This window comes from Osmerus eperlanus, chromosome 13, assembly GCF_963692335.1.
Source record: "Osmerus eperlanus chromosome 13, fOsmEpe2.1, whole genome shotgun sequence".
NCBI lineage: Eukaryota > Metazoa > Chordata > Actinopteri > Osmeriformes > Osmeridae > Osmerus > Osmerus eperlanus.
The window spans coordinates 11,853,054-11,997,232 of record NC_085030.1 but is presented as its reverse complement, the minus strand read 5'-3'; the positions used below and the strand labels follow the sequence as shown (position 1 = coordinate 11,997,232).

At 39.6% G+C, this 144,179-nt stretch overlaps 1 protein-coding gene across 2 annotated transcripts; it reads right to left on the bottom strand.

The window, feature by feature from the left end:
* Window positions 1–32,032: 32,032 nt before the first annotated feature.
* pcdh11 (protocadherin 11) lies at window positions 32,033–138,928 on the bottom strand. 2 transcript variants are annotated; one of them, XM_062476481.1, is made up of 7 exons: window positions 138,195–138,928; window positions 131,170–131,749; window positions 122,967–125,453; window positions 90,075–90,131; window positions 75,128–75,163; window positions 69,488–69,686; window positions 32,033–33,664 (listed from the first exon to the last, which is right to left on the bottom strand). In XM_062476481.1, exons 2-7 carry the CDS (start codon window positions 131,707–131,709, stop codon window positions 33,258–33,260), a joined length of 3,726 nt encoding a protein of 1,241 aa, XP_062332465.1. In that variant the 5' UTR covers window positions 131,710–131,749; window positions 138,195–138,928; the 3' UTR covers window positions 32,033–33,257. The 2 variants fall into 2 exon arrangements, with proteins under 2 accessions (XP_062332465.1, XP_062332466.1); XM_062476482.1 differs by lacking the exons at window positions 32,033–33,664; window positions 69,488–69,686; window positions 75,128–75,163; window positions 90,075–90,131 and adding an exon at window positions 116,862–118,735.
* Between the last annotated feature and the right edge of the window lie 5,251 nt (window positions 138,929–144,179).

Here is a 144,179-nt window from a genome sequence, read left to right as displayed (position 1 = left end):
GGAATCACAACAAGTGTTAAAGACTGTGTACTGGAACATAAGGTTGACGAATAAACTTGTCCTGACAATATTGATTGGCCTTTTGTTTATTGATCACTTAGTTAAATGGAAAAACGGAATGAACTGAGTCTGTACATGTTCTTACCATTACAGAATGTCTTCAAGGCGAAATACGTCATTGTATTCTAATTTGGACACACCGCAAAGTTTAAACACAGACTGAGGGTGAGCAAATGTCCCTCTTGGCAGAGACGGATCCTGATGGGCGAGACTCTGGCGGCATTTCAACACGGTGCCGTTTCTATCTGGATTAAATGCTTGGAAAACATGGCCCCGGGAGTGTGCTCATGCATCTAGTTACAGCTCCTGAAGAGGTAGAGGAGGACACATTTGAGCTGTTACTCGTCCAAGTGCATGGATAGGCCATGTCTCGCATCTGTTATTAGCTAGACTTAGATTCCAGGGAGAGCCTCAATACAGAGGTTTTGGAAAGAGCAAGATGCAAACATTCACATGGAAAAGGATGTATAGCATAGTCTACGATCCTATTACAATTGCCCAAAATCTGCAGATTGAATCACACACTGGCCCGTATTTTTTTAAGCGTACTGTGTCTGGTTGTAAAGGCTACTAGTGTAAATAAAAAAATTCTACATAAAATTAAAACATCAACGTTAAAACTGTTCCTTAGGTTTTAACAGACGTTAGAATTGCGTTCCTCAGTGGTTAGGAAATGACTTTGCTTTGTCTCTGGAAGGTCATTTAGAATTATGTGAAATTAAATAAAAAATAAAACATTGGGTACCTTCTAAACTAACTTCTGCTCAAGAACAATGTTTTATCCACTAATCCTTTGATGGAAGTTTTGACCAAACCCTGTACTACAACTAATGACGTGGCAGTGCTAGTTTCTTTCTGAAACAAAATGGCATATTAGACCGCTACTGTAAGTTTGACAGACGAGTCACTGATTTTACATCAGCTTAGTATGCCTCAGGGCAGACCACATTGGTGAAGAGGCAACATGAAGTTCCTAATCAATAGCAAAAGGCCTGTGCAGACTTCTGGCAAGACTGGAGAAAAGGCCTCATCACTGATCCTCTGGGCTGAGGCCTAACCTTTTCCAAAGAGAGGTGATGAAGAAGCTCATCATTTCTAATGAGGTATTAGTGATTTGGGAGAAAAATGGGCATCAGCACTGCATCCAGGAGTCTGAAAGGTCTCTATGAAGTAAGAAGTGTTACACAGTATTCAGATGAGACCACGAAGAGACATTTTTGTTTTCTTTGTTGTTGAGTTGAGTTGTTGGTGGATGGGTTTGCAGAAACATGCCTGTAGTCTGTTGATTTTACTTCCTGAATAGTCATCCTCATTGTTAACTTTGAGGAAATAGCCACAAAGATCACAAACTACAGTGTTAAGGATTTTTCTTGTAGCAGACAAAAATAAATATAAAAAAGCTGAATAAGACATAGACTTCTTTAATTTGAACACATTTCAATGAATGCATCCTGTGTAACCTGACACTTTATATTTCATAGAAGAATGATGAATCACTACAATTGACAGAAAGAGATTCAAAACTCATTAAAAATATAATTACATTCACTTTAGCCATTTAGAGGAAGATGAATGTAAAATCATTAAGCACCCTTTGAAAACCAGATGTTCGTTACATCATGTGTATAGGAACAACGTTTTTCAATGGATTGCCAAAATATGTGCTGACTGTCAAGTCACATTACTTTTTTGATGCTCTGAATTTAACACATTAAACTTGAATTTAAACATGTAAAACTAAAATGTGTATCTAACTAAACTGGGAAAATTGTTCTCAATCTCTTTTTTGTTTGTCTACAGCCAACAGGAGGAAAAGTAATTCTAACTCAAAGAAGTCTTATCCATCTCAGGAAACACAAATAGGTACAGTATACTATTGTTATGCGGGTCATTTTCTGTGAAGCTAGTATGATCACAGCTAAGATAAAAAGTCCTTACTGCCTGTCCTTAGACAAAAGCAATCTCTGGAGGACACTAACAATTATGGTCTAGTTCCCCATCCCTAATTAGCCCCTGCTGTTTAACTTATTGGGTTGTTCTAACAGTCCCATCGCACATTTCTATTAAACTGACTGTTATTCAAATGTCTTTGTGGTTTTGAATCAAGCCACCATCAAAGAAAAATGTGACATACATGAGATGCTAGAAGTATGCGATTTATTGTGAAGAACTGTTTTTATTGGGTGTGTATTTAATGGGAAAAAATGTAAGGTTAGTTAATCACTTCCGAGTGTGTGTAAACTCACATGAACTCAAGCAGCAAAGATCTGTTGAAAAAAACCCATACATTATCACAGTTAGTCTCTGGTAAAGACTCTATAGTTACCACAGTCCAGACCACAATTGCATATTGTCTTCACTATGGTTCCAGAATGCATAACGAGCCACAGCATGACATAAACATCCACAGCTACAGGTCGGTACATCCAAAAATGGGTCTTTCAGATCGATAGTCTGGCTTTTGTGGGGCCAGTACAGATTCAGTATTGATTCATTTGCATGGTAGCAGAAAAAAAGCAGAAAAGGAGTCCTCTTATTTCCCCCCTCCAGATGCCTCAGATCTCTCCTTTACTTGCTTGTACATCAACAGCTTTTACAATAACTGTGTTATTGCTCTGTCAAATGCAAAGGGAATCTGACTCAGGCTGCTTTTTTTTCACTGTTAAAAGCTGTTCTAAGTAATTTCAATTTGTCTGTCCTCCATTGAAGTCTCAACAACAGGGGAAGCCTGTTTTCACTATAAATGCTTCACTACTGGATACAATTCAAATTAATAGAGCAATGTTCCATACTTGTTCAAGAGAAATGTGTTATGCTACATGTTTATTTATCTAATTACCACAGCCAGATGTATATTTTTTCATGGAACTGTAGGTTTATAGTTTGAGTGCAATCATTATTATCAAAACATCATATTGCATAGAATAAACAAAGAGATCCCACTAGCCAGGACCGAGATCATCAGGGCTGCTTTCATACAGTCACATTCAGCATTTTATTATAAGGATTCATTCATTATGTTTCCTATGGCTGAAATCTCATCATTAACCCAATATCAGGAAATCTGGTCTTGGTTATCTTAAACGTGATATTTTTTAAATAAAAACTAAAGTAGATAGAACACAAGGTAACCTATGCCTGGAGTAGAGAACTGCTCAAAGCTGTCTCCATCATTCAACCTATTCTATCCTTCCAGAATCAAGTGTGTTTTAAATAGTATCACTAGGTGGCAATATGGTAACATAAAACATGCCGACTCTATTAGGCCCCGTTCAAACTCTGAATGAAGATTCACACCTTTGAGTTAAGTTGATGATACCGATGAATAGGAGGAAGTTTGGGAACTAACCTACACAGGATGTCTGATACATTGGATCAGAAAATCTTCAAAAGTGCATAATTTGCATCTGTTTGCTAGTTAAACTTTTTTAAAGGTCATTATTGCACAATTGCAAACATCACCTACTATTAGCACTACTGTTGCAGTCACTGTCCATCCAAAAATGTATGATCGTTCACTGAGGAACTGTTATCTACAAAATGGTATCCAACTTTAGCAGGACAATTATAAATAGAAGGATCAATGATTTCTTTTTTGGTGTCAGAATGAACATGAATTCAAAATAGATTACATAAAATAGTCTCGTACAAACCTCAGGCCTTAAGATTTGAAGTTGTCTACGGCAATATGGTAATAATGTTTAGAGATTATTCGAAATGATGGTCATTATTCTGTCCCGTCCCAAATGGCCGACTTTGAGGATTGTCTACTAAGAGCCTTCCGTCTCCTCTCCTGAATCAGGAAAAGTGACAGATCCTGGAATGGGAGTTGAACTGGCAAACGTCAAAGCTCTCAGTGATTTCTAAAGAGGAGTTGAAAGTTACCCTTAAAGGAACACAAATCAAAAACTGACAATGGCATCAACTCTTAAAATATCTATTCCAGGTGGAAACAAGGTGGCAGATCTAAAGACAGAAGAAATGGGATTCTCCTGCTCCTCTATGGTAGAAGCTTCCACAGATGCAACACAACTACAACATCCAGCCAATACAGCCATACTTGATAAGTGAATACATTCAGTGCTATGTAATGAACATTTTTGCCAATTATTAAAAATAAATAACTGAATGGCCATTGCATGATATATATAGTTGCATTTTGGTACAAAAACATAATGTTGTATTGCTTGGTGGACACCTGATGCAAGTTTTTCAACAAGCAAACACTTTCCCAAATAACTCAATTCCAATAGGGTTCAGGTTAGACATTTCCATTTGTTAGGGTTCCTAAAAGAAATACAAAACTATTAGTTAGAATAAAGGTTAATAGAACAAAACAGCTTCATGTCTGACATTGAACATTCAATTATTACAAACTAGTTACGCCCTTCACACTCTACCATTGTTGTCATTTTAGTTAGGTACACACAATGAATTGAGATGATAAAATGTAAGGGGAAATGTTCAGTAAAGCCTATTGCATTGGATGTAGTCCACAACTCTGACCAAAACGCTGACCTCTCATGGTATACTGCAGTGTTCATAGGTCATGGTACTGTACTGTATGGACATTACACTATGTAAAATGTGCTTCTGTGAACTCAGGTTATTAGAGTCAAATATAAGGACATAGATCATCCGGGACCTATTCTCCTGTGATCCTAATGCTGTGTGCCAATACAAACTACTGTAAGGCAATAGACTATGAGAAAATGTCTGTTCATTTTTGTAGTCATGACAAATACATTATTAAGGTATACGTAAGTTTGTGGAGATGTATAGTTTTTCATTTAACAGCGGCACTCCAGAATTACTTTAGTTGTTTTCGCAGACACACAAGCATTGTTTCCCCTTCTCTGGTGCAAATGTCTGTGTGATGTTTCGACTCAAGTATGTTCCGTCCACGCTTTGCAGTGCAGCAGACAGGAGCTTTTAATGTGTCTTTGTGCTTCTCTACCTCTTCACAGACTGCATGAGGATATAGACTACTGTAGGTGCACGGTCTGAAAACAAGCAAAACACATCTAAGGCCTTTAATAATGTAAACCCAAGAGCCACCCTGTCTCATCTGCACAATGCACTAAGAAATTAGCGTCAGAGGGTGCATCCTCTCAAATGACTTTAGAGACCACTGTGGACTGCAAATAAATATGTCAAAAGTATTGGCGTGTGTTATAAATAATGGACATTTTAATACATGACTGTGTTGTATTGTATAGCAAAAGAGGCAGTATGAAATATACATCATCTAATTAGACCATGTTCTCGGATGTGAACCAGCCGACGTTGATCAATACATAATAGGATCCAGTATCAATTAGGCCCCTCTTCAACGGGACAGCTAGGGCACAGTGTTATGAATAGATGCTACTAAGGGTAACTAAATCCATCTAAAGTACCAAATTTAGCACAATCGAGTCTAGGTTTTGTAACAGGACTTAATGCTGAAAACTATACTCAAACATTCTGTCTTGGTGGTGGTGGTGGGGGGTGGGATTGGGGCTTGTGGGAAATGCACCTCTGCAAAGGATTAAAACACATTCAACTATGTGTCAAATCTACAGTTGGGCTGTTTACTTTTGTCATCGAATATTTAAAGAAAATCCAATATGTGGACCATATGTCAACATAAAATAACTTAGAACCCCAGATGAGCTCTCTGAGAAAGAAAGAACAGATAGATGACCCCAGTCAAACCAACACCAACAGCAGCATACTGTAACTGCAACACCGGGAGAGTGTGGGAGTCACTGAAGCAAAGACAGAGCATGCACTTGAATGATTGAGGTTACCTAGGTGACCTCATAAACCAAAATCCATGGCAGACTCCCAAGGTGAACGCTGAATTATGCTGTCATTAAAGGACAGGCCCAGTTGCCAAGGTTAGTATGTAAAGTATAATCATCTTCCTCCCTCTTCCCAGTCACTCATTAGTCCTCTTCATGGGCCAACCGAGATTATACCTTGAACTTGCTTTGCTATCGCTATGTTCCCGCAGGGAATGGATCTGCTGCCGGCCATTTATTTCTCCCACATGAGCAGACTATGCTAGTGAGTGTGTGGCCAGCTCCTTCCACCCATCATGGAGTTGGCCCCATAAAAAATGAGGGATGCCTTGACTTACGGTCACGTTATGTCCCAATTTATAAAGGAACCTCTGGGAAGAGACCTGTTGGGTTGTATCAATTTGTTAGAATTAGAACAATTTGTTTTCTTTCACTGGGCTATTCAATGCGGATATGGATCCCTCTGAGCAGTGGAATAAGGCAGTTATGACGGGCCCTAGTGCACGCTATTATTACGGGCCTTAGTGCACGTTAGAGAAAAGTTATGAATCACGCACACGCACACACCGTTAGGCGTATAACAATAAATAATAAACACTGATGAAAACCATGGTTTGGTACGATGGCACACACTGCTTTAACAAAATAAGTTGTGTCCCCTATAAACATGTTGTGTAAGCCAATAAGATCCTCTGAGAGTTGTTTAAAATGGAGTAAGGGATTTGAATGTATGTCTCCTACTGCAGCTTTGATTGAGTTTTTTGAACACAGACATTTTTCCGAGGTGTCAATCTGAACCATTTGCAAGGGCCTGTTCTACGCCCAACACATTGAGGGCCTGCTCTCCCTACAGCTGACGGGCCCCAGTGCAACCTGACTACCTGCACTGTCTGCATTTACACCCCCACCTCTGAGGTTTTAAATATATCATGTCATAAGTGGCAGTAACAATGGCTAACACATCTGAATTTATAATGGGGTAACAGTCAGTTGAGTCTGTACTGAAATACATTGCAATCAAAATACATATTGCAATCAAGTCTGGACTCTCGAAAGGGTTCTTAATCACATTAGCATGCATGCAAGACAGCGTCCAATCATCCCCACTCTGTAATAACTAGTTTTAAAAGATTTAAAATACAGAAGTCCATACATGAAAGTCAATCTAGATGAAACTTTAAGTGCTGAGTGTAGTTGTCATGAATGGATGCTTAACATTCTATCTGGTATAGTTTTCTGTAATACCAGACATACACTTGAAGATATTGTTTATGTTTTTCTACCTAGTGATAGATCATATTTACCCAATGTTGCAAGTAATACAGCCAATTACTCACTCACAAACCTTTTTTTGTTTGTTGTGAGGACCCATCAGCCACTAAGAGCAGTATTCATTTCTAAATTGGCAGCGAAATGGAGCTTTAAGCTATAAGTGTTTTTGGACAAATATAGCCTCACAATCTAACACATTCATTTGGACTTGAGTTACTGTGAATTGTTCTTACCCTGCCAGCATTTTGAAATTCCTTGAATCCAGTGAAGTTTGGCTGATGATTTGATTTGCATGTGTGATGGTTACTGTCAGGCCTACTGTGCGTTTGTCATATGTGAGAACTGAACTATGTGGAATGAAACCATACTACAACATATTTTTGTTCTCAAAAGACAAGAGGCAGTGTGCTCATTTTTAAGATGTCCCTATCAAAATAGGGCTGCCTTTGAGCCATTGCTGTATGTCTGCTGGACAAAAACAGGCTGTGATATCAACATATTATAGTGGGCTGGGGTATTCTCCTTATTAAACTTCACCCATTTAAACAAACAGACCAAGCTTTCAAAATGAGCAAAGATGTCTGTCTCGTCAACCAGAGGCTATTATATACTGTAGCCTCAAGCACCACTGTGTAGTAGGTTCTTAAACATGTGACGAACAATCTTATGAGAGGAAAGTAACTATTCAGTTATATAAAAATTGAATGCCTAGTGATTTCATAACGAGGTATTTACATGTGAAATCTGAACACTCCAAAACAACAATAAAATTTATTTTGTGAATTTACGATGCCCATTGGGATTGGTGGTATTTCATTTTGTGTAACCTATAGTAAGTGCACCTTACACTTTATGCAGCAGTTTAATTCTATTCAATTACATTCACTTCATTGATTGCTGAAGGAAATTCAATTGTTCAGGTAACCTCTTGTGCACTGTTAAACAATAAGAAAAAGTTAAATGTTAAGGTGACACGTAGAATACACAGAGTAGAAGTGCAAGATCTGGATAAATTAAGAAATGTGATTCCAACTCATCGTATAGCAGAGTAAAAGTGGAGTAAAAAGATAACATTGTGCAATGTGGATGCAACTGTAGAATAGAGATAAATAAAGAGAAGCTGATGGCTCTACCAGTACACATCAATGCACATGTGAGATTAAAATCAATTTACATAGTCACAGTCTTATAATGACACAATTACATATCACAATGACACTTTGTTCATGCAAATCAGTTACTCATCAGAGACTTCATACTCATTAATCTATAACTACAGTCATACAGCGACACAAGCAAAAAGTCAAATGGCCTATAATGATAAAAACACTTACGATTAGGCTAGCTCTTTAGGAAGTTCGGTGGAATGTAGCTACCACAGATGCTTCTAGAAATGTCCAGATTCCACAATCCCTCTTCAAACACTGGATCACTGCCCAGTGTAAAAGAAAACAAGTTGTTTGTTCATGCTTTAGTAAACAGTTCTCCCTATATGAAACCAGACAGTCAATTACATGCTTAGAAATGCATTACCCAACATTTGCTACGGTCAGGGATGGGATATATATGTTTTGTGGTTTAGGTTTATGATTAGGATTACTAGTATATTTAAAAAAATACACTTGACTGGATCAAACTTAAGATTTTATATTTCAGCACATGTACTATATCAGACAATTAGCAAATTATTACACAATCCAACGCCTACAATTTTCTTTGCACAATAATTCAGTGACACTTTTTGTCTCTAAAACAGTCAGAGATAATTAAATAACACTGACTGACTCTACAGTGTGTCATGCATTTTGTCTAGTGCAGTATGAGTAGCTTGTAAGAGATCATGAAAGTTCAAAGGATGAATGATATCGAAAGTTCACGTATAGACCAAAAATGTTTAATTCACTGTGTCATCTGACGATTGTTGGCTGACTGATGGCATTATTTTATTAATGATTTAGAGCTGAACTTTGCATTGTGCTGACACCAGAGATGGGGTGGCTAAGCTGTGAATTAAGCCCCCAAATCCCTTCGATTCCTTCAGGCTAGCCGACTGCACATCACCATTACTTATTCCAGAGAAATAAAATTGAACTTCCTATGTAGCCCCACTGCGCACAATTCCTGCCTACCTGTTTTAATCCTGCATAATGGAGAAGTGGAATGTCACCTTGTGTGAGAGGCAGCTGATATCCTTCTGTAAGGGAAAAAAGTCATTTAGCACAAGTGCAGATCACATTTAATTAGATGAGGGGATTTAAATTGCCACGCATCAAACACTGTGGATGACCAAATGGAAGGATCTTGGGCCATGGGCCAGATTCTATGAGCTCCTCACAACCCATCAAAATCCCCAGAGCTACGGGGGTCAATAAGTCAGAACACAGCAGTCTTAATTAATGATGACCAGAGAGCCAGCCAATGACCAGAATTTCAATTCACACTGTTACATTCCAGGGAAAAGAAAAAATAAAGTATTTTCACTTAACACTTATTTTCAAATCCTCGTCAATGGTTTCTAAAATGTCAAAATAAAGTATAAACCTTTCACATTCATAATTGATTTGATATTATTTTCTTTACCATGGTCGGATTATAGGTTGGCCCAATACGCAATCTTATGCAGATCAAAGAACATGTTTATAGATTTCCAATTAGTTAATGCGAGCATTTTCAACTTTTCAGTCAAGCAGTGGCAGGTAATTTTTTTAAGCTTGCCAACTTGTCTCAGTGGGTGCATATTTTTACCACTTAACTGCCACCCCTTTGTTACCTTGTAATTTCACTTTCATTATGTTTCACACTGCTATCAATAGTATCCACAGGGCTGTCAAAGTCCATTAATATGCATCTATATACGCAGAGGAGCAAATATTCATAGACATATCAGTTTTCATAATATGGCATGGCATGATGGATTGGAAAGACACTAAGAATATCTTGTGAGACATGCACACAAAGTCGTGCCAGTTCAAGGTAAAATATTATTCACACTATTATTTATCTCTTTCTTGTAAAGTGGCCAGGCATCTGTGGAGACCTTGCTGTTGTACAGCTTATCATCTTTTGACGATGTTCTCTGGAAGGCTTGTTGGAAGACTTGATTTTCAATTCAGTGATTTTGAACTGATTTTGTCCTAAACTTGAAGGTTAGGATTTTAACGAGTCTGATTGAACATACAGTATGTCAATTGAGACTATTCTGAAATCAAAGTAAAATGTTATCAGCATTCTGGGGGAAAATGTATTTGTTTTTCAGGGAATGTCTACTATGCACAATAACCTATGTAGATTATAATACATTCAGAATTTTCCATTTTAAATATTTATACCAGTTCACTAGCCCTCACTAGTCATCTCCAATTTGCAAAATAGCCCTCAAGTGATGATGAAATTATTATAAGTACATTACAAGAACCCTTTCTGAAGATTAGAGTATATTGCTTTGCATGATTAAGTTGATGTACAACATGTAATGTTTGTACTGTATGTAATAAACAAGATATTGGCCGTATTGAGGCTGATATTATTATTTCACAGCTGGATTGACTATTAATATTGTGAATGAGCTCAGCAAAATGGAGTTCATCTGGTACAGTTGCACAGTCCCAAATCCTCTTGGTGATTCTTGGATACAGTGACCAAGTAGCCAGGCACCCACAATATTGACCAGAACAACAGAGCAGCAGTTCCCTGTGGGCCTCAGATGAGTTAGGGCCTGTCGAGCTCTGCTCTCCCCCCAGGCTTAACAGACCCCCTGCCTGGGCCCATCCCTAAGCTTCTCCCCATCCTCCACAACTCCCCTCTACCCCTTACCGAGCACTGAACTTCTGTAGGCAAGGAGACTATCCACAGCCTAATGTCTCCTCATTATCGCTTTGTTTCAGAAAAAAGAACAGATAACGCAGGTAGTGTACCTAATGCTGGTGATGGCGATGTTGGGTAGAGTTGCATGATACCACACAAAGAGGATTCGCCAAAACTGCTCTACTGTCGACAGCTCATAGATATATATTGTCCATGTTCCATGGGCATAAGCCATTGTTATTACATACCTTGTACATATGAACAGTAAGTGTTTAGAATAAAACTATGTGAACTATTGTCACAAATGGACAACTTGGCTCAGCACTCTACAGTATTGAGTACACTCAGTACTGTAAATGCAGCAAAAAAAATAACTATATTATTTTCTCTATGAGAGGGACTTACTAGTATTGTTTTCTGGGGTTGTAAGGGGCATAAAGGTGCTATGAATGTTCCATAACCAAAGGTTTCTATAGGTTTGATCCTTGTAAATAACTCCTGGGTTAGGAACAAAAGATTATCAAATCTACAGTATATGATTGATAAGTAAGGATCCTACAGTGTTCTATACTATTTCTTCAAGGACAAAGCAGGCCAGTGTGCTTGCTGCAGCATGCTTCTTTTCTGTAAGAGGTTCTGTCGGTCTGTGCACAAAATAACTCTGAATGTAATTTTGCTCTGCCAAACAATTTTCTTCGAAATGATGAGTCACTTGGCAATCAGCATCAAGAGGTCCTCTGAATGAGAACAAATAATATGTTTCGCTGTGAGGGAGTTTTGTGATTGAAAGTTACAGTATGTCATCACCTCACCTGTATTCTTCCTGTACCCACACACACAGATAGGTATTCAATAGCAAGGAAGAAATTAGCACACTTTTATTAACATTTCTTTGACAAGGAGAAACAAGTTTGAAGGCAATTAAGTACCTTGAGCTTACGATGATGATTGCAAAGGGGTTCTTATTTGTGAACTCATGCTACCTCAAAGTTTAACATTGACCAAGCTAGTTGCACTATAGACTAATATCTTACAAATGTAAGAAAGCTGTATTAAGTGAGATGGACAAAACCAACAGATATGAGTGACAAAAAAAAAGTAAGGACTAAAAAGTTTCCATGGAAACAACAAGGGGCTGACAGAATACAAGTATGAGTTCAGGATTGGAACATTGATCACCATGTCTCAAGCATTGCGGACAATGAATAGGCTGCCATATCGCCCACTTGTCCGAAAGTCCATGGCTCATTCCTCTGACCTTGACATTACACTTTCTTTTTATTTTACTATTTATTGAGATATTTAGTGAAGTAAAGGATATAGTAAATTGTCAACACCTTTTCAGCTATAACATATTTTTCTGTCTTATTCATCACAGTATACACTTACAATCAACTTGTTTTTCCATTTTGAAGAATGGGTCAGTGAATGGTTACAATAATCTTTTGACACCATCGGTATTCTTGATTTATCCTTGGACTGTCTGAAGAATTATATGTACCTCCAACTGGAATTGTAGATCCAGCTTGATACACCAAGTCCCTGACTTAAATGTAAACCTGTATATGGTGTCATTTCCAGAAAATAATAATATTTTTTTTAGCAAGCCACAACATAAAATGAAATGAGACTAATGACATGGTTATGTACTGTACTGCTAACCTTCCCTGTTTAAAAGTTAAGAGTTACATGTAAAAACAGGACTTGGGATTTGTAATTTGCAAACAAGGATGCTAAATTAGATAGTTTTAAAAACCCACATTTCAACATCAATACGTTTTTATAGTACAAGATAGTAATTAACATCTCAATACCGACCTCTTTAATATTTAGGACATACTCATGTCTCTATGTTTCTTTCTGAAAAAGTGAATAGGCTACATGCTGTAGTAAAATGCAAGCAAGCTTTCTCACTTTTATCGCATTCCTGTCAAAGTGCATTATTACAAGCCTTATTGGTTCCCTGATTTTCATTTAATCTCACTCTGAGATGCGTTATTGCTCACCCTTTATGATCTCATATTGTTTTATTGAACATGCATTGTGCCTCTCTGGCAGTGCTCGCTTTTATGGCTCTGCAGTAAATTTCCTTGTTTTGAATGAAATCGAGTATTTCTTCAAATTCTACTGTGTAGCCGAGGGCACAAGGATCCTAAATCAGACATACTGTATAGGTGAAGGTAAGATGCACAACATCCTACTGAAGACCCTCTACAATGAAGCTGTGCATGTGTCACATGGCTGTATGTGGATAAAAAAATATATTAATGGTCATCTGCCGTATTCAATACATTATCATATCACTAAAAAGTTTTACGGTACTACTCTATTGCAGTTGTATTTTGGAGACCTCCTGTTGATAGCTCTGAATTGCCAGTTTGACACATTGCAATGATTTTTGTTCTAAAGGTTGTGGGAAACAATGCTGTAGCCTAGTCGTTGTGTGAGATTCTTCAAGATTAGAATGCAAGTCATATAAATCAAAAGTGCATTCTCAACTGATAAAGAGGAAGATAAATAGGCTCAATCCAATACTGCTTCGAGAAGGACCTTTGGGCTTCTGGAATTCAAAACCAGCCCACTCTTCAATAAGCTGTGAGCAGAGGAATGGACTTTTCTCCAGTTCTTGCCTGATTGGTGCTGACAAACTATAGATCACCTGCAAGGGAACACACACTTATTTCACCTGGGCCTGTCACACCCTATTCCTCAGTGACTTGAATCACTCTCGTCCAGTCAAGAAGACAACCAGGGTTGTATGATTTTTGCTCTCTGATGTAGCTCAAGACCTCTGCTCAAATCTCTTTACACCTTGTGAACTAATTAAAAACTATACAGTGAAAATTGTAAAGTTAAAATGGTTCAGATAGCACAATTGAAAAATAGCTAAAGCTGCGTCTTCATGTAATCCTACAGGTTTTATTCGGTTTCGCTAGAGCAACACCTACTTTGTCATGGTGCCTGTGTAGGGGGTAATTGGTTTGTTGTTTAATCCATGAAACCATCCTCATTGTTGATGAAACAACAATTGTTTAGATGAATTCTTTAGTTGCTCTGTACGATTATGTGATGGGTGATAAAAGTAACTGGATGAAAAAAACATATTCAGTGTATCATTAAATTATTCTAAACCACATCCATCACCTCGTGCTGGGGGATGACAACCTTCTAGTTTCAAAACATCCATGATGTGTTATCCACAGTGCTGTGTGCTATCCCCCTTTATTAGGTGTTATCCACAGTGCTGTGTGCTATCCCCCTTTATTAGGTGTTATCCACAGTGCTGTGTGCTATCCCCCTTTATTAGGTGTTATCCACAGTGCTGTGTGCTATCCCCCTTTATTAGGTCACTGAAAACTGCTGTTTGCTCTCCACAAAGACAAACAGTTAAGTTAGTAATTATTGGAGCAGTTATACTTGTGAATGATGAAAATGCCCTGTGAACTATAGCCATTGCATGTGTGGACTTATCAATTGAATAAATTGCATGATTTTCTCCCAGTTAATATTTCGTTCAAGGCAAACTCATTTTTAATACATCTTTTATTGCCCAGGGCAAAACTCAGTTTCTTTGATCCCCTGCAAGCCTGTGCATAAAGGATCATAAGGAATTGTGCCATTAGGATTAGGAGAACAGCTTCTTTTATCAATTACATCAAAGTTCAGCTGGTGCCCATTAAACACACGCATTTATGTCTCTGGACATTCAAAAGATTGTTGGTAAAAATAAGGAGCAATTTTTGTAGACCCAATCGTCTCTACTCGACTCAACAGCTGAATAGTAATCTTGCTGTAAATTTGGCTTGCATCACAAGTCAATCCTCAAAGCATCATGCTTGTTAGGGCCCGAGGCTGGAGGCTAGGAGCTTGGAAAAAGGCCATGGGCATTTAAAAACAGTCTTCTATTCAAAGAGTGGATGAAAGTGTATTTTTTAACCCCTTGCCATCCTAGTGTTGTTGCCTTGCTACTCTGTAAAGGAATGCTCTCTACATATGATGCAGATGAAAGAAAGTGTTACATGCAGTGTAAAACTGCATGTTTCGTTCAAAAGGGAATGCTTTATCATTCCCTGCATACAGTAACACCTATTGCTCATGTCATTTGGCTGTGGCAAAATTGTCTATTGTTATTTTAATTCAAAACATCAAGGATTCTGTTATCACTGACCAGGTTTCAGATCCACAAGTGAGATTTTTGTTTTAGTATTCAACTGCTATTGATAGAAAAAATACTTAAATGAACAGTTCTTTTGCCTGCTGTGAAATGAACCTCCACGCGACTGTTTGAAGCTCTGCAATACTATAATATACTGTAGGCCTTCACTCTAGGCACTCATTGAATGAAATCCCTTATGGCTTGTTATATGGCAGCTCTGAGGAGACTGATTGCCCTCCCAAAGCAGCCACTGCTGCCAACCAACAACATAGAGGGTCCTCTGAAACAATATGATCCTCCAGGACCAACTGAAATATACAAACAAGCCCTCCTCCTAACACAAACAGGCACAGCCACACCACACACTATTTTGGGTAGAAAACATTTGGGGCACTAAGGACATTATGTAGACACACAAGCTCCACTAGGTCACACTGTGTGAAAGAGAACCAAGCAGTGGCTCAGTATTTGTGGGAAACATTCTCATGCCTGTCATGATCAACTCTCCCCAAAGATGTAGAGCTGGGCTGGTCAATCAAAAATATGTTTTTCTTCATGAAGATATTGGGAACGGAAAGAAGCACGCTAGCATACGGCATACTTTTTTCGAAAGATTGTCAAAGTAAATCTTTCATGAATGAGAAATACACATAGGGACCATTGTTATTCTGTTCAAGAAACACTTTCTTTTCTCCAGTTTGTTTTCTTAGGGCAGCAAATGGCCATGGAAAAGTTTGTATGTGTTTCTAAAGAGACTTATAAGAGAGATTTGGGGGATGGAAATAGGACACACACAGACTGTAAGCTAAATGTCAGCATGTCTCCAGTGGCTTTATGACTGCAGCTACACCTAGAGTGGAGACTCGAGAGGTATGCTAGGGGTGGGGTTGAACTGGTGTCAGCCGAGTCTTTAAACCAGAGAGAGAAAAAAGAGACTGAGTCTATTGGAACACATCAGTAGCAAACATGGAAAGACTTAAAATACATAAAAATAAACTTAGCATTGGCACACTCACTAAATTGATGCTTGTTAGCTTGGAGTCAGCTCACATCTGGAAAAGTATCATTGATATTCCTGAATGATGTTTGAAATACACAGCATACCCCAGCCTACAGGAAAAAACATGGTAGGTTTCATGTCAATTTCAAAAGCCAGGATCAAAGGTAAAATGTGTGTTGCTCACCACATGGCAAATGAGACACAGTGCCAAGAGAAGCGCTCTGAACTTCTCTTATTGTCTCCATTGTGTGATCTTTAAATGGTAGACAATTTGCATTATGTGCCATTAGTAAAGGGATTAGGAAACATGATTTATGCTTGCAAGACATTCTTCATTTGAGAAAATGAGTTTCTGTTCCCAGCAGAACAATGGAGGACTGTCTGACCCTCCCTTAATCTCAGCGAACAAAAAGGCCTTGCAAAACTGGAACTGTGGGACCTTGTTATTCAGACCCTGATTAAGGCACTGCTCCAAAATTAACATTAGACCCGCTCTCTATTAATTCTCCCTGTTATCACTTTTAATCACAGCGGCGCCAGACAATCAGAGGAATTGAAACGAAGAAACAACTTTGGTTCCACGTCCCCAGATATACAGCACATACCTTTCATGTAACTTTCATATTTGTCAGAAAGCAACAGTATTTTTGGAATAGATCAGTTGGGATGTTTACTTATTGAAGCTCCAAGAAATTCTCCATGAAACGCAGAATTCATGTTTATGACTCATACCTGAACTTTGATCTGACCACCATCCTGTAGTGCAGCTCATTGAACCAATATTGTCCTACAGGCAACCTGGGTTATGACTGTTGCACAGGGGGGGTCGGTGGGGTCAGAGGTCAGGCCATAATCATGATGTGCCCAAGGGACACACAAGTCAGGATGATTGGCACGGTTCTAGCTGAATTGGTGGGGTTCACAGTGAGAAGGGACCTGGCTCTTAACACATGGCACAGCACTCATCCTGGGAGATTAATGGGTCTGACTGCGTGGCAGCAGACTGACTTGGGATCACTGAATGTAATTGGTTTGGGCCAAATATGGACATTGGCAGACAGCTGCTCATAGCAGGAGCCAATCACACTTTTCCATCCCTAGAACACTCCTGGTTGTTCACCTCAGGCGAAGATCCTTTTTTTCCTGCCTGCAAGGGAACTGCTTGGAGTTGATGTGTTAATAACATTAGTCTACCTGCCTAGGAGGTAATGTTTGATGGTGTCAGAAAAGAATAAAAATAATCATATTATCAGTTATGTCAGATGGGTCACATATACCATTTCTGTATATCTCAGCCATTCTAGTGTATGTGTATGTGTGTGAGTATAGTCTTGAAGAGAAACTTTGTATTCTACATTTTCAAAGGCTGTTGCTGAACCCTTTTAACCCTTCCACATAATCTTCTATTTCCATCCAATGTCCTCACTTTTGTAGCAGCTGTATGGCATAATGTTAATGTATTGGTGACATTGAGAAGGCTCTTTTCTATTCAAATAAGCCCTGCCTCATCCAATGCTAAACGATCCACGTATTCGTTGGCAGCCGCTGCTTCCCAGCAAACAGCTGTGACCCCACGCAGGAAGTCAGACATCCCACTTCCTGTAGCAAGCTGTGCCGCTGGCTCACCTGGCCGAGGATGGCTTTCTAATTGGTGTCCTCTCACCTCTCTACTCTGAGATGCTCCTGTTTGACAGGTCTTGGCAGCAGGAAGAATGTCCTTGAAGAACATAAAAAAAATCTTATTGGAAAAATGCTAAAGTAAAACATTTTCCCCTCAAAGTCTTCATAAAGTGAAGTAGCGGGGATGTAAGGTGAGTAATGAAGAGTGCCACATTTTGACTGGGCATGAGTAATTATCTTCCATTGAAACTGTCAGATGGAATGAAGTCATTGAAGTATCCATGGCGATAGTAACTTTCATCTGTTACTAAGCTACTACCAGCTACTAAAGCCGACATGCTGGCAAAAGTGACTTTTTACTCAAAAGACACGTAGACGGTAATCTAAAGCAACAGCGTGAATATCAACCAAGGTCATTATTGATCTCCCTCGGATGGTTGTGTGATTTTATTCTATTCATAAATTATTAAATATATACTGCACATTTCACAATACTACCATCACTACTTTCAACTAGTCCCAACCTGACAACCACCAAAATATCTTTGATATATAAAAAAAATTATGAGGTTAGTTTTATTCAACTTAAACTAATGAATGCAAAGACTGAACAATGTTATATATTCATTGTAGAAGATCAGTGAGCCAAACAAGTTAATAGGATATTTTTCATGTTTTCATCATTTGGATTTATAGTTTCAAAGTGTTAATGCACAAGAGAAATATAGAGGGGTCGTAAGGGATGTCAGATCTGGTGAAAAGGGTTTGATATCGAGCACGCTTGCTGCACTTTTGACTTTATCAGATGATGTGCCAAGGGAAAGAACACTATCTACACTGTTAAAGCTTAAGCCCTTGGGTATCAAACATCTAAATGTCAGAGCTCGGGCTAAATTCAAAGAATAAATTATTCATATGACCCCAACAAAAGATTTACAGGAGGTCACCACCAAGCCTCATAAGCAATGGGGAAATTGACAGCAAGCAGCACTGGAGTCGTTTTCAAAACCCTGTATTGAGAGGAGGAGGAGGAGTGGGCGAAGGGGAGGGGGGGGGTCAACGTTGCAGCAGCTGTTGAAGCAAGCCGAAGGAAGTGACCTGTTCAGTAAACCATAAATAAGTGTTAGGAATATGCAAAAGGAAAGTGTCTAGAGTACAGTAAGAGTTGGCCCGATGGAATGGCTCGTTCACCTTCCGACAAGAAGTCAACAGCGCTGCACCGTAGCTGAAGAAGCATCCATTTGATCTTGTTGATCACCAAGTGTTTTGAACTAATATGAAAGACAGGATTAGAAACAAATCTGTACCCGCCTCTACAAGATAGCAAGAAAACATTTGTTGAATGAATGAAACCACATGTCATGTAGTATGTGGGTGCACATCGGGCTGTACACTTCAGTAATAGGCTGTTACAGTATGTGATGATGGTAGAACTATACTCTATCCCTGTTCCTTGGGACATTTTGTACAGTATAGAGTGGGATGAGAGAGCATATTGAGCATCCTGCATCATGAATAGAAGAGGACATGTTAGCTTCAGTAGGTACACTGCACCAACAACAGGAATACTGTGTGTGTGTAGCCACACATCATTTACACATAAACATTTGCCTTCTACTAAACAGTTCCAGTAAAAAACGAACCCTTCAAAACCAATTAATCCCTACAGATAAGAGCAACATTCCATATTGTAAGACCTTTGTGCAGAAATCAAATCAAGATTTTTTATATTATACCATGTGATCTCTCAGAGGACACTCTGTGACAGGGAAACCAACACTGACCTTCAATTAGACTATAGAATGACAATACTGTGGGGGAATAAGAGTCAGAAAAAGAAAAAAGAAAAACAGAAAATCAATAGCTAATTTTCTGTTTTTTTTGTATAGGGATTCGGATGTTTGCTGAGATAAAGGTTGACAAGACAGAAAGATCTTGAGAAGTCTCGACTTGAAAAACCTTGAGATTTCTATTGTGGCTCAGACAATTTAAAACGGTCACATGATCTGCTATCAAACCTTTCTAGTATTCAATGAAAATTCGATTTCCAGCCGACATAAGAATGCATGTTTGTCCATGTCAAACTGGACATGTGGTAGACCCTCTTAGCAGTAGAAGATCTCACCAAACAGCTTGAGAGGTGTGTCTGTCACTGTGTCTGGAACCATTTACACCCCCGATGCTGCACAACCAACCAGAGTACAATATATATACAACCATTGTATTCCTGCCAGAGCCCTCACTAAACACTGATTTTGTCACTCGCTTGAACTATTTATGAACCATGCTGTAATCTCCTACACTTCGTCTCAATCATCCCCCCACCCCCCACCTCCTTCCACTAGTAGTGACCCATTATCTCCTCCCCTCACAAGTGTGCCCCTGTCATTCATAGTGTTGGGTATTGTTTTATGCCAATGCCAGCGCTGAAGCAATACTTAAAACAGTACCAGTGCCCAAACGGTAACTGACACTTTCACCCCCAAAAAAACAAACAAAATAAAAACACGAGACTAACATGAACAGTATCGGTGCCCAAGAAGGAGCACCTCACAGTCCTGAGCAACTACAGACCAGGAGTGCTTACATCTGACATCATGAAGACCTTGGAGAGGCCTCTCAAACCTCAGGGCACTTGGTCTGTACATTCATGGCCCTCCTGCAATTTAGTGGACGACATCTTCATCTATCTGCTCCAGAGGGCCTACTCCCACCTGTATGGAGCTGGGGGAATGGTGAAGAACAGCCTCGGCTGCTGTGGGAGAAGAAGAGGAAGATGCATGTTGAAGCCCCCTTGGTCTCCTGGGTGGTCGACTGTGAGGCAGACCACAATTTGTGTGGCTACAGAGCCGTGTGTCTGACCATGTAGTGAGACAGTACAGCCCCCTTTCCGGTTCACTCTGTACATCTGACTTCAGATACAACTCAGAAACTTGCCATCTGCAGAAGCGGTCGGACAACACTGCTGTTGTGGGGTGTATCAGAGAGGGTCAGGAGGGGGAGTACAGGGGCCTGGTGGATGTCTTTGTCGGGTGGTGTGAGAGGAACTACCCGCAACCACAGGTAGACAACAAGCTGGAGTGGGTTGATAACACCACGGCCTCTCCAAAGAGGAACAGCAGGTTTTCCTTCCTGAGATGGATTCTGTGCTATCTTCTACGCTGTGGTGTGTTGTGGCGCTAGCATCAAGGCGGTGATGCCAATAGAATTAACAAACTGATCAGGAAAGCAGACTCCCCTCTAGGGAATAACCTCAGCACCCTAGAGGAAGTGTCAGAGGCAAGTACCCTTTCCAACATGCTGGTCATTATGGACAATGCCTCTCACCCCTTCACTACATGGTCCTGGCAAAGTGGTGCACCTTTAGTGTGAGATTGATCCCATCTCAGTGTGACAAGGAGCACTATCAAAAGTCCTTCTTGCCACTGGCAATCATATTCTACAATGCCTCATTGTGAACAGGATCACTGGCAGAGTTGTTGGGAAACCACTTAATCTTAACTTAACCTCAATTCACTGTTTAGTTGTTTAGTACTAGGTTTATCTCACAGTGGTAGGTATAGGCTTTCCTCTCTCTGGTGGACGTTTTGTATTTATTTACACACAGACAATCATCTGCAGAGTTCGCTGGTTTATGCTCAACAGTATGTTGGCAGCATATGGTACTTGTTATTCATTAATGTTGTTAGTGTACATTGTTCCTTCATTGTATTTTAACATGTTGTCATTTGTTATTTTATAGTGTGTCTCCTGCGTTAAATTGATATGTTTTGTGCATTCCTTGTGTATGTACATATGTTTCACCTGCGTTAAATGTTTTGTTCACGTGTTTTATCCCCATGCTATTCTTTTATATTGTTAACCTGTTCAATTGTATTATTATATTACTTTGATTTCTTTCTTTTTGTCTGGACTGCTGTAATGCTGCAATTTTCCCTCCCTGTGGATTAGAAAAAATGCTATCTACCTACCTACCATACCTCTACCGTAACCTCTTTTACATTTTCCAACATCTAGTATATTGTTAACCCAACTGACCGTTTTCTAAACGACCTAAGTGCTCCTTTTCTCCACAGGTAATCTGTGTTGTATGTGTTCCCCAGGTAATTTGTAGGCTTAGGGACACAGTCATTATTTACACACGGGATCTCCACATCCATCTGTCCCTCCATCATTCCTCCATTCAACAGAACAAAGGTGTCAAGTTCAGAGGCACTGGCAATTACACTGTGAGTTCCCCTGTGTACAGACACGACAAGCTAGGACGACAACCTCCAATTGAACTTATACTTGGAACCAGAGAAGAACACAGTCAGTAAATCCAGAGAACGGGTTGCACATGTGTCCAATGCATGTATGTAGCATGATATCAGCTGCCTTGGGATACAACTGTTAGTAAAATGAACAACACACATCACACGCTTTTAAAATGTAGTCTTTCAAATAAGAAATATGATAAAAGCATCATAGAATTTTCAATCATGTACACCTCTGTACATCTCAATGTGTTTGTGTGACATTGTTATCCATAATTTGTCTTGTATCTTTCAGCAGTTTTTAAATGTTGTCAGTCATTGTAAAACACATGTGGTGTTTGATTAGAGAAGGACATTGAATACATAAGGACTGGAACTTTGCAGCAGATGCTGCTAACTACTCAGTCTGGTGGGTCTCTAATGAATCAGGAAAACCTTGAATATTAAATGACATCAGAGTCATCCCAGTCCCAGGGCGTACTTGTTTTGAGTGTGGATGGAATTCCCACTACACCTGCACTATGACAGCTTGCCAACCTTCTTGCCAATATTACATTCGGTCAACCTGTCTGGTGAGAGGCAAAGGTTTTCTGTTCTTTTGCCCCTAGCTTAAAATTGTTGGGGTTTTGGTACATATCATAAAAATATACCCCACTTAAAATTTGTTTTTTTTGGGCACCAAAGCATTGTCAGTTCCAAAGAAGGACTTCGATCATGTCACTTTCTCATCAGTGGAAGTGACTGAAGGATGTTCAAACCCTTTATCTGAAATAGAAGCATCCTCTCTTTTGCTCCTGAGATTGACTCAAACGTCTCACAGACAACACGTGTTGTCTGTGTGATCAATTGGTTTCGACAAACGTGACAGGCTATTGCACCTTACAGTGGAGCTTTTCCTATAGCCTGTACAGGAGTGATGGGACAGCGCTGTCAGCAGATTTATCTCAAAATTCAAGTCTTCACAGCTGTGACACATGCTCAAACAGCAACAGAGATGTGGCTACGGTATGGAAGAGAGGTGTCAGTTAGCGAATGACCCCTCATATATTGGTGGAAAAGAATGAGGTGTCAGAACAAAGGTGGTAATAGACTGGAATACATTAAATGATGCGGAGTGTCCATTGAGCTGGAACCAATCTGTCCTTTCTTTAAAGGCTCAGTTACTGGAGTGCAACGAACCTGCACCCCTTCTATGTGTGGTGGCTGATTTGAGAACATGTGAAATCGAAACTTACACTATTGTGTTTAAAAGTGTTTAGTATGCATCTGTAGCATCTGTTTGCTACAGTTTCATATTTGTACTAATATAATACCATCAATAGTACAGTAAATATATGAACACTTTTACATAAATTCTACAAGGATAATCTAAAGAAAAGTAAAGTATGTACCTACAAAGTTGTTAATATAGGTATCATATTTCTACATTATGCTAACATGTTAGTTAATTTAACTTTAATCTAAAGTGTTACCATGATTAGTAATTTGATTCAGAATCATCCACATTATAACCATTGCATAATGAAGAAGTTGCTTGTGACACAAACTGTAAATCTGGGTTTTTATGTACAAATTAAATGATGTGTGCCAATTCACTTGCATGGCAGTTTTACATGTTCTGAATTAGACATTAGAGCAACAAAATATCAGGGGAACAAATCATGAGGATTTTGTGACGCATAAACAGATGAAATTAGCTCATTTTCGAACAAATATGCATACTGATGTTGTGGTGTGCTAAGTCCTCCAGCACTTATGGGAACAACTTCATCATTATAGAAGCATAATGCCCCTCGTGACTTTTATGAAGATTTGTCTGACATTTCAAAGGATTTTTCTCCAAGTACATCTCCCCGCCTTTTATCCCCATATCGTCTTAAACAGTAAATCTCACAGCATCAACTTGGAAAGCTGCTGGGATCTGCTATTTTGTCCTCTTTGGAATAGCTGCCTCTTCCCTCTTGATCTGAACAGTCAGCTTAGGGAGTTGGTGGCGCACAGGCCCATGTGTTGCCAAGCAGCTGTCATAGCGATGTCTTTGCAAAAAGATTTTTGTAGAAGACTTTGAGTTTGATGTGCACCGCTTTCCCAAGGTATTTGGGTGATCCAAGGGTGATCCAATTGTGGCCATATGCGATGCAAAGCATGACAAACAACCGGATCCTATTATTAGCCATATTAGCAAACCATCAATTGGACGTGTTTACTAGAAAATAGATGATGTGACATTTGTAAATGCTGTATGGCGTCAGAAAATAAAAATGCTATTACGTAAGAGAATATTTTTAGCATTTACTTAGAGAATGATACAGTATTGAAGAAAAAACTGTAAACCAACCGTACGCTTCTTTAAATGCATTACAATTCAAAATATGTGAAATTGCAAGCTAATGGTAGAGGTGAAAAGAGGTAAGGACAGACCCAACAGCAAACATTTACAGAACTGTACATGACAATTTTGTACCATCTAGTCCCATCCAGCCAGGGCCATAGACAGCTCTCAATCAGAGTAACCCTCAGAGCTGAGAGAGCTGACCTCAGTCCGCAATCATCCAGCTGTGGGGGATTAAGCAATCACTCAAGTCTCATGGAAAGGTACTATATGTTCACATCCCACCATATCAAAGAGGCATTTTAAACCCTTCCTATGCCTTTATCCTTGCAAAAGCCTTCAATTCATCATTAAAACCTTGATTAAAACACAGCCCCTCTGGTTCAGCAGTGTCAATTGGCCATTTATGACTTTCTATTGTAAATTGGAGCCTGCTTTCCTTGCATAATTGTATATTGTTGCTTGATTATATATATTATATCATCAGAGATAATAAGAAAGCTTCAAGAAAATTGTTCAGGGCTGGTGATTTTAGCATGGATGGATTCACAGTAATGGACTCATTACTTGTAGCAAACAATTAATTCCATCCAGTAGTTCTGTGTGTTTGTCCCAAGAAATGCTGAAGTCTTCAAAGAAACATCCTCTTTGACACTTATTCCCACCAGAGGGAGGGACTTGTACAAATGTGTCAGTTTACTGTGATATTTTACTCGTCGCTTTGTGACAAAGTTTTTTTCCTTGTCCTATTTGAAAGTCTGCGCTCACGATCAAAGGCAAATCATGAGAGGAGAATTGTTTTAGTACCACTGTGCATTTTTTATTCTTCTACATTTTAGTTTTCTCTTTCTCTTGATTGATTCTCCATTTGACTCATAGTTGCACGACTTGCAATCATCTCTGATAATTACTTGAAAGAAACAAGCGATTACATCTGAAACCCTGTTGTATGTGAAATGCCCTTATACAGTTAGCATCTAAAGTGCCTGGATAGTGACATATTTGTGATATCTTGGTTCTGTATTCTTTATCATATACTGTATAAATATTGTTGAAACCAACATCATTTGGAATCCTTAATCGATTGGATTAAGGTCAGTTCAATATAAAACAATATCATTCTATGTATGGTATCCTTGCCTTTCTGCATGATGAAGGACTGAGTAATGGATTTGAAGCCATTTTATGGCTGATAATAAGACATTTCCATGACTGAAAACAGAACCAAAATAACAATAAAGTGTCACTATCAAAAGACTCATGACAATACTCACCAAACTCAAAGCAGTGGAGATTTTTCAATAAGTACAATGAGGTCAGGTTTTAGGACATTCTTTAAGTAAAGGTTCTGAAAAAATATAGCACAACAGTTGCAATGAAGGTTCATTAAAAATGTATATTTTCATAGGATGCCTGTTCACACCATTTGCATCAACAGTCTGCTTTGCACCAGACATTCCATTGCTCTCAAAGTAACATCCAACACTTAACAACACTGGTTGTATCATGCAACATGAGCTTTCTTCTAAAAGCAATTTTTGTATTCATATGGTGTTTCTAGTTGTGTTTAAACGAGTGACAAGTGCTCTCTTCTAAACCACTCGTGGTGCAACAGTACAAAAATGAAACCAACAAGTGCGATATAATCCGTACTGATTTTTTTTGTAAAAGACACATGAAAGTGAAAGTATGCCTTCTTGGTGCAGAAACCTTCAATTTCAGTCCTGCTCCACTCATGTACTTTATATTTGTGAGTCTTTATGACAAAAATAGGTCTATGTAATAGCTGGATAAAAGATATACAGATTATTTTTTGGAGCTTAACAATGGTTTAAATTCCGAGGACATAGCACCATTTAAACATGTTGACAATAAGGCAAGACTACAATAGTTCCGTGCCAAGCTGTTTCCTGTTCTTTCTCACTTTCTGTTGAAGTGTCCATCTACTGTGTAGTATGTATCTGCTGCAGGAAGACCAAAGACTTCTCATTAAAAGTCCTTGAAAAACTGGCACAGACTTGAACAGCAAAGAACATAAGGTTAAAACAGCAAAGAGAGTTGTGTGACAAATGACAGTACATGTTATCTGGTATGAATATTCATTAGCATTACCAGGTGTTCTAAAATTGAGCTTTAATGAAAACTTTCACTATCAGATAGAAGAAGAGGTTTCATTTTAGCTCAAGCATGCTTGATTTTTTGCTTGCTAAATATATAGAATGTGCAATAAGGTGTCTGATAAGTTACTATACAATCATTGTAAGATTTGTATACATCTTTTAAGGGCAAATTTGTTTGTCCATCTGCATACTTGTACCATTTACTGGATATCTTTTGCAACCAATTACGGCTCATAGTAGGCAAATTTTCTCACTTAGAGGTTTGCATTAGGTAAGGCAGGGGAATGGGGATGTCAGTCATTAATCATAGCCCAATGAGGGCTGTCAGAGCATTGTCATGCTTGTCAAATCACTGCTCTCTAAACTCTCACTAGTTATCAGCCAGATCTCTGACCCACCTGCAGAGCTTGATGGATCCAGAGGTGACCTCTTCAAAGCTGCTGGCGGGGAGGGCCATCTAATTTTCATTGTTTTAAATCAGTTTGGCTATTATTGTGACTTTGACAATGACCTTTTGTAAAAAAAAAAATATATATATAACATTTTGATAAAACAATACCGGCTGATCAAGTTACGTTTTGGCTGGGTGTATATTATACATGTAATAAAGTACATCGGTAATACAGTAATTTATTCAGAGCCATAGCTAAGACAATGGCTGAGTAAGGGAAAGATACAAAAACAACATTTGCTTTTCTAGTCTTTGTGACATTAAATCCATGTGAAACGTGCCATGTGTGAGACACTGAAATGTTTGCCGTGTTCGAATTGGCTATGTGTCACCTCTTCCTTTTGGTGGCCTGAAATAACACCTTGATGTCCATTATCTGCTCACGTAATTGCAATTGATTTTTTCACTTTTGTCTCTCTTTTCATCTCTGCCATTTTTGGGGTATTGTTCCACACATGCTTTTGAAACTAATGGTTGCTTTGGAGGGAGCCGATGTTCGTCTTATGAGATGGGAGTGTGTGTGATGTTGTACACATTAGTTTCATAAGTTTGTTTAAACAGAATCAATATTTTGGCTTGAAACACTGAAATTCAGTTTTGTTTCACCTTAGATGACCAAACATAATTTTTCAGTAATAAAGAGTTTTTCTATTTTGTTTGTATATCAACTAAGGATGTCATGTTTTATTTATGGCTGAAATGTCATTGGAATTATTTCACATTGTATTAGGTTACTTTTGTCTGTGAGGTTTGACTCGATCTTAGATGAGAAAATTCAAATATGTATACAGTATCCAGTTTCTGTACTGAATGGCAACATTGGTTACCGTGTTATCCACAACAACACATTTTTTAGGAACCTGAGTCAACTGAAAAGATCTGACACAGTGTGCTATTATATCGAGGTAGCTGGTGCTTTGGAGAGCTGCTTACCTGAGAGATGCATAGGGATGTTAAAGTTGAATCGGCACTATCTGTCTGGCACTATATCTGCCAACTGTGGGGATGTTTAGCACTATCCTACTTTTACAACTATTAGACAGGTAAGTCTGAAAAGAGAACAGCATGAAAATGGCATACTGTGGGTACATCATGTTAAACATAAATGGATCCTTTTTATTATGGGGTAGTATGTTGGTTGTTTTTAGAATTTCTTAAAATGAACTTTCACTTTGCTTGATTTCCTCAGGTGATATTATGTACCGGTAAGCTATTGTTTTTGGCTTGCAGAGACAATAATAGTAACAAATCTAAAAGTCTGTGCTAAAAAAAGTCAGTATACAAATCAGTCCCATTCAGTTCATGTTTTATAAAGAATAAAATAAAAATTGTACAAATGATCTCTGATTTAATTGTCATATCTTACAGCGTGGTTTCAAGAATGAAAACAAACAAACAATCTTTTACCATTTTAAGGCTTGCAGTTCAGACGAAATGAAGAAGGAGATGTAGATTGGGAATACTTTGAACCGTTCTGCCGAATATTCAGTGTACACTCGTGTCCCCTGCATGTCGTTCTCATGTCTCCAAAGCAATTTCCGCAATTATGAATTATTCACCAGATATTATTCCAAAGGTCATCTTATAGTAATTAGTATCCTGCTGTTGACTAAACAGCCTCAAGGTACCTGATGGCCAGTATAATTACCATTTGAAATGAATGTGCTGTTTGACAATCTTGATATGTTTGCCTGTTTCCAAGACAGATGACACCTTGAGAACTAAGTAGGCTTATAATGAATACCAATTTAGCTCGTTAGCGGATGAATATAAAGAGTGTAGTATGAAAGTCACTCCAAATTTACTCTAGATCCTACCTGTACTGGAATTGTGCTCATGCATATGTGTGTATTGTCATAATTTGAAGAAGAGCCGGTCATCCCAATAAACTTCGGGTTTAGAAATTCCTAAGGTCTATTGTCGCGTGTTTCCTGGGTACAAAGAAATGTTGGAAACACAATACAAAACAGCACAGTACAATGACACGCAGATTGTGTCTCTAGACGTAATTCATTCAATAAGTCAATAAAGAGACACCATGTTACGTATCATACTGTTGTAGTGCTGTACACGTGATCGTACGTTTGGTTTTACTCAAATGGTTACATATATTTATATTGAGTTAGCAACATGAAGCTCAAACAACACAGGTATTGTATAGCACCCTAGTTCTCCCTAGGCTATGAGCCAGTGATATTGCCCAATAACTAATATTGCAGAAAAAGTGTTTCTGTTATGGCAAATCAAATCTGCAATGACAGTCTTTTAGAATCAACAGTATATGCAAGGGAAATGTACATAATTCAAATGTCAGTCAAATTTGGCTAATTAATGCTGACATACTGGGTGCTGTTTGTTGTGCATTATCATGCTATAAAGTTTGTATTTAGGCATAGTGACAACGAGCTTGATCTTGTGTGTGTGTGTGCCTGTGTTTGTGTGCCTGTGTGTGTGTTTATATGTTTGTGTCCTTGAAAAGACTGGACACCAATTCGCAAACTGAACAAGGATAGTCCAACCATACATTGAAGACTGAATATTTAATGGTTCAAGTGAAGGTCAATGACAAGAAAAATAATTTCACCATATGAAATGTCTTTTTTTTCACATATTCTTTTATGGGATATTTTACAAAGGCATGACAACACATACTGTAGCTTCATTGATCAATATTGTACTGCTGGCAAGCATATAAGCTTTCTCTCAAAGCAACCTTGACCTATACTCACTGATGACTTTACAAGCATATATATTATATAGCAGGTATTTCCTATAGATTATATACAAGATACATGTGTGTACATAAGATATTCTGGCAAAGTGCATGCCAGTATACATACATGCACACACAATGCACGCACACACGCTCACAATCAGATACTCACCAATATATGCATACGGTATTGTATCCATTTACATTACAACAGAGATTGTCGTCTCATTGTTTGACATTTTTTCACTTGTGTTTGCCTTCATCAATGCAAACAGAATTCAGGTGATTATAGGATTTCACAAGAATGTGTTTATCCTTTTTATTTTGCCATCTTGTTTTATTGGGTACAGCTATATACATTTGTTTAACACGTTGATGCAGTTCTCCCTTTGTGTGTTTATGCATCCAACTCATTGTAAGGTTGAAGCAGATGCATTTGTGTGTGACTTTCACAAACCTTTGCCTCAGAAGGGGTATGTTTTATTTACTACACACGAACCACCTGATACTAAACACTTGTAAGAATCAAATAAAAGCACTGATGCATGCAAATGGTAATGTAGGATGATATCCCAAAGAAGAAAAAAGTGTATGAATCAACAAACTAACATTGCTTTCTGTAGATAACATAGGTCAATCGAAAAGTAATATCCAATAAACATTTTTCCTACAGTATCACTATGGTCATGGTGCTGGGTTCTAAAAAAGTACAAAATGGGGTAAATGACCGTTATCATGCATATACTGCGTAGATACTTCTACGAAGCAACTCATTACTCAGAATGTTTGGTCTCACTCCCTTCCGTTTTGGTTCAAAAGTGAAACCTTTGGCACAAAGTGAAACTGCATTAAAGCAGTATCCCTCTCTACAAGATCAATACGTCTTTATATTTCATGATGTTTTCAAGAAATGCCTGATATCTCTTACTCGAAAAGATCATGGATGAAGAGATACATGTGGATTCCAAGTAACATAATCAAGCTATCTATTATCAAAACATCCAAAATAATCTCCTTTCCAAGTTTCTACATTCATGCAATTGTCTACTATTGAAAACATCTGAATGTTGCTTAAAAATAAGAATGAAGTTATTGTTTTAAATGACATTAAATTGACATGGTATATTGTGTGTTAAGATAAAGTCAGTTAGTGTATGGTGACAGTATGTCTTAATTATTAGATACACCTGTTTAAAATTCCTCTTAAAATATCTATCCAAGCAAAACTTCCTTTTAAGTAATTGATTTGTGTTTTATCCAAGTACAATTATCAGTAACCACAGTACTTATAAGTAGTACATCAGTACAACGTAACATGATTGATGCTTAACTAATTTAAAGATATTATTTTCATATTTAAATTTATTTTTGTCTAATACCAATTAGAATACAGTCAATACTTTTCAGCTGTATTGTGTTTTGTGCCATTTGCTAAGGGCGTTAAAGTGTTTAGTGTTTTAAAATCATGTCTCAAAGCAATAGTTTTTCAAACAACATTGAGATGCTTCCCTCACACTTTCCCAAAGACAGGTGTGCATGATCTCCCTGCCAGTTTATAAATGGGAAAAGTGCCTTGTGGTGGATTTGCATAATATCATCTTATTTTGACAAAGTCTCCATCTATATATTTGTTCTCCTTGATTAAATGTGTAGTGTCTTCAAATACCAGATGGTGAAACAGGATTATTCCACAAGCCACAGAAAGACTAAATGTAAAAGAAAACTACAAAAAATAAGAAAGATTTGGTGAATTAATTTAAAATAGATTTCAAGATCAGGGATATGACCACCATTTAATTTGAGGATTCATTAAATGTACAAATGCCATAACCTTGACATCTGCATACTGTTATATATGGGCATATGTTACTGCTCCTTTTTAGGTTGATGGAACTCTGACCTGAGCATGTATGTTTCATCTTTTGCCTTCTTTTGGGATGTTACAGACAGACAAGCAAACTCATTTTTGTATGTTAATTTCCTATGACAGTCAAAATGAATCCACAACAAATCTATATGCTATATTTTAATTGGACATTGAAGGAGAAAATTTGGTACGGATTGCCATAGAATTGCAATTGTAGCAACTGTACATCGATTTATACACACACTAGTGTTTAGTGAAAGCAATAAGTCAACACCTTAAGTATGATATAGGATGAATATGAGAATGCTTGTTAAAGTTAGCGCTAGCTGGTGATATGAGCTGTAGCTTCTCAAAGGAAAACAAATAAAATGCTATTCCTAAGGTTGCTTCTGTAGCCTTTCATTTGCGTAATGGTAGACGGGTGTTCATAGTCGTCAACCAAACTATGAGAACTATGGAGATTACACATCAAGGTAATTAGACTGCTGGGAGATTTTCATAATTGGCTTTATAGCATTTGTTATGATGCATAAATTGTATAGTACAGGGAGAGAGAGAGAGAGAGAGAGAGAGAGAGAGAGAGAGAGAGAGAGAGAGAGAGAGAGAGAGAGAGAGAGAGAGACTGTTAAAAACCAAAAGAGAGAAAAAGCAAAAGCTTGCTCTGCTGCACATCTGTCTATGCTTTTCAAGGCTGCCTAATGAGATAATGTTGAAAATGAGCAAGTTCTTAACAGAGTAGGGATGTGGGAGTGTCAGAGGCGTAGCAACCACCGTACGCCAAACATCTGAGGAACACGTCTCATCCCACAGAAGTGGCAGTGGGGCTGGGATAGAGGGTGTTCAAGATCCACACACAAAACATTATTATTAAGTACAACTATGGCTTATGAAAGTTATGTTGTAGTATTCATGCGGTAACATTTGTTATATTTTTTTATTCCCAAGACCAATTCAAAAAACTGTATGAGAATTTAAGATGAAATGTCACTGTGCCACTATTGGCTTCCATTGACAGGTATGCACCTCCACTTCAGTACATAAATAAATACGTAAACATCGCTATGGCAGGTTTGTTTGAATTCTAACCTATATTGTTCTACTGAATTCTTACTGTTGGCCTAGTTCTGCAATTTCGGGCTTGTGTTCTACAGTATGTCCCATCTGCAGACCCACTGACTGGCTTCAGCAGTCCAATTCACACAAGACAGGAGAAGTAGCCTACATATGTTGGATCACCAGAAGAGTTTGAGTCACTTGTCTTACTGAATATGCTAAGCAATATGTCACCAGAAATGTGGATAGATGCACTATTCACCTGGTGTTCACAAATAACATAAAGCCAGTTACAGCTCACTCAACAAGAAAACACTGCATTTGCATTTGATTATCTGTACATATAGTCAATTGTTTGACAATATGTCTACCAAGCCAATTCCAATGCACATGATGCAAAACATCCTTTTACTGGATATGTGAACTATCAAACTGGGACATATGACATTTTCTCATCTTTTCTGCAAAGACACTACTTTGGTATAGAACTACCATTTATACAATGTACATACATTGGATTTCAACAAATATTTAGATTTTCCTTTTAATGGTTATTCTTTTATATTTATTCCATGTTTTTTTTGCACTATAGATTTTTTAACAACCAGCATCAAGCTCTCTTCTTATGCAACACAGAGCAAGTAAATGTTTTGTCCATATTTGTTTCTCAAAACACACACACACGCTAATCAGAATATCTGAGACATGTCACTGCGGATGTGTAGAGCCTTACAGTTTACATGGTGGAGTTGACGTCACTGCTGACCTTACAACTGGTGCTCGTGCATGAAGGAGGCGCTGCCTCCAGTGGAGGAAGGAGAAGTCTGCTGTCCAGGTGAAGAGAAGCTGGCCAGAGGTATGACCTTGGCTGGCTCTGCTTTCTTGCTGGTGCAGTGTCTCTCCAACGTGTTATAGAACTGCGGACGGTTGATTCCTTTGTCCAGATCGTCCTTGGGTACTGACCGGCCCAAGGTGTGACGCCCGTCCATCTTGCCTCCTCGGGCCCAGCTCTGCTGGAAGCCGAAGGAAGGCAGGGTGATGGTGGTGGTGGACGTCTGGAACTGGGTCAGGGCTGGGGGCATCCAGCAGCTGTCGGAGTGGCCAAGGATCAGACATTCCTGGGTGCAGGTCTCTGAGGCTTCTGCCAAGGCTTTCTGCAGGTTCACTTCAATGGCTGCAAAGGCAATTAGGAAACGAGAAAAAAGAAGCAAGAACAGAGATAAGCTTAGTTAACTGTGTAATAAAACAGGAATACATTGAGAAAAATGAGAAAACACATACAAACTAAAACACCCACACACACTAAAGTACACTACTGTCATTGAGATAAACTGTTATGAGATGAAAAGCCAAAGAGGGATAGAGAATGAGGGGAATCACCTAAATGAAATACAAAAGTTGATATAATAAAGTTACACACTTATTTAAGGCTGACCTGCAAATGTCAACCTTTTAGAGAAATGAAAGGCTGTAATAAATGTTTGATTCATCTTGAAATGAGAAAAACACCACCAGAACATTTAATTTTCATTGGTATTCCCATGGCTCCAACTGTTTACCTACAATATGCAATGAATTCCCTGTAGCTTAATTAAATCTAGAAAAAACTGTCTCAGTTGTTTTTGTCTGCGATTGTCTTCACCGTATTAAATATTTAATGAACATTTTAACAAATTGTTGTTTATTTTTAACCCTGTCATCATGACACGCCTTGCTTTTCCTCAGATCTCGTTTGACTTTGAGATAAATCTGGTCAATTAAGATAACTCAAACACTGAACATGACCGTATCACAACCAAGCCCTGCCTCTTTCGAATTTGTGTTAGCGTTTTTGACATTTGAGGTACAACAAATATAGTTATGAGGACTGTATTTGATTTGCATCCAGAGGAGAGGACTGGAAAGCAAGGCACTCAAACTATCTTATCTCATTATGCCTTCGCTGACAACACATGTGAAATGAGTCTAGGAAGAGGCCTCACCATTGAGCCCAAGCAATAAAGCCTGTCAACTCAGATAATTAGAATGTAAAACAGTATGCACCAAGGCAAATAGGAGCCCACAGTGTTATGTTTCCTATCTGCCTAAGAAAAGAGAGGTCCTTGCTTGAACATCACATCAGTCCTCTAGGCTTCAGCTTCAAGCTGTCACATAGAAATAATTTAGCATATTTGCATAAGTAAGAACGCAATCAATAATTGAATGGTCCTAGGCCTATGAGTTCCCTCCATTACAAGTTGTGCATGCTCTGTTTAATTCTATTCCCAAGTCATTTGAAGAGATTTTTTCCTTCCACTGTGTTTATTGTTTTTTAAAGTCTATAAAACTAACTAGTTTATATATTGTTTAGTATATTGCGGCAAAAAAGCAGTCTACAATTAAAACATATGCTGGTATTGTTATGTTACAGTGAAACACTGTAATTGCAGCCTGAGCAGTATAAAAGCAATGTATTTTAATTACGAAAACAACAGCTGAAAATGAGCCACCTGATATAAACTATCCAGGATATATTTGGAGTCTCCACATGATGTCAAATCTGTCCTCTCCATATTGAACTCAGCCTTTTGAGCCCCTGTGTGTGTAAATCTGTGGAGCGGTAAATGTGTCACCTTTCAGAGGGTCACTACCTTCATTAAGGCTAAAATGATGCTGCTCACCCTTCTCTGAGCAAGCACAATTAGCCTCAGCCAAGTCCCTACTATTCCCTGACTCAATCTTTCTGAGGTTTCTGCTGTTGTTGTGTTTCCATAGCATTTTTCAACATTAAAATTCCCTCATTATTACACTGCACACATTGTCTAGCAAACCATTGCACCCACAAACACACCAAGGCATGCACACAAGCACATACAAAACAAGGCCTTCATGATTTTTTGGGGGGGCTACAAGAGCACTTTTCCACCCTAAAAGACATTAAGTTCAGTACAAAGGAAGGTGATTGTCTGTAATTACATAATACGTGAAAGGTGTCTGGTGCTTCAGAGCTTCCCCAGGTGCAAACGGCACAAACTTACAACATGGGCTGTCAGGCAAATTGTGTCAACAGCCAGAAGTGCTTCTATTTTTGCAAGTGATATTTCACATTAAAACAGCTTCCAAAGAGATGTAGCCTAGTCTGTATCAGTCACTACTCCGCTGGGAAGATCGCTTGACTGATGTTGCTGACAGCTCCGGCTGCTTTCGTCAACCAGAGGCGAACCGCTCCTTCTGACGCTGCCTAAGTGCCTTTTGTATTCAGGGCAAATAAAATTACCCCCGTGGAGCTTTTGAGAGGAAGCGCACCATGCTGATGCCACTGATCCCACATAGCTGTGAAGGCCTCTCTGTCCCTTTCAGAAGATCATTTGTATAAAAGATTCCATGGCAGAACACAAACCCTAATGGTTTTAATCTGAATCATCCGCTTTATCTAAAATGATTACAGGGTGGAATGTCTCCTACTGTACCATTGTCCTACAACATGACTCCGCCAGCAATTTGTTTGTCTCAGCGTTCATGGCAGCTAACTGCTTTTTGAGTGTTGAGTTGCTGTCAACACAATTAACATCACCAATCCCTTAAAACTGTAAATATGAAATTACAAGACCTGTAAAGTCTTTGTGAGATAATAGAACAATACACTATCCATGTTTGTTGTGTTTCTATAGTCTAAACTTCCTTGTGGCACAGTTCCTGACTACAAGTGGATCTAAGGTCTTCGGCAAGGTGATCCCACAGCAGTAGCCCATGGCAACCTTGTTCTGCAACATCGACACATAGCCGAGCCAAACTAGCTATTGAACACTGCTGCATCCACCTTTTTTGACCTTCCGTTCTCCACAGTAAAGTCCGTGGCAGACATTCTTCAAGCGTCCATGTGTAAAGATTTATTAAAAGAAGTACCGTATGAAACAGTTGCCAAAGGATGTGCAAATATTTATTCTCCATTGAGTTTCAGCACCATAAGGACTGTCAGGCAATGTGTTGAGGATCAACACAGCTCATTTATCCAAGCAAATGCAAGTTTACTGACAACATGGTGCATGATAGTCCGCGTATTAGTTAACGTGTACTGTTACTGTACTGTAGGTCTGAAACAATGTCATCATCAGAGTAAGCCACCCCATAATAAATCCCAAAAGGTTTAGTACTGTCTACTTTTTGGATATAAGGAAAATGTTGCTTTATCTATCTACAGGACCTCTCCTACACTATACAGTTACACTAATAATCCATCAACTCAATAATTGTATTCATTGGGCTTTTTTTTTTTACATTGAAAACTATACAATAGCTGCACATTACTGGAGCTTGTTAACAAAGACCATTTTAAGATGTTATATCAGGTCCCTGAAAGGGATATTTACAATGACAAGCTATTTACCCTCAAAGCTAGTTATATCTTGATGAGATTCACATTAAGACTTGCACACATACCATAATTCAACTCATCATGTTAGCATGCACCAACTCATTATTGCTAATCAAATAGATAATTGCATGGATTTAGGACATTAGATTCCCTGAACACAGTTAGGTAGTAAAGTTAATGAAGATACTGACTGTATTCTGACAGCAACAACAACTTTCCTTCTGTATGTCTTGTATAGTCATAATGAAATTGTCATTCCCATTTGATTGCTTCATTTAAATTAATTGTATTCTATTGAAATGACATAAAATGCATTCTTCTAACTAGCAAGTGTCTAAGGTGAGACATAGGAAGAACTTTATTCAAGCAGATGCTTTGTATTCAAGACTATGCTGTTTCACTCTGAAGCATGGCTAACAACATAACATGGCAGGGTCTCCCTGACATTTGAGAGTCATAAAGAGAACCTTTACACGCCTCAACATGTCAATGTCAGGTGGTTCAAGTTCAACAAGAAGAGAGTGTTTTCTAAGGTATTTCGTGTCATGGGATGAAAAGTATGTGTAAATGATAGACTTTACTTTACTTACTTTAGTTGTGAAATGGCAAATATGCAAGTACTCGGGTTAGACAGGCTTTGGTTGTGTGTCGAAGAAAGAAACACTCACCAGCGATTAACGGAATCCCATTCTGTCAAACACAATGAATTTTGAAAGGAAATAATTGAATTTGTAATTACAAAGACTTTATCACTTTACATTGCCTAACACCCACTCAAATTCAGCATCTGGATAGGCAAATGAACGGTCATTAATAATAATGAGGATATTTAACCTCACAGCCATTCCAGAATAGTCAAGATGACGTTTTCATTATGCTGCATGTCACAAGCATGACTTGGATAGCTAAATCTCTGCAAATATATCACAGATAGGCCAACTACTGTATTACATGATACACTTTCCTTCTCTCACTCTCTCTCTTAGTGTTCCTATTTCAGTCACTTTCATGATTGATTAAAACTTTGGGTTTCGGATTCATGTGGTTTCATGATACATTCAACGATTACCAAGCTTTGAGAAGACATCTGGTTTCAGCATGAACATGTATCATCATCATGCATGGTGTGTTCTAGAGGTATTAGTTCATGTGTGTGTTGGTTCTTTCTGTGTGGTTCTGGCCTGCAGGCACAAGTAAGTTACAATTGAAATTAGTAACACAAAATCCCGCAAAACCGATTTAACACAGATTTCATACATTTTCAGGTTTTTACCCCCCAAAAAGAGGATTATAATCCTACAGGAAGCAATATGGGATGACAAGCGCTGTCATTGTCAACGGTGACAAGGGCAGGTGAGAGTAAATATTCAATTGAGGCAATAAAACGCTGCTGTTGGAAAGAGGGTTTGGCTGTGCCACTGAGGTCAAAGACCTCATGCACTGTGGAAGGTGACATGCGTTATGATCTATAAGAACTATTCTGAGGTGAGGAGATCAAGGTCTTGACAACCTGATGAAATTACGATAAAATCCATGGTGATTCAATGATGACGCATTCCAATGATGTGTGCTCTAGAGGCATTTGACAGTGTCGCTGATCTAAGGTAGAGGGGGTTACATCCAGATAGGAATATCAGATGACACTGTATAAGGACATCTAAAATAATGTAGTGGAAGAAGTTCCATGCCACACATTCACTTGAGCAAGTCAACCAGGCCACAGAAAACCGTAAAAGCTTGAAGTCCCACAGAATTTCTTTTTCACTGTCCCTTCTTTCCACATTTCCAAAACAAATAGAGGCGCCTATAATGAATGGGGTCCTTTAAAGAAGACAATATGCCTGAGATAAGAGCAAAAAAGGTCATTCATATATACTCTGAACTAATTACGTTTGATGCATTTGTCGAGGCTCTCCTCACAATGGCCGGTCTCAGAGCTGCATACGTATTTATCAGTACTTGTGGGACCCATACAGTTCCACTGCTGCAATCCATCTAGCCTTGTCTGCTCTCTGTCCCCTTCTCTCCCCTTCCTCTATTCTCTCCCATTTGACCCGTTGTAACTGAAAGTAATTGCAGGCAGAAAACAACATCTAATGATTACTTTATCTGGGACTCCGGGAGAGAAAAGTCACAGACAGGTACATTCAACAGAAAGAGGAGGTTCTTTTTTTTCCCGACACACAATTTCAGACCACAAAGAATATTATTGACTTGGCTGAGATTAAAACACCCAAACAAATAACAAAGTAGAGAGAAAGGACAAAGTGCACAAAGAAAGAAAGGTTCTCCTGAACACCTAGTGTCAAACACTTTTCTCTCTTTTTGTTACTCTTGATTAAATATATGTTGCAGGTTGAAGCTTCCATCCTCACCAACAAAACCTAATAGAACTTATAGGTTTAATTGAATGTAAATGTACCCATCTACTGCACTACACCCACCTCCTCTACTAACTTTCTAAGCCTTCTTAATGAATAGCATCCAAAGCCGAAGGCTACAGCGACACCATAACCACCATTTCTGTCAACAAAAAAGTTGAAAGTGAGAAAGATAGGGAGACAGAGGGGAGAGAGATAGATAGAGACAGAAACAGAAGGAGAAAAAAATGATAAAGACAAATTGCGGACAAGCTTTATTCCTGCCACTTGACTTTTTTTCCGTTTGGTCGTGATGGTACTGATTGCATCTCCTTCATTATGTCTGAAGGCTAGTCTTGTCTTCAGGATGGGCTGAATCTCTGTCAGCCGCCCAGCCGTCGGTGTCAACATCAACACAATCAACGCTGGCCAAACACACAGCATGGGCTGAATAGATGAGAGGTGCAAACACCATAACAATCAGCAATCAGCACTGATCACCGCGACGACGCAGAGAGTGCTGAAGAGGACTCATCTAGGATAGACTTTCTGAGCTTGTTCAGGATACTGCTGTTGTGTAGATGTGTGTTGCAGACTAGAAAGAAGTAATACATAAATGCATATTTACCAAGGGTTGAGCACAAAGAGATAGGCCTCCCTTAAAATTCATTGCAGACATATGAACGTATTAAATCTCCATATTTCGTAATTTCTCAGAGAGAGCAAGCATAAAACTTTCAGGTGAAAAATGGGAAATAGGTTGATAAAGACAAACCTGACAAATAGATTTGATGTTTTTCAAAAAGCTTTGCAGCATACAAGAGCTCTATATACAATCTACTGGATAAAAAGGGAAGCTTTTTGATCCAAACAAGTTAAGTGTTCCTTGGATATGGCCTGGACAATACATTGTCATTACCCAGCCACAGTGTATACAAAAAGGTCCAAAACGACAAACATGTCATAGATACAAACACTCTGAATGTACAAATAGAAACTGATTGTTAGTATGTGGTTTCAGAACTTCATGCATCATGTGACTAGAAAATTCATCAGACTGACCTGTTGGCCCCAATTATTATGGAAACCAAGAATGAATCAAATTAATGTTGAGGTCTGCCCCCGGCTTTCACTGTCATGTCTCTACATCCTGTGGGCCCAGCAGAGGAGAAGAAGAGGTGGAATAAACAAGGTGCCACCACTGCATATGCTATATATCTTGTAGTCATTAATGATTAGCTCCTTTTTCCCTTAGCCATACATTATTGTTATTGCCTCTGTGGTCAGACAGATAGTAAGTGGATACAAAGGCATCAGCCGAGTCTATCTTTCAGCTGTTAACTGGCAGGCAGAAAACAAGTCGCCAACACCACTGTCATTATTTCAGTGCATGAGGGATCTAGGAAACTGCAATCTTTTATGTTGCTAGCCCGGAGGGATCTGTTCTGCGCTATGTGTCTGCTTCTACTTTTTCCCCTTTTTTGTCCGTGACACATCTGACAACGATGTCTTCTTAAACACACACACTTTGGCCACAAAAAGATGACCTAAAGAATAATAATATGGCATTGACTCACAAGCAGTCGTGTCGTATTGACAGTATTGGCAAAGCTGTCTGGAAAAGGTATATGTAAACCAGTTGCTTAGCTGAATAGTGGTTGCATACAGGATTTGCTGTATCAGTGTGTTGTGTAGTAAAACGGTTAATATAAGGGGCAGGCACTCCTGGTCCCAGTACGCATGTACACTTTAAAGGTTTTCTTTTCTGAGGCGGTGTAGTGGTTCCTCAGGGGACAAGTATTAATTTTTCACTCAAACCTCCTTGAATAATGAATTTTGTCCTATTTATACCCCTGTGATAAGTCCATCAAATGCCCTAAAAAGGGGTTATTCTGAAAAAGCTATGGCTTTCAGAGAGAAAAAACATGAAATTTCCGACCTTATCATGTTTAATATATTTGTATGAGCTACTAAGGACGGTAAATCAGAAAATGTATCACTAACAGACATAAAAAAACATCCAAACTGTGTATTTGATTAAATCTGATCTATAATTTTTGCGTTTCGACATTGACTGTCATTCTCCCCTCCCAAACACAGACCTAGTTCAATCATTTCCACTACACAAGGAGCAGCTGACAGACACCCTTATTTACTAGTCAGAAAAAGATGCTAGTGTTAGTGGTAATGTTTCTGTCTGTGGGTTCTTGTGTTGTGGGCCGTGAGTGCAGTCTCCTTGTCAAAGGACTGGCATTGATGGTTCAGCACAACAACAGAGTGAAAGACAGAAAGAAAGTAAGGAAGAGTTAGACAGACAGAGAGTCAGAGATCTAGAGGGCAGCAAACATGGCTTGATTCCTCCAGAGTAATCAGACAAGATTCTGCTTCTTTCCCCTTGTGTACTTCTATAGCACTCACATGCTGTATGGGTGAAAGGATTCCTATCTAGTCACTATGTACCAGGGAAACAATTGAGGGCAAAGCCTCCTGCCTCCAAACCATATAACTCTCATAACTTCAGTTATCAACTGTGTCTAGGAATAGAATAGTATACTTTGACATTATGGTATAATCAACTTTTCAAAAGAAAAGAAGATTATTTTAAATTACTACCTAACAAGCACAGTCCACTTACGGTATATTCTTCATATCCATCTGTCATATAATCATAAAGAGACTGAATTATCAGTAATTCCATTAACTTTTCTAAAACCTTATTTTCTCTTGTTAGTAAGTGGCTGAGCCTTGATGTGCATGTTGTTAGCACCTTTTTATGAAGCTCTTTTATCATTATCACCTTCACCTATCTGAACTCAATTCTTGTCTTACAAAGCAACTTTCAGATGCTGAAATGAAGTAGTTTCAAAAGAAGAAGAAAAAACAGGATGCTATGTGGATGTAGGTTGCTACTGATTGGGTTTTGTCAACGATGATGAGGGGAAATTCTCTAGAGGGCAGAACATTCCACAGGGAAAGAGCCAAAGAAAATATCCCCTTTGACTGCTTGTTCTTCCAAGACTGCCTGGAACTCATTGACCCCAATGTTTTTTTTTTTTTGCCTTTAGTATCAAACATCAAACATTAACACTGTACACTTTTTTTGATTTGTGTCCCTACCAGCCCCCAAGGTCTCCAATCACCACACACACACACACACACACACACACACACACACACACACACACACACACACACACACACACACACACACACACACACACACACACACACACACACACACACACACACACACACACACTTTATTATTCTCCTGCTAACCCGCAAACACCCCCACAAACCCTGTGTTCTGTCTGGTCTCATGCTTGGCGTCCTGGATGGGCCATAATGTCAGGATGCATTAACCCTCGTGCTGCCTTCGGGTCACATGACCCAAAGGTTCATAACGAACCATCGTTGTGTTTACCCAATTTTACCCAATACAAAAACAAATTAAAATAATTTTCTTTTAACCTTTGCAATGTGGGGGGTCTGAGACAGCCTAGCTGTTAAAAGAAAATGCTTCACTTTGTCTTTGTATGCGGTAAATCTGTCGCAATACGACGGTGGGTCACAATGACTGATGGGTCAGAATGACCCGAAGATAACACAAGGGTTAAGAGAGCTTAGGGAGGGCATTGGGAGGAGGTTCAACTTCACTAATGCCCCTCCTCACAAATGTCACAAACTCATTGGGGCAGTTGTGCATGGCATGTGCAACTTTAAATTAATTCCTAGTACAGTGCAGCCCCAATTTTCGGTTAGCTATGACATCACCAGCAACTAGATCCCAAGTCTATTTCAAGACATTTTGAGTGACTCACTGTATAAAGAGACCAGTACCCATTTCTATGATAATTTCCTATTCACCATGGGAAGACAGAAACACTGATACGTTTCATTTCGTTATTATTAACTGGTGTGGAAATGTCTAGGATGGGGCTGCATAGTTGACTGTTGTAAAAGAAGCACTTGCTGAAGTTGTTATTGGGGTGGAAATTTGACCGAAAATGCTAGTCTAGTGCACATTTGCTAGACCCACATATGCATAGTCCAAGCTGTGGCTAGACTCTTGCTTAGCAGGCTAAAGCAGCCCCACTAAATGGAAGGAACCTGGCTTCCAAATCGTGCACTCACCACTGCAGAACAGCCTAGTTGTCCCATGTAGAGGCTTTAGGAACTACCATTACAGAATTGTCCTCTTTATTAGCCCCATCCCAGACTCTCCAGTCTCGTCTCTAATTCTGCTAATTAGCTGAACCTATCAGGTAGACAATTTCATTTTCAATTAAAACTCTACTCCTACTTTGACCTTGGGCGCGGCATGGGGACACACTTACAGACCCACACAGGTCCCAGGTAGTTACACATGCTATTTAAGAAGACATTTTAACTCAAATTGAACCCAGCTGCTATTGAATACATAGGCCCTGTTCGACCGAATCAAGACAAGAGTTCAGCAAGGTATATTTCTTCCGGAAATATCCCTAATGTGATTATCGAAAGTGACCCAATTAACCCCTCCAAGGCTGGACAACGAAGGTCCGCCTGGGCCTGAAGGCTGACAGATTTACGAGTATGCAGTTAATCTGCCTGACTAGTTACGGCTGTGAATCCAAATGTTTGGATTATGATGATTACATGATGGCGACACCACACACAAACACAGTAAACACTTTGTCTCATCAAGACAAAATGCCGAATTCATGTAACATAGCCTTTAAGGTCTGTAGTATGTCAGAACAATTCCACTCCAAAGAATTTTATGTAGACTACAGTTTATTAAATGGTTTTAATCTTCATCCTCCAGAAATATACATTGACCACATAGAAAAACTAAACAACATGACTTGACCTATACTGTGATGACAAAATGTATAGGGGAAAAACAATTAACCAACTTTGACAGGCTCTGCAATCACAATTGCCTCTCCGACTCGATGCTGTGTCAATCAGCAAAATGTTTGTTTCATACAACGCTGCCGCTGGGTTTCATTTGAAAGGCGAAGGGAGATGCAGCAGTGAATCATCAGTCAATAGCTCAGAGCCAGTGGTAAATGTTGATTTATGACATTCTCTCAACCTAAAAGCCCCACCCCCATCCTTTTCCATCCAGAATCTGCAATATTGGTAATGTAGGAGTTAGCCAAAATTTGAGAAAGAGGAAATTAAAAGTTTGTCTAGACCAATCCCCCCCCCCCCAAAAAAAAGAAACAAAAACCAAACCAAAAAACTGTTTCTCTAGTCAGTTGAGTGACTGTTGCAACATTTTGATTACCTGTTCTTTTAGTCTTTAAGTAAATGAAAGAGGGAAGGTAGATCTTCTCTAACTGTCATTTTTTATCTGCCTCAGCTTCAATAACAATTTTCTTCACCATGCCATGATAATGGAAGTGGGACCAGTCATTGAAATCATGATATTAGCCTCCACTACAATGCAATTCCACAGGGGTTTTAATTTACTGCATATGTGTAACCAGAGTGAATCTATCCTGTATGACATTTCTACTTGTATCTGCAAATTTTCCTCGGCTCTGCATTGTCTCTGTCTTAAACCTGCGATGGCTTGTTCATGACCAGAATAATAGTGCCACATCACTTGCGGAGAGCAGAAAAAACCATTTCAGCGGAAACGTGTTAATGTGAATTCATGTGAAGAAGAATGTCGCAACAAAACACGGGCATAATATTGAATCGGCTATCCATGTTTTACCTTACTTTAGGGAACAAAATTGTCTTTATCTGTGTCTGGAAAGGTCTGATATTGTCTAGGCATTGCTCTCTGCAGCTCAGACAGCAATGCCAAAGGAATGCAATCACAATAGCAGAATCTTGTCTTTTTAAAAGAGCCTTTATTACTGAAGGTTTATCTGCAGTTAAAAATATTACACGACAAAGCTAGATTATAACAGACTGAATGTCGTGTTCAGCATCATTTCATTTGACATCCTTTAGCTGGATTCGTTGCTTTTGTTCCATTATCTTACTCCCAGCCCATGCTATTTGTGTAATTTATTTACTTATGTCGGATCTGAGGGAGTCAACACAGATTTAGGAAAGGTTGGGTATGGGCCATTTATCTCTTTGGCAAGCTGCAAACTAATTTACTAATTTGCTTCTGGGTGACCCTGGACATTTTTATTCATGATCCATTAGTAATGTATTCAGACATCATACTGTTTCTTACCTTTAAGAGAATGCTGGGGTAGTATATTGGACAAACCGTATGTATAAGAACAGTGCTTAAGGAAACACTTCACTTGTTTCACTCATTTTGTGAGGGACTAAAAAGAATGGTAGGTAGGTCTACTGTATCTGAGTCATCTATTTAATTTGAACTGGACTGTTCTTTCAGGCCTTTTAAAATAAAGGTAGAACAATGACCATTTAAAGTTGTTGCACAATTCAGGTTATTGCCTTTTTAAAAGAAATGTTATTCATTGTCATTGTCAAACCTGCTGTTGAAGATCATTTCTTGAAATGCTGCGGGAGGAACTAAACATCATATAGAGAAAGAGATTCAATTTCTGAAAGTCGACTGGCTTGGAATTCAAAGTACAGGGTGTTCGTTGACAGCAGCCTTCTAGAAAAGGAACAGAAAGTATATATCGAACAGTGAATTGATATTAAAAGGAAACAGTTAGAACAATCATCCAAAACAAATCCAAAATTTCTTTGAAAGCTAACTTCACAATATGAATAACAAACTCTGGCAACAGAGGAAGAAAAGGTACTATTAATTTTCCAACCTGGCTGTCTGCCTTTGTAAACTGGAAATACCTGTGAAGTGGATAATTCTGTCTGAGGGAGACATGCATTTTCTTCTCTCGTGTCAACACAACTTCTTTTGAGGTGTGCAGTGATGTCTGCATGGCTCTGATAAGTGTCTTATTCCGAGGTAAATAGTAATTTGCAAATGTAGACTGCTGTATACACATTCAGTCCACATTGTTAATTAATTCATTTTTATCCAGTTTGCCTTTGATGTTTCTTCTCAGGTTTTAATGAAAAAATAACGAAAATAAAAGCATTGTGTCTGTATTCTCTGTGAGAAGACTGATCCATGAACAACACGTCAATTATTTAAGTTGAAATAAATAAATTTGCTCTACCAGAAATAAAATTACATGACTGAACTATAGTAAAGAAAAAAGTAACAGTAGTACGTAAGGGTAAGTAAGTATTAAGTATTTTTCATTCATATAATCAAAAAGGAGTATATAATATACCTATGTGCATATCCTGCCATGTCCACAGTGAGTAAGCAAGAGTTGTTTTCTAAAAGGCAATTTTCTTGGGGAAAAAATAAGCCTGGCCATACAGTATATGTACAGTATGAATGAAATGACCTTTGCTAACCACAAGCCTGTTGACACACCACAGCTAGTGTTGCGGATCTCTTAAATCGTGGTGCAACTCCTTGGCTCCCTCTTTAACCTCACGCCAGTGTTTTCAATTTGATCAATGAAGATGAGTCTCTGCAATGAAATTTGCACTGGATCACAAGTCTGTCAATGGCCAACATGAAAGGTCAAGCAATAAAAAAAGATATTTTTTTTCTGTAAAAAGGCAAAGTTAATTAGTTACATTACTCTACATGAGGCCCAACACGAGAAGGCGCTGGTATGATGCCATCCATCCTAATTAGGTCAATCACTTAATATACTCCTGTTTAAATCGCTGGGGTTGACCTTTGCACTAAACAACCTATTAACAACTTGAATGCAAAACATACTAAACCAAGGTCTGGACTCCACTGTGGACACTTATGTCCTATTCCTATGAAGCAAGCAGGGGTCAACAGATAAGTAAATACTGCAGCCGTAAAGCAAGCATTTGAAAAGCAATTATGAGCTAAATCCAAACTGTATGTCTTCCTTAAATGGTTTTATTCTTGTATCATTATATTCTTCCGATTCTCAAGCCACATAATCAGTGATGGCAAAGAAGATTGATGAAAATAAAATACCCTTGAAGCACGGCATAATCGCTCACACTTTCAACACAGCCTAAAAACAACACTGTTTGTATTGTGCCAACATACAGTTCTAGAGACTAAACTGCATATCACAAATACATTTATTATGCCCACATACAACCCATCATTGCTGCCACAGAAGGTGCTGATGGTAATCCTTTGCTGTGGAGTTGGTACTCTTCACCCTACAATACAGCATACAACACGATGGATGGAAATATCCATATCCAATAAAATTACAGGAAAACAACCAAATATGTTCTCTCTCTCACTCCTAGTAGCCAGTAGAGGGCACAACCTGTCTCCTCCAATGCATTTTTCAGTCTCGGTCTTGTTGCATCCAGAACCTATTGCATTCACATGTAAGGCAGCACTAATGTTACAGCTAAGCCTCTTGATGTACTTCTCGCCTCTGCAGGAGCGGTGTGTGGTTCCCGAGTTTCCAAAGTATGGTGTCCCCCGACCAGCAAGAGTACAGGGGTCTTCAGAAACATTGTACTTCTCAAAAATGGTTGAGCTGGGAGTTCTGTCGACACAATTTGCAATACATTGTAATTATGATTTGACGTTGGGTGCAAGCTAAAACATATATTATGAGGAGATTGTGGTTGCGGAGCAACCTCTCTGTTGTACTGAAAGTACTCACTTAACAAATGGACTGAACAAAACGCTAATTATAACAGAGTCTGACAGAAGCAAAAGAGACACTGGGTAAAGTCAGGTGTTTTCCGGAAGGTAACGCGGATGTGGGTGTGAAACCGTGAAGCGTCCATTTAAACTGTGCCCCTTACGTCTAGCCCTGATGTCCAAACTGACTTGACAGAGTGCCCCACAGACAGGCCTGGATTAATGATTTGTGACAGCTTTACCAGCCAGAATATGAGCTGACATCCTACAGCCATTACAAAAGTGGAAACAGCTGCTGTTGCCGTGGAGGTCTTGTCTGCTTACTGTACTCCCCACAGATAGACGGATTTCCGCCATCAAACAAATGAGTGTATATAGTGTTTTGGGTGACTGCATGCTGTCGCTGGGGTATTAAGAGCGTGTGTGTTTGTGTGTCTGAGAGAGAGAGAGAGAGAGAGAGAGAGAGAGAGAGAGAGAGAGAGAGAGAGAGAGAGAGAGAGAGAGAGAGAGAGAGAGAGAGAGAGAGAGAGAGAGAGAGAGAGAGAGTGAGAGAGAGGGAGGGAGAGAGAAAATAGAGAGGGAGTTAAAGAGTGTGTTTATGGGAGTACTTCTGTGGGTGTGGATTTGAACGTGGGTGTGTGAGGAGTGGATAGCACCTCACTTTGTTGCTCACTCCTCGTCTGGCCTACAAAAGCACGGGAAGCAAGACAATATGTTTACCATGGATGAGTGTACCTCGTAAGCATATCTGTGCAGTTTATATAGATGGCTTCATAGGCTACTGCCAGTGCCCATTGTAAAGTTATACCAGCATGAATTGTATTCATGGGTAATTCTGTGGTTGTGAGTATGTTGTGATTAGCATGAACATGAATGCAGCTAGATTATACACTGCCAGAGGACAGAACAGGGGCTGCAATTGGATACCGGATCCTTTCTTTTCTATTTGTTTCTGAGAACACAGCCTTGATCTACAACAATGGGAATTAGATAGTCCTATTGTGATGAAAGCCTCATTTGAATCCTCAAGAACGTACAGAAAATGACAAAGCACTTTATGTAAGGGGACAATACAATTGTCTTTGTATGTTGTTCTCCGACAAAGCCTATGCCAAGCATTTGAGGTCTGTTCTTTCTAGGTCACTTCTGACACCATGAATATTGGGGTGGAAAAAGTATACCTGTATATACCAGTTATATAAAATATCTACATTTTGATTATATACAGTATGGAGAGTTTTCTGAAATGAACTGTCTGTGTTTATACCAACTGTGATAAGTAAGGATTCGAGTGATACAGTAAGAACCATACCAAAGAGTTAATTGTATCTTGAATGTTTAATGGAAATACCTATGCCACATTCTGTCTCATTATTTACGAATGTCCTGAGCAATACCAAAAATGGCATTATACCACAATTCATGACACTTCGTACAATTCGACAATGGGGTTTGCAGAATTTCAATTGTGGGTTTGCATGTCTGAATGCGCTGTCCTTGCTTAGAATTCACCAGATGGAACCAAGGGATGGAGGTTATCAGGCATCCCGTTTCCCTCTGGACTGTAATTCGGTGTCGGCAATGTGCTATGGACCCTAAAGGCCTGCCATCTGCTTACACTCACTCCCTCCAAAGGTGACAATTCCAGACCCCCACCTGGATGGTGCAATAGACGACAACAAGGAAACACACAATGGCGATTTGGTTCCTAACGGAAGTGTGGATGCCTTTAAACAGTACGGGACATATCGGATGCTTGCTGCTGTACACTGATGATGCCTTGAATTGAAAATAGTAAAGGAATAGCTTCATGTCTGCGTTGGATGTCCGTGTTCTATGTAAAGTGTATGTGTGAAACGTAGTGTGTACTCCACACGCCTATGAGTTTTCAGGTCGTCTTTTAGTCAAACTTTTGAGGTTTTGTTAACCCTTGTGTTATCTTCGGGTCATTCTGACCCATCAGTCATTGTGACCCACAATCGTATTGCGACAACTTTACCGCATACAAAAACAAAGTGAAGCATTTTCTTTTAACCGTTGGGCTGTCTCAGACCCCCCACATTGCGAAGGTTAAAATAAAAAAATAGTTTTTGTATTGGGTAAAATTGGGTAAACACAACGTTGGTTCGTTATGAACCTTTGGGTCATGTGACCCGAAGGCAGCACAAGGGTTAATTAAAATGGCAACAGTACGTCTTGAGACGAGCTATCTTGTCGCTGATGAAGATAAATTCACGCTTTGTCTTTCTAAGTACCAATATTGAGCATTGATGTAAAAGAACCCAGGCTTCCCAGGAGACAGCCATACATCATCAAATTGATCTAACGGAAGCTCCTGATTCTGAGGCATCAATTCTGGATCAAGGTCAGATAACGGAGAGAAAAGGTCATAGTTCATTAGTGTCCTCACACCTTCCCTTGATCTCGTCAGCTCCCAGAGGGTTCCTTTGTGCTGAGGGTTTCATCCAGCCTCGGACACGAATCCACAGGATTTCCACAGGGCTTTGAGGCAAAGCACGTAGAACCTCTACCACTACTCTGAAACATCAATCAATATTCATTCAACACAAACGCAGCTTGTACTTGTGAATGTAGCCAATGAATCATGCAAAGCCAAATCTGCCAAAGTTCATGTTGGGAACCAGTGCTAATTTATCATGAGAAACATTTACTCTGAAAACATAAACTTGTACAAGCCAAAGGTTTTCCTATCTGGACTGAAATCTGGAATGTAAATGTATTTCACACTTATGACCTGAACAGGACTCCAGCTGAACTCAACAGCATTTTTTGTTGACCTATGGGCTGCGAAGTGCCAACTGGACAAGTCCAAGGCATAGAGCTTGCTCATTTAGCTTTGCACTGAAGAAAAACATTCTAAAAGAAAAAAAGTGATAGAAAAAAGTGGCAGCTTCTGTTAGTCATGGTGCATTACAAATGCATGTGTTGTCTGCTGTCAAATCTTACCTCCCTTCCTCTAGCTCTGAGACGAGAGTATACTATGAGCTGTTTACAAATACAATATGACAGGTTTGATACTGCTAACTTAGGTTTTCATGTCAAACGCTGTCAATGACATTCAACAAGAAGAAACATACTTTAGATCTAGCAAATATACCAAAACAGTTGATATATGAATTAAGATATGACCTGTATATACATGCACGTAATAGTGCATGTTAGTTAGTTTTAACTGATTTAACTACTTGTACTCGCTGTAAATTATATTATTGTTGCTTGCTTTCCTACAGGTACACTCTTGCACTTTTGAGGTTCATGCTGTTTAATTTGTAATTTGTTTAAGTACATGCTCTTATGTTTCTTCCTATTGGCACTTATTTGCTTTTCACAATGTATATGCTTAATTTTTTGGGGGATATCTCCTTGTTTATCATCATTGACCTATGCACTTTTGTAAAGCTCTCTCTTGGAAGTCGCTTTGGATAAAAGCCTCTGCTAAATGAATAAATGTCAATGTAAATAGTGTGTGTTCATAATATCATGTCTTTGCTAATAGAGTATTATTAATTTGTGATACTCTATGAGATCTCTTTAAGATCTCCTGTCATGCTCTAGTCAGGTACCATAGGCTATTGTACACATCCATATACCAGTTTCATCTGTTTTTATCCACCGACAGGAATGTACTGTATGAACACATGAAAATACTGAGTTTTGTGAAAAGGCCCAAGGCTATTTCAATTCAACTGGGAATAGGTTTGTTCAAAGGCTGCGCGCAATCATAGAGCTGAGTTGCTCTCGATGATTGCTGGACCTCACCACTGGCGATAAACAGCACACAACACACCATTTCAAAACATTTAGAACATATTCCAAGGTCTTCCGAGAAGACAAGAATATGAAAAGGTCAGAAAGAGCCCATATTAACATGCTTGTTCATCAGCCCACATGGTGACCATTTAACATCCATTTATCATGTCTGTTGTCAGGGCAACATGAGGGACATGAGTCTTTGGAGTGGCTTTTACAGTCGTACAAAGCTCTCAAGAAAAAGATGGGGCAAAACAAACAAGCCAGACAGATATTTGGAAGAAAGCACACAACAGAGACAGAGGGGGTCCATAGTTCCCCAGATGGACTTGAACCTGACAGCACTTTGCCTTTTCAATTGCGGGGGAAAAAAGGTAAAAGGTTTGTTCTTTGAAAACACACTTGTTTCTGCATGCCAACTTCCAGTTCATCACAATATATAGTGTAGGTCACACAAGGAAACGTTTTAATAAAGTTGGTAGTTGGGTAATTTAAATTGCCTGTGTTCACCATTTGGCTGGACTGGGAACGGGGACATGATATACAGTGCAGTAGCACAGTCAGAGTTAGCAAACAGGCAGATTGTATACTCGCATTGGGCTTCTGGGTGCATTGTGAATACAAGTCGAAGTTGACCCGTAAATAAGTTATGAGTATGTGCTGTAGCTTCGACACTCAAACAGCCAAAATACCGCTGGTGTTGATATGTCTGTGAGAAATGATGATATCAAGACCACAGATGCATGCTGAGAATGCTTGTGAGAATGATTCTCTGTCATTACAAATATTAAAGCTATAGGCTTACAATGTAAGAAAGAAACATACTGTTTCAATCAAATATCTTCTTGAAAGGCTTTCTTTTCGTAAATGTAATAAAAGTGTTTACTAGGAGTTCAAATATATAATCAATAAACGAATAAGGGTAACAAATAAGCCAATAAGTGCTCAGATACTAGCAGCCACTTTGCGGTTGGGCAACATTAGTGACCTTATTTTAATACCCATGAATTTTGTGTGAGGGCACTGGGCAAATCTATGGCATTGACTTACACCAATGCTTATCCCAATTATAGGCTGTGGTGTCAGTTAATGAATTTCAACTTACTGTATACTGTAGGCCTATTAGTTCTCAGCAGTGAGTGGCACAGATTTATTCCTTTTGTTAAATTATTATTTCCAGACTATTAATATTCCCAACTTTGTTTTTTGTTGTTGATATTTTTGCTGCCTGGGGTGCAGTGGGGCTTTAATGATGAAAGGGACACAACATCAAAGAGATTAGCTGCAGACAATAGAGAAACAATAAGGTGGCGTTTTTTATTCTTTTTACGTCCCAGCCCAGTAACGCGTGAGGGGAAAGCTGTTTTGTAATTTGATTATGTATCCTCCATTTATCTGTTCAGCTTATAATAGCAAAGGAATTTAGGGCAAGGACACACACAAGCAGCACTGAACAGTTGAATGAATGTAACGCATAAAACATGAGCTTCACCACCAGCAAAAACGCCAAGGCAACACTGAATCCATTTGTTGTAGAGTAGCTATTCGGCTTGGTTTGGTCCCTCACAGAGGGCAGGGAAACAGTGGTGCTCCGGTACGCTAAAGTCATCCATGATAGAATCTGTCAACTCTGCATGGCCCCCTTTTGCCCAAGTTGCGTTGCGAATTTTATCAGCCAAAGGAGCCGATGACAGAAAGTCTATTGCACTATGTCTGCCACCCCTGCCCCTGCCCCTTCCCCCCACCCCACCTACACATAGAAACGACTATTGGAAGTAACGTTTGCGTTGGAACATGCTTAATTGTCAGTCACATTTGCTCAGCTGACACTAAAACTGGAGGAGGTGAAATCCATAGATATATATAAAGACTAGATGTCTTACGGCGGAGTCTAGAACGTCCGCACATGGCGGCCATCTTGCTACAGTCAACTCGCTTACCCATAACATTGTGTTGATGCTACATGTACTTTTTAAATGACCATAACTTTCTCAATTTTCAACCGATTTTTAAACGGTTTGGTTTGTTATCAACGTCAGAGATGTCGGTATGCCACTGCATACTTATTAATAATTATGTTATTTTTTTTATAGAATAGAAGTATGCAGTGGCATAACGAGACATCTACCCTTTATATATATCTATGGTGAAATCTGTCAACATACGGAGGTACTGTACAGATCCATTGTCTGCAGCTCAGTCCTTCTTTACTTCATTGCATTTCTCTTTATTTGCTTCCCTCTAGTAATCATTACCATATTGTGAAATTATATTTGTTATGGTGCATCTGACACCCTTGGGATTGAGAAACACCATTTAATAATTTGCTGCGGCAGACACATCTTTAAGAGTAGCAGAGTTTGGGGCTGGAAACCAGCAGGGGGGCTTTTTGGAAATGAGTGACAGATAACAAGCACAAAGGCCTCGTGTATTTCCCTTTTGGGTTATGTACAGTATAGTACAGTACTTCATACCAGTTATGAAAAGGCATGGTACCCTTCCATTTTTTACTAATCATTGCGTTACTCATAAGATAGTTGATTGACATCCTGTCATAAGTAATGTTGGGGATCATAAATAATTCCTCAAAATCTTCATGCAAAGAATTTTGGATTATAAATGTGCAAATGATAGCAACATAAGTACATGTTAGAAAATGAATGTAATCCTGTTAGCTTTAGTCAGACTTCTCCTAAGTCAAATAGCATTTTAGTGTTTCCCGTATAACAGACTTATGACTTTTAACAGAATATTTAGCCATTTTTATTGTTTTTAGCAATGAAACAAGCTCATTCAGTAAAGTTTTGTTCCACTACAGATAAAAAACTGAGAAAACGGACTCCCAAGAACTAGGCACAGAAAGTTCCTAACAGCCTCCTTCAGTTTGGCTTCCCCTCCACTGCATCAAATTCATATTAATGAGCTCTGCAGCTATTCAAATTGCATGCCTTCTTCAAACATTTAACTAGCAAGGAGAGCAATCATACTCTTTGCTCAAATCCTGGTCGTATCGTCACGCAAATTCTATTGCAATGAAAAGATGATCAGGGACACATGAATTAACAAGGAACGAGCCCAGGATATCCTGCTGATCTATGAGCCAGTGTCATGCGTTTTGGATTCCAAAGACTCCTCCTGACATAGGGTAGGATACTAAATACACATATTCTTCATGACTACACAGTATTAAGAGGCAATATTTGGTTTTTGAATAACAAAATATAAGGGGACTCAATTTCTCGAAGATATTGCATAGTGTGAAAGATTCAATGCTGTGAGCTGGATTTGCATCATTCCTTAGATACCATCCCATATGAAACAATAAAACGGCAACGCTATGACATCTCAAGATGCCAACAGTCTGAAGCCAATAGAGAAATCACTGACAAATATATATATAAAATATGTCACATCCTCATGAGTACTAGGGTATTATATCTTCGTTCCCAAAAGGTTCCCAAAATTAAGAAAAAAACAGCTGGAGGTAGGGCGTTCTCATATAGAACGCCCTGCCTGGTCGTCGGTCAGCCAACGCTGGACCTGGTCGCGAGTCTCCCGGTCCTGTCCTACTACTATCTATAAAGTTGAATAATGGATTTTGGTGTTTTAAAAACCCATCAACACTGTATGACTATGTTTAGCCTGTGTTCTGCTCCTCTCTCCCACCAACCGTCTCTGGAGGAGGGGATCCCTCTCTGAATTGCTCCTCCCAAGGTTTCTTCAATTTTTTTTTCTCCTGTTGAGAGTTTTTTGGGAGTTTTTCCTTGTCTTCCTTGAGGGTTTAGGTTGGTTGAGGGGCAGTTCTATGGGCATATGTGAAGCCCTCTGTGACATGCTTGCGTGTAAAAAGGGCTATACAAATACATTTGATTTGATTTGATTTGATTAATAGTGTAGAGTTGAAATGAATTTTTATATAAAAGAATATTCACATCAACTTTCCTGGCTGGTATTCCCACTCCATTGATAAAAACATATGTTATTGCGTTTATTTCAGTGACAATACTGTTATAATGTATTCTACTTAAATCTTTTCATGAAATACAAGAATAGGGCTTCCATGGGTGAAGGAAAAATGTGTTGAAAGGATAAAAAGAGAATAATGCCCATGTAAAGTTTAGCAAAGCATACCAGAGCCCAACCATTGCTGTTGCTTCAGAAGCAAATTAAGTCTATCTAATATGACTTTGGCAAACTCACTTGCATTGGTCACCAGCATTTGTCGTCAAGAAATATCCAAATTGTTGCACTAAATCCTTTTCTCTCTCCCCAAGCTCCTCACACTTCCAGCGTTCCTTCTCATTTTCTAGTGAAGAAGCTGCTTTAAAACGATAATCCAGGGGAGGAAGAGGGAATCTCCCCAGACCTGCCCCAAGCTTGCGTTCAACCCTATTAAGAATTATTATGCAGCCTTCCAGGGCAACTTGGCTTAAACTCAGCTGCCAGCCTGTCTCCCGTCAGCCTCTTTGGTTCAGCAAGTATCAATAGACAATTTCATTTTTTTTGTCTTAGAATTCAATGGATTGGAAAGTGCACAAGAGAGCATGCTTTTCTTTTTCTTCTAGCAGGCTATATTTGGGGGAATTTGAAGAAGGTTGATGAATTGAGTGGTGCTGCATATCTTGGGATTAATATGTCCCTGAACAATATATTAAATGAGTAAAGTTCGGCACTGACAAGGCATTGCACAAGTTTTCGTTCCTATTTTTATTTTACACTGTTGTCATTCTCTGAAAATAAGCATTTTAGTACTCTCCTGTCATCAATGAACATTGCTGTAAAACTAAAAATAACTTACACTGACAACCTTGCGTTTTATTGCGATGCTTGACCATTGCAGAAGGGACACAGCACAGCCATGGTTTAGTTTTAACTCAGTGTTTTGTCAATACCCATCATGGCTCGGGTCTTTCAACTGTATGTGGTCTTCTAAGACTCCTTTAAGGATCGCCTCTCTTGTGGCACATATGTCAATTTGTTAGGTGATTTATGATGTTGACTAACTGAGCTGGTATCACCTAACTCATTCAGCGAGAGAGAGACAGACAGTTAGGTGGTACAGCACACTTGGCGGACGTCCACACTGTAATGGGGAAAGCAGTGTGCAAGCATAACCCTCATGAGGAAACAGGGAAAGATGAGAAAATAAGTGGGTCAAGCACAGGGTGTGAGGGGATGGGATGGGGGGAGGAGAAACTCAGAAATCAATGCAGTTCTCAGGGTGTGCTTTAGAGGGATATTGAACACCCAGAAAAATACATGGTGTCCAGCTGATCGACTGGATAAAAGCTGTAAATGATCTTTTTACATTTAATTACGTAATTTACATCCTGTTCTCGGTTATCAGATAGTATCAAATGAGTATCAAGGTGTAATTGTTTGCAGTAACTGCAACCTAGATACTGAGCTAATATTGTAAGATACATCTATTCAAACAGATATCAGTCAACCTCAAAATAAATTCTGATGGGTACCGACTGGTGTCGATGAAAGCTCACCTTTAGATCTTTCAGTTGTGTTTTTGAAGTGTTTTAGTTGGAAAATATAAGTTGAGATGAGAAATAGTACAGGATCTTGAATGTTCTTCTCTTGCTTTCAAGCAAAAAGTTTATGGTCACTCACTTCTGTACTTCAATTACAGTTTATGACACTTGGCAAGACTTTACATTAAGGTTACATAAACTACTATAAACTACTATGTACTACCTATAATAAAAAGCATTGTAGATACATAGGAATTGGCATGTATTAGATTGGATTAAGTGTTAGTGCTAAAGTTTCTAACAAAAGTGTACGAAGGTATAGTATTGGGGAGGGGTGTAAGGAATAGTTTGCTGTTGTGTTACAAAACAATTACACAAACAATGTTAACATACACTTACCGCCGGAAAGCCCAACCTCCCCAATACTGACTTTCACTTGTGTAATAACTTGTATCGCTAAACCATACATTGTATTTATATAGGAAATGCTATGTTGTGAGTATAGATATTGCTATACTCAGATATTGTAGTTACATGATAGTTATGCAACCTAATGTAACATGTTTCCCAAAAATCTTAATAGTGTAAGGTAATGCATATAAAATTGAAGTCATGTTAGTACCTCCATTTCATCCATATTTGAGGGACAAGTGGTTCATAACAAATGGCACATGTATTGCTTACCCCCTTTTACAAAGAATCACCACAGACTTTCCACACTGAATTACTCATACATTCGCAAATCAAAAAAGGTCTGAACCACATAAAAGACCTGTAGATTATATGGTCATTCGGTGAGAACGTGGAAGGAAGAGAGAGAGGAGGGCGAAATGTGTCTCATGATTTTGGTAAACGGTTTAATTTGATATTAATCATCTCGGGTCTAGTTTGGGAAAGGGGAAAAAAAATTCTCATTTACAAATTGTGTCCTCGTTTGTTAGTGGCACGGCACCTCAATTACCCGGCAAGCAGCTTTTTATTTATTCATGCGCACAAAGTCATGTATTCATGAGGATTAAGCAGAAACTCTCACATAGACTGGTAGGCAGAGATAGCATATTTTACCATAAGAGCAATAGCTGACAAAGATTACTCTGCAGAGGGGTTTGTGGAGGAAAGGAATTCAGGGATTGTGTCTCAGTGTCCTTTAGGGTCACTGAATGGTCAAAGCAACATTATTCTGATTCTTCTATTCACTATTTAAGAGGGTTTTGCAATGCTGAGGAAAGAGACAAGGCAAACCTTTGTGGAAACAGAGTACTGGAGGAGAACATTTAAACATATGCAAACCCAATACGTTGTCTTCAGATATTCTACTAAAGGTTACAAACAGGGAATTTAAGACTTCCAGTACATTAACTTGCTATTAAGAAGAAACTTCAGACACAATGTTTCACAATGCCTGTCTGTGAAATGATGCAATCAAATATATTTGGGTGAAATTGAAATCAATTACTTCTGACATAGTTTTCTACAAACATTTTATAATACAACATGCAATAACCTGGATGGCAACAAAGCACTTTCCCTTGGAAAAATTGTATTCTCTCTGAAAAAATAAAAATCAACCTAATAGTCAAACTCCTCTTCAGATATTGTTAGGGAAATCTCCCATCCACTGTCATATTACACACATTTCTCAGGATGCAGCATTATCATTAGAGCAGAGGCTTATCAAGTTATCTGCTTGCAGAAAGCCAGAAAAATGGGAGGAATTATAACCACAGGACTTTGTCTGTCTGAGGACTCTGCAATATTCCAGGATACGGCAAAGCGAATTACAGCGAACATAACACAGAGTTCAGTGGAGCGTTGACAGAAAGGATGGCGATGGCCCGTCCCGACTTTCTATCTGTTGGGACAGATGTCCCTAAGTCCCTGTGACTCACGAGGTGGACGGCCCTGCAAGCAATGGCAGATGCTCTAAAGGTAAAACAGATGGGATTCACTTTGGTGTGGTAAAACTATGAGCATTTCTTGTCAGCCATATTCATTTTAATCATAGTGAAAAATTAAGAATATACGCCCCCCCAAAAAAGAACTAAGAAATGACAATTCAAGGCCGTTTTCAGATGACCTAACCTTGGACTAGAAAGCAAATTGAAGAATTAATTTAATATTCGTCACCAAACCTGCTTCAAGGAAACAAGCATGCTCTAGAATTGTTTGAAACTCCCAACACACTGTTTCAACCTCCTCGGAATATGTACCACATGAAGACAGAACAGATAAGATGTCAAACAGCGTGCAGCCTCCTGCGTAGCGCAATCAATGAAACTCCATGACATGCACGACGGGAAAGGATGCCTCCGTTGTGGAATATAAAAGCACCCCTAAAGCAAACACAAACAGATGTGTGTAGGGGCACCAATCAGAATATAGGCCTGAGATGCAGATCTCTGAGGGTGGAATGATAATGTGGCCTAATAGAAAACAAAACAATGAGGCGGACCACTGCCAGCCTTTCCACCATTCACACAATTTGAGACCAAACAGTCCTTTCAAAGGCATCCAACTTTTATTGTCTGATAATTGCTCTTGATGGGAGGAAAAAGAACAGCCTTATTCAATTCAATCTCTGGGGAACAGAAAATCAATATTCCTAAATAGTATGGTTAAAACTGAATCTTAACTGTGACAACAAACAATGAATAGAGCTCCCAATCTTGCATAGCTCCTGATCCAGCACAGCACAACATCAGCAATGTCTGATATAATGGTTTATATTATGATGGAACAATGACACTTTATCGATTTTTCAGTGTTTTTAAATACTTTAATAACTACTTGCATGTTGATTATTTTAAAGGATTCATTATTTGCAAGCTGTAATGCAGAATATGAACCATTCCTACTGGAAACCAGCTACATTGGTTCTGACATTGAGATTAAAACGATAAAGTTGATCTATGGGTTGACAGAAAACCTAGGCTTTCAGTAGCAATGCAGGGTGCTACAGCACATTGTGTTATTAACTGAAGCTGTATTGACATTGGACGTGGGAGGCATATTCAACTGCTGGCGAATACAGATCAAGGTGTGTCTGCCTGTGTCATCAACAGAGCTTTTTTCTCTATTATAATGCAAATCAAGCTCCTGCAGGCAGGCAGAGGGGGTTTGAGGGAGTGTGGTGGTTGTGTAGTGGAGTGTAGATGGGTTACAGATCAACAGACCTTTGCACTAGCACATCTATTATACATACTGTAAGTCATGTACATGGCAATTGAATGTTGTATCTATCCTCAAAATATATTTTATGTACTTCAGATTATTCATTTTTTTCCCCCTCAGAGAATAACACCTTTTCTTAAACCCCACATACAACCATCAATGCAATTCTGTAAAGTGAATAAGCTAAGTCCATATTCGTCATTTGAGGACCTCTAAATACCCAGCATTTAACATTCAGTAGATTGGTACGTCACTTCAGAATATGGCTGAATCACCACAAGTACAGTACCACAGCAGAATGTGTTGCATTAGAAAAAAGGCCTATTATTTTACAGCCCAGTAATTTCAAGCCTTGGCAGCCGGGCTGATCATCAATTATCATACCTCACTGGATCTAAATGAGCATATCTCTTCCTTTCAACACCCCCGGCTCTGGCCTTTGGCGGGTGAGAACCAGCTTAGTGGCCCCGTGCACCTGTAAGCTCAGTGACACACAGCAACAGCCGTCGAGAAGACCGGGACACGCCGCAAGACAACATCTGCCTCCCCCTGGTGACAGCAGAGTTAAGCCAGCTGCAGCATCAAGGGCACACTGAGGTTCCTATTCTATCATAACAAAGCTGTAGTAGGCAAGGCTATCTTTCGCGGGGGGGGGGGGGGGGGTGCTCACTCTATAGTACACTGATACTAACATGCAAGGCGGATTTGGGGTGCATTTGAATGTTCCTGTGGTATCTTGAAGAGATACTGTATCTGAGTTCAGGAAATGCTCTCTCTGTTCTGTGGCTCTTTTCTGCAACTGTAGCAAAACGTATAACTGGAACTTTAGGTTTGAGTTGTGTGACAAAGATAGTCTTTCTGTATCTTGTACAGTCTATAAATGTTAATTTGACAGTTTTCTTGACATGTTTTTTTTTCTTTCTGTTGAACACTTTCATGTCTGTCTGTCTCTACCTCCATTTCTCTCTGTTGCTCTGGTTATTTTGCATTACTAAAACAATATACTTGTGCAAACTTTAATAACCATAATTTTCTTTCCAACAATTAAGCACAATCACATAAAATAATCAAATCAAACTGTACTTTTTACAAGCAGTGTCCCAAAGAGCTTTAAAGATGCCTAGATATCAGCACCAATTACCAACCTAACCCAAGGTCAAGGAAACACCCCACCCCCAATTCTCAATAAAGATAACATATTATGTAGATTCAGAGAAACCGATGTTGTCTCCCAAACACAAAAATGAAAACCCAATACATGTCTCCTCTAGTGATTTTTCTCATTCACGATCGATTCAGCTGTGATTTTCCCTTAATGTGTGTTTGCTGGATCCGTGTGTAGCACCGGGGGCACACTGTCTGACAGATGTTTGACACCTAAATCCACTGGGAGTCCAAGATGAATGAAATCAGGACAATTCAATGCAATCAAGCAGGTGTCTAGGGAAAAGGGGGAAAAAAAGGGACACAGAGTTCCTGTCGGACGGCTCGCCTGCCTTCTTGCACGCTCGGGTTTCTGGCACGGCTCAAGAACCAGGTTTCCTGCCACACGCGCGGAGCGGCAGGCATATGACTGACCTCGCTTGCGCTGCAATGCCTCGAGGTCCCACAGATGCCACACAGAGGCAAAAACGCTAAAGTAGCCTGCAAACTTGACCATGACAAACGGCATGAATGCTTTAGTTCATTGATGAGGAAGCATGTGGAACCGCCAGGTTTGTGTGTCTAGTGTCGTCCCCCTCAAAAACTCCCTGTCATTTCCTGTTAGGCTAAACATTTCCTGCAGGGCCCCCCTCAAATCCAACCCTTCAGTATGTCCCAGCTGAAAGCCTTTTTTGCTTTCGCTCGCACAACTTGGGTTATCCCCATGTACTTCCTCAATTTATCAGTGTTACTGGTCCTTGAGTGGTCTCCGAAGGGATCCATTTGTCTGAGAATACCAATTTATCAGGGAGTTGCAGCATGCATTGATCAAAGAAGGATAAGGTACCCATGTAGAGTAATCCAGCCTCATACATCTGCATTGAAATATCTGGATTAAACCAGTTTGAAAGCTACAGTAGGTGACAGTATTTTAAACATGACTGGAGCGCAACATTCTGTCAAGTTCACTTAAAAATCCAAGCAAAACTGACTGTGGCAGGTGTTTTTTTTTCTAGTCTGGAAAATATGAGTTGTATCTGTTTTAGAAAATCTTTGTGAAAGGCTCTTAGATGTCTTGCTTATGACAGAACATCAGTGAAATATGCTAATTTAGACAGATGGTGTTATGTTGTAGCTGTCTGTCATTATACTCACATTAGATTGTAGTTCCACCGAGATGTAGAACAAAATTAATATAAACTGCAATTTTTTCCCCCTCAATAAATACAGCATTTTGCTATGAAAATAAGCTAGAAGACATCTAAAAGCCAAATATAACAGTATGTGTGACATATTTACACACAACCAGTAGTAATGATCCATTAAGACACATTTTATCTTACCATTTGCAAAATATCTGCGGTCACTGAAGGCTGTAAAATGGCATTAGCCACATTAAAAAGCCAAGCTTTCACAAGATGCAGGGGCAGTGCAAGTCAATAGAATCACGTCTGAAAGAATCCCTGAAAATACAACCCTTCTGAAGCTGAGTCTGTTCAGCCTTCAGGAGACATATTGATGCTCCATTGTTTTGGTCAATAAGTCCCTCTGAGCAGAGACCATCTTTATCCTTGATACTGTCTGTATGTGAAAAATGAGAAAGGGACAATGCTGTGCATTATTATCTATTTATTCTGCTATATACAGTACTTCAAGAGGGAGACAGAGGGCACTACCCTGACTTGCTTCCTGCTGAATGCAGACGTTAACAAAGGAAAGAAACATAGGGTTCAGCAACAGAAGTTCATGAACTGAAGCTAATAACTTTGTTGAAACGTTATTCATTCTGTTCCCAAGGTCTTTCCCCACACACATTATAGAGAAATATCACACTTTTGCTTTCTATCTAAAACTTAACATGAATACTACAAACCCCCCAAACTAGCATCACAGCAACAGCTAAATTAACTACCTTGGGACTTGACACTTTAAAACCAATTGTCAGAAATATCTATTATTCAAATGCAGAGGCTGGTGTTATTATCATTTGCCTGCTATTAACACCAAGAAAAGGTCAATGTAGAATTCAATTCCATGTGAATGGGACTGGAGCATCGGGCCAGGTACCACAAATGAATTTCATTTCTTAATCTTGTAATAGATCAATATGCTCCTAATGCTGTTCCTAGTGTAGGGTTCATCTCTGGGTCCAACTCCTCTGCTGTCCAAGCATAGCTAAAGCCCAACATGAAAGGGAGAAGGATTTTTGTAAAAACTATCTATAACAAATGGTTTTGAATAAAACATGACTTTATATATTTTTTATGGCTTCCCATGTTTCCCCCTGCATCTGAAAGACGTGAAAGTCCTTCTCCATACTGTATACAGTGGAACACATTGAATGGAAGCTCTCTGGAAGCTGACAGAAGAGGGGAAAAGGTCTTGGTCTCAGAGGAGATTTTTTAAATGTTAACCTGCCTGGATAACAAAGACATCACCAAAGCAAATGTATGAATATTGAGTCTTTATCTTTGTGGAATTGGATGAGTAAAAGTAATATGGGAGGCCAAGTATAGAGATAATTTTACAGTTGTACATCATTAAAGTAAAAACGACATAGTTTTGATGAAAGGAACCTGAACTTTGCCTTTTTTCAGATGACAACTCTTGGATGAGTCTTTTCTTTCTGTCTCACTTTCTTTCTACTCTAACCCACGCAGTGCACGCACACTGTACACATACACACACACACACAAATGCTCATACCCACAAACACCTACACACATCCCTGCAAAGGCACATTTCACAGGTTTAATATGCAGGGCTAGCTTTATTCCATTTTAGGAATCATGGAGTCAGTGAAATGGAACACAATGAATGGTTTGAAGACTAGCTACGGCTCGGTTCAGAATACATTGTCCGGAGACACAATCAAACTTGGCAGCTATTGATCCATTTCCAACCCAGACATGAGACTTACTGAACATGTTAACAAGTAGAGAATGGGTATTTTAATTGTACAGTTCTTTGAAAGCCTACTCTATTTACAGGATGGTGGCACAAATTTGAACAAGCAGCTACGGTGGCTGGAGACCATCTACTCCAGCAAGTAGCTAGTTCCCTTGTCTCAGTCCAAACAATGACTTCCAGGCAACTCCATATATATTTAAATAAATAAAACATCCTTCAGGACACTATCAATAAATGGTGGATTTAATGTAGTGATGGATGCGTTATCATAGAAAGGTATCAGTTTCTCATTAAGTCATTTTTAATCCCCTTTTATAAAAGTTAATCAAAAAGCAAATCTGGGGAATAAAAAACTTCTGTGTGCCTCATTTTGAAAGGTGTTTTGAATTTTATGTTGTATGTTAAATGTTACGTCTCATGTTACTATGCCATAGTTTTGCCATTTTGGGCTTAATACCAAAGTTATAAAAATTGTATGAGATTGATGCTTGCATTACTTGTACTACAGTTGCGGTTTAAAAATCCACTGAAATGATAATGTTTCATCAGTCATGTATAGTAAAAGTCAAAGCCATATAGTAATTCTAAGCCAAAACTGCATAGTACAAAGCTTTAGCAAATCCTGATACGATCTATATCATGGCGACATAATACACAGTATCAGCTTTTGGAAGCTCAACGTAAGACAACCTAATACTGTGGAAAAAGAGGTTTCTAAAGTAACACTTTCCAGCCTCTTGAAGCAGAGGAGGGAGAGATTTCAACGATTTGAGTTGACTCACTCCAGATCAATAGCTTGTCTCTCTAAGAGACAACTGGTGTGGCATTTGAACCAGATGAAACACAGGTTCCCCTCAATATCACCTCTGAGAACTGAGCACTTCCGTCAAATCCCACTGGCTGGGAAGGCTACAGAGGAGTCCATTTTAAATCCCTACCCTGACTCAGGCCCTCAATCTCAGACCCTTACCCATCAAAGAACAGAATGGTAAAAAAATCTTAAATCATCTTAAAAGGATACACATAATCTATGTAGGTTAATACTCACTGTTGCTTCATTTAGCTCCTTTGCAAGCCCAGTGGGGCATCTGTAAAAAGTACTGGGAGCTTCAGGCACGAGGCTCTATTATTTATTTATTTTGTTGAGAAAATACTACTGTGAACGCAATCCTAATGATCTGAAGGAAAATAGTTGTGAGACAGAGCATTGCACATGATGAAACGTTGCACTCAACGATGGAGTACGGCTCAATACTGTGTTTCCATTTGCATTTCTATTTGAAGACATCAACCTGTCTTCAATATTTACTGAAGTCAGGACATGCAGTTCTATGGCAAGCTTTTATTTGGGCCTGAGTACATTCAAATACTCTCACTGTACAAGGCTATACAACGTACAGTCTATCCAGCCTACCCTTCAATAAATTAACAGGCTACTCTAGTTCAAGCCTACACAGTGACAAACCTGTGTCTAGCCAGACCCCAGATAATGTAGGACTTTATTAAACTATGAACAGGGAACCTCTTTCTACATTCACGTCAGCTTAGACTTTCTCCCTGGTCGTCGATGACATTGTAACACTAATTATGTTTAATTGAAGTGGGCTGAATGGATTTAGTCACATTGCAAATGATTTGCCATTGGTCAGTGTCACAATGTTTCCACAGAGAAATTCAATGGGGATTTGAAATTTGCACAAATGAATGTAATTAAGATCCACATTCATTACTTATAATTGCATAACGTAATGAATGCTCTCAAAGTGAAATGGAGATTGGACTCATATGAATCACAATGTTGTCACTGTATGGCATTAAAGTCTCCAAACAAATGGCCTAAAATGCCCCCAAAAAGCCAAAAAACTCTTTATGAAGTAGAGCCCATCAAATCCATTACAGAATCCAAACAGAGGAATACTGTCTTTACCAGAAATCTAATCTGAATTGAGGAAAACAATATTTATTGTCTTGCCAAGCTACAACAGTAGTGTTTTGTAAGGAAAATAAATACTATTTTGACCCAGATAAAAAAATATAGCAAAATCTTTATGGCTCTTTTCCTAACAAAAATAAATAGTTTATAACGCCAAACTTACTAAGTGTGAACTCAGAAACCCTTTCATCTCTAATATGTTGTCCTATGTATGTAGAAAATGGTCATCTTGTTATAGTTACTGTGTATAATAAGGATTGGCTTATTTCAATAGAGGATTTCGATCTTGGAACGACAAGGCATTAGCTGGTCATTTAAAAGCCATATGTCACAGATTTAGATATTTGTATTTATATAAACCATGTGCATGTCTAAAACACTGACACACTAACAAACTGTGACCACCAACATTTGTGTGACCTGATTTGAGCTGGTGAAAGCAAATAATTTCAGAATATTTTGATTTACAACAGTATGGGCCAAAGGTAAGAATATTAGAAGTCGTCCAGAGCCCAATTTGTTGGATTTACTGCAATGGATTAAACCATGACATACTTTACTGCTCTTAGCTTGACAGGGTTTACCATGGAATGACGTAAAAGCCAACCTCTACCAAAAACCTTATACTTCTTGATGTCATTATTGACTAAACCCATAAAAAATAAACAACACAATGTTTATGATTTTGTTGATCTATTTTCTGGTCCCCTAAGAGATTAATCTGCTATTGGCATATCACTCAGAGAAATGCCAACAATTATCATTACACTGAAACAAACAATGTCTGTAGCCATTGACATAAGTAAAGATCCACACTTTGCCACATCCTTGTTCAATCAATTCTTATTTGTCCCTCAAACTAATGATTCCCATAGTCTAAATTAAAGCAAACTTGTGATTGTACAAGATTACTATTACCATAGCAATAGTAAAAATAGTTTGCAACCATTGGTTACCTCATGCTTCCATAGCAAAAACATTTTACATCCCCCTGCATTTTAAGTAACCTACCCAATGGGACAGGTAGATAGCTGTTTGGAGCTAATACCGACATGTTAATTATATTAATATATTGCTTTTCTTTGATTTTCTCTGTTTGTTTCTCTGTCAAGACAGAGAAAGAAATATAAAAAACTGGGAGGCAATGTGTTGCTGAAAGGCAACAGCATAAGAGTGCTGACAGTCTGATAAAGTAAGCCTGGGGAGGGAAAGCAAAAGAGGCCATAAAATGAATTGCCTCCTACCTCATAAATAATAGAAACATAAATGTCAAATGAACTTTATTTCAAGAGCGGGTGGTCTAATAAAGATGTAGTTTTAAAGAGAAATTCATTGTCATAAGAAGGCCACATCCCGTTCCTTTTCATAGAGAGTTAGGCGTACTCAGTGCAAGTTGACATTCAAGACCTTGCCACACCACCTTTTGAAACGCAAAGCCTTAAGAAACTGTGGTTCTGTTCCCTGGCTCTGTCTCACCCACACACCTACTCTAGCCATCCGTACGCCTCCCCTTTCTCTTCACATCTCACATTCTCCCCTTCCCCTGTTCCTCTTTCCCTTGTTCTCACTTCTTTACAAATTGAGACGGAAAGATAAGAGATTACCACAGCCATAGCAGGCTTCTGCTCATTGATAAAACCATATCTAATCCATCTGTGGGCCCCCTATGCCACCAATGCACTCATCTCTTAGGCTGTCAACAGACAGGGGATCCATCTCTCCCTTTAAACTGGGCACAACAGTGTCAAGGTTTATCTAAGAACTTTTGGGAGAAGAAACTGGGGCCAAATAAGTCACCAGTTGACTCCCATGTTGACAGAAGCATACAAGTTAAACCAGCCTTAAACTGGTTTTACGATGTAGTGAAGACAGGATCCTCTTTATTTAAAAAAGTTACTAATTTTACAATTAAATCCTGTTTTGAAAATCAAATGTCATTGTAAGTGTTTAACTAATATACCTAAATATTGCAAAATAAAATAAATCTTATTTTAATTTATGTTAGGAGTATGCCTTATCTACTTCCTTTAACAACAGGGAGAATTATGCTGCCATTAATCACATTTGGTGTGATAAGGTTCTATTACAGAGAATTATTGGGAGCTTTATGATCAAATGACTTGTCACATACCCTTTCTTGTTCTATTAGCCTACACACAAGCCTTTAGTCTATGCCATGTGGTATCAGTGTTGTAGGGATTACACATATATATTAAGAGATACATTAACATAGAATTCAAAGTCGAACTTTGTCGAAAATAGTTTTTGAACCCATTGTCTCATTGTCAAGACGGAACATTTGTAATAGCCCGGTTTATGGACTAGGAGATGTTTACGGTACATTAATGAATATTAATCAGATTATGAGAAATTATGTTTGCATGTGACCGAATCCCAAAAATGATTCATTGACATCATCATGCCACCATTTTACCACCATTTTACTTTTAATTAGAAAGCAGAAAAGGGTTTAATGCATCTTTTGCATTCAGGAATTCAGGAAAAAATAATATTATCATTATCTGCACGGTGGACCTCTGGCTGGCTTTACAGCTTCTGCTTATTTACAACAGTAAATCTCCAATCAATATGGCCTTGTGGAAAAGTGCAGTATATAATGCGAGGTGAATTGTCATTGTCAGAGTCACCCATCTTCTGTTATCTGTAATGAATGCCTTGCCTGTCACATGCACACACAGACGTGCACAAACACACTGTGACATCCCAGGCAGCCTCTGACTGAGCAAATGTAGAGGGCAGATGTGAGGCAGATGAAAGTTGTCTCACTCATGACCGTGACACAAAGTGTATATGTACGTGTATGCAAAAATATCTATATCCAGCAATGCTCTTGTCTTTGGAATGGGGAAGGGGGGGGGGGGGGGGGGCGGACGAGAAATTGTGTGGCCTGTGACAGCCACAGCCACAGCAATGGTAATTCATCCACATCATTGCTGTGGAGGGCACAGAGGGAGTGCAGGTCTGTTCTCATCAGTTTCACCATCCCTGTATGATTATGTGACGCGAGGTGGAGGGGGTGGCCCCTCAGAATCAAGTCGGCTTCGGCAGACTGGCGACTGTTCCTTCTCACTTACAGGGCCTTTTTATTGCAAGGTCGTACATAACCCGCCAAATCACCTTACGCAAGATGATGCAACCAGCGTTGCCGGGCTACACAATGTATAATTCTCACTTAGCAGTTATCTTTATTGTGCTTGTGACTTTCTAATATTTGTTTTCATTTCGTTCATTTTACAGTTTGGTACTCACTGGATTCTGGGTCAGAGTTGCCATCTCCCTCAGTACGGCTGTTGGGTGAGGTCTGTTCGTAGTACTCCTCCTGGGCGAAGCTGAGGGGCAGAGGCTGAGTGGTGCTGGCAGTGCTGCTGGGCTCTTGGTCCCCCAGGCCGCTGTCACTACAGCTCTCTTGGGAGCCATCTGGAAGGTGAAAGGTCACGCGGCGCTGGGTCTGAAACACCACAATAACGGGCGGGTGATTATGATGGGTTCTAAGCTGAGACAGAGTGAGAAAGTTCATAATTGAAAACGGGGTGGTATGCTGGGAGATGAGCGGATTATTCAAAATACCTCATATCATCAAAACAGATTTTTTTTACGAATATGGGTAGGAAGCACTGTAGTCACACCAGCCATGCATGATACATATGGGTGCCATCAAGTGAGATAGAGTGTCAGTCATCTTAGATGGTGTCAAGGATTTAAAGTAAGTAAAGATGGAATCAGCAGCCAAAGTTTTGCTGAGTTTCATTCAAGCATGCTCGTGAAAAGAATCAGTTGTCATTGATAAGAGACTCTCACAGAGTCAGTGTAACCAGTCAGGATGGGAACCCAGCAAAAGCAAAAGCAGTCCCACAAAACATCATACAATTACAATGTTTCAGGTGTGGGAAAGGATCATGCTTGCAAAAAAACAGGAATCAGTGCTTGCTCATACAAGAACTGTCCAAGGGTCACCTTAACATTGTGTCAGCCATTGAACTTGTTTTGTAAGAACAGGCACAGCGTTAAAGATAAATGGCTTCTTAATAAAGTTCACACAGCACCCTGTAGACATCTACTTCTGCATCTGACAAAGCCCACATCAAATATTTAACCATTTCAACTGTCACATGAAGCTGCCCACCTTTAATGCGATTGTTTTATCTTACATTAGCAGTATTTGATGGGCTGGGTGGAGGGATTTATGGATTAGGAGAGGGTGAGATGGGGTGGGTGTGGCAATGGAACGGTCGTCTAAATTCCTGAAAGCCACAAGTTGCTATTGCATGTTTAACAAGAAGCTTCTGTCATGTTCATGTCCTCGTCATCTCAAAATTAAAATGTGTTGAGATTCCATACCTTTTACTTTGTACTGATATAGTACCATTACGGATTCAACATCAGGACCAAAACCTCACGCCATAAGAACAGTTTCTTTCCATCTGCTACTGGCCTCTTCAACAAAGCCAAGGACTCCCACTGACATTCATTAACTTATTTAACTATTATAAGTCCATCTAATGGCAATTACAGTATGCACAAGCCACCTTACCTCAGTATCCGATTGCACTATGTTGACCACTCACGCTGCTCTTTCTTATTCTTATTTTTATATATTTTTTATTTTATATTTAAATTGTTGTATTCTTAGATTGTTTAGTTCTTAGAAATAGTTAAACTTTTGTACTTTTACTTAATTTAAGATTTGTATATGTTTAGTGTTTTGCACCTCCCTGCCCCAGTAAATTCCATGTTTGTATAACATACATGACGAATAAACCGAATTCTGATTCTGAACAATGAGAAATGTCATTATAGATGTCTTATTTTAAGTTAATTGAATGATGGTGTTGAGTGAAAAGAAAGGTTTGACAAGGCCTCATTGAAACTTAAATCTCTGTGATTTTGTAATAAGTGGATCTGTTTTTAACCAGGTTGAACCATGTCCTACTTTTACTACTCGCCCAATTTAGACACAAGGGGGAAGGAGGGAGGTGTGGAGGTACAGACTTTGATTAGGAAGGTCTTAAGGAGGTGTGGAGGTACAGACTTTGATTAGGAAGGTCTTAAGGTTGTAAGCATGTGTAGATTTTCCCACTCAAAGGCACAGGCCTTTGATTTCTCAGGGGACTTCGAAAAGTTCATATTGTGACCTTTCTCGAGCACACAATTTAGTACTGTAGCACTACAAAAAAGCGACAGTAAAAGGCAGCGTTTCACATTTAACAAGAGTCTGTGACCATCGGCCATTTATTCTGACCGTTTCATATTTATAGTTGTTGTGATGTTTTTGAAAGTGTATCGTAAGGGAAGAGCACATTTGCAGTTGGATGCAATCAAATTTTGATAGCGGGATTTATGAAGTGACATTTCTTGTCATTCATCACAGAATGGTTTTGGGTAAAGCGGACAGCAACTCAGTCATTACAACTTCCATAACCCTCTTCTCACGCGTAGATTCTCATACCTGTTCATCATTCATAATTTGTTCGTATTAGTACATTCCTGAATGATGATTTCATTACATTTTTCTTTTAGGTATTATTGCTGGTTTAAACTTGAAGTCATTTTTATGTTGTAGCTTCAATTATTTCAAAACATTGATCTTTTAACATTGAATTAATTTGAAGAATGAATTGTATTAAAGCATAATATGCCCTCTATTTTGTTGTTGTGTCCTTTTTTATTTCTCCTATTATGCAGACTGATTAGAAAAAAATGTTTTTTAGAACTAATGTGATCTAATGCTTGTGCACACAAGGATAGCAATTTTCTTCATCTCTATAGCAACAAATGCGATATGAAAGTCCTGAATTAAAAACATCATTAACACATGCTCCTTAATGCTCAAGGGGAGTCTACTTCGCTTTGTACTAAAACTTTTTCCTCTACCATTGTGGTATACAGATAAAGAGCTTATTGTTCTTTGATAAGGCAGGGAGACTGAGGCTGAAAAAGAGAATGTCTGAAAAAAATCTTGGCAGCCCTTCTCTGAATACTGCCAAAATCTGAGATCTGCAAACAGCTTACCAGTTAATTTAAGAACTATCAGACGATTGACTTAGCTAAATCCTAACAATTAGAACCCTGAAAGCAGAACTAAGAGATGTCTGGCTTTGAGATGTGAAACAACCAAAAGGTAGAGACAATTAGTAAGTGTGTGTGTGTCTATGTGTGTCTGCTTGACCAGACTGTTTATGTATCCAGATACCACTGAAAGTAGACAATTCGGAACTTACAAACTGCCTGCAAACCTGGTTTTCTGTGAAGCCCCCATCGTGTAAATAAGTTGTCAAAACCCGGCATTCGATTCATCAACTTCTTTACAGCTATTTCATGAGGTAACAGTGTTCTCTTTGCTTTAGGACTGTTCATACATATTTTTCAGTAGGATGCATCAGATGGGAGGGAGACAGCAGTCCGCCTTTCATCAGAGCAGCAGATTGTTCGATAATCTGCTTGTACACAGCCTTTGAGGTGATTTCTCACATTAGTTATGTTACGAGCAGAAGCAAAGTTAAGTAGCAATGAAGGAAGTAGCATGTTCATTGTGCCTTGGCAGCTTCACACAGAACTCACTTACTCTTCAACTTGCTGATAATTTATCTGAGGCTTATACCAACAATGACAGCCAGAATCTATTAGAACAAACAGCTGTCCACAACAATTACGATTTAATCATCGTGTGGGTGGGACTTTTTATTATTTTTGTCAGATGTTTACCAAAAAAAAACTAAATTCTACACTGAGTAACTACAAAACAGGATGGTGACATTGATGGTTACATGCTAAGAACTGACAAAAAAAGTGAGGTAAATACATTTTCGCCTTTTATTTCCATTCAGCACTTGCATTTAAATCTGTTTTCTTCAGAAAAATGTTCACAAGGCTACAAATAACAAGTTTGCAGATGAGTCAAGGTGAGTGTTGTGTTAGGCACAGTCACTTATTGGAAGAACACATCAGAAATCCATAAAGCAAAGACAAGCTGTTGTAAGAGATATCAAGACCAAACAAAGCCTGTCAAACCAGATAAAACACTGCCTTGAAAAGTATGTGCATAGAGATAAAAACAGAGGGAGGGGAGACAAGCCAAGTTCTATAGCGGGCCAGCCTGAACCAAAGCCCCTCTCTGGTGTCCACACAGACAATGTGCAGATGGGGCCAGATTCATGGGTTGGAGGATTAAAAACCCCTCTATATTTACAGAGAGCTAAAGGGAAGGGATGCTGATTATTCTCTTCCTTGTGAAAGGGGTGAGTTACACACACATTACGTGTTTTTAGCTATATGGTTTTACATCCCTGCAACAACAACAGAAACATATCTGCCTTAACATTGGAGAGAATGCCAAGTGGCATAAGAAAAGCAAACTGACAATCCTTCCGCCCTGAGTGATAAACAGGGACCACTTAGGGGTAGATAAGGGGAGATTTGCTCTGCCATTTGAGATAAAGATCAGCCTTGCAGAAACACCTAGACCTGGTGAAATCTGTGCAAATGGTGATTTGCCATCTCCCTCCTTGGAAAGCAATTTAGACAAAAGTATTTATATCCCTAATGTCTGCTGTGTCATGGGTCTTAAAAAGAGTGTCACTTGTAGCAAGCTGTCACATGCCTTCATGGTATTTATGCACTTGTATTTAGTCTATGTAAAGTCTATATGTCGTATGCAGTATTATAATTTTTTCATTGCAAGTTAAGGCCCCAAAACAAGAAGGTCCTTTTTAAGTACTGCACATCGCATCCCTGACTTCCTTACTTCATGAGCAATTCAATGGCTGTGGATGCACCATAATTGCAACAGTACCGTCTCTTAACAAGATCCACATTGATCCAAAACCAGTGAACTCTCAGATATCAGAATTTTGTCAAGAACAATATGTGAAAAGTGACAGAAAAAAATAGATTGCTTCATTGTAAGAGAATGAAGGATCGCAGGGGGCACAAAGGGCATGTGTTGCAATAGAAATCCAGTTACTGTTAGTAGGTCTTGTCTGTTGAAAGAAACCTTTCGAGCCACAGGGGCAAGTCAGGTTGAGTAATGTCATCAAACATAGAACAACTGAGAGTAGTTGAAAGGTTTTTTCCACATCGATGCATCTCAACAAAACTTGAAATTAAAACTACATCACGGACAACCACGAACAAATCTTTTCAACTTCTATCGATGAAATAGACTATCATATAATAGTCTACTTTGATAGAGTACAGAATAGGGTTCAAGAGAAAGATCTAAATTTATAGGACAGAGACAATTCTTTGAAGCCAATTACAGATCTCTGTGGAAGATGCTACATGTAAGTCCCCTCTGAAACCTTGTTGTGTGTCAACCGCTACCAACATGGAAGTAACACTGATAAAAAAAGAAGAATGACTTAAGATAGAAATGCCTTCCAAGACTATCTTTTGCCTTTCATTGGCTTGATATGACCCAATAAACAAGGAAGCTCCTAGAAATGTATACGTACATCACTCCCAAAGACATTGCAGTCATAATGAGATACAGGGGCGATTCTAGGATCAGACCTTTAGGGGTGCTCAGCCCCCAATGAGAATGTGACATGAATACAGTGCCTTGCAAAAGTGCTAAACCCCCTCGCTAATAAATCCCCAATTTCACTGGATAAAAATGTATACATATATGTGTTATTATGCAAAATATTGAATGAATGAAAAACTAAGGATGTCCCTTTCTTAATGAAATACCAGCATCAAATGATAATAAACAATAATAATTTATATATTTAATTTTTTTACTATATACTATAATTGGGGTTGCTGTATGCAAAACAGCGTACAGAATACAAAACGTAAGCAGTGGTTCCTTCTTTGGGCATTTGTCCAAGCATGCGACTAAATGGCCCCCAAAAATTGTAAAGGTAGATAAATCAGCAAGGCAGAACTTACATTTGTAGAAGATATCTTGCCGAGTTGACAGGTCTCCTGAAAGAACACAAGGGGACGTTAATACTGCAGACAGTACATTCTCCATGATGATTTGAGCAACACAATGACTGTTAGTCCACTGCCACTATACTGAATCGAAAATCAGCTTTGAAATGAAAGTGTATGGCTCCTTCAAATATTCAAATATAATTATGGGTAGATATACCATACAATTTAAAGATGGATGTTGAGAGATTGCCTCATGCCAAATGCCAAACATTTATCTCAAAGTGCATCAATTTGTTTTGTTGTTGGACAAAGTCTGTTTTTTGTTTTAGGTTTTGGGTGGAAGTAACACGTATTGATTTCAACCTTGTATGAGAGGAGGTTGTACATTAAATGTCAGGTCTGAGTTAGCAGCCGACAAACGCAGTCGTACACTCCCACACAAGAAACGTACAGGCGGCTGTGAACCTGACATTGTGACAACACAAGCCACGTCTGACACTCTACATAAAGACGTCTTCTTCGAGTTTGAGGAAGATAGACCACAAAATATCAAATGAAGCATCAAAAATTAACAATAAACAGTGACAAGGCTTCTAAATTGGGAACAAAAGCCGCCCGCAAGGCTGCAAAATAGCATCCTCTCCCCAGGGACTAGATAATAGCTCAGAGAGAGATAACAGTATTTAATTTTTAATCACCAATTTTGTTGTCGTTGTACTGTGTCTAATAATGTAACTACTGTACATTGAAATCTAACTGTTAGAGGCATTGTCAATGGGTACAAGCATAGCAAGACACAGCAATACTTTCTGTGATGAAGTAAGAACAGAACACGGCTAGTTTGTGTCTACAAATCAGCCGATCACACTCAAATCAAACAAATCGCTGAGGGATACTGGAACATTCCTATCATTCTTAGGGATGCAAAGACCAGGTGCACTGTTTGTCCAATAGGACAAAATCATAGTTCATTAAAGGTGCTAACATACAATCCCTGTCATATAGTACTATACCAAGTGTAAGTGGCTTGTATTGTCATTTCAATCATATACAGCTAGTACAGTACACAGTGAAACAAACAACTTAAAAAAAACACAAAACTAAATAAATGTATGTGCCTGGGGTACAGCCAAATGTACATACTACCTCCCATGCAAGGATGTTGAGATGGCACGAAAAAGATTTATAGATCAAATGTTCATCAAATATTTTATTGGTGTGTTTATTGAAGTGAGCTGGCTTCAAACAAAAGGCACAACTATATCTCACTTAATAACATCATACTTTACATCATTATAAAAGATAAATGCACAACGGAAATAGTAGAGTTGAGCCTCATTGGGAGGAGAGGACCATCTGGTGTCAGGTTAAGGGTTCAAGTAAGTTCAAGTAAGCTAAACTAAACCCATCATTAGCTTGCTTTTCTGAACTACCAAGTACTTGTTAGGGGTATTGTAAAAATTATGTGTATCATTAGCAGATGACTTATGTACCCTGAACATATTAAGCTTAAGGCTTAGTGAGAGCAAGATTGAAAACATTATGCTTATAACGGAGATATAACTGGATTGATGTGCAACTTTTTCAAAGCATTTTAAAATTTGGATTCAACGTCAAAGTTGTTTAAAGATACATTAATTTGCATTCCTTGACCGGATGTTTTTAGGCATGTTGGAATGAGGCAGCTGTCAGACAGCAACCTCCCTGCGACATTACACATGTTTTATTCATTATTTCACGACATAAATAGCTCTTGTTATAGACCTCAGCAACAGACCAATTAAATCTATGATAATGCAAGACCACAGCAGAAGGGAAGTATTTCAAAAGGTGACCTATGCTATGCCCTTATATTCCAATAGTGTGTGTGTGTGTGCATTTTGCACATTTGCCAGGGAGCGTAAACGTGTGATCCATCTCTGTAGTGATGGGTCACTGACCCTCTTCTCTCCACATACAGAATGCCTCTCAGACCAATGGTTTCAAAGCACCAACAGCCATGCCAGTGAGAGAGATGGGGAAGATAAGTGCATTTGTTGGTGAACCACATCAAAGAGCAGAAGGGTGTCTTCAGAAGGGGGCGAGCTGAGGCAGTAGGGCTCAAACTAAGCCTTTGATCACTCCCAGCTTTCTGATCATTAAAATATTGGATAAATAATTGATTAAAAACACTAGGGCTCATTGTGCTCCATCTTTGTATCTCAAATTATTCCAAATTTAAGACTGCTATTCGCTTTGAATGAATAAATATGTAGATACAACTGAGGAGGGCATGGAATTGTGCCTCTAACTTTCACTCATCATCATAAATAAAATGCAAACAGTCATGCTGGACATCGATCAGGTATGTCAGACAAATGCAAATACAATAAACATGTAACACAGGAAAATATTATATGTATGGTGGTATAATTAATATGCAAACTTTAACTGTCAACTCTGTAACATCATTCCTGCATCATATTCATTAAAGAGCATATATTCGTAAGAATCAAAATACACTGTAATATTAACTTAAATGCTTAAACTCCAACTCCATATCAATCTGAAATTAACACCAAAGCTAAAACTAATTCATTTGTTACGGTATTTCCAAAGTTAATGGGTTACACATTTTTTTTGTGAAACAAAAGTATAGTTAGGGTTTAGAAGGATCCAATGAGTAGAACAAAAAGAGACAGCCCTCCAATGGTAAATCACCTCTCTCTGTTGCTTGGGAGTTTACTTGGCATACATCAGCATAGAGAACAGGTTGTTATTGCTATCATTCAAAATGCTCATGCAATGCAACAAAATCTTTGGGTGAATTTTCTCAGGCCTTGCAAACCGAAGACCCTCTTCTCAACAGTATTGTTGGACGTCTATGTCATAGCTGCGGTACAGTGAGTGGTTGTCAATTTCCTTGCAGTGGTGTAAGAGGCCTATCGTTTCGCAGCAGAACCTCTGTTGCTTGCGTACTTTCAGGGGTCAGAACAGACCCAACATGTATCCGCTGAGTGAGAAACATTGATGGAACCCCCACCAGGCCTCTAGGGATAGCCGGCATTATGTTGCCCTTCAAACAATCCACCTTCTCCCAGCACTATTACACTGCAAGAGATCCCTGCTTCACAACCTTGGTAGAGTTCAAACTCACAGTTCAGATGCTTTAGAATAACCATGCTGCCCCAGTTTTAGCTAAACCCATGTTAATTTGTAATGTTGTTACATTTATTGTGTTGTTACTAACCGAGCAGCTTATGTTGAACAGTTGTACCGTAGCCTATAAGTTACGTTTGACATACAATTCTCAAACACACGTTACAGCCGTCCATAACTCAACAAAATAAAATGGCCTGTTATATATGGTCCATGTGTTTGTACAGTTTGAGGCTTTTACTAATCCCAAACAAGTTCATTGTCTACTGCAAGTGAGTGAAAGGTAGTGATCCATCATATAATATAAACTATTTATTTAAATAATGTCAAGTGTATGATTTAGTAACTTCAAATTTCACTAAAAGCAGAAGAAACATTTCTCCCGAGGCTTGGTGCTTTTAATGGTTTAACACTAATGAGATCTGCTACTCTACTCTCCCCAGTCTGCGTCCACTTCACAGTTTATTTCACAGTGTAAATACCTTTGAAGACGGGGAAAAACAGAGTCTCACTGCTGCTTGCCAAGGCTACCCGCCGCTCATTTCACTCCAATCATGACTTGTCTGGGGGCTCTAGTTTAGACTGGTCGTACGCAACTAGTTTTATATGTGTGAATTTTGTGTAAATGACGGTCAAGCAGGCCCTGTCAATGCCTCTCAGTATTCAAGAAATGTCAAGGGGGGCTGCTGACTTTTTCCTGCCACTGTTAACTGAAAATTGGGAAGTCATGTGACCTGTCATCAAGCAGTTGTCCCGGGAGACGAGGATTGTATTGGACAGCTCAGAGTCTGAACCATCAACCACCCACACATCCATCCACCTCCACATAAATACACACATAGCCTACACATACACACAAACACACACGCAGACAGTACCAACAGTTGCACGTGCCATCTGTTAGGCTACAGTAATGACTCAAGATGTAAGAATGAGTTTTGGTCTGTGGTTGAAAAATGAACAACAAAGTTCAAGTTTACATTCTACTCACTACTGGCAAACACAACCTCTGATAGGCTGGGTCTGGGTGGTACAAACAAACATTTCCTCAACAAAACTGTCACTTCAAATGTAGATAAAAGATATTCATTCAGCTTGCTTCTGTAATTTGTCTTTTATGTTTCTATCACTGCAGCTTTTGGCATTCAATAAACATGGAAACCCTCTCCCTGCTACCAAGTCAGGCTTCAAACCCTTAAGTGTGGGACTTGTACTTCCTGAGTGTTGGGAAGTTTCTCTTAACACAATTACTAGCAACCAATAATGTCACCAGCATGTTCAAACCAATTTTGATTTACAAGTGGACATGTTGCCTTTTCATCAGCTTATTATTATTAAGTGGTTAGTGTTTCCCCTGAACAATCCCCTCTCGTCCAGCTCTCAGAGCTGTATTGATCCTCCCAGTGTACCAGCCCCTCCTGATTTCATTAGGCTCGCTGCTGTTAATTACTCCACACTATAACCTTTCCCTGTTTCATTTGGACCGACAAATTGGGTGAATTAAAAAAGGGAGAAGAGAAAAAAAAGGAATAGCTCAACAGCCCGATCTTTGCACAGCCAGTGTCAAACTCCCAAGCGGCATAATAATTAAAAAAGTTCATCAATGTTCTCTCTTTGCTCATCAAATTATGCAGAAGGAGGGTACTCCGGTTATAGTTGCAGAGGAGTCATTTACGGGTATCATACCAGTTGGATCTAGTATGATTGTCTAGGGAGTGGAAGAGTATTAAAATTGGTATGGCTTAAAAGCAGTAAGACTATGCCATATTTATTCATTTTATTACTCCCCTATTACTTGGGACAAACTATTTCATTTATTGTTGCCAGGGAGTTAATAAACCCCCCTTGTGTCCTGAAGACATGTGTTCGCTCAAAAACATAAATGCTGGGCTTTAGCCCAAGTAGGAACCAAAGTTAAAATCCCTGTTCAGTCATTGAGATATAGGCCTACTAGTGCAGTGCCGCTGTTATATATTTCTGAATGTGGACGACTGTTGCTAATTCTTGTAGTTAAACAGACAGAATGTACTTTATCTTGTTCATTTTTCCATTTTTAATCAAATAACAATTAGCTGAGAAAACCTTGTCAGTTAGCCACTGCTACAGTTAGTTGGCTATATGACGTGTTAGTCATGTGGGTAGCTATGTCTAGCTAGCTAGCTAGCGTTAGCCACTGAAAGCCAGACTATAGCTGCTAGGTAGCTAACGCTATGTGGTGATGGATATATAGCTGACCCACGCTTTTACCTTTATTGTTGGGCCACCTTATACAACATGAAACCTGTCCTTGACTCTTTGCCCTCCATGTGGCCCTCATTTTATGACAATGTGAGAAATAAAAATGTTCAGTGATGAAGGGGAGCCTGTGTTGCTTCTTGAAAAATTAATTCCATATGCAGTTGCTACTTTTTATGAGTCTTGTTTTTATGTTTAATGTTTGAATCTTTTCAACTAACATGACCGCACTTCCCTTAGGGCCCAATGCTAATAGAGTGCTGGTTGTTTGCAAAAACATTTATTTAATTTGTTGCTCCTCATTTTCTAATCAAATAACATTTAGCTGAACGTAACTTTGTCAGTTAGCAGACAGTAAGCTGTCTATACAATATTTTGTCATGTGGGAAGCTATCTAGCTAATGTTAGCCGCTATGTTGTGATGGATATAGAGCTAACCCACACTTTTACCTATCCTGACAGCCTCAATACGACATTATGCCCATCTTTGACTCTTTGGCCCCCATGTTGCCCTCAGTTCATGGCGAAGCCCAGTTTGTTTGTTGTGAAATACATTCAGTACGTTCTGATTTCCATGAGTCTTGTTGCTGTGTTTTCATCAAATAATGAAATTTCCCTTGGCCAACTCAACATGGAGAACACATGTGCATTGCCCGTTAACAGAGAACCCATTTTAATTTAATCGTCGTGAACTGCTCATCCAAACAACTTCACAGGCGTCATGGCACATGCCTGGGTCCTGAGCACTATGCAGTCCAATTCAACTAAAAACTATGCAATTTTCTCAAGGTAATAGAGCCACAGCCACACAGACAGACACACAGACAGATACACAGACAGACAAACAGACAGACATACAGAGATTCCTGGAATTATAGTTAAATGAAGGACAAGAACTATGTAGCCTACATATTGCATGTTAGGGATGTCCTTCCCTCAAGGTTGAGTACATTCTAGTTGAAAAGACTCAATGTGCCTCAAAAGGAGCCATTGAAAGCTATCCCATAGGCTCAGATAATAACTTCATCTTAATTAGCTTGTGGTGCTCTGGAGTGCTGAATTGTCGGTTGCAGTGGGAGCTGGTCTGATTTATTGCTTGATTTAATTACGTATCAAAATTCAATTAGACAAGCTTTCAACCAAATTCAAAGTGTATTTTGTCAAGCTGTCCCTTGGAATCAAATACAACTTGAAGGACATCCTTCATAATAACGAAACATCTAACATAATAATCAGCACTTACGAAAATTATTGTCTTGAACTAAAAGATAAAGTAAAAAAAATGCAGGTTTTAGGGAAATATGTAACTTTTTAAACCACTCATCTGACTGAATCACTTGAAATCCTGCACATTCTATGAACTTAAAACAGGGTGAAAGAGTGTCAGGTCGTTACAGTATGCATGATACATTAACGCAATAAAATGCACTAAAAGGCATGAATACAACTCAGAAACTGAACTGGGCTTTTACATGCATTTGTCTCATGTACTTCTGCTCAAGACAGTTACGCTAGCGAATTTTGAATAAGTGTCATATACACCAGGTCTCTATGAGCTACATTGATCTTCAGTACTATGCAAATTCAAGGTGTCATGGTGTCTCAAACTAAAAAGCCAAGAAGGGTAAAAATATTCCAACCCACGGTCACTGAATGCACTGCAGCCCTTTACTGGTATTGTAAATATGACAAGGAGGAGCGGTACTAGGACAGGAGACGGAAATCCTATTGTAGTTTCAACCTTTGGTGTTAGTTTATCAAGATTTCACAGTGACATATGAATTGTTAATGCGTTTCATCTCCTTCTCTATTGAAATGCTTGACAGTTTTGTTCATTGAGAGTGGCAGAAGACATTGTCCACTGACTATGATGTGAGACAGCACACTGTATTGGAACCTGATGTTCAAGCAAGTGGCAGAATCACTTATCACTGTCACCGATCGGCAAACAAGACATGCGATCATGACACTGATTAATGGTTCTCGGTACATTCATGAATACAACATAATACAGTTGGCACCCTTATGGTTGGTGTAATTCAAGAATCCTTCAAGACTGTCGAAATACAGTTATCACCTACAAGTTGTACCGGATTGTTGCATGAAATTACATTGCACCGGCAAAGAGTTCTCAAATAACGGTGTGAACAGTTGACACTCTGAATTGACTTTTAAATGAGACTGTCTCAACAAGCAAAGTGGTAATTTGACACTTGTGTCTTGTTACCAATTGAGAAACATTGTGATTCTTGTATCTTGATATAAAGTAGTAGTATTCTGTAAGAAAATAACTTTTAAAATTAATCTACCAAGCCCCACATATTACATTTCATGGGGTAATATAAAAACCATGTTCCTAGCTCCTTCAAAGTACTAACTGAGAAATATCTTTCTGTGACAGATCATGTATTAATGAAACAAAATTAAGAAATGTCCTTGCACCTCGAGGACTGCGTTCTGATCAAAAAGTGCTGGTAACTTAAGTAATGTGAGACCAAGTAACACTAATTACAGCACTCACATCCGTCCATGTGATGCTTTTTCCTTCTTCTTTGTTTTTTATCTGACACTTCATACAACATTATTACAAGTACATCTTAAGTGGGCCTATGGGTACTGGATAATGTACCTGTCAGTGGGCTTTTAACTATACAAATGACAACCAGTTGTCTCCTAAATGTCTTCTATAAATGTTCTCAGTATTTTGGTAGAAACAAGTGGAATCCTACTCTCAAAATATAAAACATAGGCACGGTCATGTCTTTATATCTTCCAGTAAAATGGCATTGACAATAAAGTAATAATCTGTAAAAACTTCAATATGCCAGATTATTCAATACGGGCGACTAAGGATGAAGAAAGTTCTGGAGGGAAAGTGTATCTTAACCGCAGAAACAGCATCGAGAACATCTGACCGAAAAAACAGTCTGAATTGTTCATGGCTGTCATAAAATAGTACACACTGAAAAATAAAAGATACTCTTAAACTCCTTCATTCTATTTAGAAGAGCACGAACAATCACTCATTTGTATTCTGACACTGGAAGAAGATAGATACTGATTGATTTTCAGAAACAACTTCTAGATTAAAGTATTTTATGACGATGTACAATTATTTGCCAGTATGCTGGTATGTTATGAGCAGTAATAATCAACACTTAAAAATGTACACAGGGAGAAATGCATGCACCGCAAGGGATCCAATCTTGGTGAAACATTGATCAGCTCTGTGCTAATATAGTTGTATCCCGGCTCACATGCCTGCTCTAAATATGTTTATGTCAGTTTTTGGCAGTTGAGTGGCGGATAAAAGTATGCCATTGATGTGATTCAAAGCTGTACGTGATAAAAAATAATAATTTTAGTTCCTTTGCCTGCTTACCCATTGGGGTCCAACACCACCACCAAAACAAAGTTTTCTTTCTGCCAAAGCACTTTTTCTGCAGAGCAGTCATCGTAGTAATGTCTTTGTAGATGGCAATTGCGTGCTCCAGGAGGCTTCTCATGGACTGCCTTTTCCAAACCTCATACTGTTTTCTAGCCAGAGAGAAGCACATTAACATATGCTCTCACAGTCCACAGCTCTACATTTGATTGGTTAATGCTTTACTATAGCAGGTTCGGTTCAGTATGCTCCCATTGGATATCCATATGTACTAAAACATGTCTGTATCTACCCACTCGTGTAACAGTAGGGGTGTATATCTCGTGACGGGAGGCCTCTTTAACATTTCGTCAGAGGCCTTTTTATCAACATAATATGCATTCCATGTGCTGACAGAGTATTTTAATAATGACAAAGAAAGGCAATACCGGCACTGAATGGTAGGCACAGAGTTTAATGAGGTCATCTGATGGTTAGGTTGCTTTTTTCTATCTGTATTTATGCCTTTTTAGCATGCAGACTTCAATTCCCTCGGTAGGGTGTGCATCTCCAAAGACCATGCCAAAATGAAATATGCAATGAGAAATAAAGAGAAAATATTCCAAAGCGGTGCCTCATGGTACCATCATCTCTTTGCCTAGAACACTTATATCCTTTTAATGATTTTCAGACTAATGCAATTTCCTTTCATGCCTTCAGTTTGATATTTCGCCTCTGAAACCGGAGACAGATTTTACAAAATCATAAATTCCTTGTAATAAACCAAACCATGAAAATTATGAGGCAGACAATGGGCATGGAATATTCGAGCAAACAAGGCAGTTATCAATGCCATCTCTCAGTGATTGAAGCAGCTTCAATGCTAAGCCCCAAAAAGTATGCAACGCTGTTCCTGGATATCACATAGATAACATGTAAAAAGAGAAGAAAAGGAAGAAAAAAAACAACTGAAGAGTTATATACATGGTTGTGAGACATTGATAAAAATGTTGGCTCATTGGAAGGCTTTTATTGCTATTTAAAGTTTAAAACAGTTCTGTCATGCCTAACAGGTATGTTTGACAAGGTGTCAAATTGTTTGCTTGAACCAGACTTCTCTGATATTAACAAGTTTAGAAACCTTGTGTTAAGAAACTCCCTCTAGGCTGAGGCTATGTTGCCTTCACAGTTATTCCTTCAGTTAGTTTTATTTAAAAATTACTTTGGTACAGCATTAAGAATTTTAATAATTCATAAGTTTCACCTAAGAGTTAGACCTAATTAAGTTTTCTAAATGTATTTGTCGTTGTTATTACTAATCTGGACACGCTCAGCGACATATGGTTGAATCGAGAACAAAGCGTCTTGTGTATTAGTGTCTAAAATAAAAATGTATTTATATAAATTCATTGTCCCTAGCGACTAGTCCGTATCTTAGCAAGTGCAACTGATGCTTACTCTTACTTACAAACCATAGAAGCTCTGTCTGAAGAAGAACGGTGTGATACAATATAGCTTTTGATCATCTGAAGAAAAGTTATGTGGTCAGTCATTACTGTACAGTAGACCTGAATTAATTTATCAGTTCTTGTTTTGGTCATCTTGCAGCTGTGGGTTAGAAATGCAGATGTTGATCTGAGGGGTGATGCTGAAGAAATGTATATCAAACACTACAGAGGAGTTGACTGTGCACAAAGAACAGAAGCCTAGCACATGTGTCATCTGGCTGCATTGATTTATAACTGCTGGATGGAGAAAATAAGAGGCTGGTATATAACTGAATCATAGAAGCATTGAATAATACTTTCCTCATGAATAAAATCATTAAAAGAAACCATATTTTTCCATATAGGCAGACTGGTCATAAATCCTGCATGTCTCATAGATAGATGTTCTCCTCTATAAATTAAGCTTTTAAAACTCAAAACATTTGGAACTGAAGTAATCTGAGGAGAACATTGTAAAAAAAAAACTTTATATCAAAAGAAATAACAAAAAACTACCTCGATGAATATCATAGGTATATATATCAAGCACAGCTTGTAGGCAGAGTACCTAAAAACAGCTTTAATCACACTCTAGGTTATATGAAGACTTCAGACAGAATTGGTGCACTTCCTTTCAGACCGCTGGTCCCACAGACTGCTGGTTCCAGGATTAGCGAGTGAAGAGGCTAAGAGGGTAATGCCTAAAACATCCTTGGGAACAGGGTTGAACTCAGATCCTCCAGCGTACAATGACTTCCCATTAATAGGTATGGGTCGGCTAGGAGAGTCCACCCAGGCGGAGAGATTTCCTCGAGGGCAGCGCCTCTGACACTGGGGTACAGGGCCCCAGCCATCTGTGGTGATTTGACAAATGATTTCATATCAAAGGGGTCTGCAGTGATTTGGGAGGTAATTGATTGGACAGGAGGCACTTAAATCCCTGATTGGTTTAACTGAGAAGAGGCCTGGAAGGAATATGTGATGACATGAGGAAGAGCTTGGTAATGTGGCAACGAAAACACTGCAGGCCATTTGAACTTTTTGGAGAAAAAAAAGACAGATTAATTGGATATTGTTACATAGAAATATGCAGTGCAAGAATATACAAAGATGACGTATGCTGTAAACAGGAGTGTATTGCTGTTGTGCATTGTATGCCGTACCCATATCTATGATGCTTTTAATGCAACCTTCAGGATATCCAATTTGTTCATACGCCCCCAATTCAAATCCAATTTCACTATACCAACAGTGGAATATGAATGGCAATGGAATGTTCCTCATATCGATTCATTCCGTATTGAGGTGTGGTCTAATTCATATTCTTTCAGCAGCAACTTCAAGAGTGGGTGGTGGAAATCTTATTTCATCCATCCATTTCCTGATTTTGTAGATATCATTAGGTGTTGTTGTGGGACCCATGCTGTGTGGGAGGTGACATCTTTACTTAAATATACAGGATAGTAGTGGCTTCCCCTGAGGATAACTCCCAAGCTCCAAAACCAATACAGAAGGAACATAAGGAGAACCAACCTGGCTGAGCTAACCACTCAGAATACTAACCACAGTGGCATATATGGGACCAGACATGTGCAATGTGAAAAACAATCCTGCCAAAGTAAAAAAACAACAACAAAGACAATAAACATGTTTAATTTTATATTTAAAATAATATATTTTGAGTTTAAACAATAGATTCTCAAAATAGACAAAAAAGGAATGATGAGAGAACAACAGAAGGGTTGTTTTTTTATCGTGTCTCTATGTACACCAGTTGAACCATCCTTGCTGTGAGCAGTCATATATAACGTGCAACCAGTCATGTCGCATATGGCACATGGATGCTTTGCAGACAAAGCCAAATCCGTAGTGGAAACCTGTCACCACCCTGAGAAAGCCAACAGTGGAGCCTATGTATATTTCTCATCTTGTTTTATAGCATAGCGAGCTGGACGCACAGTTTACCTTTTACCATTTGACATGGACAGGCTGTGTTCACTAGTGACAGATGCTGCACAGGAGCTAACCCAGAGGTCACAAATGACCTTTCGGATTGTCTTTTTTTTTGGTTCAGTCACACCACATATTTGTCTAAGGATGGACACTGATGCAACCTCAGGCACCTACCCGGCTTTTCTGTAGCTTGTCCTTCACAATCAGGTTTACCTCAAATGATTAGTTTTTGCGTGCGTGTGTGTGCTTACATGAAGTTGCTTGTGTAACCCATGGCCCAGTTATTTGAGTTAAGCATAGTACGAATCTTAGTTGTTGCAAGACTAGTATCTTGTATGACTGCTAGAGGGATTTTCTTTAATTATGCACGGTGAATCATCATTGCAATAAGATATGCTTATTCACAGGCAGGGTTTCTTTTGCTAAAACATGCTGCCTGTTTGCCGACAATGAGGTCTGTATGACTTCTGTGTTCCACTATAAGTCTATGAAATTGATCATCCACATTATTCACCATGCCACAAGCAAAGGAATTTGTACATGTGCATTAACAATTATGATAGAAATAGAGAAAGCAGAAAAGCGTAACACATATTAATGCGAATAGAAATTATTGTTCCCAGGTTACAGTCTGACTTCATGGAGGCAGGAGTGTGTGAGGATTTCAGTTGCCATGCTAATTTCAGAAACCTGGCAGGGACAGGGTGCAGCGAGGACCCCATCCAGGAGGTGGGTGATCCTATCCCCATCCCACACCCTCTCCATCTGCCATCCGCCTGTCTTCTGTATACAGTGTGAAAATCACTGACCCGTTTCACAGAATAATATAATATCCTATGTAAAAAATAAATAAATAGATAAATGAAGAGAGAAGATAGGTATATGTTCATGCTAAAATTTAGCTGCTTATGATATGGTTTGTTTATTCACTTTTGATTGTATCAGGTTGTAATGACAAAAAATGGCAAATTGTCATGTGAATCTTGAAGTGTGTCAGAACTGCCAAAAATATATCAGTCTCGTCTCCCTCTTAGTCTGGCTGGCTGTGAGATACTCTTCAATTATTCACAGATAGCAAGATTCTCCTTCATTTGCATCTCACCAGAAGAGGCAATTTAAAAATGTGGAAAAAGAGACGGTAACAAAAGAGAAAAGAAATGCATCTGGGAATGAATGAGAGGAGCCGGTGGATGGACAATGCATATAATGTGAGTTATTATTATAGTTTAACAATGTGCAGACCCCTGGGACTGACAGAATGCAATGTATGGCCTTTCAAGTACCATCGTTATGGAAACCAAAGGCCCTGGACGACCAAGTTACCCACCCACTCGGACAGCCGTTAATCATCTTCGCTCAGATCCTGGCACAGCAGAATTTGGCCAATGTGTCAAGAAGCAATTATGTATACTTAGTCCTCTGCCCACCCATCTCCACCATTCCCTGTTCTCTCCCTCTCCCCCTCTCCCTCGCTCCCGTGCTCTGAAACTCTTTATATTATCACAGAGCAGACTGTTTTAAAAGCTTCTCTCTTCATTCCTATCTTTCTCAAGGATGCATACAATGCAGACCAAGAAAAATAGAAGAAAAAAAAATAGATGGGGTATATTTTAAGCACCATATAATCAGACATTACTTTTATATGAATCATATCTGCCCATTTACTCATTATATTCTCATCCTGGGCTGAGTGACATACCAAATTACCCTACTGCCCCGTCGCATTCTTTTTGCATATTGGGTTTGTGCGGATCATAGACACTAATGTGAGTCGACGAGAGGGAGATTATGTTCTGCTGGTTTCAGCTAAATGTTAACACGGATGCATATCGTCGATGTCCTCCTGCTCATTACACCAGTACAGATCAGCTGTTTAAAAAGAGAGGAAAAGCTGCCAACAACACCAAGCAACTCGCAAACTCTCCAATTCCAAGGGCAGTCCATACATCTGAATGTTAACTTGGAGGTGACACGCGGGCGTGACTTGGAAGTTGTCAGACAAGACTCTCATTAGAGGTCTTCTAAATATGAGCTGTTGAAGGACAGGTCGACAATTAGAGTGCCATTTTGTGTAGGCAAAGCTCTGAACAAAGTTGATTGGCTCTCTCATTATTTAACAATGACAGGGACATGGTGGTGTTGTGTCATATTATTTACTGCCACACACGAGCATGCAGCTTTCAATGCCGGTCCAGTCACTTTAGGAAACTGTCCGGGCATTACAGCAACGAGACAGCATTGTGAATGGCCGCTTGATGACAGGTTGTCAGACACACAAGCTTTTCTCCATTGGTTTCCTTTTACCAAGTGTTTTCACAAAGTCTTTGCTTAGACTTGACCGCAGCAGTCAACCAAAAGAGGACACAGTCATGTTGACACATCGGGGGCTAAGTGAACCGAAATTGTGTGAATTTCTCTACATAGCACATTATCACATTTCGCAAATGGTAAGCAACAGGAGCAGAGCAGAGTGGAAAGTTCCTTCGATCGATGTGTGAAGATTACCCGAATAGTCTGGAGTGATAGCGTTACTCATCCATGCTCAGTCAAAGCTATCATTGCATTATCATTGCATACATTTTCCCTTCTCACCTCTGGAAGAAAAACCTCTGACTGATTCACTATAGGTTACAGGTTTTAATTGCAATCCCACATTTACAGATACTTGACCAAATTCTTCTTGTACTACCAGATCTATGTTTTTTCTAAGAAGAAATGCTTGGAATGGGGATCTTTTTCCAAAAATACGGTGTCACTTAGATTGGATAAAGCAAAGGCTTACCTTATGAGGACAGATGGGTTGGATGCTGAAGGACTTCTCTGGCATCTGGCTCTGATTCTACAAGAAAAACATGATCAGAACCTGCTTTCTGTGAAAGGCATCAAACAGGAAATCAATTATGACAGTGCTCATGTTACCCAGGGGACATCTACATTGTGCTGGTTTAAATGGACCAAAAAGCTGGTCTTATCAATTTGCTAATCCCAATTTATAGCATACTCCTACAGTAGTTTCTCAATGTCCCAAACCTCAGATTTGTTCTCAACCTACATTAGAAGTCCGTACAAGGGCGATAATGCTTATGTTTGTCCGTTTTCCTTTTTTCTGCTATAAAGATTAAAAAACAAAGCCACACATTATAGTAGTAAGACTTTGCATAAAATATGGAGAGACTTTTGCCCAGATTTTGAGTTTGATGATTATCATATTGTTAATACAGCAATACATACGTCAGATACAAGGAAAAACAGCACTTAAAAGGCGACTCCAAGGTAAGTCAACAAGCCAACAACAGATGGTCCTGCTGTTTATGATTATGCAAAGACGTGTAGCGGTTGCTACTCACAATAGCCCAGCAAAATAATAATAATTAAGGCCATCTTGAGATGAGCTAAGTTATACGTGAATAAACTTGTACCATGAAACCCCTCTCTGTGGAAGAAAGGTATATAACTGACTTCCCAGGCCTCTGTAGACCACACTGTAGGACTGCCTTCTTTCTTGGATGGCCTGTTGATTCCAAGCAGGTGCCGCCAGTTATATCCTCACATCCAATTATCCTCCTGCGGTATGGCTAATGCTCCCTGACACTATAAATGGCTTCCTTATGGTATCACCAAGAGAGACGAACAGTGAACTGTCCAGACGCCTAACATCTATATTTCATCACAACTTTAGTAACTGTGGAGAGGAGGACCCAGCTTTCCTAGCAGCATAAACACCAGTTCATGAAATATGGATGTAGCTATGGCCAGACTGTAGCTTGGCGGTCTGAATTAGGAGATACAATTTCCCCCACAGACTAAAAACATCTATAATCATAATACAATAATTGAACAACAAAAAGGATGGAGATGTGTGGAGATGTAAGTGGGAGAAGTGGGGGGTGTTTAGGGAGAGAGAAAGAGAGGCGGTTAAGGGAGAGAGGGAAGGGGGTTGATTAGTTTAATGATCTCTAACTGTAATATTCTTCAAGCTATTTAATACTGTCCATTTCACAACCATCTAAAAACGTTCCAACAGGATCAAAAATACAGATCATTGTAAATTATTCCTACCATTGGATGGTTACACAATAGAAACTATCAAGGCTTCTTGCTCAAGGGCAAAATAGTGTAGATTTGATTTAGGAACGTGGAAAAATCAGTATTTCCATTAACCCCGGCACCTACTATTATTATCCTTTTAGTATTTCCTGTTTTGGTTTAGTACAATTGCATCTAGCTAATAATGGTTAATGATAATCAATTTGGAAGACTAATGTTGTAAATTATCTAATGTATTATAGGTTATTTAAATTCAACCTTGAGACAAGTAGCTGAAATAACATGGTAAAACAGCTGATGGTGGCATCACCATGGACAATATTTTGTAACGTGACAGATGAAAAGAGAGACTGAGTTCCATCGGGGGTATTAAACCTGTAAATTTCTCCACAGACTTTTTGGTCTGGGCTCACCCCCCAGTTCCCCAGCTGTTCTCACCAAAGCCCTATGGGGTGAAGCAATAGGCTGCAAAGTGCCATAATCTCCCCCCTACCAGTGTCGCAACTGACTTCTCCTCTGTCTGCCATAGCAGCCACTGACGAGAGCTCTTGAAATGTCCCCTTCCCACAGGTACACAAAGACACGGGTGTCTCTTTGGGTCTAGCCAAAAACGTTTTTCAAAACCTGCCTGAGTCTTTTCACCACTCTGGTGCTGAGTGAAGTCTCAATTAAAATGGTGTTATGAATCAATTAACCACTGAATGTGAACATCTAAACACCTTGGTATATATTTCTAGAACATTTAGTGAATATATATATATATATATACATATATATAATTTACATCTGAAGGTGTTCAGTATAATAGACATTGGAAGAGGAATGTCTTGCCAAAACATTGTACACTAAATGTGTTCAATATTTGGCTTTAGAACCAAGAGAGTAGACTGTTCAAGCTTGATAGCAACCATAGATAATCTAAATCCTTTATCCTTTCATATACACACACACACACATACTGAATATTTCCTCAAGCTGTAATGAGTGTGCTATGTTTTTTAACAGGATTAACAGCATTAAAATCACATTTCATTCTTTAGCAGAACAAAACAACACTGTTCGTGAAGAGACTGTTCATTTATTACTGCTCCAAGGACGCTACATATAATCCATGAATATTTTATCATGAATATTTCATCAATACAGACGCAATGGAGCTATATCAGAGCATTAAATCTATATTCTTCCGATTCATTATAGCATATGAATATATGTGATTAAAAAATTAACACATTACAGAAAAGACAAACCTCTAACTATTGTGTTTTCAGATCAACTTTTGGTCTGGTTGATAGGGGAAACCTTGTTGACAGTCCTAGCAACACATGCCCTTGGACTACACCACATATTGATGTTTTCAGTTATTTTCTGAGCCAGGATGATGATCGTAATTTGATTAGGGTCAATGAGTACTCAGCAATGAGGTATGGGCAAGGCTAGAACCTGGTTTTGAGGACCAGTAGAGGATATTTAGCTGATTCAATCTACTGTCCTTTCTTGTAAACCCAGGTGTAGACAGTTCAGATTCAAGGCAAGACTTCTCTATCTAACCCTGCCTGGAAGAAAAAAAACATAACAAGACCACTATTCAGCGCCAGTGCAGAGTGGACAGGACTTTTGGCACGTTAGTGTATCTGGAAGGCCGACAGCACAACCGGCATTCTCAACACTCACACAAGGGGCCTTTATTCTGTCAACTTCCTTGGCGTTTTCTCAAATGTGGCCTGGGATACATTTCGTAAGTTATTTCTGCCGCATCTCTGCCCCTTTAGCTCTCTTGCTATCCGTCCTTTGTTTACCACCCTACCTATATTGTTTCACACACATACACACAAAAACATATTTCTCTCACTAGGATTAAAGCAATGCTGTAGTTCCAGGATTATCAAATGCCTTTGATCATGTGACTCCCATGTTTTTGATCTGCTGCATATTCAGGAAAAAAACATTTTCTCCCTCCATGGATTTCCCTTTTGCGAGAGATATGCTGTTACATGACAAGTGCATGTGACAGGTTGTGAGAGTAAAGAATGTACCCAGCACAAAAAAAACAAGTCTATTTGGAAAACTGTAGCAAGAAGTAGCTTGTTTTATGTCGTAATATGAGACATTGCGTGTTTGTTTGTGTGTCTGTGCATGTGTGTGTGATAGACCGACATTGTGAATTCTGAATGGATTGTCTTGTGGTGTAGCTGAATATGCCATTCACATGAATCCCAAATGATTGTGCTCCAAGAAAACTTCTCCTTCATCCACTTGTATTATATGGAGGAAATGACAGTCATGTCTCAGATATGGAGAGATGCACTGCAAGCACAATGGAGGATTTGCAACAAAATCGGCAGGCTTCGCCCAACAAACTAAAACACATGCACACCCACAGCAACACACATCCTCCCCACCCCACTCCAGCACTCTTTATCAGCCCCCTGCCTACCCCCAACCACACACACACACGCACACTCACACACAAAGCTGATTGTTAGAAATTTCAGAGCCTTGGGCGATTTTTGAGTTTCTATCCTGTATTATTATTTAGCTGCATGGACACGCAATCAAAAGGAGCCAATGTATGCTAATATTTTTTACCTAAACATTGCATGCCTGATGAGGAACTGAAATGCCATGATTGTAAGCCAAGGGACTTAGCAGTAGACAAAAATATATACTTTTTTATCCTTTCCTAGGATTGTTTCCAATAAATGTCAGTGCCAGTAGGAATCCAGGCCAAATCAAAACGATTATTTTGATGGGGCTTCAAGCAACACAATATCTCAATATGACTGGCTCACCTGGAATTGTTGTAAGTTGTGGTTTCAGGGGCAAAGAAAAAAAGCCATCAAAGGCTGATTGAATATCATTTTAATGGCAGAATCCCTACAAGGCAGTCAACGTCTCCACCTGTCATGTTGTGATAGAGACTGTGTCAGTCATGTAGAGGAATACAGAATCCCAGTCACAGCCCGTCCGAGTACTCTCAGACTATTTACCAGTTCAGTTGTAATAATGCCTTATTTGAACACATATGTGCATGACAAGTTACAGCTATGAGCCAGACCCGTGCCAGGATGGGTTTTGTTGAAAAGCAATTAGACTTAAAAATAAAAGTTATGCAACAAAGTTTATCTATTCAAACCAGTGTGTTTGGCATATTGAGGAAGGAGAAGGAGAATACCGCCCCAATTGCCTGTCTGCGCTTTTGTAATAGTCTGTTTTCCGACCTAGGATAGCCAATGCATGGCTCTGATTGCTTTGGCTGGGAGGAGAGCTAATTTCCACAGGGAGTAAGCCCTGGAGCACTCAGGAGCTAGCTTTTGACCAAGGTGCCAGCCAGCCCACAGGGAAAACAATGTAATTACAACTTCCACAGCTTTGGTTGTGTTGTGCAAACCGACCCACCATAAACAAACATGACTGTTCATTTTGATGTCCATTAATTAGATGTACTGCACTCACAAGGGATTTAGGGACCCTCTTTTAATATTATGTTTGACAACATGTCTAGGATTCCAGAAGCATTTTGATTAACTCAGTATCAAGCTGGATTAAAACCAGAGATAGATTTGATAACATGCTGGGATCCAATGTTAATCTATAGCAGGGGATACACATAATGTTGTTGTCTAACTTCAGGAATGCAAATGTAAATCTGTTGGTAGGACATAATGGGAAAGCAGTAAACAGTTCTGTTTTGTTGGTATTCCAGTTTGTATCAAGGTGTTCATCTCCAAAGTCCTCACTGCAAATGCAGGGTGTACAGAGACATGCTCAATTTTCCCTAAACATTATTATTATTTGCATGTCATTTCAAAGCAAATGTTCTCTTTGAATATCAGAGAAAGATTTGAGAACACAATGACAGATCATTCCAATCCACATAGGAGTTGACAAGAGAATGTTCCAAGGAACTGTAAATAGACTCCCATTTAATGCTTGTTGTGATTATCAACAGGGAGAAAAGTTGTCCACCATGACAGGTTTTATGTAATCTGGATAATAGCACAATTAGATGTGTGTGCTTGAAAGTTGTACAGTTGTTTTTATTTTTGAGTAATTGTCCTTTCATAAAGGTACCGTAGCTACAGTTGATCAATTGTTTAAGTCACACTTGTCATCATTAGGGATCTACAGTACTCAACCTTGAGCATTACAATGTCGAAGCAATGGCAGAGTCCACAACAGATGAAAAATTGCAGGCAGGCATAAATGTCGGACAAGTTTGGAGGTCAGGGTTCAGTTTGACTCAAATTGAGGCCAGAAAACTAGAGACAGTCAGAGAAGGCTTTATATTCCAACGTGTTTGGTTGAATAAACAGCCTTGACTTTGTTACTCCAGAAGACTCGGGTCGTAGTGTATTTGGGATTGGATCAGTCGACACTGGCATTGTTGGATTTGTGTATACACACACATGCACACACACTTGACCATATAATGTGGACGCTTGTCGCAACCTGCAACATGCTCCCCATCTTCAAAGTTTCTTTTTTGGCCTGCTCTTGTAAGTCCCTCTAACCAATTTGTCATTCTAAGCCCAGCCTTATTGCTGCCAGCGCTGGGATGATGGCAGAGCGCTCCTCTGATCCAGGCAGTGGCTAGGGAGCAGGCCTAGTGTTACATGCGCTACGCCGGGACATGAGTGTTTCTGCTTGTGCCTCCCGATCCTCAGCTCCAAGGCTGGAGGAACAGGCTTTGCAGACTCTTTCATTCAACACAAAATGGAGCTTTTCAGCGAGTGTGTGTTGTATGCGTTTCTGATGCAGATACAATTATCATAGGAAGGTTTTTGTTCCACAACGATTGTGTTTTTGGTGAATCGTTGTGACATAAGACTGTTTAGTGGTCTTAGAGGACTGTGGAGGTCTGCCTGCAAAATTACATTTTGTTATGTTCTTATTTAAGCTTGCAGATGATTTTATGAGGAACAATGTGTGGGACAAAAAATGGACTGTATCACTTTACTCTCTTCTTTTATCCATTTATGAATGCCGTTGTCCAAAGGGAGAGGAGCAAGTCTGTTTATAAGCTCATCAGAGACATTTAGCTGATTTACTCAAGCAGTTCTTGTTTGTAAGGCAAAGAGAGCATTAAGCATATTTAAAGTCACATTAAATTCCCAATGTCATTGATTTTCTTTTACACTCCGTCAAACAATACAACATTATACAATATTATACAAGATTATCCGAATTATTATTTTCTGTTTATTAACAAACTTAATTAATGTCCTTTTTCAAAGGGGCTTTATTGTTAAAGCAAAAAAAACATGATCCCGGCTGTACTTTCTGTGCCATTACTCCATCTACTGCGTTCAACGTATGACTGGAGCCCTATAATTGGGTGTATTGTCAAAGCAGGAACAAGAGTAGTGTGTTTTGGAAGTACAATTGTCAAAAGTATTTGTTAATCATCTGTTGCACTACAAATTACAGATCAGCTTCTCTCTAGTGATGATTAGTTTCTGTTCTTGCTGTGGGTGGAGAGCAACCTTTGTATTTAATGTTGCAGTCTTTCAATTCTGCTTGGCATTACACTAATTCATCATGATCTCAACAAAATTGACAAATCTATTCATCCATACAACCCAAGACTCCATCATCACCCCCTCCCCAAAAATTATCTCACTACCTTTCTCTCTCTTTCTGTCTCCCTCTTCCTTTCCCTCTTTCAAAATGTCTCTCTTCCTTCTTTTCAATCTCTGCATCTCTGTCTCTCAAACTCTTTATACAGTTTCATTCGTTTGCTAAATGTTATTTTTTTATTTTTTTAATCTGCAGAGCAAAATTGACAAGTGTGTGATTGGGGAATGAATCTGGAAAGCTTCAATCAGTTTCACTTGTACTGGCCATGTTCAACATGTACATCCACTAGTTATTCAGCCCTGATGGAACCGTGGAGTCAGATTAGGGGCAGGCGACCAATCAGACAAACTGTGTTTCCCTTGGTGGTCCCCTTTGTGCCTTGAACCTGTTCAACTACATTATCATGTGTACTGCTGTCTCAGGTGGCCCAGAAGTATCTTCAGAACAACTTCACCTCAGAGGGAAACACTTCAACTCTGAGCCTAGACATTTTCTAAACGATTATTAAAACTACAGAGAGAGACAGAGGTTATGGCTGAAAGACGGGGTACATATTTTGACTCTTATACAATCTAGTCACCCTGCATCTGTGAGGCCAGTCTAATGGATTGGGACAGGGGTAAAGAAAGACTTTATCAGTTGCGACACAGAGACACACATTAAGAGGTACCAGAATGCAAAAGGTCAATTGTGTCCACAGGCAAAGGCTTTCTTCTGGGACCTACTACACTTTCTCCTGTTGAAGCCCAGTGACACTATGATAAAGTGGGCAATCATCTAATTTCCCGGTATAAGTATTACAGTAAACGAAAAGCATAGAAGTTTCACTTTTTTCTCTTTTAAAATCAAATAACTTAAGAGAAAATGATGTTGGTATAAGTGTTTAATTTCAACATGTAACATGTCCATCTACACTGTGACACAATGACAGGAGTATGTCAACTTTATAACCTTGTAGCAGTCACATCCAAATGCGTCTTGATTTGTATTTGGTCTTGACCTCAACGGGCCTTGTGAACATGTTAAAACAGTCACAACATGTTTGTATTAGCCAATGACCTTTGGGATTTGAGGTCATTTTGCACACACCATTTAAATAAAAAAAGACATGGCATGATGTCATTAAAACAGAACATTCCCTTTGTTAAGATGTGCCCTCCCCTTTCTAGGATTTAATGTTGTTATCATTCGGAAATGAACAATATAATTTGTAACATTGTGTTGTGCTTTACTTGTTTTCGGCAGCACCACTCTGTGGTTGAGACAAATCCTTAATCCTCACAAGATAATAACAATGTAATCCTAATTCCCAGATGGAACTGTTTCTGCAAAGACAGTTTCTCTCTGAGAGATTCCATTTGAGAGAGAAAGAGATGTGAGTTCATTAAAATACAGTGCAATTAAAAGAAGAAATACTGCCCAATCCTAACCACCATGAATAAATAATGTCCTCATATTTAACTCAAGTCTTTTTCAACTTCAGAGAATTGAGGACATGGAGTTGCTCACCTAAAGCACCACGCTTTCCAAAATGCATGTAACCTCAAGACCTGCACATACAGTAAACACCCACACATACATGTTTTTCTGAGTCAATTCCACATAACGGTGGAAGAAAATAAACCTGACACAAAAAAAGATGCAAAAGGATTCCTATGTTAGAAACTATTCAATTTTAATTAATAGTGAATAATTATACTGAATGCTTCCCCATGACACCAAAATGATTGTTATCTGCATTTCACAACTATTGAAAATGACTCATAATTGTTATGCTAATCTATCAAATAATGAGAATAATAAACTGAGGGTTGCAGAGACACATCAGGGGTATGGATATACTAGTAGCAATTCATTTTTTGAAGGCAGCTTTGATTACACTCTCTGCCCCAGCAGGAACTATCTTAAAAGCAGTGCACGCCGGTCGACATATGAGGCGCTCATCCACCTCCTGGTTGTTTAAGAGAGCAAAGCACAGCAGTGCACTTTCCTAAACACACAGAGCACCAACCAAGGGACTGCCGTCTGGTAAAACACTGCGTGTCTCTCTCACTCTCTCTCACGCTCACACATGCACACACACTGCCTTCCTGTGCCCCGATCGCTTTCTGTCTCTGTCACACCACTGTTTCTACCCCCCCCCCGTCCTCTCTCTTTTTCTCACCCGCACCCCCAACTCCCTACCCTGTTCCTCTCACTCTCTCTCCTCTCTCTCTCTGCCTTTCTCCCCCTATCCCTCTCCCTGCAAGGTGACTGATGCCAACCTCAGGCTCTGGGCCATCCCTCCTGCCTCACACACAGCCACTTCACTAGACCCCGGGGGGAGCCCCCGCAAGGGGAAGAGAGAACAAGCCATGCCCACCCCGATGCCATTGTCTGAGGGGAGGCAGGCTCGGGGGCCCTTGGCAGGGAGTGTGGAGTGGTACACTGGAGTGCTCATTATGGCTCTGTAGGGACTGTCCTCCAGGGCATCCAATGTGTGGCTGAGGAGCTCATTACGGCAGGCAGCTACAGCGCAATTGCTGCACCCAGAGGAAGGGAGGCTCAGCAGAGAGATAAGGAAGGGGAGGGTTGCCAGATTACCCTTAATCAGAGACACCTGTAGACAGCAGCACCTCCCCTCCTCCTCCTTCTCTTCCTCTCCACACCCCTTCCTCCTCCTTCTTTTCCTCCTCCTGTTCTCCGTATTCCTGGCCCTACTTTTCCCATCTTTCTCACTCAGCTTTAATTATTGCAGTTGCGTGTCTCAACTTTTATGTCTACACACGGAGATGCGTGTGCATGTTTTAATGAGGAAATAAGCAGCTATGATTCTGAAACGCAGGTTTTAAACAGAATGTATAATGCCAATTATTCAAATTAAGTTCATACTTTTTTTAACAATGCATCCACCCACCTTCCCTCTCCCCAGTTAGGATAAAATTGTCAAAGTGGAGACATGTTTCCCAAGCTTAGTACTTTATGAATTAAGGCAATATATATAAATAAAGCATTATAATCCCCATGTTCTTTATTCATACAACGAGAGAGTTAAAAGTACATAATTACATAAAATTCACTGTCAATTGACTTTAAATAACACAAGACATGGAGCGAAAGCAAGTTTCTTTAAAGTTGACATGAAATTTGAATTGGACAGTTGTTTGTACCCTACTGATTTTTGTGTTGATAGATGGTTTAGAAACTATAACTCATAGCTACATTGTATGTGTCAGCCCAGTGCAAGATCCATCTGATTAGATCTAACAAAGTCAGACTATTTTAAATCCCAATGTGATTAGCGGCACAGCGAGCGTCCTGCAATTAAAACTGCTACAGACTGAACAGTCACTAGAGTTGAAGCCATGTTGAGTTATAGACTACAAATGACGAGCAGAAACCACAGATCTAGTCTAACATTTAGCCAATATAAGAGTTTTGTTCCATTTAGTTCCATTTTTTACTTTTGCGTTATGCACCTTAATTGACCCTCAACCTACATAAAAAATCCAAAAAGTCTTGATAGTTTTGAGGTAAAAGCCACTACCGTTGACTTAGAGAGTTGATTGATGAAAGCAAGGTTTTATCAGTCTATTCTAGCATGGTGTTAGATTTACAGTGGGGATTAATGAAAGCATATAATGTGATTTGCATGACTGAACCACCTCTGTGATTTGGTCTTCCTTCCTTGCATACCTCCCCTTAGGTATTGAAGGCATTCTTTGAAACTAACTGTCAAGCTGTTGTATTGCTACCCTGCATACAAAGAACTCAAAGAACACCAGCACCTCATATTCTGACATTTTTCTAAGAAAAGGAGATGGCTTTTCTCTGTCAGTAAGTCTAAAGTGCAAACAACAAAATCCTGCATTCAATAAGTATATTCTTCAACTAGACAATAGCAGTGCATTGTTTGGAAACCACATTACTCTCCATCAATTACTGCTTCTTAATATGAGAGTTACTTCACCTAAGCATAGCAAGCAACGCTATTGTATAAACAATAAACAGATTTGTGGGATCACAGAATTATTGAAAAATCCTGTTGAAAAATGCCAGGTTTACAATAGAGTAAAACAGTCTTCAGCACCACCCACATTATGTTAGAGAGTGTTAGCAAACATTTTATTTGGCTCAAAATGCACCAATACACCCACTGAATCTTTTCGGCAATAAATTGCTGTTTAGCAATGGTGTTAACCTTTATGTTACGCTTACCCATCATCTGTGACTATTTGCTTGTATTTCCTTGTTTACAGTTCAAATTCCACACTGTGTTCATGTTGAAACTGGGTTAATCACAGTGTATCATGCATACAGTACTGTATAGGCTTACTGTATGGATCAGTTCTCAACTCAGAATTTTTTTGTTCACTATCTTGAGTAACAGCAATACATTTAATACTTGTACACTGTGAACATCTGTTAAAAGCTAAATTTCACTGACAAGCTGTGAAGTAATGTAAATATATTCATATAAATGACTCACTACGTCAGTTTGAAGCCCCCCAGATCTGACATAAATACAGCACAACAACACATTGTAAACAGTGTGATTTATGTTGTGAACCTGATCAACTCCTTCCCATAGTTTTGTAGGAGCACTGTCTTAGTCACTCACATACTGACGAAGACAGCAAAAGAAGGAAAAAAAAAAAGGTTGCAATTAACTTTGACCTTTTTTCTCACTCCCTCAAACCAGAGTTAAGTGATGAACCTTCCCAAACATCCAGGGGGGTATTCCAGAAAGCAGGTTATGTGACATATCCAGGTAAGTTAACTCCCCAGCTGACACCCAGCCTTGTAGCAACATTGCCAGTAGGTTGCCGCAAGATTCTGAATCAGCTGGTGGGTTAACTTACCCGGTTATAATGCATAACCTGCTTTCTGGAATACCCCCCAGTTGTATACTTGTTTTATCTCTGTGTTTACTTGCTGAAATGAAACGTGGGATGCTTTTAATTGTACTTGAAAAAAGGTAATACTAAGTGAAAAAGTAAACAGAAAAATACAATGCAACACATTTTTAGCCCTCCTTTACGATCTTAAAAAACACAATTGTGTCAAGTTTTACATAGATATTGCAGGTTCAATTGCGTCTTTTTCCTTTACAGAAGTCCATCTAACGCAGTCTAACACAAGCAATCTAACACAGTCTCGTTACTGAGGAGTAATGGTTCCATAATCTCAAATCTCTCCTTCTTCCCAACCACTGGATGATGTTAAAACCTTAAATGTATGAATTATATTAGTAAAACAATGTATTAAAAGTCACACAGGTAAAATTGTTCTAAGAAGGGGCCATGGAATGATTGTGATTTCGGTATATTTTACTTTTTTGAGAGAGAGAGAGAGAGAGAGAGAGAGAGAGAGAATCATGGCTATGTTATGTTGTTGAGAAAATGGGTTGGGCTTACTGATACACTGACATTTTACTGTCATGGGGTTCTATGACCAATTATCTAGACCAAGTCATTCGACTATGTTGTAATGACTATGATCCAAGTGGGATCTGACACCCCACCGAGCGCAGAGAAAATGGTGATGGATCACCTTTGAAATCTACCCTCTAAATACATGATGACACTCTTGTTATGCTGGTGTGAATGGAACAACCAAGGGCCCTCCTTACACAGACACTGGTACAGAAACCCTGGGGTGTAGAGTGCTGCTTCTCAGCACCGCGCCAGTACATTTGTTTTCATTAGGAGCCATTGGTCAGCAGTCTGGGGCTCATGTCCAGTAATGGTGGCTCCGTGCAAAGCCCATTACAAACCCTCTTGAAATAAATGATGTATCGATTTAAAATATTCCACCATATTGGACCGATCTTATCGCCATGCGCCAAGTCTCACTCTTGTTTTTTTTATATCTGTCAGACTATACTGGATGTGAATTGAGCTTCAGGAAAAAGAGACAGTGGTTATACTGTGTAGAGCCTGTATGAGCCTAAATAGTTTTAACATATTAACCGGAAATTTTATATAATTACAAACACTGTTAAAGTTATAAAAAAGTTAGGATTTGCTAAGTAAACACTTTGATATTTTCCACCCACAGGTGATACAAATGTCAAAACCAAACACTGGCCCCATGCGTCCCACTCTCTCCGACACAATCAAACCAAACAGCAAGCGATCACACTCAAGTCACGATCGTGATTACTTTTTCATTAAAGTGTCGCTGCCATTGGCAGACATTCCTGGCATTGTTATGGGAAGGCTGGCAGGACTTGGGAGGGTTGGGGGTGGGCAGGAGGTGTATGTTTCCTAATTTGGGTCAATGCTCCATCCATGCGGGGATTGAATGATAGACCCACGCGAGGGCCTAATCTGAATGAAAAACACATATGTTGCATTGGGTACCAGCTCGAATTAAGTGGACTAATTATGCCCCATACAGAGGGAAATGGGGTTTGGGGGAAGGGGGGTGTGTAGGCATTAGTTTGAGTCTCAGTCATACACAAAAGACCTACTGCGTACGCGCACGATAAAACCACATTTAGGGAGATGGAGGCCACCTGTCAAGATGACAGGTTAGCTCCTAATTGCTTTAAATGGGGGAACATGCAAATGCTTTATGTAGGAGAGTGGAGAGTGGTCGCAGGGGAAGGAATGGGCCGTCTGACAGAGCCCACAGAGCAGACAGGCGCCACGAGGCGAGGCAGCCCAGGAGGCCCCAGCGCTCTGCTCTAGTATTCGGCGTGCATTTATCAGCGACAAATATATCCTAGTCAGCAACTAGCACGCAAAAACAAGAGCCGGAGAAGAAGGAAAACAAATCAAGGTGCAAAAGATAATTTATCCAAGATGTGGTGGGTCACATGGTGAAATACTAAATGTGTTTTTAGCTGAAATGACAATGGGGATTAGGAACAGATGGACAAAGGACCCAAGAGGCCCCAAGGCCCTAATAGTAGGTCAAACTGCATGTCCAACCAGGCAACAGACAACAGACACCAAATACATATGCTGTAACATTTGAATAAAATGTTGTGCTTGTCTAGGCCCCTCCAACTGTTTCACATAGTCCACACTGACGGATGGTGATTTCTGCAGGTGTTACATTACGCTTTGTTCACTTCACTTTATGTGTAACTGGTTATGTTAATAGGATTTCAACTCAATTTATTCAAGAGCTGATCAATGGCGCACAATCACTGCACTTCATGCATTATGTATTCTAATGGAACTCACTTGCTTTATAGCCAAATGGCAAAAGGTTAACAGTCCCAATAGGTAGGCCTCCCCAAAGACCAATTTGAACTTCAAACACTGCTTCCTCTCACTTCACAACCCACAAGTGTACAACAACAAGTAGAAAGTGGTACCACTTTGGCTTTGAGAAAAAAAAAAGAGAAAGAAGATTTATTACCCCCGTGTCCTTAACCCAAATTATTATGAGCTATCATACTATAAATGGCCGTGGACAATTTGGCTCTCAAAAGAATGAGAGGGGTGTGTGAGGGAGGGGGCTGGAGGATGGAAGAGACCGGATGGAGTGAGGTGGGTGAGAGGAATGGAAAAAAGGAGTGAGTGTGTGAGTGAGAAAAAGAGAGCGAGAGAGAGAAAGATGGGGAGTGTCTCACAATCTTTCATTTTTTAGAATCAGTATGACCAATCCATGCCTAACAATGTACTGCAAAATGGGGGAAAACATTTACAAATGCATATATAAACGTAGAGAAAGATGAGCCGTCATCGAACATGCAAGAGTTTGAGCTGCTCGGCCCGCCACTGTGCCGTGATATGGAAAACATCTAGACGTCTCCAAGGGCCCTTGTTTCTCTCCACTGCCAGCTCCTCCTTAATAAAACTAGCATGCTATTCCCTTGACAAGGGTCCCACTGGACTGAAGGAGGACGTCAAGCTAAAAGCCCTTCCAGTGCTCAGTATAAATCTAAGAGTGTGAGAAGGAAGGTGCCATTATAGCAGCCAGAGGGTCACTTTCCAAAGCTCTCCATATTGTTACACCCGAATCCTTGAGATTTGCCAATGGCCTATGACATACTGTAGCCTACAATACAGTACATGTCTACATAAACTGGTGTTTTTGTAAATTCATTTTCAATCTCTGTCTAGACGTAGTGCAAATACGTTATCACTGATTTGATAAGATATCATCAAGCAACAATCTCATTTAGACTCTTATTGAGCAAACACTTTAACATATTTGGTGTAGGCCTACATGTTTTCATTCAAATAATGTGTTTTATCTAATAGTCTATGAGTTTTGGACTGCATATGGTTTACAAGGAAACTGGCAGTACACACAAAACCAATACAAGGAGACATTTTAAAACTCCTAAATGGTTCAACAAAAGGAACACTGTGTTTTCAGTGCAGGTTATTAAAGTAGCATAGAATTTGATATGCTCCATATTTGGCAGAATTTGTTATTATTTTGCAGGGTAATGAGAAGATGGATTCTTCCTTATAGAGTGGGTGGCTGAAAATGAGGAGGTGGAGAGGGTGGATGGTAGGGTATCAGCGGTAGGGAGGGGGTGCAGGGGGGTGGGGAGAGTGTGGAGTAAAAGCTGTCAGAAAATCACTTAGTCGACAAAAGATTCCAAACCAGAAACATGATGTATAAGCTGTACAGGAGCACTTGTCTTCAACACAGTTTGAACCTCGGCCAGCCATTTTAACTGGCGCCATCAGTCTCTTCCAGGTAATGCAATTAGATGCCACTAATATCTTGGGGTTGCTCTTCAGACTGCAAATGCACTTTTGCTAAACAGCAAGCAACGTAATAACCAGTGACAGCACTCAAAGAGCCAAATTGAAAAAGCTTTTGCTTTGAATTGACTCAAGTAATTGTGCATAAAAAAATATTTTTTTGGACGAAATTCATAGCCCCCCAAACCCCGTACCACACCTTGCTTAAAACAATAGGAGCTGGTTTAGTTTTGTTACTAGGCAACCTCACCTATCTGAGCGTATTCATGCAGAAAAATAAAGCCTTGCAATTGGTTGAATTGTCCAACCCACTTTTGTGGTTTGTTGTTGAAACGCTACCTATAAATCAAGTTGCTAGGTTTGCAAACTTGCCTACCAATAAGTAATCCACTCTGGGTCGGTGGTCCCACCGCACATGGCCTTAAAACACACTTAGCAAGCAATCTCTGTCTTATTTCATCGAAACCAGTGACCAGGTGTCCAGGATCACATTTTAGAAAGATCATTACTCTTTTGGTGAAGGTCTATTCTAAAGTTTTTTGTACCAAATGCTTTGCTTTAATGCTGGATGTGCCAAATTGGACAATTTTTTTACTCAATTAGGGTGTGCTTTTGGCCCCAAAAGGATGAGAAATAATACACAAAGCACCAATGTCAGGGTCTCCATATTAGTGTTCAGGTTCATGCAAACAGCCTACTGTAGCAGAGTATAGATGGAGGGTTGCTAAGGGGTTTTAAGGCATCGATGGTAACACTCGTACAATCTTGTAACAATCAAAGTCTCCCACACAGGGGAGAAGGAAATAACTTTACTTAAACAATGCACACACTCACTAATGCACACAAACATGCACACATGCACATTTGTAACTCACATCATGACATCGCCCAAGGGGCTGCAGACATGAGTAAGTGTATCATTGAATGTTCATTGAATCAGCATAATCTTGGGTTAAATCTTTTCACTTGAAGGATTAACTGGGATATCAAAGAACACAATGCAATATCGCCAAACAAAGTGGGATTGGAAACGATGATAACAACTATGAATGCAAGGGGAGGAGAATCTCACTTCCCCAGTTAGATTTCCCCTGTAGGCTATGCCAGGATAAGTCCTCTAAAGGATTATTCCAGCTACATCATATTCTCTGTTCTGCCCATTGTATTTTTCTTTCAGCACAATACTACATTAAATTAGGTATTGATAGAAGAACAAGAGCCAATATGGATTTCTTTGAATTTCAGTGTGACAGACATTATCTGAAACACTGTTTACATGATGATTATATTAATGGGTGTTATTTAGCAACTATTGCTATGTCTTGCTTCATTTCTATAAATCTCTAGCCAGTAATTTGGACTAAGACAGGACTTGCAAGTCTTGCAAGCACCTCAGTAATTTGAGTTTGAGATAGGCCTGTATCTGTTCAAAAGGAATTACACCTGATCAGATAGCACCACTTGAGCCTTCCTGGTTTTAAACCAAGTAAACTAATGATTGAAGATAATGAAAATATATTTGCCTAATTTGTAACGCTATCATGCTTACCTCCGTCTATAGAAGCTTTTCATACTTTATTAATTTAAATTTCATTTTGGAGGACCAGGGCAATCCCCCTGTTGTTTGAAGCGGCAGATAGTCCCAGTCAAATTGAATTATCCTTTGTGTTTCACTGCCCTTGCAACCTTTCTTCCTCCTCATCCTCCTCTCCTCCTTCCCCATTCTAAACCCACCTCCTCCCAATTTTGCTCATTTTCCTCATCATTCGCCTCTGGACACTCACTGTTACGTTGTGTGCCTTTGTTTTAACTCTCCTCGTCGCCTCTAGTGCATGTAAATGACTTTGGCACTTGACGTTTGAAGAGAGAGATGAAGAAAAATTCCCCAAGTGCGAAATCAAACAGATAAGAAGCAGGAACCCTCAGTTTGCAGAGAATGTCTGTCTTGACATGCTCTGCCTTTTAAGTTTCCTCTTTAAAGTTGAGTATTCAAGGACGGTTAGTTTTGGAGGCTCCTAATCTGCAACATTTAAAGACATGTTGATGGTTTTGGTTATGTTACATACATGCACACCCTGCTCCACTTTTACAAGGCCTACTATAGGCTTTCACAGCACAAAACCTTCATGTTTTGGAGTAGTACTATGCTTTCAGTGTGGTAGCCGCTGGTTTTGAAATTTAAACTGTATGTTGCCTTCAAAGGACCTTTGTAGGAAAAAAACTAACAAACAGATGTACATAAATAGAAATGCCCACCTTTCAAGGACATCCAAAAGACAAGTCTCATTCTGCCAGAATCTGACAATATCAGGAAATGCACCTTTTCAAGGTCAAACGGTGCAATGAGCACATCGGAGATAATGCAGTTCCGGTATATTACCAGGGAAACCAGGGAAATCTTGGTGAAATCATCCTTCACCAAGTTCTCAGTAATGTGAATGTGTGAGTCTACAGCATGTACTTGAGAGCCCTGGGGTTCCTAATGGTGTGGACTAGAGAACACTGTTCTTTGTTGCCCTGGGCCTTTTGCTACTGTTCCACAATATAACAGCATTATGATTAATAATCTGGTATCACACTGAGCATTCATCTGGAGTCCAAGTGACACGGCACAACCTCCTGTAGGAGGGTCATCTTACAGGGCTACCGCGTCCGGAACAAACTACTTGTCTCACGGCCATTACTCATAATGTTGCAGGGATGGACAAAACTCATATTTACAGGGTTCAACATTGAAATAGTTAAGGTAAATGTCAAAAGGTGATACTTCCTACACAGGAAGAACTGTATGCCAAAATGTTATGTTTTGTCCAAAATAGAATATGAATAACTGTCACAATGAGATCCGACTGGAAACAAGTGGTGACCACACAACAGGAAATGGTCCATCTAACATTCTAGAGCTCCACGGAAGACCATCCATGGATCTGTTGATCTCATATAACTGTAATGGGCCTGTCTGGAGGGCTACACAAGCACTTAATTTCGCCTCCATTTTCTCCGAGCCCATGTCTAAGCACCCAGATAAGTGCTGTACAATGACAACCAGAAAAAAAATATATAAATATATAAGTTAGCCACAGACCGGACACCCCTGGCAATCCCTTTGTTGTCTCTAAAAATAGCAAGTCCCGGTGGTCCTTCCCGGGAAAGCAGAAGCTGATTTCATTATTTTATTATATTATTTTTCAGATTTACATGCGCGCCAGAGGAGGATGTTTTTTTTATCTTAATGTTAAATTCATAGTAGGAGATATGTAGTGATCCCAAGTGAATAGGGAGACTAAGAAACACGCCGGAGAACCACTCAGTTCCTTCTTGCCTCTAGAGGCAGACATGATCTCATGTTATCCATGTTTCCCCCCAAGCATAAAACCAGTCAGTACCATGTCAATGAGACCGGGGGATGGCAGAAACTCTCTCTTTTTCAGTCACGGCGCTAAATTATGCATCGTAGAGCAGAGTGGAGTCTAATTTTAAAAGAAAGTCAAGCTTCAGTGTCTTTCTTGGAACAGGGTGAAGGCTTGAGCGAGTTGCCAAACACACAGCACGCCTGAGTCATTTGATGGACGCTCCTCGACGGAATGCACAAATAACTTGTCTTTGGGTGCATGCATTTTCTTAGTCACTTGTGTTTAGTTTTGATCCACTAATGGTTGACATGGAGACATTGCATTACTGTGCACTTGCAGTGACACTTACACATCAGACAATTTGTGACCTTAGTAAGATGCCCTCTGTGTAGTCAGCATCCATAAAGGGTACAAAGAAATATTAGACATATGAGGAGTGCACCATTTGCTGCAGTCATTGATTAAACTGTACACTGTTGTTAAGTGAAAATAGATGAGGTAAACTTCAGCAGAAAAGCTGCCCTCATTCATAGTCAATCCTAGTATGCAAAAATGGTAGCTAGAAGAAAAGCCCACATCAGAGCATTTCTTAGCTATCAGAGGAGACAGGTTCTGATTGGTTACCGCCATTGTAAACATGTTATGTCAGGCACAATAGGAAACATGCTTTCACTCCTCTCGGGAGAATTGGGAGCACAAGAAAATCCGAAATTGTTCTTGCTGGGGGCATTTTATCATTGTGATACCCTCCCAAACATGTTATCACTGACCAACGTTTGCATCGTGAGGAATCCCACAAAACCCTCTCCACAGAATGCAGACAGTGGTCGATGCAAGCCAGGAGGGTCAAACAAATGTGGTGAGTCGGTGTGACCTTAATCACTTCCAGGTTCATCCAGGCTCCGATTTCACTTGCAGGCCTTGTTTCAGGTCACTGCCTCAAAGTCAAAGTGGGGCACAATCATTATCTCAGTGGGGAGAACACAATCAACCACACAATACAATGAGGTCGGTGATCGCAATTTACCCAAGTGTTGTCCATTTCCTCAGGCTGCACCACATGTGCACTTGGAGTCTCCATGTGCTGATAATGTATTCAGTGAATTTGCCTGGAACAAATGTGAGGCTACTCAGCCAACCTTCTGGTGTTGACTCGTTACAATATAGAATACATTGGAGGGAAAACCTACCTGACAAAACCACTCAAAAGCACGGAATAGATATACAAAAACCATGATTTGAATGAACCGAAAGAGAGATTTGGGAATAAAGTAGAGATAATAAAATCACAGTTCAATCTAATTCTTCCACTGTAATTGCCACAGATTGACTGCAAATGTACTTGTCAACGAGGGAGCTGTGAAACCAAAATGCTTGTGAAAGGAGACTGCTTCTTGTCTTAGAGGTTTCAACCAGGTTGTAAACCATGGCAGAGGAGCTGGAAAATCCTATTAAGGCTGTAGTTGGAACTCTTTTGATACTGCTCTCGACTGAAAATGGTAGTTACAATTACACCCAAGGTACAGTTTAATGACAAAGAGCATATTGGGTGTGAAAGCGGGGTGGATGGGGGAGTTAAAAAACACTGATTAGCTTCAAGTTCATGACTTGGCATAACGGTGAATACCTACAGTTTAACTTTATAATCCCCATCTGGCTAATCAAGCAAACCACTGCTACACAAAAGATCATCAGAATGATCAGTTATAATCTGTATGAATTATTTCAAGAATGCAGCACTTTTCTTTTTGAAGCAAGCTCACCCATAAATTCTTCATCATCACCAATGAATATCACACGCATTATTTAAGAACACCCGTCACAATGTCCTCGACTGAGTCTCATATTTCCAGGCTCATCCTAGAAGTGGAAAAGTAAATCTCAGTTGTGAGGTGAAGAGTCATATGTTAGATTATACATTCAAGTGTGATTCTTGGTAGGGGGCACTAGTAGTTTATGATCTCCAAGGTCAGGCTACAGCCATTAGACCAAAGGAAATGGTCCAGGGACAACATTTTAAGTATTCTAATTGTGGCAGTGTGGTTTCAAACTACATGCATTGCTCCTTTGCATTGCCTTAATTGCTAAGCCTGTGCCATCAATGGGTGCATTCTTTTAAAAAGCATGATTCTGTATATAAACGGATCATTAATCTATTGTTAGTTCCATCTAGTTCAATAACATGATATGTAAAAGACTCACATTGTTGTTGTTTCCCAGTTAATAGAATCACAGTACAATATGAATCTCAGTAGTTTTAGCCTATTCAACCAAATGCTTGTAACGTCATTGGTATATTAGGTGTGAGACCATCTCAGAAACATGACCACGGAGTTTGTCTTTGAAAGGTTTCTACCGGAGTACCGTGTCGGCTTTTGTTTGGTTCAAATTGAGTTAGACAGCCATAATATCAAATTATACTATACACCTGCATACAAAGAGCAGAAAATATCAAATGATCTAAGTGAAATGACAACAGATGCAAAGCATTTCTCAGACATCCCACTCATACTGCTTTTAGCTCTAATTAGTCAATGCAGTGATCTCATTAGACAAATGCCTTTGTTGCAGGCGTCCAGTCTTGACTGTGAAGACTGCCGGAGGCAGAAGGTTAGTGAGGTGGGTTTAGGAAACGGATATAAGGGACTTAATGGTTTATACAGTCATGCTTATGCACTCAATGTAATAAGAATGATTGCCTTGCTAGACTCCCCAGAAAAAAAGCACTGCATCCAGTATTTAAAGTAAGAATTATTTAAATGTCCAAGACAATCATTTCTAACATGCATTTTGCTTTGAGCAAGGCCGCATGTAACTGCAGTAAGAGGGACAGCAAGTTTTTCATGGTAGACTTCCAAGCTTTGTATAAAAATATATAAATAAAAGAAAACACCCAGAGGGGGATTGGTCCTTTTTGAAAGACAAAAGGAGTCAAAGCACTAGTCACAGCTCTGGATGTGTTACAACAGCCCCCGGCTGATCCCGTGTCCGTAGCCCGGTCAACACTTTGAACACGAGGGAGCATTCAAAATCGCCGTACTTATGAGATATCTCTCCTGGGATGGGTTATTGCTGCTGGATATGGGATGTCCACTCCACCTATTAACAGAGGGTGTCTGAGACGTGGTGATTAGCACACTGCCCAGTTAATTTTAGCAGGGTTTGGAATGGGACTAATCAGGAATTAGGAGCCGGCATCCACTCTAAATCGCCTTCTTTACGCATTCGCAGGGGGATACTTTTAGGATGGAAAAAAGGCAATTGTCTGTGGTCTCCGATTATCCCGGGAAAAGCCTATAATCTGGCTGAAAGTACTTAAGGAGTCAAGCAGCAAAATAAACAACATTGATTATCATCCCACTGTTCTTTTTGTCCACAGTGGATGGCTAGGATGCAAAAGGTTGCCCCCCTCCCCACCATCTGCTGGGGCAAATGTTAAGGCCGGCTAAATACCGCTGAGTCCTCCACCAGATTAGCCGCTATTCTGAGGAGGGGACGGCTTCTTATCATCTCCCAATCTCTTTTACAAAAGTAAATCAAGAATTCTGTACGGGATTACCGGGATTAGACTGGCCACAGACATGGTCCTGGACTGCGTCTTAAGTCACTGCTGCCCTTGGGTCTGACTATCTTTAGTTTACCAACATGCAAAGCCTTTAACCTCCCCCCCTCCCCTCCCCTCCTTCCTGCCGTGCGAGTGTCCTTAACATCTAGCTGGTTCTTTGTTTCTTTGAAAGTCACACAGCCTTTAGATGTGTGCCTCTCTGTAAAAGGCTGGTAGGGGAAGCCATGTCTTTACATGGCTCCAATCAAAGGAAATATGTTCATTTGTGAGTCTAATCACCCCTGAATATTGTAAGGGCTTGTTCGATCCAAATCAATGGGCTGGTGGAAACCAAGTCCTTTAGGCAAATTGCTACAGTCCAGGCACACACTGGGGATAAGTCAATGGGAGATATCACGACATACACTGCTATATAGTGTAAAACAATGACCCAAAGGAAACGTGCTCAGGTTTGAAAACTCTACTTCGCTGCATGATAGATTGCTGGACAGGTTTCCCACTGTACGCTTCAAAGGGAGTAAAATGAGTCAAGAATTTCAATGCAAACAACCCGTGAGTGGCAATAGCTCAGGCACAGATGTCCCGTGAATTTTTGATATTGTGCCTCTGACCATCCTCTTGATATTTTGCAAGAAAAAAAACATTGTTCACGCACAAAGAAAAACAAGCTCTACTAAATTAAATCTTGTTTCCCCTTTTCCTTTTTCTGAGTGTTTCTTGAAACTGTTCCCCTGTGTAGATTATGTGTAAAGCTCTACATGGTCTCTCAACCTCATGTTGAATACATGTGGGCAGAAAAGGGGATATCTGTTCATAGAGAGAAACAGGTTTATCTCTATGACAACCTTCACAACATGAATTCTGAAAAAGCAATCTACTACTGACAGAATTTGACTAAACCTCTGTGAGCACCATGAAGGTTACAGTAGGCCCTACATGGTATTCTGGGATTTAAGGTCACTAAGCCATACTTGAAAAGACTACAAGATCTTAGTAATATTTACAACACGGCTCTGCATAATGCATTTCATTCATTTCCTGTATTCCTTGTGTTTGAGATACAGTGAATACATTGTTGACAAACCCAAGATGTCTATGATCAAAGACAGCAAAAAAACATCAGATCACCATCAGACAGTAAATATCCCACACTGCCAGTGTGTGTTTGAGATAACTGTTAAACAAGGACCAAGGACTGTAACAGAAATCAATGTTGCTCACATTCCTGTCCACAGTCACAGCTCCTCTAATCAACCGAATTGTTTTCAATGAAAACAATCTCTCCACTGTAGAGCCACTTGGTGTCGGAGAGAAACTACTCGCCATGCCTCCGTTACTGATTTGATTGTTGTACACACAAAGGTAGACTGCCTACCGTGGATATGGGATGATTGAATTATTCAGTTTGGCAGAGATTTGGCAGCAATTGTGTGGAGTGCTACCTTGAGTGCAAGCAACAGCAAGACAGCACCGTCTTGTTTCCTGCACCATTGCACAGCACAAGCATTAATAGCCTCTACCCAAGCCGACAGCAACGAGCAACCACAGGGCCCCGACACGTCATGCCTGCGCCAGAGTTAGCCTCTGTTCCTATCCACACCTCACTGTTTAAGTTAAAAACCAAGAGGGTGTGGTTTATCGCCAAATGACCAATCGGTGTTGCCGCGCCTCTTGCCGCCGATCAGCATATCCAGTTATTTGTCAATTTATACCATGGTCTGGGTGAATACTTGATTATGATTGGATGCATGGTGTCCATTAATTCCTAATAAAGGAATATGTAATGGACATGTATTTAGTAGTTGTCGGGATGGCTGAGCGGTGAGGGAATCGGGCTAGTAATCTGAAGGTTGCCAGTTCGGTTCCCGGCCGTGTCAAATGACGTTGTGTCCTTGGGCGAGGCACTTCACCCTACATGCCTCGGGGAGAATGTCCCTGTACTTACTGTAAGTCGCTCTGGATAAGAGTGTCTGCTAAATGACTAAATGTAAATGTAGTTCCAGTGAAACTGTCTGTTTATCGTTCTAAAATTAATGCGATGGCTAGATATTATCCGTATCTAAAATGAGTAACCATAGCAACAGGGACGCAGTCCGAACCTCCATTAACATTGCAAAACGTAGGCTAACAAACTAACATCTAATTATTACAACAATGAGTTAAATATTTCTTATAACCTTTTTGTAGAAAATGGCAACTTTGATGACTAATTTTGTTTAGAAAGGTCAGTTAAAAACAGACAAACTGATTCACACGAACTACAACATCTATGAAAACCATAGGTTGGTATTTGGTAAGCTTACAGTACCCTGATGTAATCAAAATGACGAAATGGAAACTGCCACGTATTCTCAACCAGGCAGAGGATAACATCATGAGTTCAGCAACCAACATGGTGATTAGAAAATCAATGCTAATAAGAATAAATACAGCTTTTCTCTATTGATGCTAGCATGTCACTAATGTAGGCCTACTCCAGATTTATGCAGGTATGTGTAGAGTTACAATAATAGAGGGGGTGATTGACCACAGCGTCAACCTAGTGGTTACAGACATTAGCATGCTCATGGTTGAGTGGATTAAAATCGGGTCATCTCTCTATGGGTTTCTCCACGATGATACATGCACAACATGATCAATTTATATGGCTTTCTTTAACTAGGTTGTGCTTATTTCACTTCAGTGTGAAATCCAATTTGCAGTACACTACAGAACAAGAACATAGGAGAACACCAGACTACATGGGTAACGTAGGCTGACATGGCATGAAACCTAAGGATTCAAGACAGTGAAACGGCATAACCACATGCACTTGTAGGCTACTTCAATATGAAGCAGAAGGACACGCTTAGCATTTCTGTGGGTGTTTGTGCGTGTTTGTGTCTGCAGACATATCATTGCATTATGTGTAATCAAACGTACAATATATGCCCAGCTTCCTGGACTGTGAGATGAAATCTTAGACTAGAACCTCATAAATCATGAATCAATATGTCAGGTAAGCATCCCCGAAAGCTCTCCTCTCAGTGACAAACTGTAATACAACCATGGGACAACCTTTAAAAGTCATTTACACAGATGATAAAATCACAGGAAATGCACTAAAAGGGATCTGACTGGGATCACAAGCACATGCTCAGGCACAGCCATAAATACATTCAAACTGTCCATTTTTCTTTTTTTTGGAGGGGAGAGGGATGAAACAGGAACAAGATGTGTCAGAGGTATTCTGTTACTAAAATAAATCAATGACGATGATAATCATATATGATAACATTTTTGTATGGCATTAAAAGAGTCAAGCAAGTTTACCTTCATAATTAATTTACAACTGAAACCTACTCCACAATACCATGCTACTGAAATCATTATATGTGCGCTTAAAGACTCATTAACAATGCTGCATCTGAGCGCGTGTACAATTAGGTTCTAGCAGTCCTGAAAACATTTTATCATCTGGTGACACCGTGAACAAAAACAAAGCTCTGATGTCATGCAGTCAAGCAGGCTAAGAGCCTGCAAGGAGATCTCCTCATTTCACACTAGTGCAGCTAGCAAGCACCAAGTGAAAAAGAGGCCATTTAGAGAGAGGAGTTCAGGTATACATTAAGCTATTAATAGGAGGCTGACATTTGCGCACCCTCCTCTGCAAGGCTAGGCATGCTCATGTGAATGTGTGTACCACTACTTTTAAATCACCAAGGACACGATTCCCTCTAGGGAAATGATTAGCTTCCTTAGTTCTGAAATATGAGGAAACTTTGATAAGCAATTAAGCATATTCAGTTGCCTATGTCTTTCTTGTTTTGCCTTTCAAGTGCACGTTTGGGATCAAATACACAAATAGATAGATACGGTACTTTAAATGTATGGTTGTGAGTGTGAACCTTTTGTCAGGTGTGAAAAACCCTTATTATGTGTTAGCTAATTGTATCACCGGTGTGCGTGATCTCTCCTTACAAGATACTGTAAGAATATAAAAGCTTTCTCTAAAGAAAGCCCAACATTATAGCGCTATGGCTCTTCATTGAACAGAAATGTGTCTTCAACTATTCTTTCTGTAATCTATTCCTGATGACATACTAATATATTTCAGAATTATTTCCTCAACAGTTTTATGTCGTTTATGTCGTTTCAAACATAAAAAGGAAAATAAATAATGCAGGTGACTTTTTTTCTTTCTTTCTTTCTTTCTTTCCTTGGGCTGAAATAAGGATCCAATGAAGTGAGTCCAAACAACCAATGAGACAGCCACAGAAGTTAAAACACCTTGGTTTGTGGTTGAGCTATAATAAAAAATAATTGCACAGAGATGTGCAGCGCATATTCCTGATTAAGAAAAAGACTCGTGGAAATGTGCATTACAATGCAAAAGACTTTAATAAATTCCAGAAGCGCACACATACGTACATAAACAAAACATTTATATACAGTTTTCTCCACACATTGGCAAATCAAAGTCAGTTACAAAGATTATGTAAGGTGCATATTGTACTTCACATTTAATAAAAGTGAGGTTCTTCATCTCCCTAACGAGGATGAAAACTCTCCTCATGTATGGGTTTCTCATCTCCCAGAAGATCAGGCAACTCTAATTCATTACACAGTGCTATAATGCTATGTATAGTTATACTGTGGTTCCTACTCAGTTGTAGTGATGCATTTGATACCATAATTACATCTGATACTCCCACCTATAGCAATGATTGATCGTTACTTATGTTGTGCCATACAGCCTCTTCTATCAAAGCAATCTTTAGGTTAACCATTAACATTGGACAACAGTGCTGCTAAGCCCACCAAGCCATTGACTAGTTTAGTATTAAAAAGGTAAATCAAGTATCGACTTAATCATAATGAGTGTTACAATACAGAAGAGGCATACGTGTGTGTGATACCATGAACCAAGGCTTTAAGATCAGAAAGTGCACTATTTAGTGGACTCTTCGCCTAAATGTTGACCTTATTGCTGTTTAAAATGTAGCCTTCATTCTATGTCTGTTTTTGTGTTACACTTTCTCTTAAAATACACTTCTCTTCAATTTTGCTTGGATAAATAACGCTGCAATACAAATTAGTGCAGAAAACTTTTGTCCCTTTTAGCTTGCTCAAGCCAACCTAGAAGTCTGCCTGAGGTATTACCATTTGGAATAATTTAAATGATATCTCACAGGGTAAATCGGCTCTGACTTGGAGCTGACAGCAACACACAAAGGTTAAGCATGATGCCTCTCTATTCTGTCATACATAAACAGCTTTTGATTATAACCATAAGCATTCAGTCCCTTATGATTGTGGCTTAGCTCAAAGGTATTAAACATTTTCTACTTTCACCCGAATCATTCCACAGTAATATTGTGGAGTTATATTGGTAAGTACTCAAATGTGTCGGTTCTGTACTGTGAGTCCATGCACTGTAATGCTAGCCACACTCTTCACAAACACACTGTGGCACTGCAAGTGGAAAAGATAGAGCCAATAGTTGACGAAAAGTACACTATGACATGGGCAGAACAGTCAAAGAGGCCCACTGGCAGTAGACCTTGCAGCATTAAAACATTGTCAGTCACTATCTCCACGAGCTAGCCCAAATTCAATGGACAAAAAAGCAAGTCGGAAAAAAAAGAAAACAAAAAATAGCCACCAGGCAGATAAAAAAAAAAAACAAGGCCAAAAAAGAATTAATAAATATAAACACGGTCAACTCTGTGATAGATTACATACATACATATAAACATACTTTACAGATCTATCCACTGTATTTCTATGCTGCTTTTTACAAGTTGAGATGGGAGGATTAGAGTGGGAAATGGTTCAGAATGCCTCGTCTTTTATGACAAAGGTAAAGTGATGGCATAGGATTCAAGAAAGCATTTCAAACCTTCAAAAATCTGACAGATTTACAAGTCGAGGTTTGTCAAATTTCAGACAGGCAACACTATGTGTCTCATCTCGGGGTGATTGTTTCAAGTTCATATTTTTCCTCCCGCCAAAAAAAATTTATAAATAAAAATGAAAGAAAGAGCGAGACATATTCTTCTCTAGGCCATGTTTTGAGGCTGTGGAGACAGTAAAGTACTTGTTTCACTTCTTCAGTCCTCCCTCTCCTCCCTCTCTCTCTCTCTCATTTTCTCTTTTTCTCTCAAGGTACTGGGAGCTAGAGATTGATTTTTATCCTGTGGGAGCGAGTTGTACCTGTGCCACAGAGTGTGCCATAGAGTGGTGGTTTCAGTGCCGTCTCCTGAAATATAGAGAGACAGACAGATATAGGGAGATTGTAATTACAATATCAATAAGCTCTGAGTACCTAAACTGTTGTATTCCACTGTGAGGCTAGCTTAACAGTGAATACAATAATTGATTTCAAAGAGATAAAAAAATAAAAAATAAACATTCTTCAAGGCACAGCTGACAGTGGCCATTATCTGGTCAGATTTCCTTGAAGAATGCTATGTGTGTTACAAGCGTGAGCATTGGTGTACTTATCAGAGCATGCAATTTTAGAAAATGTTTTTGACTCCACCACCCTAGTGCAAAACTCGCAGGTTACCCTGGAAACATAATGTGTCTCAATTTGGTCCTTGGGACCCCTGTGCTGGGTCTTCTGATTTGTCCAGATTTGACATTCACTAACCTTCAACAAATGAAACGACAGCCGTGGCAAAATCTGAATCATGTAAAAAAAATTGACCTACCCCTTGCTTACTTGAGTCAAGATTACAGTAGTGATCTTTCTGCAAAAAGTGCTCCAATCAACTACTAACGCAAGACATTGGCGTCCGATTTGATTACCTAGCCCTAGTTAAGAGAAATCACTTCTATGACTACTTGCAGCATAGTAAGTTGTGAACAGCGTGGACAACAGAAGTTGTGAACATCTGAACATGGATGGCTAATGTTAGAGTCCATGCTCCTCACCAACATGTGGATAGAGGACGGGTCTCTATGGGATTCTTGTAGCTTCTGTTTAGCAAGTGCAATTGTCTTACTGTTTGGTGTGAATAAATAATGAATTACACAAAGAATTGTCAACACATCCTACCCTGGGATCAGAAAGCTGGATGATAATGCATGTGTACAGTATGCCATGAATATGTAGATGGGCTTTTGAGGAATGCGGTTGTGAGAGGTTAGTCGGCACTGACACTGACCCTTCGTACACCACGGTCCTGGAAATACAGGACAAACAAAGAGGTGCACTGGCCTTTCTACTCCTACATATTCATGTCTGTGTCTAAGATCACTCAAGCAGGGTGGTGCTCATTTGATCTGCCTTGTCTAAAGCACATATTTAGACAGAGGCTCCCTAGCACCAGGGGGGATTGACCTCGAATATGAGAACCGAAGGGGGGGGTGGGGGGGGGTTGATAAAAGAAAGGGAAGAGATGAGTGGAAGAGAAGAGAAAAGAGGAAGGGGGTATAGGGAAAGAGGCTCTTGTGAAGCATTGGAATCTGCAAATGGAGCTCTTACTGTATTACGTACCATATGCTGCCGTAAATATGTAGTCTCTGAAGTATTTTGACAAGCTTTTCTCTTTGGAGAGAACGTCCGTAAATCCTGTCAAACATCCAGTTGACCTTCATCTGCAAGTGTCTCCTGTGACACAGACTATTATGATTCAATGGATGGGGGGTTACTGTCTGCTTTATCCTCCACTGCTTAGGTAGGGAGTGAATGAGTAATCATGCCAAAGTCACTAAATCACCATCTGTCACTTCCATGCAGAAAACATTTGTCAATCTGCTTTTTACCTCCTGCATTTTACCTCCTGCATTTTGGAGTTTTGGATTACATTTTTATCGTATGAGAGAATTAACAGTGCCAATGTTGATTGTGAAGCTTTTGTTAAGCGCCGACTGGACGAAGGCTGAACAACACAAAACACTTTCCTTTTCACAAGATTAAGACAATGAAATCCATATTTTTCAAGTGGGGCTTTAAGTGTTCTTTTTAAGATTACGCTTAAACTAGATTTTGTTCAAAGCATTGATAAAGTGGGTCAAAATAGTTGTTCTTGTCAATCATCATGTCACTTCCGAAGGAATTCTGAGGACTAGCGTCGCCTATATGTGGTACGCCTGCTAATATTAAAGACAACTTTTTATCTGCCTCATCCAAAACCTAATTACAGTGATTTTAATCATATTGTATTACGAGTGATTAACCCTTTGATGCATTTAATTAACCTTTGGAGCAGCAGATTCTCATCAGGCCTGACTTTATGGTAGGGCTTTTCCTGGCACAGGCTTTAAATAAGCACACTTAAAACTGGTGGGAAATCTAACAGCAAAGGGAGGCATCACTTTACTATAGCTTAAGGCGACAGGGAGTAAAACATTTTGATTATTGAGTACCATTGTCTCACCATCATTAAGGGTATTGGTCAGAGAGTCCAATAATGTCCCATTTTAGGCCACTGACGTAGGCTACTTTTCAGACTTTCGAGTAATGCACATACAGGAAGACATTGCCCTAGGAGCGGCTGATACAGCATTATCTAGAAGATTGTGAAGAATGTTTACTTAGTCATGAATTCATTCATATTTAAATGAGGTTTGCAGATGGTATTTTCCCTTTGATGAGTAACATCAGTGCAATTCTATGAATACATTCAAACAAGGAAGAAAAAAACAAACAGAATTTGGGACTGGGAAACAGATTGAATATTCCTGCATACTATGCTTTAATCATAACTGATTTTAGTGGAAAGGCATTCGACAACTTGTAAGTGGGATTATAGGCATGCTGTAGGTAAAATGGCTAAGATGCTTTCGACAGGGTTTAACTGAATTTTTCTGACATTAACAAGAACAGTATATCAAGGGATATACAGTCACTTGCAAAAAAACTGTGCCATGAGAGAATTAAAGAACAAAGGACATGGTAGCTTATAGTAGGGTTACAATGGGGTCAAAATTGAAATAGAAAAAAATGAAAATGAAAAAAAGTCTGTGGAACGCAGCACACAGGTACAAATGTTACATCATGTCAGGCAATCCATTTTTATAGTAAATGATGAACCTAAATAAGTGAATAACCCATAAAAAAAAACAATAACAGCAAGCAAAAATCAAATAAAAAATCAAAATCAAGACAGATTATAGGCGTAGGTACTTCTGCCTCAGCCTCAAGATCCAGGTAAGTCTGCTGGATACTTGATATCAAATGAATACCACGGCCAAACTCTTTTCACGTACGAAAAGAGACATCAGAGGGGTTCCAAACAACCCTTGGCTTTCTTTAAGACAAATGATAAACCGACACAGACATCCAGGTCCAAGCAAAAAACCTGACTAAAGTCTAGGTGTCACTTTTAAAACCGTGAATGTGGGTCATTAGGGAGCAAAATGAACGTGTTAAATGGACATCGGCATGGGAGGCGTTTTATGGAACCTACTTCTTGCTCTGTGTTTAAGTATATGGGTCCCTCAGCTCCTCCATCACCTTGATCCCTGTGACCCTCGGTATAGCAGTACTCAGTCTCTGTCCTGTGGTGTTCTACTCCGCATGTCAGTGCTGAGCAAGGCCACCTCTCTTCACCTCTGATTTACATTTATTTCCCTTGCCGGCTGTTATTTATTAGGGCACTTCGCATTTGGCACATCTCTTAGGGAATCATAATCCCTGCCGTACCCTAGCATTCAAATGAGGCTCTCTGCCCACCCATCTTTGTGAGCGCAGTAAAGACACAGCTTAATATTGCAAGCACGGAAATTGAAAATATATGGGATTATTAATTGAGACCTGTGCTGTGTTGCCACTCTTTTGGGATGTTCCTGTGACTGTCCCGGTGCACTCAATCAGCTGATGAGGCGAAGTTCCATCTGTGGAGCTACGCCTGTCAGTCAAGGCCCTCTTGTTAGGCTCTCTTTCAGCCTTTGCTTGTTTTATGAAGTGTCAATCAAACAGCTAAGCATTTCTTTAATCCTCTCTGACCTCAAATACAGCTGAGCGGAGTTCAATTAGCATCACCACTGCCACCACCCGTCTGCCTCTCTGGCATGTTGTTAGTCTACTGCCAGACATACCAAAAACAAAATAGTTACCACCATTTTTCTACAGCCAGTAGCCTGAATTTCCAAGTAGAACATTTACTAGAAAGCTAAAGTGTGTATTTTTTGTTGTTGTTGCAAGAGGAGGTAGAATCTTTGCCTACATTCTTTCACATTCTGAGAAGGAGTTAAGTTTATTTTAAAGATGTGAATTTTGCATAAACCACTTGAAATGAAATGAAAACCATGACTAATTAGGACTCATTTTCAGCATTCTCTGATGCACAGTACTGATGGCCATATTTTCAGTATTCAATGCTGAAGACGTTCATGTAGACGTGATTGTCTGTGTGGGTGAATTCCCTGGCTCCATGCTGCCATCCTCCCCCCTCGATATCACCAGCCATAGGACAGTAAGTGGGGTGTGAGTGGGGGGAATTGTGGTGGGTGGTAGGTTTAAAAAGGAAGTCGTGAATTACCTGTCGGGTGCTGATTTGGCCCGCGGTCTTGAATCCCCCTTGACAGCTGCATTCTGAGACACTGTAAGGGTCGGAGCTGGTTGAAGAACACTTGGACAGTGAGTCGCAGCCCACCACAAACGTATTGTCCAGGGGGAGTTCCTGGATGACATGGTGCTTCTTGGGAGCTACAGGGGTCTCTGGTTTGATTTGAAAGGTGGGCTGGGGAGAGGCAGACTTGTAATGCTTGGCCAAGTCCGGACTGTCAGGTTTGAAGGTGGTCGGAGTGGTGGCCCAGTTGTACTTTCCCATCGTCTGCTCCTCCAATTCCACCGGGAGGTCTAAGGTACCGTTAATGTGCTCGTGGGTCGGGTCGTCAGGCTTGGATTCTTCGATGGTTACAAAGTTCAGCAGGAGGCTCTTGGGGGACCTCTTCTTTTTCTTCTTCTTCTTCTTGATCTGACGGTTCTCCTGGTTGGGCGACACCCATTCACCACTCTGCTTGCCCTTCTGGACCACCTTGTGGCGGGGCGTCTGGCGACAGCGTACCAAGGCCGTCACGAAAATGACCAGCACCACAGTCATCGTCCCTGCTATGATAGCTATGACAACGATGACATATCCGTTGGTTTGGGGTGTCACCTCATTGTCCCCCACATTGCGGTCCAAGGGCGTCTCCATGCTCTTCCGTAGTTGTTCCTGGATGAAGGTAGCGTTAGACACAGTCTCATTTACAAACAGGTGAATGAGTGCAATGGCGTGTAATGACTCTGGCTGGCCTAGATCTTTGACCTCGACTACCAGCCTGTGCAGACCTTGATCTGCTGCAATTATCTTCTCCTGCAGTGTTATGTTACCAGAGATTTTGTCTATGGCAAAAAGCCCTCTCAGGGAGCCCCTGATGATGCTGTATTGCAGCTCAGCATTCATGCCTGTATCATTATCAATGGCAAAAACCCTTGTGACCACAGACCCAGGACTGGTGGTAGACTGAACCAAATCATAGGAATAGTTGGAGGAGGGTATGACAAACACAGGCCGATTGTCGTTGACATCGACGACGTTGATGGTGACCTTTGCATATGAGGTGCTAGGTGGCTGACCCCCATCTACTGCCTTCACCGTAAATGTGTACGAGCTCTGCTGCTCCCTATCGAACGTGATGTTGGGTTTGATCACGCCGGTCTGGGGGTCGATAATGAAATGATCTTTGCCGTTCAAAATCGAGAGGGTGACGACTGCGTTGTCGCCGGCGTCCGAGTCCGTCACCGTGATCAGGCCCACGGTCCCGTAAAGAGGCAGGTTCTCAGGCACGTAGAAGTTGTACTCGGGGTGGGTGAACGCAGGGCTGTTGTCGTTAAGGTCCTGGACGATTAACCTTACTGTGACATTGTTCTGCAGCGACGTGGAGCCGTTGTCCCTGGCAATGACAGTGAATGAATACTTTTCCTGCTTCTCCCTGTCCAGACGCTTTCCAACAGAGAGGACTCCCGATCGTCTGTCCACGTTAAACCCGTCAGGCGAGTCAGGGCCGAGAGTATAAATAATCTCTGCATTATGTCCGCTGTCGGCGTCCGTAGCACTGATTTTGATCAACTGCGTGGAGGGGTCGTTGTTCTCTGGTATGGAGAGCTGTATCTCAGGTTGGGGGAAGATGGGTGCGTTGTCATTTTCATCCTTGATTTTAATTAAAACCATCGCTGATGTGTTCAAGGGAGGCTTCCCTGAATCGGAGGCCACTATCTTAATTGCATATTCCCTGGTTGTTTCATAGTCTAGTGTGGCAGCAGTTTCCAGTAAGAATTGGTCATTAAAGACGGGCCTCAACCGAAAGGGAACGTCATGGTCAGTGTAACAAGTCACTTTACCATTCAGATCAGCGTCTTTGTCTGTGACTCTAATTAGGGCTATTTTTGTGTTAAGAGGAGCATTCTCGGACAGCAGAACAGTCCCATTAACTAGGTTCATTATGTAGCGGGTGTCTATGGAGGGAACATTGTCGTTAACGTCCGTCACGTTAACGATCACTGTGGCTCTAGAGGGGCTGGAGCTCCCGTCACTGGCCAGCACAATCAGCTTGTGGACTGGGGTCATCTCTCGGTCCAACGGCTGTTTGACGGTGATGAGTCCCGTGGAGCTGTCGATGGCAAAGTGACGTTTGGTGGAGGCGGCGATCTGGTTGCTAAAGGCGAAGTGGATCTGTGCATTGGAGCCCAGGTCGGCATCTGTGGCATGGAGTTGGGTCACCGATGTCCCCATTGGCGCATTCTCCGGAACGGTCACCTCCACCTCGCTGTCCTTGAAGACCGGGCGATTATCGTTTACATCGGAGATGGTCACCTGGAGGATTGCTGTGCTGGATTTGGGTGGAGTACCTCCGTCCTCCACCTTGATCTTCATGACAAAGGTGTCCTTCTGCTCCCGGTCCAGGCTTTGCTGGACAATGAGCTGGGGCCACTTGTCGCCCTCCGGGGTCTCAATGATGTCAAGGCCAAACTCACTGACACTCTGTAACAACAGATAATGAGGGGAAATAATTAGTGGGTTTCATTCCATGTTAGAGAACTACATGCTCATTACAACCTCCAACATGTTTAATGCTATAATTGGCTATTTATCTGCATGGGACCACATTCACAGGACCTGAATTATATGCTTCACCAGCTACATAACTAGTACACTGCAACCATGCTAACACAGCAGTTTTGAATGTTTTGAGTGAAAAAATACACTCTGGTTTGTTTTAGCTTAAACAGATGTTTGCTCAAAGTGCAGAAAAAAGCTTGGGGTGAAAGTTCTATAAAATCTCATTAGAACGCTAAAAAGGTCCCTAATATATTTACTTTGAGAAAAAAACTGAGGGGATCATCCACTTATTAGAAAATACTTGAGCAAACTTTAGATGCTGAGAGCAAAGTAAACAGGTTTAGGCCTCGCCATAGAGTTGATTAGCGCTTACATACAACCCGGCACTTGCTGGGTTGCATATTCACAAATCATTTCAAGTCATTTCCAGTAATCCGGACCACTTAAGTACTTAACTTATTCTAAACAAGGAAACAAATATTCATAAAAACTGTGTAATTTGCTCACTAATATTGCTTGACATCTTGTTGGGAGGCATGCATACCTAGCCCTGCCACCCAGCTTTCCTTTTCCAGAGCTGGAATGAAAGAGTGTTTTAGCCTGCTAGCCTCCTCAGTTCCTTTTCCTGACTTAAGTCAAATGAGATTCTATTCTACCTTCCTATCTTGTGTCGACTTTGGAATAGAGGGGACTGCTTACACGATTTCAAGTTCATATGTGAAAGAGACAGTTGAAAAGAGAGCTGTAAAGATAAGCTCCAATTTTAAATGCACTGTGAGACCACCATAGATTAAAGAGAGAGCGAGACTGCACATTTAAAAAGCCTTTCACCCAAGGAGGGCTAAATCTAGGGAAGTGTAAAGCCTGAGGAAAATGAAAACAAATGCACATGTAATCCCCATGAGAAACTGGCACTGACTGTTCAAAGTAATTGCCCCCCTCAAACACACACCAAAAAAATGAAATAAAAATATTGCTTCATATTTATAATTTCAAATTGACTATGGGGTATAGATGGGACTTGGCATATTTTTCAGCATTCTTTGATTTAGAAGGAAGATAAGAAGAGGGAAAAAGTGAGAGTGAGAGTGTGAGTGAGTGAGAGTGTGAGTGAGTGAGTGAGTGAGAGTGTGAGTGAGTGAGAGTGTGAGTGAGTGAGTGAGAGTGTGAGTGAGTGAGTGAGTGAGAGTGTGAGTGAGTGAGTGAGTGAGTGAGTGAGTGAGTGAGTGAGAGAGAGAGAGAGAGAGAGAGAGAGAGAGAGAGAGAGAGAGAGAGAGAGAAGGGACTACGAAAAGAGATCAGACCCATGAATGAGACACATGCACATTACAAAACAAAGAAGCTCTTTGAAGCTCTTTGAGTCAGAAGCAGTTTCATGCTGAAACAAGAAAAAGCATCCTCCTTAAAGAGATAAGCTTCATGCTGCACATAATGTTGTAAGAGATTATTCTGTCTAGGCACAGCTATCAAATGAGATTACGATACATACATTTTCATTGTGAAAGGAATATTTGGACCAAATGTGTACCCTCGACTACCCAGTACGTTTTCAAATCAGTATCACTCTTGTATGCATATGGAAACCAATATGGCAGAGGGAAGCATGTATAGGAACAGCATGTAAATTATTTTGCAATGTCGGAAATTGCTTGCTATGTATGTTGTCACCAGACTGATGCATTACACTGAGTGACAGGACTACTTTATAGAACTGGCACTGCCTGAGTGATCATGTGATGGTTAGTTTATGATCAGTCTTGCAAAAAATAAGATGATACAGTAAGTGTTTGGATGAAGTAGTCTACATTACTGGTGAATGGACAGACCATATCTGAAGTGCTGACTTATAAGAGTTGGTGGTATTAAATCACTCAAATGGACTTTATGACAAAAACGTAAATAATTACTATATTATAGTTTCAAAATGTGATTGTGTGAAACAAACCAGAGCAGTTTAAAATAAAAACCACACCAACAGAAACAAGAATCTCAAAAAATGTAACCTGCTTCATTATAGTGTGTGAGATGGTGGATGTTGTAGTTTCTTGATAGTCTGACTGTACACAACCTGAATCAGGTTCAACCTGAATTCTGTATTAACAGTCATCAGGTTGAATAGGAATGACATTGGATAAGGGCCATTCCATCGCTCAACAATTTAAACCGAGCAACACTTGCAGCACTAAGCATTATAACACATTTCATTACCAGAGAGGTGTATCTCAGGCTTCTAAATTTGAACAAAAGCAAATAAATACCTACTGATATATAGTAGGCATTTATGTTGTGATGTTAAGTCCAGTCTAAGAAATGGCGAAATAAGAATATGAATCACTAGCCCTGAGGTCAGGTAATGATGATTCACTCTAAATGGATAACGAGAGCAGATTAAAACATTGCTGAATCTTTGACCTCTTATGTCAAGGTCTTAGCAGCCTTTCTGAACCCTAAATATAAACTTCATAATTTAACATTCAAGGAGTTGTGTGCTAATACCTATCAGTATGGATGAGACGTCTGTGTATAAGAAATATCTCATCAAAGAAGTGAAATCTCGGGAGAATCTCAGGAGGAGGAATTGTTAAAGGCCAGAGTTGAGAGATAGCAAGGAGGATGACTCAAAAACCTTTCAGCAGACACTTTCAATGCTAAATTATCAGCGGATGCATCTTAGAATGAAGTTGATGACCTTTTTTAAAACTCAGAGGGGACTGTGATTCAGCAGTGAATATATCTGCCCCCTTCATAGTCAAGCTGATGATGGTGGATGTCCCTTCAAACTGGTGTGGCTATTTATCATTGGCTATTACATCATTTTGCAACATAGATGGAACTCTGCTCATTCTCTCTCCCTCTCTCTCACTACTGGACTTGATCGGATGTATATTGTTCTCTCTCCCTCTCTCCCTCTCTTTCACTACTGGACGTGATGATCAGATGCATCGTTTAAACAAAAGGAGCACAGGATTGTTTTTCTCCTCTTGATAAACCTTTGAGGAAGATAATGTGTCAGAATCATACACAAATGAAAACTGGAAATGGTTGACAGGGAAGCTTGGTCTAACAGGTCTAACAAGTCTAACAGGCCCTTTTTCTCTGCACAAGCAGCCCACAATCCAGAACATTAATCAAATTCAACATACCAGTTCCAGTCAGTTGAAGGGTGAGTACATTCAATCATTGTGGGCAGTTAAATATGAACAAGATACTCCATCTCTAGCTTCAAAACTAATAACAAGGACCATCATAGTACATCCATTCTGAAGTCTTTGTACATGTTTGCAACTGACAACTAGCTTTAAATAACCTGGCCCTCAGATAAACAACAGAGGTAGTACAGAATAAACTCTTCCTAAATGGAGTTGTCGTTTAAATTCGCCCCAACCAAAATAAAAATGTCTTGCTTTATCTGAGAGTCATAGGCTGCACCCAACAGCCGGGTATCGATCTACACAAGGTGATTCTGAAAAACACCCACCCAGACCCCTTTTCTAGATACTAAAATAGCTAAAATGGAAAGGGATTTAGTTTCATCATGCCATGTAGCGAAAACTCCTAAAAGGTTGAAGCAGAGGAAATAAAACAATTGGGGAGGCAGCTAGAAAACCTTCAAACAACAAAATGTCAATAGCCCCATCCCTAGTGCGTGGCCAGGTCTTCATGTAGTGTATAAGAGTGAACCTGTAAAGGGGTTCTCTTTAAGTGATAAAATATCTCCTAATGGAGGGCCCATCATCAGCCATGCATGGTATTACTTTCCTCGACCTTGACCATTTCTTAGAATTGCCCCTGCTGCAGTACAGATGACGTAACAGTGTTCATGCTAATGGAAAAATCTCACTCGATCAGCAATTAGAAACCATGATGAGACACGTTATGTTGGCCAGTATTATCTATGTTCCCTCCTGATGAAAATAAAAAATAAAAGTAAAGATTATAAAAAGGTAGGACTGTCATCTGCTCTTCATGAAGACAGCTAGCTACATGCATAGTCGGCTTCTGTTGCAGGGAGCTGACCCACTGTGACACACATTGGTAGAAATTTCAGCATCATGTCCGGCACAAAACAGGAACACTGGGCAAAGTATTATTCTGTTGGAGCGTCAGACAAATCTCAGAGGACCATACAAACATAGTCCATGGGGTGGATTAACGGCCAGTAGCTATTCTAGGAATGCTTGCACAAGCTTTTCACTAAACTGGTTGCCTTTATTCTTCACTTCTGAAGACAGTAGGAACCAGAGGTTCAACATATCCATCCATGTGTACTCTACCACCCCAAGCACTATTCATCTTTGAAACTTCCATAAATAGAGAAGACTAGAGATATTAAATATTCTAATCCTATCAAATATACTGCTGCAATGCCTTCCAATGGTTGTGAAGACCCTGTACAGGTCTGTACAAGGTTTAAATAAAGCAAAGACGAGAGAGAAAACTAGCGTGAAACAATATTGCACTGTGAAAAGGGCAATGAAAATGAGTGCAGACCATCACCGTAATGTGCAGAACATTTGGTTGGTCATTTTCCAGGCATGAACAATTCATAGCGTTATATTGGGGAGGTCTTGGCAGAGAGAAAGGCTCTTTAAAAATGCAAAATGATAATCAAGGCAGACATGGGCAGCAAGGACTCTGCTAATTTGCATGCCGTGCAAACGTAATCTGATAGACTGTGATAGATTTGTCATTCTCATCTCACACTGGGAACGACAAAAAAATCAAGCCAGAGATGTAATCTTTTCAGAAACTTGCAAAGTAAATGCATACTTACAGTTACTCTACTGTGGCCCCCTCACCTTACTTTGTGTTTTAAGAGCTACCTCTTGTGCGTCTTGTTTAACCTCACCTCAGTAGAATTACCATTCATCTTCAATTTTTTATCTACCGCAAAAGTGTTGTCTAGACTATAAATGGAGAATGCATGACATCATCCTACTTTCTGGGGTTTACTCTAACTTCATTAGGCAACAGAGAATATTGCACTGTGCTTTAATAGAGCATCAATTAGATGATGAAGTAAAGTTTGCCTGGTTCTGCATGAGGCACTTATTAACATAATGAAGTGCATTCCTTTCCATTGCCTCTAATCAACATTGTGCACAACATTCAATCTGTTTCTGGAAATTGGACATAAATATGTACTGTGAAGGCAATTTATTTCATAATCAAAATTACAACTATCTATTGACTGTAAAATAGTAAATGTTGCTGTGTCCAACTACAAAGTAGTTGCCATGGTTCATAGCTCACACTGTAGGTCAAGTGAAGTATCCATGTTCAAAATCAGCTCCACATGAGAAAGGTTGTTGCTTTTATGGGTCATAAAATAATCCATGTTTAAACATTATCTTCATTTCGGTCATCAAGTGTTTAGCAGCAAGCAAACGGAGGCTAAAAGCTTAATCTTTACTGAAATTATCTGGTCAACTGATGTGCTGTTTGCTGTTGTGATGGTGGCAAGGTTATAATTAGTTGATCACCGTTTGCAGTAGGATAAAAAATATATTTTCTAATTGGATACAATGCTTGTTGCTGAATTGATTGACCTGTAAAATGAATGTCTGAATTCAAGCATAACCCCTCCAACAGGCCGTGAGCAGATAGTTCTGTGGGGTTAATAAAAATGGAACCTCACCTTGACCAGTTCGTAGTGCTGAATCCCATTTATGCCCACATCGGGATCAAAGGCTGATGGCACCGGGTAGCGGGTGTTTATGGCTGTGTTCTCTGGGATGGATATATTTATGACCGTGGATTGGAACAGCGGTGCGTTGTCATTGATGTCCTCAATGAGGAACCGGATTTTGACCAGTTGGAAGATCTCATCAGGCAGGATGGCCACCTCGATCTCATAGTAGCAGCGTTTCTCGTTGAATACTCCAGAGCAGAGCTTTTCACGGTCAATGCGATGGGAGGTGGTGAAGATCTCGCCGGTATTGGCCTCCACCCTCACCAAAGGCACGTCACCCGTCTTGTAGACTGGCTTGAACTGCAGTGGTGAGGATAGCTTGATGTCCGGGTCGAGGGCCAGGTCCAGGTCCCGCCGGAGGTTACCAATGCGGACATTCTCTGGCTGCTCCTCTCTCACTGTGTAGTCCTTCTCCTGGGCCCAGGACGGCAAGACCAGGCAGGTGAGCAAGACCACCAGCACATGTGCCCAACTTGCCAAGTCCATAATCAAAGTGGGTGGGAAGCTTGTCTTCTAAACTGCAATTCTGTCATAAGACCACATTGGAGGAAAAGAGAGGTCGTTTTTAGAGAGAGTAAGAAAGAGCCAGAGAGAGACATGTCACCTCAGAAATTACATGACATTCCTAGGTTCTTCTGTAATTAGTATTATTTTCCCTAATGGAGTGTTTTGAACTTGACCTTTTCATACTAACTAGCTGTAAGCTTGCATCCTTCCAATGTCTTTGAGAGAAAATTAACAGCAGTTTTACACAATTAACCTTTGATGACATCCCATCGAACATGCAGATGTGAAAAGGTTAGTAGTTCACGTATTCCATCAATCGTTCTGCTGCGGTAATCATCCATTTCATATTTTCATTGCTTACTAGAGGGACAGAGGGGTTCACATCTGCAGTTGTCAGGGGACAACGTTACTATGTTTAATGAATATCTGAAAAGCAGGTATGCTGTATTGTACTGTTGAAGAAAGTCATACACATTTTGTATTTTTCGCTCATCTTTTAAAACATTCTAGTACTCTCTTTTTTAGCTGTCTGATCTTTCATGTGACATACCGTTGTTTTCAATGAGCACAAACACAGTGGAACACTTTTTCTATCTCCAGTATGACTGTTAGTGGAGTGTTCAGTCTTCAGAAACTACAACAAATGTCCAGGCCTCTAGTGTGACACCAATCTCATTTACACTTCAGTATTGACTACATGTTAATAGCAACTTCTATAGACAGCCAGTAACCATAAATGGGTGTGTGTACCTTTAATGCAGAGCCTAATTTATCCAAGTGTAAATAAATAAATAATAACTCATACGCGAAAAGTTTCATGAAAGCCATCACTGTAAACAAACAGATAATTAAGAGAGAGACAAGTGCACTGTTCATCATTACTCTGCATGGGAAACTAAATTAATTGATCAATCGTGAGAGCCGCCATCTATCTTAATATCTAGAATACAATCATAACTTCATTATATATAGAATAATGTGTTTTCTTCATTTTCAATTTAAATGACATAAAGAAACAGAACTCGATAGGACGCAATGTCTGAGTCTGGCATAGTAAATAAAAGCCGATGGGATTCAGTGCCATATGACGTTATCCATAAATCAGTGCTTTGTTAAACAGATGCCAACTTCCTTGATGGTTTCACAAACTAATGCTTCAAATGCTAAAACCTTGCTGAAGGGCAAGGTTCTTGATTGCCAAAATCTCAAGTAGGTCACTGCAAGATGGTTGGTGGAGACACTGAAGACATTCTATGCAACTATGCCAAGTAAATAAAACAATGGAGTTACCATTTGTTGTTCCATGTTTTACCATGGAAAGGTCCTATAGGATACATGTGTACAATTGTTCTGGAAGATCAAAGAAGAGTAGGAGAATCATATAATTGTGAGCACTAAGATCTTTAAGACCACAAAACCACAAAAAATGTCAAAGTGGTGTCATTATATTACAAGCACATAAGGACTACAGTTGGATAGTGGCCGCTTAGATAATACTGGCACTCTCAAAATAATGTTCATAAATTTGTACTGTGCCTGTCAAACTAAATGTAATTAAGTAAAATAAAGTATAAAACGTTAGGCTACCCCCAAAGTCATTTTGTAAAAATGGTTATGAGTCTGGTCACAGGGTCAGGGTTAGGAAAATTGCAGTCCAGTATAGAGGTTTTACAGTGTGCTCTTAATAATACTGACCCTGCTATGTAATGATGTAAAGTATTACTGCTAACTGTTGGCATCTCAAGGAGCATTTGAATTGAGCTTCTTCCATCCAGTCGATAACGGATCTGGATAATTTTCTTGCTCATAGCCCACCATGTTTCCGGCCCACTTTATTTAAACCCCATGTGCCTGTCACTATGGTGTCGGATCACTCTGAGTAATTTAAGTTTCTTCCGAACACCTTGGTTTGTATTAATAAAGAATTCCACATCATGTCATCAAACTTCAATTTCCTCTTAACTGTGACAGAGCAGTGTGACACCCATCACACAAATAGTCCACCATGCTAATGATCAATTCTGTACATAGCTTGCATATAGTTGCTGATAAAAGCATATTGTTCAGTACGCTCTGTGCGTGTTCCTCACTTTATGAAATTTTTACTCTCACTGGGAAAGAAAACAATATACCAAATCATCACAATCAAAACTGCAGGGCACCTTTACACTGACATGGCTATGACGGTTATCTCTATACTAACATCTCTGAAGGGAGTGTGATGATTAAATAGGGATATTTCATTAAATTAGTTTTGGACCCAGCATTCACCCCCTCTATAAACGGACATGTCTTCTCTCATTCGCTCATTCTCATGACATCACAGACGCCTCATTAAAGTCTGCTGTGCATCAAACATGGCTGACAGTGTTTTCCTGACGTAGATCAATGCGTTGGCATACTCTACAGTCGGGCAAACAGTGGGATGTTGTCGCTTCAAGAATACAGGTAATACATAGACACAAGTAACCATGACAGTTTCATTACATTACATTTACATTTAGTCATTTAGCAGACGCTCTTATCCAGAGCGACTTACAGTAAGTACATGGACATTCCCCCTGAGGCAAGTAGGGTGAAGTGCCTTGCCCAAGGACACAACGTCATTTTGCACAGCCGGGAATCGAACCGGTAACCTTCAGATTACTAGCCCGACTCCCTTACCGTTCAGCCACCTGACTCCCAAGTTTAACTTTGAAATGTGTTTCATTTGTAGAGAGTTTGAGCAATTACTATTCATTTTGACAAGTGTAGGTAGTCCAATGCTGAACCCAACCATGCATGATGAAGAGAATACATTTTCTAAAGGGTGTGCTACAGTGTTGAATAAAAGATCAAAGGATGATTTCGATTTATTTTGCATGTAACAATATGTTACGGTAGATGATGCGATGAGTCCAGGACTCCTACATATGAGAAGTGGTGAGAGTTCTATCTTTCAATCATTTTTAAGGAGATATCTTATAATCCTTCTCGACACAATGAGTAATGTCATCTGAAATTGCCAGCCATCACAAACAATGTCATATGGTCTAGTGATCATACTGACCGAATGGACAGACATAAATTTCATGTATTTTGCAGGCGGTGACCATTGGGGTATTACAAATTCCATAGGGAAGTCCACATGTCATCCCTCAAAATATTCAGGGCAGATCCCTTGTTACAGTTCTTCCTTAGCAGTTCTATGCTTGAGCAGTGTATACCCTAGGGACCACCCCCTTTTGAATTATATTTTGTAGGAATCTGCATGCCTTTGTGCTTTTAAACTTTAACAGTTCTAGAAAGCTCACAACTTTTTCCAATGAAGGTTGGAAAAGGAAAACAAGAGGTGGGGAGTAGAGCAAAAGGTAAAGTGTCTGTCAGAGTCTCCCTTGCTTACATTTCACTAGGCTCTAGAAATGCTATTTTGAGCCCCAGACAGCCAGATTCAGTCAGTAGGCAACTCTACCTTCTCTCTCAGGAGACAAGAGTGAAGGAGCAGACAGATCCTGGATCTCTTTACATGACAATATGATGGACAGGCCACCCTGGTGTTATTACCAGCCAGCCTCTGAGTGTATGTTTGTGTGTGTGTGTGGGGGGGGGGGGGGCTTTGCCTCCCTAAAGACTGTCTGATCGCTGAAGCTTCAACAGTAGTATGAAGGAGAACAGATGAAATGGCACCAAAGTTATTTTTAAAAAAAACTTGATGATTTGGGTGTTTATAGATATACTGTATATTTTCACAACATCGAGCTCTTGATAACCCAACAACAGCACCTTGATAAACTCAGTGCCTCTGCCTCTTACCTTTCTATAGATTTCCAACCATCAGAGAAATTGTGATTCTGCCAATTGTCAACCAGAATATTTCCAGTATATTTCGGACTTGGCAAAGGAGATAAATCATTGCCTTAGTCTGACTCTAAGAATGATTGTGGTCAACAAAGATGATGGATTCAGAGGTTAACTGAGCTGATACAGATCAAGATACAGGCATAAGGTCATTACCTTCTCATAGGAAAGATTCTTCATGTCACGTATTACTTTTATCAACTAACCCACTAAGGGCTAATATCAATCAGAACTGATGTATCACCATGTCATCACATGTGCCTAGTTTTTGTCCTAAAATAGAGATGGGATCTGACTGATATTGAGTTATGCTGCACAGGAAAGACATGCAAATAGGTGTAAAGCCATTTACTGTGTAGCGCTGAGCTCCACTAGCTGTGCACATTGGGAGACCATGGGACCTATAGGGGGCAGTCAAGGTGTACAAACATAAGTTCGAAACACAAATTTTGCATCTAGCGAGATAGCTGCCTCTAACAGAGCTTAATATGGGCCGCAAACCTCATATTTGGACATGACAAAATGGACATTTTTGGGGGAGTTTGAATTTTGTGCCATTCATTCTATCCCATGCATAAGCTATTATGAATAAATAAATAGTATTCTTCTTTACGATACCCATGTGAATATTATTGGGATAGCTGGGAGTTCTGAAAGGAACAGTATTTATAAGAGGTAGTGTATTTAAAGGGACTCTGAAATATATAAAAACTAGATCTGAAATATTGTTAACAGTAAACATTTATACTTTAACCAAGTAGCCTGACACAGAACGCAAAATTATGTAGTTTTCAAAAGAATAACCAAACTAAATAACGACTACATAGTGATATTTTACAAAAGAAAATTAGAATAATATCCCATTTTGCAAAACAACAATTCAAATAATAAGCTGTTCTGACCAAACTATGTACTGGTATAAAACATATTAAATATAATATAATCAATCAACCTAAAAAAAAGTCCTCATGCATTGTTTAACATGATCACCCTAAAATTGCTGTGTCAGATGTTTTTGTCAAACTGTTGCTACTTTTTTTGTATGGACTACATAGAAACCCATAGTCACAAAGAAACGCCCCATGTCATACAAAATAAACAAGGAACACAGGCAGGTGGATTTGGTCTGCATGATTATATATGACTGGTCATAATTATGGTTAATGGATACATCTAATAAATACGTTCGTTCCAAGAAACGTTTATACTTGAAGGTGTAGCCTCTTCAATCACGGGTAGTGTTCATACACACAATTCACAAAACCAAAAGTTTGTAATGTCCTGCAGTTGACTAGTTATTTGTTAAGTTTTACAGGTATACATTTAGGCTACTATGGCAAAGATCTTGCATTGCTTGGTAACATTATTCCTCTTTACCTCAACAATTTCAGTGTGTCACTAACCAATTAAACTGACCATCCATGTGAATAGCCTTTTCAATGGATTCAATCAAGAGATAGTATCACACTACCACGCCAAGATGTTGGCCATAATTAAAACGTTTTAAGATTGTAATGTTTCAGAAACTTTAGACTTTAAAACCTGACCTCATTGATTACAAAAAACAATGCACTATGGGGCACTGAAATAAGGTCAAATTTCCAATGAAGAATGGACTTTTGCTGGCATCGTGGGCTTTATGAGCACGAATCTACCCTACAGCACCGACCATCTGGTTAGACTTCCATCATAGTACTTTTATTGCAACTATCTCCCCTATATTGTGCCACTATGTTTTCAATATAGACTACAAGATGCGTAAAGAGAGAATGTATTTCCATTTTGGGTGGCAATAGCAAAACAGTCATAAAATTATCATGATGGACTCATTCCAAAACGTGGCTGGGAACGCGCATAGCAGGGATGAATACACTAATAGTAAATGTGCTTTGTTATTGCGCCTCAACTAAAAATTATATGAAGGCAAAACGCAATAGCGGCACAATCGAGCCGTGTCCTCTGAAGTGCGCACCATCACCGTGCGCTCTGAGATAATCAAATGAATGGCTAGTATGCTCTTGGAATCCACCTGCCGAAAAGTATAGCCGCATGCCAATGTGAAATAAGCTATGTATTTTAAATAAAGAACAAGCAATGCATACACCGTCCGGCAACATCAACATAAAGTCTGCAACACAAGCATCACAGACTTGTAAAATAGACTATTGCGCCTATTTGAAATGAAGCACATATTATTATTATAAAGCAGTGAATGTTTGTGTTTGGAAAACCACTGCTTCGTTGTGACTAATCAAGGGTCGGCTGGCCTTCAAGAAACAAAAATGTGATTCTTGCTTTGTAGAATGGATTAATGGGATTTAACCAACGTCAATAAGTTCGCTAGATTCGGTTTGATAGCACCCTGAAAGACGTGGGAGAAGTGCGGAGAATCAATCAGTTCAGGTCCAACAGAAGGCTATAGCTTATAGGCTATATCATTGAATTATATCCAGTATTCAACATATCTGTAGGTTTAAACCAACGCACACTACCAAGGAGTCCAATCTTCATGAACCATATAGGCTAGTTAACATGAGGTGAATAATCAACTGATATTAATCTACAGTAAATAAATGTCACTTATGTCTATTTAAAGTTGAGATTTTTTTTAAACACATAATGCTTACCTTCTATCCCTAGAAACAAAATATGAAAATCAATAGCAATTCCCGTCACGTAGCGACATCACTGCTTTAAAAGAAGTGCCATGAATTAGACTGAAGTGGGTAAAAGGGGACGGAAAAGATCCTCGTCGGAAGCAAGTAAAATGTCAATTAAAAAAGGTATCCACTACAGAAAATTATCCATGTTCTAAAAAATGGCTGATCCACGTTCGTATATTACAAAAAAAAAATATTGACACCGATTAACTTTGTTAGAAAGAAACGATGTTATTCCTTCTGAAATATCTTGGGTTAACTCTGGTTGAATCCCACTGAAGGAGAAACGCAGTTGGTCCAAGTCCCTTGATTTACATGAAGTAGCCTATCCTACGCGTGCTTTCAAGATCGTCCTACCTCATACTTCAAAATGAAAAGTGCTCTGAAAAAAACATAATAATTGCATCTGTGAGTTGAAGCTGTATAACGTGCGCCTAAACTTCGTTCCAAGGGCACAAAATAACAATTTAAGTTGACTACAAACTTAACCCTTGAGCCTATATGATTTTACTACTTGTTTGGTTGAGTTTTCAGGTTAGGCTACGTATAACCCAAAATACATTAACGTGGGATAGTACTATTATTTCGTCCCCCAACGGAGTTAAATGAAAGTGTGCCTCAATGCCGCATCACTAACAGGAGCCCAGTTTGGCGTTTCGCTGTAGCGGTGTGCTAAGCTGTCGATGTCTCAGTAGTATAGTATGAACTCAGTCCCTTAGTACTGCTCACCCCTCTCTCTCTGCCTCCGATTGACATCATCTCGGGAGGAGGAGCCAGCAATACATTTCAGCGCCCCTATCCTCTTAAAGCTGCACTGCTTTGAGGAGATCCCTGCAATGAGATTTAGCCGGATGAGCAATACAGACTGCTGTTTGCTCCAATCCAGGTCCAACAACCGCCTGATAAAAAGAGGGGGCACTGTTCACTTTTCTAATAAACGTTCACGTTCTGTTGGTCAGTCATAATCATCATTTTCATGGTACTTTTAAGTGATAACTGGTTAATATTATTTTGGACAATCATCTGCAATTAATATTAGTCTATAACATCCATAGTGAATGGGGATATGTCCCACATGTGTTTGGTTAGTGTCAAGCCATCTTACCATGCTACATTCTCTTATAATGTGAAAGCCAAATCCAAATGACTAACCTGAATGTGAACTCAAATACTAGGAGGGATAAATGTGTGATATTCCTGTGCATGGTGTTACAACTGTACGCTCCTGTTTCGCCCGCGAGACAAAAATGCTGCCTCCCCCTCCCTCAGTTAAGACGCACTAAATTCTAACAAATATATTTTTTAGACGCTACACATGTTATACATCGTTGGAAAGCTACGATTATTGTGCTTCCATTGAAATAAACCAATTCAAGATCAAGTCGCAATAGCAAGCAAAGTCAACGTATTTTTCCGGTGAACATTCCTTCAACAATGCCAAAGAAAAAAGTTGTACTCACCCTAAGTGGTTCAAATAGGTCCAGGTGTGCAAATCATGCCATCAAAACTTGATCTGCGTAAGTCCCAAAGGTTCAAAGTATCTAACCATGTAAAGTAATTCGTCCAAATACAATGTTTTACGTTCATGAATAGCCATTATCCTTTGTTTCATTATGCAAGTTAGCCGACGGAAGAAACAACTTGTTCACATAAAAGTGTTCTTTTCTCCGGTTAGCAACGGAGTATTTACAATATGAAGGCATCAAAATGTCCGTTGAACCCTCCCCTTTTGATTGACACCTTGTTTGACCCAATAGGAGCTTCCATGCCCCGTTGACAGCCCTCTAAAGCCAACTAGGTCTGTGCGTCCTGCAGGCTCGGTTCCAAAATGAAACAGATGGGGGGGCATTTGGTTTCCACAAGGGGGCATTTTGTATATAGTTGTTATAGAAACATATCGCTAAACTAATGGGGGGGGGGGGGTGATGAAGAAAGTGTTTTGTCCGTGTCTTCATAAACGGAGTGACTAAGTTCAGTTGAGTTCTGGATTTTAATAAGTATTATCAATCTGCAGATTGGGAGAGAAAACCAGACCTCTGACAATAAATGACAACACAACACCAGGCTTAGGTCTCAATCATGTCTCTCTCAGCTCTGAAAGCCGGAGGACCATCTTTTATAGGGCACAGGAATGTAAACATAGATAGTGACAGTCAGGCAGTAATGACGTTACAACAGTCTCAGAGGAAGAGATTCACAGCTCCCAACACATGACCACTCAGACTAGAGAGATCATAGTTGGCGCTCTCCTTGTAGTCATGACAAAGGACGTTTACTCAGTACTTTCTCCTGATCACGAACATCTATTAACCCTGACACATAGACACAATCTACTCTTATTAATAGCAAGCTTACATGAGAACATACTAACTAGTATCCAATGACTAGTTATATTGATTAGTGAATAATGTAAGCACACCGGAAATCGCTATTTCTTCCACAGTCGCACAGCATTCCATTTGGGGGGGCATTGCCTGTCTTTGAGCAGACCCTGCTTGTATGTTAAGTGGTTTTCTTGAGTAGGCCATTGGAGTTCAGCCTGCCATTGATTATCCATAGTGTTGTGCACTGTTCGGACATTCAATCACAGTTCCCCAATCCCATTCACTGATACATATGAATAGACTGTTAGACCACCATAACAGTACTTCATGTCTTCAATTAGGGAACATGGATGGAGGTCAAAGAGGTTGTGTGGCATAAGAGGCCACCTTTGTCAGTTTGACTCATCCCAACTCACTGCCCTATGTAACATATCCCTTTGTTATTTAACAGGTTTACCCTCCAGCAAGGTTTCCTAGCCAGTGGCTACTCCACCTGTGGTCCATCTCTTCCCCATCCAACCAACACTATTGGATGTCACACTTCTCAACCCCTAAGACAGAGGGGGCAGTGGGTCACATGATCGCCACTGTTCAGTACAAATAGTTTTTCACAGTCTCACTGCGACAGGAGGCAGACATCCCCTGAAGCGATAACACATTCCCATCCCCGCCCACCTGTGCACTCAAACACAAACACATCAAAGAAGAGAGAATATCAAGTATTTCTTGGAATTATTGTCTGAGCTCACGCATGGACACATAAACAAACTGGACTAAACTGTACACACATACATACACACACACACAATGAAAGAGAAGTCATACCAGTAATGTGAAAGAGCTCTGATACTGAGCATGAGGTTGCATTCTGGAACAGTTTTGGGGAATATTGATTTTAAGAATACAAAACATTCAGAGCAGCTTTCTCTCTACGAAAGAGCTGTCCATTACAGAGCTGAAGGGGGTTGATCTATGTTTTCTTAATTATATTCTTTGTCATTGAAGGATTCCTTGAAGGCGTGTTTAAAAAATGCTAATCAGAAAGCCTCACAGCCATGTATAAAGGCAAACAATTTGTCATGCATTATGCAGAGGGCAGAGGCCTATTTGCTACTCTCAAATTAACTTTCAGAGACAATTTATTAATTTCTGATAAATTGTGGAAATCGCCTATAAAGCAGAGATTGCAGAGTTCTCAGTACTTGAAGGTGTTTCATCAAATCACATATTCCTAAGCTTCAACACAATGCAAAGTTTCCTTTGTGTATATAACACCTATATATACACCTATATATATAGGTGTACTTAAAAGTTGAGACAAAGTCAATAGCATGTGTTCCAGTGTGTTAGTAGTAGTAGTTCTCAGTACTTGAAGGTGTTTCATCAAATCACATATTCCTAAACTTCAACACAATGCAAAGTTTCCTTTGTGTATATAACACCTATATATACACCTATATATAGGTGCACTTAAAAGTTGAGACAAAGTCAATAGCATGTGTTCCAGTGTGTGTCTGCCACAGGCCACTGTTCGACTCATGATTGATTATCCATGGCTTAGAGAAACCTTACTCACTGTTGCAGCAAAATACAGCAGATGAAACCTGAAGATAAGCTGATGTTTCACTTTCTCTTATCTTGTTTTAGTCCATGTGTAAAAAAAGTATGTTTTTGTTAACAATTACAGGTTGAAAGACAAAAATCCAATTCACACCTCTCAAAGTCAACCGTTAGACAACATTTGTCACATACTGTAATAAGCGCATACTGTACTGCAGTAGCCTAGTTGCTGATTTCCAAGATATTTAAAATAAAAATGGGAACAGATAGACTCGGCATGAGAGATGCAACATTGGCAGGCAGGCTTTTGTTTTCTCCCTAGATATGATCAAATGAGTTTGTCTCAACGGTGACTTTAATCTGCATGCGGTAGGCCTCCCCCACTGAAACCATGACTTGTTACATAAACCTGGAGGATAAATAATTGGGAGAAAATAGCAGACTCACTAATATACCTTATCAGTCTGGCACAGACAGCCATGAAGAGGGGGTGGGGGTTGTCTAAATTGCAAGGTATGCCTCAGTGTATTAACATTCAGGTTACTTCTAAATGAGATTGATCATTTATCCACTATTTCAGATGGCAAGTCTGCAATGTTTTAGAAGGTTAACCTGAGAGGTGGGAAGTTGGTCTCCAATATGAATTTTAATGATTTCAATACTTAAGTCATAATATGTTAAATTGTAGGGCTTTTACATCTATGGTGTATGCAAAAATGATTTGAATAGGTTGAAGGTAGAATATGTTGACATTCTGTTGTTCCTTTTTTGCCCTTATGGGCTGGGTTCGTGTCCATAGCAACATTCAAGATCCTTATATTATAACAAAAAATCAATTTTTTTCTCTTCTGTCTTTTTGGGATCTCAGGAGACATACATTTGACAGAATAAGAAATGACAGATCAAGGACAATCCAGTATTTTCTTTTTCGTCAACAACAAAATGGGGAACACCAGGAAACACTAAGAGGGAGAACAGAGGGGAAGAGTTACAATTTGTGAACAATACAACATGCATGCCTTCAGTTTCGTCCAGAACACCAGACAGGTACTGCAAACGGAAAGGCCTTCGGGCGTGACCATCCTCGGTTCAGAAGAGAAGTCCCTCATCAAAAATATCTTAATACAGAAAACACCAGAAGGCCATACGTCTTTCAGAGAGATTGATAGGTGAGTTTAATAAAGATTAATAAACCTTTATTAATTTCACAAATCATGAAATATATAAGTATACTGATCAGCATCATTTTCTACTTGATGGGTAATATCAATCATAAATACATCTAATGTGGAATGTCTGGCTATTGTTTAGGTTGTGGAATTGAAAGTCATGGTTGTTGTCACAAAAATATTTTGAGTGTGGGTTAGGTTCGTGAATGTACTCTAAGCCATATTGATGTTTGATTAGTGTTGTATGTTTGATTTTCTACAGTCCTGAAAAAAACATTGCCTGACCACAGGTTTTAGACCTATGTGCATTGTCTAAACCACCTTAAGCCAAATGTTTGCTGATGCTGACTATTGTTTGTTTTACTGTCATGGAAGCCTGACAGCCCTGGTGTGAAGTACAAGAAACTATAATTCACAGCACTGGTTTCATCTTACAGTATGAAATCTTAGAACCCTTCTGTGGCGCTGAACAAGAGTTGTCATACCTTACAATATTTAACACATTTTGCCAGAATCAGATGAGTGTTTTTAGATACTGGCTCTGTCAAATGAACATGACATGGACCAACAGAAAGCATTGTTTGCATTATTATTGGACCCTCTGCCATTTCAGCTTCTCTCGACCACTTCAACTGTTGCCATGACATTTCTGTGATAAACGATTGTGATGACATGTAAACTGGTAAAACATTCAGTACCGCATTGTGGTCTTAAAGTTAAGTTCAGTTCACATCAGTGTAATATGACTACTTCGTTTGGGCTATTTCATACTTTACAGTAAACATGGCAAGTATTTGTAAGTGCTCTGGTTTCAAATCCCTTCTAAATACGTACCACACGTGGAAAGATACTAAACGTCAAATATTTACTTTCACAATTTTACTATAAAAATGGTCAAT

What these genes read in the sequence shown, in the direction of transcription:
- pcdh11 (XM_062476481.1), bottom strand. Translation starts at nt 131,709, where the DNA reads ATGGACTTGGCAAGTTGGGCACATGTGCTGGTGGTCTTGCTCACCTGC. An exon ending in GCCAAATCAGCACCCGACAG is followed by an intron (nt 90,132 to 122,966) that starts GTAATTCACGAC and finishes TTTTTCTTGTAG; the next exon opens with AATCAGAGCCAGATGCCAGA. An exon ending in GCAAGATATCTTCTACAAAT is followed by an intron (nt 69,687 to 75,127) that starts GTAAGTTCTGCC and finishes GTGGTGTTTCAG; the next exon opens with ACCCAGCGCCGCGTGACCTT.